At 46.7% G+C, this 114,529-nt stretch overlaps 5 protein-coding genes and 1 non-coding gene across 25 annotated transcripts; 1 reads left to right on the plus strand and 5 right to left on the minus strand.

Moving 5' to 3' along the window:
• Positions 1–3,013: 3,013 nt before the first annotated feature.
• On the minus strand, positions 3,014–35,152 carry GGNBP2 (gametogenetin binding protein 2). Of its 7 annotated transcripts, none has more exons than XM_061604814.1 (15): positions 34,667–34,808; positions 33,659–33,693; positions 31,470–31,625; positions 22,727–22,807; positions 20,841–21,094; positions 20,168–20,266; positions 16,365–16,478; positions 14,173–14,382; positions 9,014–9,188; positions 8,358–8,552; positions 7,308–7,452; positions 6,416–6,541; positions 5,777–5,922; positions 4,452–4,700; positions 3,014–3,287 (listed from the first exon to the last, which is right to left on the minus strand). In XM_061604814.1, the coding sequence occupies exons 2-15, from the start codon at positions 33,689–33,691 to the stop codon at positions 3,084–3,086; spliced, it is 2,187 nt and encodes a 728-aa protein (XP_061460798.1). In that variant the 5' UTR covers positions 33,692–33,693; positions 34,667–34,808; the 3' UTR covers positions 3,014–3,083. The 7 variants fall into 7 exon arrangements, with proteins under 7 accessions (XP_061460798.1, XP_061460797.1, XP_061460795.1 ...); XM_061604813.1 differs by lacking the exon at positions 34,667–34,808 and adding an exon at positions 34,190–34,573; XM_061604811.1 differs by lacking the exons at positions 33,659–33,693; positions 34,667–34,808 and adding an exon at positions 35,075–35,152.
• LOC133374520 (5S ribosomal RNA) lies at positions 10,514–10,632 on the minus strand. The gene has a single exon (XR_009759915.1). It is a non-coding gene; the product is annotated as a 5S ribosomal RNA (ribosomal RNA).
• Positions 35,153–38,706: 3,554 nt separating the features above from the next.
• On the minus strand, positions 38,707–49,410 carry PIGW (phosphatidylinositol glycan anchor biosynthesis class W). 8 transcript variants are annotated; one of them, XM_061604821.1, is made up of 3 exons: positions 49,123–49,410; positions 47,032–47,161; positions 38,707–41,982 (listed from the first exon to the last, which is right to left on the minus strand). In XM_061604821.1, the coding sequence occupies exon 3, from the start codon at positions 41,958–41,960 to the stop codon at positions 40,449–40,451; it is 1,512 nt and encodes a 503-aa protein (XP_061460805.1). In that variant the 5' UTR covers positions 41,961–41,982; positions 47,032–47,161; positions 49,123–49,410; the 3' UTR covers positions 38,707–40,448. The 8 variants fall into 8 exon arrangements, with proteins under 8 accessions (XP_061460805.1, XP_061460801.1, XP_061460802.1 ...); XM_061604817.1 differs by having other exon boundaries at positions 49,059–49,410; XM_061604818.1 differs by having other exon boundaries at positions 46,951–47,161; positions 49,059–49,410.
• On the plus strand, positions 47,468–82,970 carry MYO19 (myosin XIX). 7 transcript variants are annotated; one of them, XM_061604804.1, is made up of 25 exons: positions 47,468–47,585; positions 56,844–56,984; positions 57,344–57,488; positions 58,070–58,218; positions 58,481–58,594; positions 60,062–60,194; positions 60,729–60,798; positions 62,111–62,213; positions 63,152–63,248; positions 63,788–63,864; positions 65,103–65,193; positions 65,560–65,731; positions 66,697–66,770; positions 67,812–67,933; positions 68,071–68,184; positions 69,032–69,208; positions 69,586–69,738; positions 71,986–72,093; positions 72,900–72,970; positions 74,477–74,586; positions 76,673–76,845; positions 78,615–78,744; positions 79,588–79,673; positions 80,541–80,837; positions 81,751–82,970. In XM_061604804.1, the coding sequence occupies exons 2-25, from the start codon at positions 56,925–56,927 to the stop codon at positions 81,877–81,879; spliced, it is 2,955 nt and encodes a 984-aa protein (XP_061460788.1). In that variant the 5' UTR covers positions 47,468–47,585; positions 56,844–56,924; the 3' UTR covers positions 81,880–82,970. The 7 variants fall into 7 exon arrangements, with proteins under 7 accessions (XP_061460788.1, XP_061460791.1, XP_061460787.1 ...); XM_061604807.1 differs by lacking the exon at positions 47,468–47,585 and adding an exon at positions 48,094–48,116; XM_061604803.1 differs by lacking the exon at positions 47,468–47,585 and adding an exon at positions 48,642–48,798.
• ZNHIT3 (zinc finger HIT-type containing 3) lies at positions 82,566–93,831 on the minus strand. Its single transcript, XM_061604828.1, has 5 exons — positions 93,613–93,831; positions 87,179–87,210; positions 86,695–86,787; positions 84,518–84,598; positions 82,566–83,868 (listed from the first exon to the last, which is right to left on the minus strand). The coding sequence occupies exons 1-5, from the start codon at positions 93,708–93,710 to the stop codon at positions 83,678–83,680; spliced, it is 495 nt and encodes a 164-aa protein (XP_061460812.1). The 5' UTR covers positions 93,711–93,831; the 3' UTR covers positions 82,566–83,677.
• Positions 93,832–100,102: 6,271 nt separating this feature from the next.
• Positions 100,103–101,068, minus strand: LOC133374486 (lysophosphatidic acid receptor 1-like). Its single transcript, XM_061605510.1, has one exon. It carries the CDS (start codon positions 101,066–101,068, stop codon positions 100,103–100,105), a length of 966 nt encoding a protein of 321 aa, XP_061461494.1.
• Between the last annotated feature and the right edge of the window lie 13,461 nt (positions 101,069–114,529).

The following is a 114,529-nucleotide window of genomic DNA, read 5'->3' on the forward strand; positions in this document are numbered from 1 at the left end:
TATACTGAGCCAGATTGGAGATCCATCTACCTCAGGATTGTCTACACTGATCGGCAGCAGCTGTCCGCAGGGTTTCAGGCAGGGAGTCTCTGCCAGCCCTATTGAACCTGGGACCTTCTGCATGCAAGGCAGATGCTCTACCTCTGAGCTAGGGCCTGCCCCCCCCTTTTACCTACTTAATCCTCACACAAGCCTGTGAGGCAGGTTAGGCTGAGAGACAGTGACTAACAGGCCCATTAAGCCTACCGGCGGAATGGGTGACAATTTGAACCTCGACCGCCCCAGCCCTAGACCAAGACTCTACTCACTACACCACACTGCCTCTCTCATCGACCATTTTGGAAAGACTACGTTTTGACCTCTAAGGCCTTAAACCTGCCTTGTCCCTATTCTCACTAGTTCGTTGTTTTGTAATAAAAAAAGCTACACATTTCTTCCCCTCACCCCATGACACTCAAGGGTCAAACCTTCACCCTTCTGCACTTTCACAGTGCAATGCTATGCATGGCTCAATCCACCCTTATCGAGCGTGGGGGACCTTGGGCCCTCCAGACGTTCTTGAACTACAACTCCCAGCAGCAAGCATGGCCAATAGCCCAGGATGAGGCAAGCTGTAGTTTATCAGCACATCTGGAGGGCAACAGGTTCCCCACAGCAGACCATATTAAATGGCCTTATTACCTAGCGTAAATGCTTAGGATCAGAGGCTTAAACGACCCAGGGAGGGGGGGATTTAAACAGGTGAAGTCAGCTGTTCCCATGTCCTGTCTGTCAGGAAACCTCAGGTCCAGGGGTTGAATGGAGGCCTGACCCTTGGAACTCATCCCAGACCACGCCCCCTCCCTAGGCCACACCCCCTCTCCCCGAGCCTGCTTCACCTTCTTGCCCTACTTGAGTGTTCTTCGCCTTCCTTGGACTCTAATAATGCCTCTTGCTTGCCTGGACAGAGAATTTAGAAGGGTGTGTACTATACCAAAGGTAAAATTTACATTTATTGCTCCGCCCACTTTTGCCCACCACTGGCATGCCTCCCTGTGGCTGGAAAAAGGTTCCCCACACCTGCCATAGCGGCACCCATCAGGTCACATGACCTCTTGGGAGCCTTCTGATTCTATGAGAGGAAGAATTTGAAATCGGGGAACAGAAATAAAAACCCAGTGCAGTTGCTCGGTACTCCGAGCGCCTGTTAGGTGTTTTGCAGAACTCTTCTCTGAGCAAGAGTTCGCCCAGGGAGACCCAGCAGTGGCCGAGAAACTTCCCAAGACAGCGTGCTGGCTGGTGGCTCCATGTCAGTGGGGCAATGCGACCTTTCAAGGAGCTGTCCAAGGTGCTTCAACCACCGCAAGAGACTTTGCCCATCACTTAATGCCCTGCAGCGTTGGCTGTGCTGTGCTGTAGGGTCCATTCTTAGGCTGCAGTAGCTGCTTTTGGCATTAAGGGACTATGAGCTCAGTTCTTGTACTGCAAACCCCATTAGCATTCCTGAACTCGCTCATAACCATGCTGCCTTAAGCAGGGCCTCTGAAGTAGATCTTGGCTGGCATCCAATTCTAGTTTTGTCCTCCACCTTTAAATGGGCCTTAAAGACTTTTTTTAAAAAAAAATGCTGCTCTTAAATGGGTAGCTAGCAGCTGTGACTGGGGTTCTGGTAGGGTCATGTTAATTCACACTGTTTTTCAAATTGCATTTTGTACTCTTTTGAACGTAACGAAACATCTGTTTTGAACCAGGTTGTACCATGGTTCATCAGAGTACATTTTCTTAAAACTGCTTTGGGAAGCACTTTGTTTGAAAATGCAGCCTATAAGTCTTTCAGATAAAAGGATCTGTAGGAAACTCACACGGGGTTTGCACTTAATACCGATGGGACCTGCAGCAAATGGTTGCAGGTCTGCCCAGCAAGAATGCTCCCTATTAGCTTAACAGCCTTTGACTCTTGAACATGTTTGGATCATATTGGACTGGGACATGGTTTTCCTCTAAGCTTTTATTTTCAGCAGTATTTTTGGCTCCCTCCAGTATGCAATCTATCTTGTTTCTTCAGGGGCAGGGAGAGATTTTAGGGCCAATCCTGTTGGCACTCACCACCTGAGGTTACTGTTATGAGGCATGAGTCTTCCCTGGACATGGGGTGTAGTAGAGCTCCACCTACCAAAACTGCTATTTTGCATCTGGCCACTATTTTGTACACAACTCTGGTGAGCGGATTTGGGAGATTCTAGCAGAAGAGGAGTTAGCAATCTATCATCATTTAGAAATAAACTGCTCGAAAGCACTCTAGGATCATGTAAGCGTGAGATATAATCAAATACAAATAATAGACCTAATGCAAGGGTGGCTAACCCGCAGCCCTCCATATATTTGTTGGACCTTCAGCTCCCAACAGCCCCAGCCAGGAATGCCCGTGGAGAAGAATGATGGGAGTCAGAGTCCAGCAACATCTGGAGGATGACAGGTTGCCCACCCCCATTCTAAACAGGGGGAAAGTACACCGGCCTCTGGAGTTATTTCAGCACTCTTAATCACAAAGAGTAGAAACATGCACACCTTTTCTTTTTTTACTATGCATATTAATAAATATTCTTTATTTTTAAATTTTGCACATTGCGCTTTCAACATATTACATCCAGAACATTTTTTCTTTTTGCAAATGGATGTCTACTTTGTAAAATCTTTAGACTGAGCTCATTGTCATTTCTGTACAGAATTATAAGTACAACATTACTTTTTGCCACTAAGTTGCGTTTTTTTTGTTTGTTAAGTGTCACAGTTAAGAGAAACATTGAAAGAAAAGAGAGGGCTGAAATTATGAAGGTTCTAAGGCTTGCCTCAATCTAGTCAAAACTAAAGATCCAAGCCGAAAGGGGTGGGGGGAGACCAAAAATTAAAAGTCATCACCTCCACCAGCCTCCTGCACAGGGGAGGAAAAAGAAATGAAAAAGAACAGAAAGCCACATTGATTTTTTTAAAAAGTAAGATTTTGTTTTAGTTGCTAAAGAAAGTATTTTGTTTGTTGAAGACAGAAAAGGCGCAGTAGTCATCTCGAAAGATTTCATTGAAAGACAGAGCTAATTTTATTGGGTTTAGTTTGCTCCGGCTGTTGTAAGCCAGCCAGTACAAACCGGCCTCTTATGATCGTTCAAGCGGCAGTATTTGTTAAATTTCTCCTTCAGGTGCTGCCGGTACCGCTCTCTGTTGCTGTAGAAAGACTTGTTGTTTGCCATGAACGACTGGATCTCGTCTTGCGAGATGAAGGTTTCCTCGTCGGAAGTGCATTCAGATTCGTCCTGCAAAAAATATCAATCAATATTTATTAGATTTATATTCCACCCTTCCTCCCAGTAGGACCCTGGGGTGGGAGGGCAAGATGAACACTTCCAAAGGTATCCTCCAAGGTGGGCATATTTCCAACCTTCTGTCACTTTTTAAAAGTTTGCATCTCACCTTACTTTAGGCTTCTATCCAAATAAGTTCTACTCAGAGTAGGCCCATCAAAATTAATGCATCTAAGTTAGTAATGTCTGTTTTTAATGGGTCTACTCCAAGTAGCACTGGATACCACCTTTGCTATTCATTAAAATCACATACAGATCCGTTTCCTATCCCAGTAGGCCAAAGCAGAGTACAGAAGAAAAATTCCAACACTAAGTGTCATAGGATAGCAGTTGGAAAGGGCCTGTGAGACCAACAGTATTAAAATATATATGTCATCTAAATAAAACTGCAGGCAATGTCAGGGGTATAGACAACAGGTTGTGATCAATTCAGTCCTATTCTGGGTAGACCCATTGAAAAGAATGAGCCCAAGTTAGTCATATCTATTAGCTTCATTGGGTCTACCCCGAGTAGGACTAGCACTGAACACCACCCAATATCAATAATCTTTGTTCCTTTGAAGCCTCACCCTTACCTGACCAACACCTGACATCATGCACGATATCAGGTATAGGGCAGTTGGGTGTGGCTTCCCCAAAATGGCCTCATGAGCCAAATGGGTGGCAGGAGGGGAAGCCTGGTGGGCCAAGTTTGGCCCACGGGCCGGAGGCTCCCCACCCCGGCATAAAGAAAGGCAATCTTTTAGGCATCCTGTTCCTGAGTTGTTTAGGGCTTTGTGTGTCACCAACAAGCCTTTTAAGTGCATAACTAATCCTGACCTGCATCTGTGCTGGAATTATTTAAGGCATTTTGTTTTTCCAGATTTTTTTTAAAATACGCTTTTAGTGTTTTATCACGTGTCTGCTGCTCTGAGCTCCCTGTGGGAGGAAAGGCAAGATAGAAATGTGACAAATAACACCAACACCTTTGAAAATGACTCGATAGCTAACAGGAAACCAGCGGAGCACGTTTAGCACAGCTGTGATGTGTGCATGACCTGAGCTCCCCCGGGTAACCTTGCTGCTGCATTCCGTCTTATCATCCATCCAGGAGAGACGGCCCATCCAGTTACTTACAAGGAGTTCCACCAAGCTCTTGGCTCCTTTCCCAGAGTCTGGCGCAGCGGCCGCCTCTGGAGGTTCTGCATGCAACAATGCTGCTTTCCTCTGCTCCAACCAAGGCACGGGCGGCCTGCCCTTCTCTGCCCGACAGCAAGCCTCGGCGTGCGGGTCTTTGGTCTTGTCCCGGTGGAACTCAGTGTGCAGGGCGCTCCCTGAGCCATCGTGATTACTCGGCTCTACGACGCAGTTACTCAGCTTTTGGATCTGGAAGAAGGGAAAGCAGACGTCCCAGGTGAGGAAGAGTCACCCGTTTGCTCTCACATGCCCCTCAAACCGGAAGCAGGTGGGAGTGCCGCGGAGTTGCCCTCCTAACCAGTCGAGACCGGTGGCTCTGATCTCAGTGGGGCAGGGAATCCACCCTGGGTTTTAGTCTGAGCATTCGAGGAGCTGTCCAAGGTGCTGAACTGTCGAGCTGGGCAGTTCCACAGCACCAGCCCACTCCAGCCGTTGCTCCTTTTTCAAATCTGATGGCTGCAATTAATTTCATCACATCAGCAGTGAGAAGGGTGCATACGGATATTCCTGCAAAGGGCAGTTTTGCCAGGGAGTGTTGTTGTGCAACAGGGTGAGCTTTGCTCTCACCCACCCTCACTCTAAAAATGACACACGCAGAGCGTCCATATCAAACACAGATCCCACGTTCGACGCCTGGCCCCTCCAGTTTTTCCAATGATGGGCTTCACTTGCACCCAGCGCTAAGCCAAACAATGACTTTAGCATGAAAGAGAAAATGGTGTCAGCCTGCTCTGGGTCCTGCTGCTGCTATGCCACCCAAAGCCAAGCCATGGTTTGCCTTAGCGCTGCATACAAACCCAGGCTCATGGCTTGTCTCCTTTCCAATGAGCCACGAGCATTAAACAAAGAACGAACTATAGATAGAGCTCATGGTTTGTTGGGCGTGGGACGAGCCACGAGGGCACCACATTGGCTGTCCCGTGACCCACACTTCCCCCCACATACAGACCACTTGAAAATTGCTGAGGGTCTCAGAAGAACACTTAATACATTTCCTGCCTGCAGTAGCAATTATAATTCCATAGAATGCAAGCTACAGTACAGGAAAATACAGTGTAAGAAAGTAAAGCAGCAATGAAAAGGAAATTAAAAATCAATATAATATTTAATGCGATCTTCAACCAGAAATCCACAGACACACCACAGACCACCTGAATGAAGCTCATGGATCACTGGCATCCATGGACCACATTTTGGAACCTTGCCCTAGATGATGTCATTCTAAAACACCACAAATTCCCCCAGAAACTGACACACACACTTACGTGTTCAGCCTCACCCTTCCTGCTTTTCTTCTTCTTCTTCTTGTTTTTCCCTTTTGTATTGCTGTCTTCAGAGTTTGCCCAGCACTCGACACAGCTGTCCCCATCCTCCTCCTTGTCCTCGCAGCGATGGATGCAGGGATCATCGCCTGCAAGGCAGAAAGTGGTCCTCTTAGCAACAGGGAAAAGGAACCTGAGGCCAAATGCGGCCCTCCAGACCTCTCTCTATCTGGCCCTCGAGACTCTTCCTTGGGCACACACGGAGGGTGGCAACATGCGATTGGGCCTTTTCAGTGGTGGCTCCCCAACTGTGGAATGCTCTCCCCAAGAGAGGTCCGCCTGGCGTCATATTTATCAACCTTTAGGCACCAGGTAAATACTTTTTTATTAAGCATTTTGCTCCTAATCTGTGCTCAGCTTTTAGCTTGGCAGGATAGGTTGTGTCCTTTTTTATGTTATTGTCGGATGAGCACTTTTTGTGTGTTTGGTGGCTGTTTGTGGGGTGTGTTTAAATCTCCGATGTATTTTCAATGTTACATTGTTTAAAAAGCATATATAACGCAAGTCGCTTTGAGACGAAACTTTTTGCAGTAAGCAACAAACTGATATTATTCATCGTCGTAATTTTCACGCCAGGCCTACCGTTTTCATCGTGATTGCAAATCCCTTCAGTGCAAGCAACGTCTGAGCCCTCTCGCGATCCCGTTTCACTGCCTTCCATGCTGGAGGAGTAGCCACAGTCGCTGCCGTTACAATGTGCAGATAAGCCTGGAAAAGAGAGACAAGACAGTTGCTTAGCAAAGCAAAAGACAAAGGGGGCTGTGCTTTTGTAGCACACACAAAATAGAGGGGGGAATGTCCCAGGGCTGTCTGCAGCGCTCTGTACTATTGTAGCCCAGAGAGCTTCGGCTATGGGGTGGTATATAAATGCAATAAATAAATAATAACGCTCAACGCATTTCAAGCCACTGTTGTGGTTTGTTTTTTACTTCAGGCAGCTATAAGCATAGTCAAAAAATATGTACAAATCCATATTACTTCCTCCCCTTTTTAAAACTATCTCACAGGGTAGGGGAGTGGAGGTAGGCCTGTTTGAACCTGCAGTTCTAAGTACAGTTGCCTGGGGGTAAGTCCCATTCTACACAGCAGGACTTGCTCCCAAGTAGATGTGCACAGATTGCTCTGTAAAAAGAGGACTGTAGTACTTTAATGTACATATATTGGAGGTGACATACCACACACACAAACACTGTTTTTATATGAGCATTTATTATTGCAGAACAGAGATGGGGAACCTGTGGCCCTTCAGATGTTGCTGAGCGACAACTCCCATCAGCCCCAGCAAGCATGGCTGACAGCCAGGGATGATGGGAGTTGTCGTTCAGCAACATCTGGTGGGCCAAAGGTTCTCCACACCTGGTGTAAGACAGGGATTGGTTTCAGTGCGGAGAGTTCCCTAAGGAGCACGGGACAGTCCAAAATGAAGTTTGACTTGACTGGTCAACAGTTTTTAGAGGAATCCCACTCAACCTACCTTTCTTTATTTTGGGTGAACCCAGTAAAGTGCCACCAGTGGGACAAGTGCAGGAAGTGTTTTCATTGGTAACAATGACCTCGATGCAGCTGCCTTTCTCCTCTGCGCTGCCGCAGGCTTTGCAAGCGCCCTCCAGGAAGTTTTCCTTCAAAGGGAGACGGAAAAAGGAGAAGCATGATGGACAACCCAAGAGACACGCCAACAAGGCCTGAACTCTTCAGACGACAAGCGTGCATGACTGAATTAACAATGTCACCCCTTTTTAACATCACAGGGAGGTCTGGCGGTGAGGTTAAGAAAGACCTGCTGGAGCAAGCAGGTGCCCTCAACGTTTTGTTTGGACAACAGCTCCCATCAGCTTCAGCCACCACAGGTGTGTGTTGCTGGGGCTGATGGCCGCGTGGGCTACGGATGGGATACTCGTTGACCGTGCAAAGCACCCCAGGTTCCCATCCCAAATAAGCCGCCACCTCACGGAGCGGCCCCAGCTCTGCGGCAGAGGGTGCGCTTTTCACGAGACCAGCTTCCACGTCGTTTCCAAGGGCAGCCCCACGCAGAGCGCGTTCCAACAGTCTAATCTGGACGTTACCAGAGCATGGTGGCCAAGTTATTTCTGTCCAAGAGGGGCCGGGAAAAGGCACTGCTAGCCACTGAGGCCACCTGAGCCTCCAGTGGCAGCGCTGAATCCAGAAACACCCCCAACTGCGGAATTCCTCCTTCAAGGGAACAGCAACTCAACTGTCCCCCCCACCTCTGGGGTGTGAGAACTCAGGACACATAACGCCTCTGCCTTGTCAGGTTTCAGCCTCAATTCATTAATGCCAGATATGACCCATATTCATTATTACTTGTATCCAGACATTCCGAAGAGCTCACGGTGGTGCTGGGGGACCTTTGGCTCCCTAGATGTTGCTGGGCTGCAGCTGCCAGCATCCTTTTCAATGGGCCATGCCAACTTGGGGCTGATGGGAGCTGGAGTCCAGCCACACCTGTACAGAGTCCAAATGCCGACCGGAGCAGACCAGGAAGCCCAGGCTTGAAGATGCTCACCTTCTCCTGGCTCCTCTCCTTCTCTTCCGCCGCTTGCAAGGGAGCAGGGATCTCGCACGCGCACTTATTTTTCCTCCGGTTCTTGCGCTTCTGGCGCTTCTTCTCTTGCTTGAGCTCTCGCACCCGCTCCTCTTCGGAGAACTCCTCGCAGAGCTGCTCCAGCCGGCTGATGCCTTGCACTCTTTCCACGGCCATCTGCGCAGGAAAAGACAAAACGCTCAGCTGTGCGAGCCCGACAGGTCGCGGACTCGCTTCTTTGCTTTCTCCAAAGCAACTTTTAAATTCTCTCTCCCCTCGGCTATGGCATCTCCTCAGAGCTGGGGGCCAAACGTGGCCCTCCAGACCTCCCTCGACCCCCGCTTTGCTCAATGCGCATGCTCAAGTTTGGACCCCTAATGGCTCTTAAAACTTTAGTTGCAGGCAAGGAGGAAAACCACAGAAACACAGGAAGTTGCCTTCGTCTGAGTCAGACGATTGGTCCAACAGCTCAATATTGTCTACACTGACTGGCAGGGTTTCAAGCAAGAAGCCTCTCCTAGCCCTAACCCAGAGATGCCAGGAACTGGACCAATGAGCTTCTGCACACCCAGTAGATCATCTGACACTTGAGCTATGGCCCTTCCCCGAATCCTATTTTAATTAATTAAGTTTTTTACCTCAAAACTTTTTCGTAAAGCATCAACGCCCAGGTAGAAGAGCATCTGCCATGTCTGTTCCTCCGCCCGGAGCTTTTGCCAGATACGGTGCAGCCGTTCATAAAGGTGGATCCCCAAGCAGGTGAGGACCTCCTCTTGGGCGATGTCTATTGTCTTTGCGTGCCTCTCTCTCCGCCTGGAGGGGTGAGAAATGAAGAGCACTGCAGCAAGGCACTCAAAGGGACCGCTTTTGATGCACCGACCTCAAGCCAGTCTCCTGATTCAGAAGCAACTTCTTGAGCAGGTAAAGGACGGTGCATGTATTTGCTGGTGTTTAGTGAAAGGTTCCACACTGGCATTTGCGGGCGTGTTACGCTGCCCTTGCCATACAACGTTTTTCAGAAGCTGTCGCCGTCAGAAGCCAAACGGTTTTGTCTCATGGCTGACTAGCCATGATGACTATGGTCCACCTCCAGTTTCAGAGGGAACATGCTTCTATCAGTGGCAGGGAGTCACATCAGAGCTTGGAAAAGTTACTTTTTTGAACTACAACTCCCATCAGCCCACTCCAGTGGCCATGCTGGCTGGGGCTGATGGGAGTTGTAGTTCAAAAAAAAGTAACTTTCCCAAGCTCTGAGTCACACAAGTAGGGAGAGTGGCTGTTACATTCTGGTCCTGCTTGTGGGCTTCCCATAGGGGCATCTGGTTGGCTGCTACAAGAACAGGAGGATGGCCCAGATGAGCCCTTGGCCTGTTCCAGTAGGCAGGCACCGCTTATGTCCTTAAGACCAGGGAAGAGGGGGAGGGAGAATCCGTTTGGAAAAATGCTGCGTGGATTTTTTGTTTTCATGCTTCCAGCCTGTCAAACCTGTTTCTAAGGCACCATGTACACAGAAGGGGGCAAGTTCTTTGTTTCAAGCATCGCATTGAGGCCAGCCTCTCCCTTTGGCCTTGCGTTCTCGATACAAGCCTGGAGGCAGAAAATGACGCAATTCCCTTTGTGGGCCCAACGGGGCTCTGGCCCGTTTGCTTGCCTCTTGCCAAACAGCAACTCCCCCATGTCACATGGCAGGGCTGCTTTTGAAAATGATAGAGAGGGCTTTCAAAAAGCAGGTGGGGGGCAAGGTGGCAGATAGGATCTGCTAAGCCCTTAGAACAGGGGTGGGAAATGGATCCGTCCCCTTCCCCCATAGGTCAAGTCTGACCCACACCCGTCAATCATGACATCACAGTGCTAGGCAGGCCCCAACGATCAACAAATTGTTGGCAATTGCAAAGCACTGTGCATGGGGCAATGGTTGGTGGTACCTGAACCCCCCCCTTTCAGCCCAGCTGGCATCAGGTGCAGAACAGGTGGCCTGGCCTGAACAGTCTTGTGGACTAAATGGGGAGGAGTAGCTGATGTTATATTCGTTCAAGTCAATTACGACTTATGGCGACCTTATGAATCTTTTTTGGATATATTCATAGGGTTTTCATGGTAAGAGGCATTCAGAGGTGGGTTACCATTGCCTTCTTCTAAGCCTACGGCACCCGGTATTCCCAGGCGATCTCCCAGCCAAGTACTAACCAGGCCTGATCCTGCTTAGCTTCCAAGATCAGACGAGATCGGGCATGTTCAGGGAAGTATGGCCATAGGCAATGGGGAGGAGAGATGGGCCTAATTAGGCCACCAGCTAGAGGTTCCCCATCCCCTTCCTTGGAACCTACGCTCTTGTGCATGCAGGAAGAAGCCCTGCAGACACCAGGCACAGACCACAATTTGATGCATTTTATGTACATGGGAGTGATGCCTGGCGCACAGGACCTGCAGCCAAACATCGCAAACCTGCACATGTTTACGGGGAAACCAAGCCCCATCGACTTCAACAGTGTCTGCATGCAACTGTGCGCAGAATTTCGGCAGGCTTACAGTGCAATCCTGTGCTTGCATGCTGACTGATATGCTTAACTCAAGATGAGTATAATGATGGGCTCTGCATCCGTAGTGTAATCTGACAGTGGTTTGTTGTTAGTAGTAGTGGCAGCATTTATATCCTTTTCTTTAATTTAGTTTTTATTTCTTGTACCTTCAGTATTGTTTATTTTGTTCTGCCACCCTAGTCAGAGGCAGCATGCTTCTGAAAACCAGTTGCCGGAAGCCTCAGGAGGGGAGCGTGTTCTTGCACTCAGGTCCTGCTTGCAGGCTTCCCCCAGGCACCTGGTTGGCCACTGTGAGAACAGGATGCTGGCCTGATCCAGCAGGCTCTTCTAATGTTCCATTTTTTCTTTGTTTCCATTATCTTTCCTTTCATTGTCAAATTTGTAAATAAATACATTTCATTGTGACCAGAGGGGCTGAACTCCCTAGCTTAAGTGTGCCCAGGACTGCAGCCTTAAGCATTTTAAAAACAAACTTTTTTTTTTTTTAAGGAAAAATAGAGGAGTGTACTTAATCGATATATCCAGACGGATCTCAGTATCCGTTAAGAGAAACAAGAACCTGGAACAGTAATTTGCAGAACACTTTTGGCAATGACAACATTCATGCCACATGCAGGTTAAGAGAGCTCGCAGAGGGGAAAAACATAAATATCCTTAAAGAGCGCATTCATGGCACCACCACCTAAGCAAAGAACAATATTAACTCAGGTGGCTTCTTGCAAATTCATTTATTTATTTATTCAATTTATATCCCGCCCTTCCTCCCACAAGGAGCCCAGGGCGGCTCAGCCTAAGTTTCACACATCCTCAGTAGATGCATAAGTACTTTGGCTTGCTGTTCACAAATCCCAGGATCTCTCTCTCTCTCTCACACACACACACACACACACACACACAGAGCGCATGTGGGAGAGGAGGAAATTAAGTGAGAAATCCACATTGCGGCCGACGCAACTGCTGAAGCCAAGTTGTCTTTCGAGAAGCGCGCATGTGCAAGAGTTAGTAATTCGCCACAAGCTATTCCACCCAACGCCCCTAATCACCAAAATCAAAAGGTCTCTCCATATGTTCCTAGCCAGTGACAAGCAGCCATGGTGGGGGGCATCAATGGAGGTATCAATGCACTTGCACTGGGCAGAGCGGCTGGTGCCCATTGGGAGTGGTGGGGCGGAAGGCAGGGGAGCCCCACAGTAGGTGGTGCCAGAGCCAATGACAGGAAGAGCCAACTCATTCTAGTTTGGTCCCCCCCCATCCTCCTCCCTGCCAAGTTCTACAAGGGCAACACTGGGACTAAGGAGGAGGAGGGCAGTGCCAGCCAACACCACCCCTTGGACTGGTTGTAAGTTAAGGAGGCAGGCAGGCGGAAGCTGGTTAGTGGGGCAGGGCCCCATTTGCCCTAATACAGGGGCTCCCAAGCTGTGGTCCACCACGTTCACTCAGGTGGTCCAGGGTGTATGTAGATTTGTGGCTGAAGATGCGAGACGGCAGGCACACCCATTGCCTTAAATGTTCATACTGACTTTCAATTGTAGGTTTACTGCATCTTTCATTTCTTAAATTGTATTTTATCCGGTTACACTGAATTCCACGGAATACCCACTGCAATACAATAAAACTACAACGTGCAAGGAGTAAAAGGACCAAGAAAAACAGAATGAAAAAATCACGTGCAGAGGAACGTTCAAAAGGCAGAAAGGTGGGGCAAAACGTTTAGGAATCACTGCCCTAATGGACCAGCCTCCACTGGTGTTGGAGTTTCTAGAACAGTGGTTCCCAAACCTTCCCCCCCCCCCCAAGACCACTTAAAAATTGCTGAGGGCCTTGGCGGACCACTTAATGCTTTTCCCTGCCTGTGCTGTATGGTTTTTGATGGTATTCGTGTTGCTTCCTTTACTACTTGTATTTCATTGTGTTACCATTTGCATCCCACACAACTCAAACTGTACAATGTAGGAAATAAAAAAATCAGTAAAAATGAAAATCAGTATGACTACCGTAGGGCCCCACTCATACGGCAGGTTACGTTCCAGACCCCCGCTGTAAAGCGAAAACCGCTGTAAAAAGGAACCCACTGAATAGAATGGCATGCGATGCCTGAAAACTGCCGTAAAAGCGGAACAAGCGCTGTATGAGTGGGGCTTTAGTCTAATTGCGTTTGAGACTGCTGTAAAGCGAATCGCTGTAAAGCAGGGCCCTACTGTATTTAAGGGGGACACACCACAAACCACCCGAATGAAGCTCGCAGACAAATAGTGGTCCATAGATCAAGGCTTTGGAACCTCTGTTCTTGAACAATGGATAGGAAGAGCTTGACCAATGTATTTAGGGGAGTTGGATCTGGGGTGGTAGGGCCATCACATCCAGAGCCCTAGTGGTCTTGTACAACACATCAATATTTTTTAAAAAATTACAAGGAGCCACCTTCCAAATGCCTGCTCCGACTATTTCCAAGCAGCCGGCAATTCTATTTTAAACTATACAGAGGCGCGTCCAACCTTGTCGTTATCGACATTTCGATGCCAGGTCAAGGCACACTTTTTTGCACAGGCCTTTCAGTGTGGAAGATCAGAATATGCCTCTCATTTCGTGCTGACGTCTGACACGGAGCTGGAGGGCCAAAGGGAGGAGCTGGGGGGAACCCACTGTGGGACTGTAGGGGGAAAGGCAGGCTATAAATGGATATATAAACAGGAGTGGGGAGCCTTTGGCCCTCCAGATGCTTGCTAGGGGCTGATGGGAGGTGTAGTTCAGCAAACATCTGGAAGGCCAAAGGGTCCCCAAACTTGATATAAATACATGTAACAAATAAGTGAATTCTTCCAGTTTTGTTTACGAGCCAACACGCCACTTTAGGCCCAGATGGCTCCACATAGGTGCCTTGTACTGTCAGATCCATTTGTCCATCTGGCTCAGTGCGGCCTACACTGACTGGCAGCAGCTCTCCAGGGTTTCAAGCAGGAGTCTCTCCCATGCTGGGGATTGAATCCGGGACCTTCTGCATGCAAAGCAGATGCTCTAACCACTGAGCGACACCCTTTCCCCAAACGAAAGCACACATGACGTGGAAGCGCATGTGTGAGGAAATGATGCGCCTCATCCCAAAAGGGGACCAGCAACACGGCCGAGAGAGACAGGGAAGACCCCACCACCACACACGCAAACACGACATGTATATATCTTGCGGTGGAAATATACATCGAGTAATTCTTTCCAAAGAAGCAAAAGCGCTAGATAGCCCACTCTAGCAAATTACATACTCATACCCTCCTGCGAACTCGGGCTCGGCTCGGCCGAGGAGGTGCGCGATGAAGTCCGTCTCGCAGCACACGTGGATGTGGCGCTCATGTGGACAGCAGCGCAGCCCCTCGTACAGCGCGGCACAGTAGCCTTTCTCCTTGCTGCAGTCCAGCTCGCCGATCAGGATGGTGTAAGCCCGCAGAACTTTGTTCTTGCAATCGGTGCAAAACCTGTTCGGAAAAGGGGGAAGAGAGCAAGTTTGTTTGTTTTGAAAGGCACATGTGTAGTGAAGTTTAAAAATAAGGAAATGGCACCTAGGAAGCTGTCTTACATAGAGTCAGACGATCTAGTGAAACATTGTTAACCCTGACTGGGGATCGCCCAATATGTCGATTTCTGTTTTTCAGTTTTCTAATCTTCAGATCTGCTCTCCGCATCAGTAGCCTTGTTGTTGCTTCTTCAATGTCCCCATGAAAGTTCATCAACGTTTTAATGAGTTCTTCCCTAACACACATCTTTGCACAGCAATTCCCCCTAATATGATGCATTTTTGGTACACTATTTTCACAAATATATGCATTTTAGGCAAACTTTATTGTGGTTATATGCATTTGGGAGCATATTCAGGGCCGGCATCAAAGGGGGGCCAGGTCGGGCCCTGGCTGAGGACCCTGCAGCCCAGAGGGGCCCCTCGTTAGTGTAGTAGAGTAGCGCTCCCCTTCTACAATCTGCAACAGGGTCCCTGCCGCGAATCACAGGGAGGGAGCTTCCAGGCCGCCCCCCCATTCGCTCACTCCACCTCCCTCTCTCCTGTCTGTTGCACAGGGCAGGAACCAGGAAACTATGGTTCTAAAGAAACCAGAATTTGAAGCCACAGTTTTTAAAGCTGGCTACCACATTCGAAAATGTGATAACATTTTCTACCTATATTGATGCCTAGGGAGGCATCAATATTGAAGTACTTGGCTGAAGAATTCTCAATACCACCCGGGCAGGTGGACCAGCTCACCAATGACAAGGGTCGCGTGGAGGTCAGGAGGGACAACTTGGCCAACGACACTATGAGCCTCCGAGAAAAGAAGACATGCCTCTCCTAAGACCATATCTGCTGTGGTCATTGTGTGCATCATTTGAAAACAAAGAAAACATTGTTTTTATTGCAAAACATTTTTCCTTTGCTCTTGTTGCATTGCATATTTACTGTATATTTTTTACCAGTTATTTCTTACGCAATTTTTGTGTGTGTAATATGTTTTGTAATATTTTGTTCACCACTTTGGCCGCCTCTGGGCCAAAAAGTTGTGTATAAACAAACTATAATAACAACAACAAAAGCGGATGTCAAAATCTGTGTAAAAACAAAAAAGGTGTTATTTAAGTCTAGTTATATTATACATAGTTGATGCTTATCTGTGGTAACTTTCTTTCAGTAATAAAATAAGGAATAAAAAGTCCGGTTAAGGTAAGAGGGCTGGGAGAACCTCTTTGCCTAGATTTGCTGCCAATCAGAAGCAACTCAGGACCAGCTGAGGCAGCTGGATACAGGTCCATGGATACAACTCTCTGTGCATTATCTTAATGCACACAAACAGTCCAGTTTCTGTGCATGTCCAGAAGGGACCAGCTTCTGCACAACTCTCCCATCCTCTGATACTTTCCAGGGGGCGACTCATCCAGTTTCAGGATGGCAGATTGCGCTGGGTGCAAAAGTGTTCTCGGGGCGCATCCAGACCGTCGCTATTTTCGGATGGGGTTCAAGGCACATACTGGCAAATTCAGGTTGCCCTGTTCCAAGTGGAATTGGTGCTTTTGTGCAACAAACTCATCCCCCCCCCAAAAATGGCAGACTTGTGATAAGGAAAGGGATGTAAAAAGGCCCTGGAAAGTGCGGGACGACACTTGCTTGATGCAACGTAGTCTCATCTTCCCCGCAAATGGACCAGGATGAATGCTCAGCAAACAGGTTGCTGGGAAGCAACTTCTGCCTGCAATGGGTTTCTCTCAGAAGAGGCCCATAAGCTTCTTAGCTGCTGCTGACGCCAAAAATGGGTCACGTGAACGGAAAAGAGCTTCAGAAACTGGCACATACTTTACACAGACACACACACACGGTCTTCAAAAGAACCGTTCCGAGTTACTTTGCCAAACCGAGAGATTCATACGGCGCTAACAGTAAAGGGGAAAAAGGGCCCTTCTTATTCTGTTGGCTTACCTGTGTTTCCGGAGGTAAGCTTCTAATGTTTCTAAGAGGCAGCTAGAATCGATTAAAACTACTTCGTCCCTGCACTCCTGGGACATTAGCTCCCACACATCCATCCAGCAACCCCTGCAAGGCAGGAAGAAATAGTCACGCAGCTTAAAACAAAGGCAGCCCCACATTTCAAGCGCTCGCGATGCAGGAACACGTCGCAACACACCCAGTGGTTCCCGGCTCCATTTACCTGGCTGCTCCCTGGAAAGGTCCGTAGTAGAAAGTGATCCTACACTTGCTCTCCTTCCTGTCGTCTTTGCTACTTCTTGTATCTGCACCTAACTTCTCTGCACTCAGGGCGCTACCGTTCCCTTCACTGGAGCACACAGTGTTTAAAACAAGAATTTAACAGCTACGTAAGGGTGCACATCAATTCTCCTGACTCTTAGCCTGCCCCAGCTCTTTTGGGTGGATGAGGCGGAGAAGGCTTCCACTTAAAAACAGAACGAAAGGCCGAAGACAAGAGTGCGTTTGGGCAGGCGAACCACATGATCTGAAGCAGCCTTCCCAAACTTGGTATCCTGTAGACGCTTAGGGCTACAGTTCCTACCAGCCCCAGCTAAGGATGGAACAATCTGTCTGTTTCGGTCCTCTCCGTTTCTCATTTTTCCAATGTTTAATTCAGTTCTCCCCATTTCTGCAGCGATCTGTGGTGGTTGTTTTTTTTTTAAAAAAATCCTCATGAAAATTCACCACCATTTTAGTGTGAATTTCTCCAAACGAACACATTTTTGTAGGCAGTTTTGACTAAGGTACGGTAGGGCCCCGCTTTACAGTGTTCCATTTTCCGGCGTTCCGCTGATGCAGCGGCTTTCAGTTAGGGGAAATTCCCCGTTTTAAAGCCGATTTTGCGCTTTTGCGGCATTTACGCATTGTACTGTACTGGCTATATTGGTTATTGTATTTTATCATGTTTTATTGTACGCTGCCTAGAGTGGCCACTGGCTAGATAGGCGGCCTATAAATTAAAGTTTATTATTATTATTATTTACGCGATGCGACCCATTATAGTCAATCGGTTCCGCTTTACGGCGATTTCCGCTTTACGGCAAGGGCCTGGTCCCTAACCCGCCATATAAGCGGGGCCCTACTGTACACATTTTTGCAAGCCATTTCTCCTCATTTCATGCCTTTTTGCCTGTTATTTTCACGCATGTATTCAGTTTTGCACACACTTTCCCCTAATATATGCATTTTTGTGAACGTTTAGCTGGCAAACGGCATCCCAAAATTCTAATACATGCGAATTTCGAAGGATGGCTGTGTGTCGGTTCTCAAATTGTTTTGGAAATTTGATAAATTCTGTTTGAAATGCAGACTGAATCGAAGTGCTCACCCATCCCTAGCCCCGGCCAGCACAGGAAGCTGCAGCCCAAAATATTCGGGGAGGACCCAGGCTGATCTATCATGGAGGTATTTAAAAGCACACACGATTTTAATAAGGGGTGCTTTTGGAGTGGATGGAACAGATCCTTAAAGAACCAGTTTTTCCAAGTCTGGTGAAATATGGGGCCCATTAAAAATCTCTGGCTACAGCCCTCCCCCAACCTGGTGCCCTCCGACGTTTTAAACTAACTCCCATTGGCTGTGCCAGCTAGGGCTGATGGGAGTTGTAGTCCACAACATCTGGAGGACACCAGGATCGGGGAGGGGGGGAAAGCTGATCTGAACCATGTTAGCTGTGCCAACATCCAGTTGAACTCAATGGGAATGAAGGACCCAAACTAGACGTGACACTTGTCACGTGGTTTGGCGTGGCCAATTTTTGCCAAAACAAACCAGCTGACATAGATGTAGTGGTTAAGGTGTTGGACTACGACCTGGGAGACCAAGGTTCGAATCCCCACATAGCCATGAAGCTCACTGGGTGATCTTGGGCGAGTCACTGCCTCTCAGCCTTATGAAAACAACTTGAAGGCAGTACAAGTGATCAAATCCCCTGTTAATTTAGTATTTAGATTTCTCATTTTATGTGCTATACCTGTTATAAATAGCTCTGTGTTTTAACTCTATTAACCCCTTTGTTTGTATCTGCCATGACCTTTACCCCAGCAGGAACAATAATAAACTACAAATAGCCAACATGTGGTGGCACGAACTGGATTGGGACTGTGGTATGGGGCGGCGGGGGAAGCTTCAACCTTTCGCTGCAGTCCTGATTGGAATATCCTGCTATTCACAGGCGCCCCCAAATAAACATGGGCACCGCAGAGTCGTAGCAGACCCCAGGGTCATCCAATGAAGCTGGTTTCAGGCGGAAGTACAAAAGAAGCACAGAGTTTAACTAGGGAACTCACCTCCGCAAGACTGCGGTGACAACCACCAGCTTAGATGGCTTTAAAAGAGGGCTAGATGAATGTGTGGAGGACAAAGCTGAATGGCTGCTAGCAGGGTACTACTTTCAGTATCGGAGGTAGGATACGCTGGGGATCACCAATGGGAGAGTGCATAGGCTTCCCACAGGTGTCTGTCTGGGCGCTAATTCATGGCAGAAAAGGCTATCGATGGCTACTAGCCACAATGGCTACTTTCTACCTCCGCTGTCAGAGGCAGCAAGCCTTTGAATATCAGTTGCTGGAAGTCACAAGCGGGGAGAGGTGCTGTTGCACTCAAGTTCTGCTTGTAGGCTTTTCATAACAGGCATCTGGCTGGCCACTGTGAGAACCGGAAGCTGGACTAGATAGGCCACTGGCCTGATCCTGCAGGCTCTTCTTATATTCTTATGACCAGACAGGCCTTTGGTCTGATCTTTCTATATTCTTATTTGGGGCAAGCAATAAGCAAACACATCCCATCAGGCAGGCAGCTTTGGCTCGTCTTTCTAGGCTCACATTTTACAGGATGGGGACAGTTCTTGTTTAAATTATTAGCACTAACCTCATACGCCTTTTCACCCAAAGGAGCCCAGGGTGGTGGCTTTAAATTCATCCAATGTCAAAGGGGGGGAGGGAATCACACCAAATGTTTTTGGGGTGTATTTTCATCCCCAGTGAGGTTTCCAATGTATGGTGGGGCTGATACCCTGACCCCAGATCACATTTGCTTCTGTGGCGTCAGAAGGAGGCTGCTTGACGATACCCAACCCCCCAGAGCCAAAAAGCACTTATTTAGAGGTGGTAGAGTATTTCTTGCATTTGACTCCAGTGCCCTTTCCTCTATGAAAAAACGATGGAGAGTTTTTACTACTCCGATCTGCTAGGATTGGCTGGGGCGGTTAATGCACCCCAATGCATTTCTGGTATGTTTTTGTTTCGAGAAGGAAAACGATGAGTTTGAGAGTTTTTAGTGTTTTGTTTGCAGGCCTGGCCCTCCTTCTGCGAGGAAGGGTGGGATATAAATTTAACCAACCAATCAATCAAATTTGGGGACAGTGTATGGGTGACAATTTGTGACAAGCTCCTACAAAAACTACCCAATAGGTCTACTTATGTGCAAAGCCGCACAATGAAAACTGCACCGGGGGTAGATTTTTGCCACACAGAATTGGATGAAGTTACCTTCATATACTAGAACTGTATTGGAAAGCAGGCGCTTGAACCAGAACTGGGCTGGCCACATCAGAAGAACATCCTTTTAAGGCATGCTTTTTAAATCGTGTGTTAAGGAAATCTGCTTTCCTCAGATGCCCCTAATAAGCCTTCCGCGCTATTCCCTTTCTGCTCCACTTGGCAGCCGCCTACAAGTGAAAGCCACTTACTTGGCAAATGCCCCCTACATTCCCCTGAAGATTCTCAGCTGAAGTGCATGGCTTCTAAAAAACCTACCCCAAGGGCTTGGGCTTGTGCGTGTCCAAGGAGTGCAACTGACATCTTTTGTTCTTCTTACTTTTCGGAATCGCATCTATCATTTCGTTTAATTTGGACCTTTACAAAAAAAGGAAACAAGTTGTTCCAGAAGCGCACTGCAGACACGGTGAAATTTAAATCAAGCTTAACAATAACAGGATGCGGGGGGGGGGGGGGGGAGTTAAGATACACACTGAATACACTGAATTAATGATAGAACATGATTTGATGTAAATAATTTACAAAACCAGCATAAACTCACTAGTAAACTTCTATATACAACTTCAAATCAACACCCATACAGAATATGGCTAAATGCACTTCGACAGAGGTCTTCCACAGTGGCCTTGTAACTGGGCCATAAAAACACTCGGCTGTTGGGGGGTTTATTTCCTTCCTCCTGCACTTGATTAACAATAATTCCACCCAGGTGGGGAACCTGAGGCCTTGCAGATCTTTCTGGACACCAAACTCCCATCACCAGCCCCAGGCAACAGTGTCAGCTGTCAGGGATGACGGCAGCCGCGTTCCAACAATATCCAGAGGGCCACCAGTTCCTCACCTCTGCCCTCGGCCAACTCATAAACCAGCAACAGATGCTTTTTGCGCCGTGGCCGCGCCACATCCCCACAAAATGCTCCCTCCAACTTACCCGTGGATGTAAAAAAGCGTATAGAGCTTCTTGGCATCCCTCATACAGCTCGGGGTGACGGAGAGAACTCCCTTGGACCCGACCGTGAGGGGTTCAAGGGCAGGATTCCCCGACTCTACGAGCTGAGAGAAGAGGCGCTCCACGCTCCGACGACAGCCAACGCATGGGACGAGCTGAGACAGGGCACTCAAGACTTCGCGCGATGTCACCATCATGGCAATATTCAGATCTTGCTGCTTGAGCATGCTGTGCCGCTGAAGGGAGTGAAAGAAAGGGATGGAGAAAATGAGCTTCCCCATGAAAAAGGCATAATTAAATGTATTTTATTTTATTATTGCATTTATAACCCACCGTCCCTCCACTGAGTTCAAGGTGGCTCTCCGCATATTCCTATCAACCACCTCGTGAGGCAGGTGACCGAGAGTTGGCAACTGGCCCAAGGTCACCCAGCTGACCTTGAAGGCCAATTAGGGATTTGAGCCCTGGTTTTCCAGGCCCCTAGTCCAGCACTCTCACCAACACACCACAATTTAGAACTCAATATACAGAAGCTGTATCCCTCTCTTCAGAATGGATCAACTTGGCTCAGTAGCAAACAAAAGAGTATTCAAAGAGCCCTGGGTGTTTTATTGACTAACCACAATTTATAGCCTACCTTTATTCACTGAATTGTGTTGCATTTGCTGCATTTGAATTATCTGCATTGGTTTTTTTGTTTTGTTTCTCTCTAGGTGCTTTTTTGTTCATTAGTACATTGCCCAGAGGAAAAACTTCTCTGCCATTAGCAGAACAGTTTCAGAGAGCCTGGGATACGATCACAACAACCAAACATATTTTACAGTTCTGGGAAAGGCGATCAATTGAAACCCATTTTTGTCAAGAGACAATGTGCATTATCCAGGATGCTCTGGAGATAAACGTTTCAAGATAATGAGAGGTCTTGCTTATTATTCCCTGCTATAATTAACACAGAGGGGCTTGCGGGACGCATGATCGGTTCATATCTTTTTTTATTTATACTGTTGTGATTCAGTTGTTGTATTTATTGAACTTTTATTGTTCCAATTCAGTTATTGTACTTACTGTATTTTTACTGGGTATTTTCTCTCTGTATGAAGTGCTGTTTTTATTTAGTAATGTTTTAGTACTGTGGTGAGCCACTTTGAGCTCAACTTGGTTGCTGGAAAAGTGGCATACAAATATGAAGTCAAATAAAAAAATAATTAAGTGACGTTTGAAAATAAAACAAGAAATGATGGTAAAAAATGGAAAGCCCAAAGATTACCTCACCGCAGCAAATGGATGAAAATGAGCTTTAATGTCAAAATTAAGTTATTATTATTATTACTAAAGATAAAAAGAAACAGGATACAGACAGGACAAATTTCTGGAAATACAGTATCCATTTATAACGGTCAGAGAAACTTTTGCCTCTCAAATGCTCAGTGTGGTTTAGATATGTTTTAAAAGGAAGTAACGCTTCCGATTTCTTTTAACGAGCTGGAAAAGTATATGCTGTTAAAGACAACTCAGCGCTGGATAAGAAAAATGGGTTAAGTTATGAAAAACAGCTTTTTCAAATATCGACACAAGTTACTTTAATTCCCCCTCCCCCCAATCGCAATGTAACAGTTTGCCTTTATGACAGAAATGTCAACATTTTTTCATCTTCGTTTGGGCGTTCCGTTGGAAGAACGGTAATCATGACAGAAATGCATTGCACTTTTCTTTTCTTCTGCAGTCCAAGCAATGGAATGCATTGTGAAATTTGCCCAAGAAAGTAAAAATAAATAAATAAAAATACTTCTTAAAAAAGCTAGTCGTGTTGGAAGAGTGACCGGACTACCGGAACGTTCGGGTGCTTGACATGTACGGCAATCACATACCTGAATGAACTGCTTTAACGGTGCTCCGTTATTCTGATGCCCATCAAGGTTGAGAACGTTATCGGGAAATTCCATCACCATCTGCATGAAAACAAGACACAGGAGTGAGGCCTCCAAGCAGCACATCCACAGCCCAATGCCATCAAAATAATCCTGGCACAAAATAATCCTGGACACTGTGACAACCGAGCGTTGGACTAGATGAACCCTTGGCCTGAGTCAGAGGGTTGCACTAACATTATATTTCAGACTTCAGTGTCATTTTTACTGCAAGAATCTTCTGTGTCCCATTCTGAGCGCCTCTTGGGGCTGTAAGGTGGGGGAAATATTCTGAATAAATCAAAAATTAAGAACATTGTTTTGAAGGTATTTTAAAAAGGATTCTCTGTCTGTATATGTATACGAACAAAATACTAGCCACGATACACAATTCGCGAACAAGAGGAACAAATATGTACATAGGTCTTGCGACGAAGAAAAAAGCTATTCCAGTAATATGGTTGGAGGCAGCATGCTTCCAAATGCCAGTTGCTGGAAACTGCAGGAGGGGAGAGTGCTGTTGGGCTCAGGTCCTGCTTGCAGGCTTCCCATAGGGGCATCTGGCTGGCCGCTGTGAGAAGAGGATGCTGGACTTGATGCGCCTTCAACCTGATCCAGCAGGGCTGTTCTTACGTTATTGCATAAAACTCAATTTTCTACAGTTTATCCACTGCTGGTCTCTCTCTTTTTCTTTCCATAATTACAGCAGTCACAAGCAGTGTTGTCCAAAGTCTATCAAATCATTCTAACACAGAACTGGAGGGCAGGGACAGTGCCCGGGGCTTTCCATTTCACCATGACACACAGCTATGGTCCAAACGAAAATAAAATAAAAAAGGGTAGTTAAATGTTTATCCTCCACCAAAACCAAAGATGGTCCACACGTAGGGTTAAACAGAACGGTGCATCTAGTAAAAATGCTGAATTTCAAGCAGAAATTACTTTCAAAATTTGCTAAGAGACGCCCAACGATATACTGTATTTAAAAGCCAGCCAGCTTTTTTCTGGTTTCCGCTTTCTAAAGATTATTTCAATGCAGCTCCTCCCCCTCACCCCTAGGAACATCTCTTGTACAGCGTTTCAGCAGATGCTGCATCAGAGAGCATTTGCACTCCTAGGAAGCGTCCTTAGAGTCCGGCGACTGGTTTGTCAAGCTCTGTACTGTTTCCACCAGAGTACTTCCGTCTTGGGGGCCCGGCTGTCGCTGGACTACATCTTCCATCATCCCTGATCGCTGGCTAACCTGGCTGGGGGTGATGGATAGAGCTGTCGTCCGACAACAGTCAGGGACCCAAGGTCGAGGGGCCTTCACTGACTGGTAGCTGCTCTCCGGGGTTTCAGGCAGGCAATCTTATCAGCCCAATCTGGAGATGCCTGGGGTTGAGCCTGGGGGCTTCTGTATGCAGGGCAGATGTTCTACCCCTGAGCTACAGCCCTTCCCCTAAAAACAAAACAAGATTCCAGTCCTCATGGTTCAGAATGAAGGGCTGATTTTAATAGGAACATAGGAATCTGCCTTATACCAACTCTTGGTCCATCTGGCTCAGGATTTACACTGACCGGCAGCAGCTTTCTAGGGTTTCAGGCAGGTAGTCTGTCTTATAGCTACCCCGGAGATGTTGCCAGGGATCAAACCTGGGACCTTCTGCACGCAAGACTGCCCCTGCCACTGCCAGTGAACTGCTACAGCCCTCCTCTAATCAAAGCGTTAGTGCCCTTCTTAAGTAGTCCGCAGCATCCCAACGGCCACGTAAGAGTAAGTGATCCAACAGCTTAATTACAGCAACAAAATTACAGAGCCGCAGTCGCACACGTGTGACAGCTTAACGACTTGGTGGGGGAGAAGTCAATTCTCGCAAAGTGCCAATTTAGGCGCCCATTAATTAAAAACAAGCGACTCCAAGGTATAATGTTTTCTATTCCTGTAGCTGTAGCTTTGCCAAAAAAAGAGAAAAGTTTGGAGGAAGACCAGCCTTGCAGAATTACACTAATTGGTACAACGCTCTATGACATTTCCGATTTGATTCCTATACCCAAGCAGATCTGGCAGGTGTGGTTTATGCAGCACAGAACAGGGCATCCCACAAGAATCTCACCATTTGAGACCGTACAGTTGCAGGAGGAAAGTGTACACACTATCTGAAAGGGGGGGGAGCATCAAACTACCAGTGGAGCATGATCCACCCACCACAGGCTTGGGCTAAAAAGTCCCGTGGGCTTCCCTGCACACACAAAATGCAACCCTGACTCCCACCTGTGGAATGCTCTCCCCAGGGAGACACGCCTGGCACCATCCTAGTCAGTCTTGAGGTCCCAGGCTAAGACCTCTTTGTTCACTCAGGCCCTTGGTAATTTAAGTTGCTCAAAGGCTGCGCCCGCACCTCACGGTAAGTCATAAACTACGGTTTATGGCGCACAAGCAAAAGTGCGGCCGCTTCACTCCTTCCCATTCATATGGGGACCAAAACATACCATGATCCCAGACTTAGCAGTATCGTGGCTTGGTCTGCAATTAACAAGCCGCAATCTATAGCCCAGGTGGTTTGCTGGGAGCAAAGCCTAACACACAGCACTGCTTCGGGTGAATGACGTTAAGCCAGAGAACACGGTTTGTTGTTACCCCCTATCGCGAGCGGGGAGGAACCTGCACTTCATAGGAACTGCCTTACACTGAGTCAGATCCCTGGTCCACCAAGCTCAGTACTGTCTCTACCGACGGGCAGTGGCTCTCCGCGGTTTCAGGTGGGGGTCTCTCCTGGGCCTACCTGGAGATGCCAGGGATTGAACCCGGGACCTTCTGCATGCAAGGCAGATGCTCTACCACTAAGCTACGGCCCTCCCTGAAACAATACACAAACTGAACGTCATGCTTCAAAAGGTACACTTTTCCAAAGTTTGCAAAGCAGGTCTCCAACCAAGCAATATGTAAGTCGAGCGTGCACCAAGATGCATATATTAGTGAAAACATACAAAGAAAATTGTGTGAATATTAGGCCAAGGTGCACACAAAAGTGTGTTTACAAAGAGACATCCCCACTGAAACGCTTAAGAATTTTCATGGGGACTTTAAAAAAAATGAATTCGCAAACTGATGCGAAAAAGTGAAGAACTGAACCTGGGTTTGGAAAAATGCAAAACCCAAATGGGCAGATTCCCCCATCCATACCTGGGGCCATTTTTCTATCACAAACACCTTTTTGTGTTTCCCAGGCCTTAAAAAAAAAACCCACTTCTGCTGCTGTGTTTAAACAGCTCTCTAGATTTGCTGCTGTTAGAATAAGGCTTGTGTGCTTAATTGTATTTTCAGTTTATTTTTTAAAGCCGCTTTGCAAATCTTTTTGAAAGGTGGGGGAAGAAATCCCCCAAACCAGTTAACCAATGGAGAGGCACACCTGCCAGTTCAAGTTCCCTGCCAGCCAGTCCTCCCAGGCCTCGAAGCCAACCGCAGAAAATGGGTCTTCCTGCACAAGCGGGCAGAGTCGATCCTTCAGAAGGTCAGAGGTCACTGCGGTAAGAATCATGACTCATGCTCCCAGAAAGCAAAGGAGCGAACTTTGGTCGGATACAACATTCCTCTGCCGTAAGAGCGCAAACACAGGCGCCTTCCCTTTTACAAGGATCTTTTCTGCCCTTTCACCTCAGAGATGAAGAAACTTGGGCGCTCCAGATTTTGTTGCGGACTCCAAACTCCTATCAGCCCCCTAGCCGGCATGGAAAAGGATCAAGCATGATGGCAGCCGTGGTCCAACAATGTCTGGAAGACTACATATTGACATACACGTTTAACCCCTTCTCCAGTTTTACACAACTCAGCCTGCATACACATTATATATTTAAAACACATTACCCCTCACAGTTACAATTCTTAGCTCCCTTGAACTACAGCTCCCAGGATTCTTTGCAATGTGCTGCACGAACGCAGCCTCACACAAGAGGACAACTCTTCAGTAAAAGGTGGGCTGTGACGGCCAAACAGCAGCCCTGCGCTCTATGAAACACTTGCATTTGATGTGGTGGTGTACCCTGACACGGAAACTGAGCCATGCTGTGTGCCGTGGCCTCAGCCAAAGGGACACTGCAAAGGGAGGCGATGCACTTCAGTGGCACACCACCAGGTCTACATACTGCACAAAAGGGTCCCAAGTTCAAATTCTGACATCTCCAGGCCGCAGTTGATGGGAAAAGCCCGAGATCCTAGAGAGCTGCTGCCAGTTAAAGACCAGCGCAAGGCAACACAGTGCCTTCCAGATGCCGTTAAGACCACAACTCCCATCAATACGGCCTACAGTCAGGGATTATGGGAGCTGGAGTTCAACAAGATCTGGAGAGTACCATGCTGGTTACCCCCTGGCCATACTGTGCTAGATGGTTAAATCTTGATCTGGCGCAAGGTAGATTTCCATGTTTTTACTTTGTGCTGGCGTGGCTGAGCCCGCTTGTTAGATTCCCTCCATCTTCTCATGCCTCTCCAGCCCTGACCCCAGTTTCACTGGGAAAGAGCAGCACAAGGGCTTTTAAGACGTTTCACCCTATGCTGATCTCGGCAGGGTGAAAGACTCCCATGCCCCATTACGCTCTACCGTTCCGAATCACCTCCAACAGACTACTTTCAGTGGAGGCTGGTCTATCAGGGCAAACGGGGCACCGCCCCACCAACTTCGGCCCACCTTCAACCCAGCCCCGGCCTGCCTGCCTGCTAACTCTCATCCAGTCCAGAGGGTGACACTGCCTGTCAGCTTCCCCTTCCTTAAGTCTCGGTATTGCCCCTTGGAGAACTCAGCAGGGAGGAGGAGGAGGATGGGAGCAAAACTAGAATGAGTTGGCTCTGCTGGCCATTGACTCTGGCTCCGCCTACTGTTGGACTCTTTCCCTATGGTAATTCACCTGTATTACTTCATAATGTCCGAAATATTACTTTTTATACTCTTGTATATTTTAATGTATATGGCATGGCCTTTGCCTACTACAGTAAAATTATCACTACTACTATTAGTACTACTGTTGGGCTCCCTTCCGTCTGCTCTACCAATCCTGATGGGCACCAGCCGCCACTGACCATCTTTCCTTCTGGAGATGAAGTAAATCAGAAAATCACAAGAGGCAGGGTGGTTTCAAAGCCCTGCTGAGCTGCGCTCCACTACAGTTGCTCCATCTGAGAAGCGGGCACCTAGTGACCTGCCTTCACAGGGTGAGGGCAGTCACAATAACAAAATACTTTCAAGCTACCAGTGGTGGTGAACTGAAACGCTGGTAGCGGACAACAGCACGATCTGTCGCCGCTAAAAAGGGATACAGGAAGGTGCCTTGTTGCGAGGCAGACGGTTTGGTTTGTCCAGCTCATATTGTCTACACCAGGACTGGGGAGACCTGTGGCCTTCACAGATGCTGGGGGACTCCAACTTCCATCAGCCCCAGCCAGCATGGCCAGTAGTCAGGAATGATGGGAGCTGTAGGTCAAAACCTCTGGAGTGCGATACTCCTGGTCTACACTGACTAGCAGCAGCTCTCCAGCTCTCTCCTCCACAGCATTCTAGCATGTTAAAACCAAGCAACTGCTCACCTAGGACACCCAAGCAATGCCTCCAGGGGACTAGGCACAAAAGCTTTTGTAAACTGGAAGAGTAGGATCCCTCCACCACCGCCTGCCCTGTTGAGGCTGCCAGTTTAGCAGGAACCAGATAAAGTGGAGAGGCTCACCCAAATCCTACCACCAAAATCTAGCAAGTCTCAATAGGGCTCAATGTCCACAGCCAAATCCTAACTGTAGAGTCCCATCTCCAAACCCAAGAGCTGCAACTGGCAGCCAGGTTGCAGGATAAGTGGTGTTCGATTTCAGCACCTTTGAAAAAGCTCAACATTTCAAAGTATTTTTTATGCAATGAAATTCCCCCTTTTTTACTTAGAAGTGAAAAGCCCCACTGTGTCCAATGGGGCCTACACCCTACCTAGTAAGTGTCTTTAGGATTGCAGCTTTGTAAGAGTAAACACAGCTCTGTTATCCCTGGCCACAGCAATGGTCAACTACCACATCACAACAGATTAAGACATAATCTGAATATGGTGAAGTAGCAGGAAGTCCTCACCCTCTGTGCAGGCCCCTATAACACCAAACAGGCAGCTCTTGACAGCAACGTCCAGGTAGCAGGCACAGCTTCCAGACTGGATTACTGCAACACACTCTACATGGGGCTGCCCTTGAAGGCGACTGGGAAACTTCAACTGGTCCAAACTGCAGTAACCAGATTCCTGACTGGGGTTCCTTTTAAATCTCATATAACCTGTTTCAAAACAGCTTCTTTGGTTGCCAGTTTGTTACCGGGCCCAAATCGAGGTGCTCACGCTTGTGTTTAAAACCCTGACATAGGCTGCAATCCAGTACATACTTACCTGGGGGTCCCACTGAACCCAATGGATCTTACTTTTGAGTAGATAGGCATTGGATTGCAGCCTTCTGCTCCAAATATCTGAAAGACTGCCTCCTTCCCTTAGAGACCCTCTCAGGTGTTCAGACAGGCAGAGAGGCCCTCTTGATGGTGGCAGCCCCTAAATTGTGGAACTCCTTCCCCAAAGAGGCGCGTCTGACACCTTCACTGTATAGTTTTCATTGCATGCTCTGGCTGTTGACATTGAGATACAATATATATTTAGAATAGCTGTGAATGTAATTTGTTTCAAACTGGTTTTAATTACGTATTTTATATTGTTGCAGCTAGGGATATACCAGAATGCCACCCAATTTGCATATGGTACTGAACTTGCATTGCAGACCAGATTTTTACGCAGTGATTTTCTACGGCCATTTTCAAAAACAGATTTTTTAAAAAAAAATCCGCCTCCAAAATATTAAGTAGTTCAATTTTATCAATCCTTTAAAGTATCCATATTAATTAATTATCAATGATTCTGCAAGGGGAAAAAAGCTTTCGAACTGGCACCGGCCAACAGATCCCGCCCTGGGATCTCCTGGTGAAGGGTGGGTAATAAATTTAACAACAAGGCTTCTTGGGGCGGGGAAGGGAGGGAGCTAGATGCCAGGGGTGCTTCTTGTCACAGTGGCGTAGAAGGGGGGAATGTCACCTGGACAGGCATGATTATTTGCTCTCCTTAAACAGCTATTAAAAAGGTGCAATCCGTCCAGTCTTCATTTTCACCTGGACACCCCCACCTTGGGATATCACTGGAAGAACCCCGGAGAGAGGACCAAGTGGGGGAGAGAGTGGCTGCTGACCTTCCCGTAAGAGGCACCTGCGTGGCCACCATGGGAACAAGATGCGGGACTAGATGGCGCCTTTGGCCTGAGCCAGCAGCCAGGCTCTTCTTGCGTTCTTCCCGTAAGCTGGTCCCGGAGCATGGTGGAGCATCCCCTTACTCAAAAAAATGAAGGCTCCCCTCATCAAAGTGGCATCTACTGGGCACCAAGAATGGTGGGATGGTTTGAGGTGCATATGTTGAAAGCACTTGCCCACCTGCACACACACATGCAAAAAAAAAAATTAGAGAACTGTAGTTTATCCCTCACAGAGCTACAATTCCCAACACCCTAAACCAACTGCAGTTCCTAGGACCTTTGGGGGGTGGGGACAACACACTTTAAATGTATGGTGTGTATGCAGCCTTGGACTTTTCTGACCAAGCCCACCCTCCAAAAAGCCAACATTGGTTAATCCAAGCGTTAGGCACTACCCAGTGCTGTAGCTCTGCCTCCTGCCAGCCTGACCTGGGGGGCTCACCCCCAAGTGGAGGTCAGAGAAACCATTAAACACACACACAGGAAAGGCCCGCTATGAAGTACTAAGCCATAGGGAGAGGAAGGAACAGGGAAAAAATACAAACACTTGTACATGGGTTTATTTCTGGTTCAGGAGGACAGGAACAAAGGAGAAAAGATTTTAAGGACAAGAGAAATATCACGTCACAAGATACACCTTTGGAGTATCAAGGCAAAGGCTGAAGAACAGAACTTTCTCTATGGAGATGGGGAGCTCTGGATTTTGCCGTCAGGGATCTTGAAGCAACCCTGAAGCACACGTTAACAGAGAAAGACGCCAGATCACTGAGCTCCTTCCGTGAAACAAACAGTGCATGCAAGAGGCATCTTGCAGCATTTCAAGACAAATTCCAGCTGAACATGTTTAACACACATGCAGCAGAACCCACCACACACACACAAAAACCTCAAGGCCACACAACTGCACGACGTCGTTTTTTTTAAAGAGAAGCCCAGCCACTGCAACCCAACCCCAAAAGTTCATAAACTGATGTGGGAGAAAGATAGTCGACCGATAAGGCAACCAATTCCTCAAATAAGCAGGCACGGAAATCTCTCAGCATTCACGCCGCGGGCAAAACCACAAGAGGCCTATCGCTTCTTACAGACACCCAGGTTCCAAAATGGCTACGACTATCTTCTGGCTAGGCCTTCTATGTGTGGCTTTTCCCTTTTTTTTCCCCACCCCCTGCGTGTGCGTGTGTCAGAGACGTGGTTCAGGAGAAAAAGGCGCACGGTGCACATTTAATGCAACAGCGTGTAGCAAAGCGCACCAAGTGCCGTCCCTGGGAGGACTCCGAGGCGGGGCCCGAGGCCATTCGAGAGCCCAGGGAGGGTGGTGGAGCTCGCCCAGGAATTGCAAAACACCGTCTCAGTGTGTTGCAACCCCCTGCGTGCACTCAGAGCGGAGTGGAAACTTGAGCAGCAGCCACTCACCGTAAGCGTGTCGTCGATGTAGAGGGGGATCTGTCGCCTCTCAAAGGGGAATTCTTCCTCCCCGTCTCTGCAAACTGCCACCAGCCGCGCCATCTCTGCTGCTGCCGCCGCCGTCGCCACCACCGCTTCTGTCGCTCCTTCCTCCCAGCTCTTAGCCTGAAAACAGCCAAACCCCAGGCAAGGAAATGCAAGCTTCAGTTCCTCCCCAACACTTTCACCACAAGAGGAAAAGCGACTCGTGTTGCCACGGCGAATGATTCGACAAAAAGAGCTAACTGGGGACAACTGATGCCCGTATTCTGAATGCCTATTAGTGTCCCCATAAAACACAGATGGCTTTTTTTGGGGGGGGGGATAAGAAGATACTTAACCATTTCCTACCCCCATTTCAAAGGTGCAGGCTTTTGTTTCTCACCCTTCCAATCAGAGAACTGTCACCTCTGGGAACTTCTGAAAAGCTAGAAAAAGATCCCAGAGGGTGGGCGATTGGGTCGGAAGGGGCTGTTTTGGGGGGGCAGAGCCAGCTAAATATAGGCCAGAGAAAGAGAGCAGAAGGATTTTTAATCCCCATCTTCTGTTGTTGTGATTAAATTTGGTATGGTATTGTTTATTTATATACCACTTTTTGGCCAGTGTGGTGTAGTGGTTAAGGTATTGGACTACGACCTGGGAGCCCAGGGTTCGAATCCCCACACAGCCGTGAAGTTCACTGGGTGACCTTGGGCCAATCACTGCCTCTCAGCCTCATGAAAACCTTATTCATAGGGTCGCCACAAATCGGAATCGACTTAAAGGCAGGACAATACTTTTTTTTTTTGGCCCAAAGGCCTCCAGAGTGATGAACAGCATTAAGACACATTATACAATAAATATAGGCTTGCATCCAACTGAAATATTACCCAGGAGAAGATCAACTGAAATCGGTCGACCTAAGTTAGTCAGGTCCATTAATTTCAATGGGTTGACTCTTGAGTAGGGCATTCAGCCCACACGATAGAAATGCAATACATACATACAATAGATCAAAACAATACACACACACACACATATAGCATGCATGTATGTATGCATATATACACACACTTATAATGTTAACTTTATCCACTTTTTTTGTAATCTGTACACCGCTCAGAAACTTTGGAGATGAAGCAGTATGGAAACAGCTGAAATAAATCTTTAGCAAGAGCATTGCAAAGTTTATTTTATGATGGGCGAGGGAGTCCCTTTCTTCCACAAAGGTCTCAGCATAATGAAAACAAAGCAGGCACCCATTATTTCAGAACATCCGGGCACTGTGAATGCACTATGGGACAGCCCAAGCCCAGAAAAGCTCTCATTTTCCCACTGAAAACAGGAAACAGAGAGCTTGCTGTCCTTATTTAATACTTTCCACGTTTGCAGCAACAGTCATAAAGTTAAAACAGGGCTTAACCCATGGCTGTTAAAAGGTGCAACGAGGCTGCCAGAGCAGTGGCCACACTAGGCCAATGCAAACAACTCACTGTGTTCAGGGGGGTGTCCCCTAAAAACCTATTTCCTGTAATGCTATCGGAGTCCTCGAAACCCTAGCAAGGGAGTCGGGAACAGAGGCCTCTTCCATCTCCCCATTCCATTAAGCCAAAGAACATGGAATGAAGCTGCTCAAATAATTTGTGGATTTACATCACAAAAGCGCATCATGTAGAGACATGCTACCCCGGAATGCACATGCTCCTTAGCTCTGCAAGGAGCTACCTCACCTCCAAAATTGAACCTGTGAAGAGCTGCAGTCTTCCTGACCAGGATCACCACAACCTGAAGCACACACCTGCCCCCATCTCTAAGAAATGCACATATTTAACCGCTCTCCCCCAATGCAAGGCAGAGGTCCTTCTTGCAAGTGGTCTGTCTCGAGAACAGTCAAGACTCTGTCACAAACTATTTTTTTAAATCTACACACAAGATGTTGCAGAGCTACACCTAAAAATGTGATATGTAAATGCCACACTTTTGTGCAATGTACATATACATTGATCAGGCCACGAGGACTGACTGAAGCTCTCACTCCCTTTGGTTACACGATGCCCTCCTCTGGCTTCCATTCAAATACACACTTGGGACAGGGAGTTTTAACCAAACCCAGCTTCCTAGTGAGCAGGCTGGTATGACACAGAGCTTTGGAACCGTGAGTTTGCCACATTCGCACTTACTATTTTCCAGCATACAGGGAAACCTCCAGGCATCTCTGTGACACCAACCAAAGCAAGCAAGAAAGTTGGTAAAAATCTTTGAAAACTCAAGAGAGGATTTTTTGGGGTGGGGGAGGATTAAGTGTTCATTTTGCAATCTCTACAAGCTTCACGCATATACAGATGAATGCACATCAATCCCCCTCCCGCCAACATGCCAAAAAGACAGTTTTTTAAAAAAATGTCTCCCCCCCTCCCCCTTTAAAGGAATCCTCTCTGACTTCATGTTCAGGAGTTCCATCCTCACCCTGGGAAACCAGCCTACGACAAAGAGACTTTCCTTAACAAGAAAGGGGACTCATTTATTTATAAAAAGTATTTATAAACCAGCCCCTCACAAAACACTAGGCCAGTTCAGAGCAATATAAAAACATTTAAAAGCAAACCTGAACAATCATTAAATTGACTGGCTACTCTTGTCCCCCCTTTTCCTTCCCTAATTCCCTAACCACCCCCCCAAAAAACCCCACACGAATATAGGCTTTCACTCACTTCTTCTGATTTTTCCCCCCCCACAACACTTTTACATTTTTCCAGTTGCATGCAGCTCGGGGCAGGGACCTGTTCTCCTGCAGTTTGCAAATCACCATACACCCTGATTGTGTTACAGAGACACGTGTTACAATCGGTAATATTAGTCAAAACCTGCTCCCCCCACTCCACCCTTGGTTCCAAATCTCAAGCCCCTAAAAGAAATTCTGGACAGCCTTATGTTTCGTTTTTTAGAGGAGGGGAACATACAAAGGAGAGGTAAATTTACAGGGAGGATCGACTCTAAATTGGGGAGGGACTGCCAAAGATACGGGGGGGGGATTCAAATAAACGAACAAGCGCCCCCCGCCTCACATTTCCTTGGCAAGCTCCACCTATATGTAAATTGACCATGCCACCCTCCCCCAGCCCACTTCTCCTATTGGTCGAGGCTCTGCCGCTGCCGCCGACCAGACAGACTGACACACGCGCGCACACCTCAAAGGGATATGAGACGGGCGGTTTTTTGGCCTCTCTCTCTTCCCTTCCCCGCCCTTCTCTTTCAGGAGGGCAGCGCCAAGCAACCTCAGGCCTCCTCGTCCGGCTTTCGCTCCTCCTCCTCTCGCGAGAGACGCGGAAAGCCAACCCTCTTCTCCTTCCCCACCCACCACCCCCAACCAACCGCTCGGACGGCCACGCCTCCATCGCCTCCTAAACCCCGCCCCCTCCCGCAGTTCAACTGTTTGGGCCGCGCACCTCCCTTCTTTATCGCTCGGCAGTTTCGACCGCCGAGCCCAAGCCCAAGCCCCACCCACCATCGCTCTCCCCTTTTATTATTTATGTAAATAAATGCTTCACGCTCCACCCCTCCGCCCCTAATTCTTCCTCCGCCTCGCGCTCCCTTACACGTTGCTGAGGCAAGGGGGGGGAAAGAGGGCTTCTCTCACACGTAGGAAAAAAAGGAGAGGAGGAAGGTCCGGCTTGCGGCTTTTCGCGCATGCGTGAGGGGAAGGAAGGCGTTAGCTCTATCTCATGAAGCCCATCCTTCCTCCTCACGCGTAAAGCCCCTCCCTTGACTCCTCCTCCTGTCTGGGAAAAAAGTGTCACAAATAGACGCCGATGAGAACGCGCGGGGTGGGCGACGACCACGTGATCGACAAACGGCTCGCTGTGCGTCGCTAAATAGTTCGCGCGCGCGAAGGGGGTGGGAACGCCTTATTTTCTCTCCCTCAGGCTGCCAAAAGTAGTAATAATTATAATAATAATAATCAGGCCCTAGTCCTCCCCCCTTCACGTTTGTACACAGAAGTCAGTCGATAAGGGCGCCCTCTACAAAACACGTTAAAAGCTTCCTGTTTTGTTTTGAGTTTCCCTCATGATTATTGTTATTCATCATAACGATGATAACGTGAGGTGTGAGGATGAGAGTGAAAGGCGTGGGTTCAAATCTCCAGTCAGTCATGAAGTTGTGTTCACCTAAAGTACCTCAACAGGGCTGTTGGGAGGTTGAAATGCCCACCCAGCCGTTAAGCTCTTTGCGGGGCTGTCACTCTCGGACTGGCCTACCTCGCAGGGTTGTTGTGAGAGAATAAAATGGTTCAACTCTACTCGGTCCCAGCTGTATCTAAGTGACCTTGGGCCAGCCACGCTCGGCTTTGCCTACCTCCACATTTTAACTTGTGGAGATAAAATGTCACAGAATCCCCACTCAAGCCATGAAGGTCAGGGAATGACTTTAGGCCAGTCATTTTCAGCCTGGCCTACTTCGCGGGGATGGGAAGAGAAAATGGTTTGAATCTCCATTCAGCCATGAAGCTTAGTGGGAAACTTTGAAGCCAGTCACTCTCAGCCTGGCCTACTTTGCAGAGTTGTAAAGATAAAAATGATTGGCATCCACTCGGTCACGAAGCTTGCTGGGTGACCCTGGGCCTGTCGCTCTCTTTCCCTCTCAGACTATCCCTATTTTACAGGGATGTTGTGAGGATAAAACAGTTTAAATCCCTATTCAGCCCTAAGGATAAGAGGGCGGGAGCAGTACATTGTATTCTGCCTTGATCTTATAGAAAAGAGAACCTGTGGCCTCCCGTCATCCCTGACCATTTGTCATGCCATTCCTCACCAGTGGCACCACCAAGAGAGATACCCCAACAGGCCTCAAAGCACAGGATGGCAGAATAAGAATCCTGTGATGGCATCTTTTAAATTGGATAAGGTAACTATTTTTAAAAAGCAAAAACTAGCCTAATAAGCTTTTGCATATGGAAAGCGCAGAACGCTAAGTAGTTGATCCGGCTCTCCTCCAGGAAAGAGGGTGCTTAGGAACAGTCGTGTCAACCAAGCCAGGTCATTTCACAGAGCACATAAACAGGAGCATTAGCCATGCTAACTAGACACATGTCAAGCACTCTCTGGAAACCTGTAGAAGGCCCATAGTTACTCAGGTTCAGTCTACGGCATCTTCAGTTAGGGCTGGGAATGCCTCCTGTCTGAAATCCCGGAGAGATGCTGCCAGTCAGTGTAGACAGTACTGAGCTAGATAGACCAAGGCTCTGAGTCAGTATAAGGCAGCTTCCTATGGATTCAAGAAGTCTCTTGCAGTGCCCCGTCCTAGTGGGTACTTCATCTCTGCAGAGGAGAATGCCTGCTGAGAGTCTAAAGTTAAAACTTAAGAGGGAATGATGCCTCTGTGACAAGAAGGGTAAAAAAACCCAATCCCAGACCACCGTCTTTGCATTCGGTTCAGACAATGAAGGCAAGAGTGCCCTGCTACATTAAGTTGGCTCAACAATATGCTGTGAGGGCCCTGTGGTTGACACAGCCACCATGAAGTCAGAAGATGCCCCAGTTGAGGTAGAGGTCCATAATTATCTAAATCTCTATCATCTCCCCCCGCCCTTACTTGCCATTTTTCCAAACTGAAATGCTCCAAACATTGTAATCTTTCCTCAGTAATTCCAGCCCATTGATGGTTGGCTGCCCTTTTCTTCCAGCTCTACAATCTATTTTTTGACGTGCAATGATCCTCGCTTTTAGCCTGGCCAGTTTTCATGCTGTCCTCTGCTTTATTCTGTACATCATCACTTTGTGCTAGTGTTGGGACGATCCTGACACACCCACAGCAAGAAAATTGAACAAATTCTACATGTACACAGAATGTGAGGATCCTGCATGAATGCGCATCTCATTGCATATACTTGGGAGTTGGATCATAACTTGATGGTGCATCATAGGCCAGATGAACACGCAAATATCGGGGTACATTTGTCTCAGTGTACACAACTTTTCACACACAAGTGACTTCTGCTGCTTAGGAATTTTGTAACCACAAAAGCAATTATCAGTATGTCCCAAAAGGAAGCCTCTTTATTTGGGCAAGTATTTTATGGATGGGTAAAAAATGTGAATGTACTGCCTTCATTATGGCGACCCTATGAATGGGGTTTTCATGAGACTGAGAGGCAGTGACTGGCTCAAGGTCACCCAGTGAACTTCATGGCTATGTGGGGATTCGAACCCTGGTCTCCCAGGTCATAGTCCAACACCTTAACCACTACACCACACTGGTGGATGGGTAAGGGCTTCTTTAGTGGCTTAGATTGCAATCCTATAACACTTGTCTGGGAGTAACTATCCATGGGACTGCACTGACCCCCTCTCCTCTCTCTCTCTCACACACATGCATGATCCAAACCAAGCTGGGGAACTATCAGGCATTAGCAGCCGTAGAAAGTCCCAGCTTCAATCCCCAGCACCTCCAGGTAGGGTTGGGAATGTCCCGTCTCAAACCCTAGATAGCTGCTGCCAGTCAGTGTAGACAGTACTGAACTAGATGGGCCAATGGCAGCTTCCTAGGCCTCTAAGGGGAGGACCATAGCTCAGTGGCAGAGTGCCTGCCTTGCATGCAGGTCTCAAGCTGAATCCCAGCATTACATCTCCAGACAGGGCTGGGAATGTCTCTGCCTTGTCTGAAATCTTGGAGAGCCATTGCCAGTCGGTGTAGGCAAATACTGAGTAGGTCTGACTTTGTATAAGGCAGCTTCCTTTGTTAAATTAGTTCTTAATTCAGAACTATGAGGACTGGAATCTTGCTTTATTTTGAAGAGGAGAGATGTAGCTGAGTGGTAGAGCATCTGCTGTGCGTGCAGAAAGCCTCAGGTTGAATCCCTGACATCTCCAGGTAAGCCTGGAAGAGACCCCTGCCCGAAACCCTGGGGAGCTGCTACCAGTCGGTGTAGACAATATTGAGCTAGAAGGACCACCGGTCTGACTCTTGATAAGGCAGCTTCCTATGCACTATGATTTTGATACAAAAATGTTAAATGTTAGTTCAAAAATATGGTTAGGGAAGAACTACGTACCTCACAAACAACATACGGTGTACTAGCAACTCTAAGGCAGCTATTTCCTCTGGCCAGGGACGATTATGTGCTTAGAGACAATGTAACAACCGCAGTTAATTGTCAGACTCATTCATTCAGTGTGGAATGACTTACTTTATTGCGAGCTTGGAAAATGGCAGGCTATCCCATAATGACTTTTGCTGGCCATGATTCTGCTGTGAATTGGTCATTGTTAAGCCTGTGACATCAGAAATGAGAGCCAATTAGGCTTCATTTGCTGCGGTATTTGCTGGCTGAATTCCTCCCCACACCCTTAGCCAATGGCAAACTAATCCCGTTTATGATGGCAGACAGGCAGTTTCCAGAATCCCATGCAGAATCAACATGGCAGTCTTCAACTCTCTTATATCAGGCTGGGAAAGGTGGCTTTCCATGCCGGCCTGTGATGGATGATGGGCAATATTTACAATTCTCTATTAGAGGTGGGCGAATCTGTTAATGTCAGTCTCTCTCCATTTCCCAAATTTAAGTTCACATTTCCACATCACTTTCAATTTTTCAAAAAACCTTCATGGAAATTCATCAGCACTTTAGTGCAAATTTCCCATAATATATTTTTTTGGTAGGCAATTTTGCCTAATACATTCATTTTCGCAAAGCAACATTCCCTAATATAATTCATTATCATATGTCATTTTCACTAATAAACTAGGAGCTTTAAACGAGGAGCTTCCACAGCACAGGGGATGAATACTTATGCAAGCAACATGCTTCAGTTTTTTATGTTTCTTACAAACATTTCCCAACATAAAATCAATGTCACTTTACAATAATTGATTTTGAGTTTCAGTGTTTCAAAGTAAAATATACAGAACGAAATTACAATGTACCATTCAGTAATATGAGAGCATTGATCAGGGGTCTGATTACTTTTGCGAGGCACTGTATACATAGCTTTGATGCAATTCACTTACAAATTATAACCACTTTCTGCTGACTAGATCCACTGTTCACCTCCGAGTATTTTTTTTCCATTCATACACATAACACACACGCCACTTTCAGTTACTGTATATGCATTTGTCTAGATTGCAAGAAATGGATCCAACTCTCCTCATGCCAAAGTCTTTTTTTTAATGGTTGGATTTCTCCATGCATTTTGACATAAACATATTTTAAATTAAATGCGGTAAAAGCAGCACTGAGCCTGGAAGGACGTATGCCCCTTCAGACATCCTTTTATTGTGCATTCATGATTTGTGCTCATGATGGCGTCAGGATGGTTACACATGGTCCCACTTTCAATACAGTTTGTGCCTGCAAACATTTCAGACATGCTGCTTCATTTCCAACTGGTGCTAAAACTGGAACCTTCTGAAATTCTGTAACTTTATACCACATGTTCTGGGGATTGTTGTGACAAGAGACAAGTAGACTTATTGTCTGGTCCGTTAGGGCGACTGGAGCACTGCCCCACCAACCTTAGTGTGTCTTCAGCCAGTTACCGCCAGAGTGCCTGCCTCCTTACTTAACAACCAGCCCAGGGGACGGCACTGCCTATCACCTTCCTCCTCCTCAGTCTCAGTGTTGCTCTTTTAGAACTCAGCAGGGAAAAAGATGAGCTATGATCGACTTACTCTGCCTGTCATTGGCTCTGGCGCCACCTACTGTTTGGGCTCCCTGCCTTCCCTCCTACCAGTTGCAGTGGGCACCAGCCACCGAGTTGGATCTTTGGTCCTGGTGCTGCATACACATATAAAGGCATTACACTTTATCACATCAAACTTCAGTTTAAAATGACCACGGTCTGTGCCAGGCCCCTTAAATAACTCAGTATAATAGTTTCCAATCTGACCAGCAGGCATGCAAGAGTGTCATGAAAACCAGTGCCCTGCAGGCAAAAAAAATAATGATACAACTTTATTTTTTTTTAACAAAGATTACCACCACTTTAAGGTTATATTTCTTGCTTGCAATATATGCATAACCAAACAGTTTGAAAACATATATAGGTGCAGGACAAACATAGCCCCGAGTGTGTTGCTGTGAATCGTGTCCACCACCATATTCACAAGGCCAGTCAAGACATTTGCTAGTAAGAAATATAACAGCTGGTTTTTGTTCACAGCACTGATCAGGCACCCACTCCGAAGCACTGTTTTCCCATCCTTGGTCTCCAGCTCACGTTTTTTATTCGTCACCGACTCTGTAAAATTCCAGCTGCAAGGAATGCTAGCTCCATCCACCAGAAGCTTTGAAAAAAACAGAAGAAGATCACCCACCAAAAAACAACTCAGGAGAAATAGACAGTGAGCAACAACCCACACACAAAAAGAGAGATTCGCCATCCGTCGGGATACAGTGTCTATGTAGGTTTGAGTTATATAAAGACAGATAAAGAGAAGGAAAACTGCAAATAAGAAATTGCAGATCACGCCAAACCACTCTCTCACTGAGCTCCTCCTCTTCAACAAATATAAGCCCACTTGTACGCTAGCCATGTAAATGGCTAAGTAGCCAATGACAGAAAAGATGCCCTCTCTGTTGGCATTGAAAAACCCAGCCCGTGAATCTTGGCCATCGCTCCCATGCAAGATGAACTTCTTCAGAGGTGTAACGTCAAGGAAAAATTCATAAACCACAGCAAGGGTCACTGCAATGATCCACGCTTTGTGCACAGGGAATACTGTCAAGAGCAGTGATGCGGCCATCCGTACAATGGCTAAAGTGAAGAAAAAGTTCCAGTGAACACCATATTCTGAGACATGTTCGTAGTACTCAACAGCCTTGACACTCATCACCCGGCCAAAGCCAAGAAGCAGTAAAGGCCACACGGCAAAAAGTTGTCTGGCGAGATAAGAGACTTTGTGCTGCACCATGCCAGGCTTCAGCCTAACCTCTGGACAAACCACAGCGTTTCCAAAAACAAACGCCCCCACACCAAAATCCATCACCCCTGTTCCGTAGGTCTCCGTCTTGGCATACCGTCGGGGATACTGGGGAAAATCCACAGCCAGAATACTGATGGACGTCAGGATGTTGATGAACACTCGGAACACCGTTATCGAAGGAATGTACTCAGGTTCCAAGCTTGTCCCCAGGAAATCGCTTTGGATTTGCTTAATCGGCACTCTCACGTAATTGGTTCTCCGACTGTATATGATAGAAACCAAGCCAACACAGAACGCTGTAATGGAGAGTATCACCAAAGGGAGGACAGAAGCCAAAACCGTGCAGGAAAACACCGGCGGGACGACTAAGACCATGAAGTCTAGAAGAAAATGAACACTCGCTGACTGTAATGGTCTCCCATGGAAGAGAAAATACAGGATCAACAGAAGTCCCCTAGAAAGTAGACATAACGGCGCTAGGGGTAAACCAACAGAGATCTCCAACAAGGTAGTTCCATTCAAGTTACTTATAAAGTCTTCTTTTACCAGCATTTGTGACATTTTTTCTGCCTCTGAGATGACACTAAGAAAAGGGGGGGAAAGCAAGGTTAGCGGCAAGGAAACAACAGAAATTAAGGATGGGCAACTGAGTCTACTCTACCTCAAGGCAAATTCTCACCTTTCCAAGACAGGAAAGGGAAGGAGCTGTAGCTCAGTGGTTAGGGCAGCCTTTCCCAATCAGTGTGCCTCCAGATGTTGTTGGACCACAACTCCCATCAGCCTCAGCCAGCATTGCCAATGGTCAGGAAAGATGGGAGTTGTGGTCCAACAACATCTGGAGGCACACTGGTTGGGAAAGGCTGGTTTAGAGCATCTGCTTCAAATGCAGATGCTCCCAGGTTCAGTCTCTGGCATCTCCAGTTAGGGTTGTGAGAAACCTCTGTCTGAACCCCTGGAGAACCACTGCTAATCAGTGTAGACTGTAGATAAAACTGAGTTGGATGTGACTTGGCTATTGTCCTGTTACATTAGGTTGGGCTGAAATCGTGAGGAGCCACTGCCAGTCAACCTTTGACCCTATAGATGTTGCTGAACTACAACTCCCATCAGCCCCAGCCAGCATGTCCAAAGGCCAGGGGTGATGGGAGTTGTAGTTCAGCAACATCTGGAGAGCCAAAGGTTCCCCACACTGGATGTAGATGATACTGTGCTTGACAGACTCAATATAAGGCGTCTTCCTAATTGTCTGGCTCCCACCACCACCCCCAGGAGGAAGGAGAGGCAAGAGAAATGGCAGCAAGCTGCAACAGGGGAGCAATAACCTTTTACCTGCTTGTCGCCCTCCTCCACAGTCAACATAATTTCAGTTTTCTGGCACTTTCATAGAGCGGGGAGGGCGGCTTATGGGCTTCCCTTGGTGAATTCTGACTTTTAGACTGTGTTTATGTATATGTTTATGGATATTGTTTATGTATTTTGCTTTGTAAATTAATTGGGTAAGTTTTTTTATTGTACCTTGTGTATTCTATTGTAAACGGCTTTGAGATCTTTTAGATAGTAAGCGGTCTATAAATGGAAATAATAATATAAGGCATCTTCCTATGTTCCTAATTGTAACTTGGGGAAGGGCCGTAGCTCAGTGGCAGAGCATCTGCTTTGCATTCAGAAGGTCCAAGGTTCAATCCCCGGCATCTCAGGCAGGGCTAGGAATTTCCCCTGTATGAAATCCTGAAGAGCCGCTGCCGGTCAGTGTAGACCAAAGGTAGACAACACAGTACCATTTAGATGCTTTGGACTACAATTCCCATCAGGCTCAGCCAACGTGGCCAATGGCTGGGATGATGGCAGTAGTAGTCCACAACATCTGGAGGTGGACTGATGGTCTGACTCAATATAAGACGGGTTCCTTCATTCCTATGAAGGCTCATGAGCCGGTTATACAGCCTCCAGCCTCCACTCAACTGCCACATTGAATGCACAGCTCTATCTACAGGGCACCCTATTCATAGATGGAACAAAGGAAGGAGATGCTGTTGCTTAGCAACCAACATCCTTCGAGAAAAGGGCTAGCTGGCCCAGGGCACGGTCCCTAGGAATATAGGAATCTACTGAGGAAGCCATAGGTCCATCTAGCTCAGTACTGTCTTTGCTGACCGGCAGCGGCAGCTCTCCAAAGTTTCAGATGGGACACTCGCAGCCCTACCTGGAGAGGCCAAGGACTGAACCCTGGGACCTTCTGCATGCAAAGCAGAAGCTCTGCCATTGAGGGTGGAGGTGGAGAAAGACAGTAGCAATGGCATGGCCCATGGGCTCAAAAGCACAGGAACAGGCAGGAAGGTGCAGTGGTCACAGGCGACACATCCTTTTGGATGGGCTCCTTTCGGGAGGAAGGGTGGGATATACATTTGATAAATGAGAAAAGAGGCAGTGGTGGAAGGGACCACAGCTCAATGGCAGAGCTCCTCCTTTGCATGCGGAAGGTCCCAGGTCCAAACCCCGACATCTCTGGTTAAAAAAAAACAGGCAGCAGGCGATGAAAAAGGGCTTGGCTTGAGAATAAGAAAGCAGCCACCAGGCTACACTGGCCTAGATTAAAGGTAGGGAACCCTTTTCAGCCCAAGGGCCATTTTCCTTAGCAGGGAACCTCCCAGGGGCCACCTGTCAGGGCTGGGCAAGGCTCGCAACAAAGAGGGGGTGAGGCGGCAGAGCTGACGTCATCTTTTTAAGAGTAGGCTGGGGAGGCAGCGTGACTTAGGGAAGGTCCTCCATAACTGCATTATAAGAACAGTTAACTTTAAGAACTTGTCTGAGCTGGCTTTTCCCTCCCCCCCTTCCTTTATCCTCTTCTGACATGTCTTTTTTTACATTGTCAGCCTCAGGGCAGGAATCGTCTTGGTATCGTAAGTGGCTCCAAGAGTCTTTTCGGCTAATTGGCGGGATATAAATAAAAATGTTTCTATGATGACATCATTTTCTCTGCTCATGACAGGGACAAAGAGTTCACAGGCAACGAGCAGCTCACAATATATTTTAACTGCTCTTTCTACCAGCAGTCACAAAACACACAAGAAATTAAAAGAGTTTACCTAGGGGCCACCGGCAGAGCATACCATAGGATTCCGACATGTACCAACCTTTATTCGGCCATCCCAAGACAAACTTCTGAAAAGAAGGGTTTGTTTCTTTTTTCTAAAGTCAGATCAAGCATACTTAGCATACTTCCTCTAGTAAAATTACTGCAGTGAAATTATTAATATTAATTTGCTCAGCATCCTCAATGTACATAACAGCTTTACTGATGAACATAACACAAAGCGCCCCTCCAAACATCTTTTTAGAAATTTGCATTCATTATTATTTGTGCCAACAATGGCATTGGGGTGGTTATACACAATCCCACTTTCACTACTGTTTGTGTCTACAGAACAAACAAATGCCTTCATTTCCAACCGGTGCATGTCCCAGAGCTTCCTGCTGAAATCCTGTAACTTTTCATACCACAATTCACCTGCTGCCTTCATTTTCCCCCTAGAAACTTTTTCACAATCTGCATCTTTGCACTAGGCAAGTGTCAGCTTGTCAGGGAGAGGCTTTCTCTGCATAAGGAACTAAAAAGACAAGAGTCTAACCGCGCCCTTGCCTCTTAGCCTCACAAGATCTTTTGAAACGGCAGATTTATCTTTCAGCATCGCAAGTCTGCAAGAAGGCGATGTGTTAGTTTCAGTTACAACTCAGGATCATCCTTGGTAAAAGACACATGCCAGTAGCCAAAGAAACTCTTTGACTGGCCCTTTTGAGTCTCTTCCCCTCAGCCTGCAAGTTAAACAGAGACTTGTTTGGAGACTTGCAGGTGGACATAGATGAGCTAGGATGGACCAACGGGCTGACACAGTATAAGGCAGATTTCTATATCCCTGCATAAGAAGAGCCCTGCAGCTGGGTCAGGCCAGTGGCCCATCTGGTCCAGCCACCTGTTTTGACAGCAGCCCACCAGATGCCCAAGTGGGAAGCCCACAAGCAGGACCTGAGCCACAACAGCACTCTCCCTGCTTGTGATTTACTTATTATTTATTCATTTATTAGATTTATATCCCGCCCTTCCTCCCAGTAGGAGCTCATTGTGATTGGCAGCTCATTGTGACAAATCTGCAGATTCCCTGCAACTGGTATCCGGAAGCATACTGCCTCCTACAGTGGAGGCCAAACAATAGCCGTCACGATTATCGATAAGATTTATTTATTTACTTTGTGGGTGTGGGTATAATTGATTTTATCCATATACGAAGAACCTAACTTGACACATCAGAGACAAACATTCTTTCCAATGTTACAAACGAATAAGTAGGAACACCAAACCAATCCTGTCGTACCAAATAATGGTTTATGAGATTGGGGGAGGGGAGACCTGCAGCTCTCCAATGTCGCTGGACTACAGTTCCCGACATCATAAGAACACAGGAAGCTGCCTTATAATGAGTCAGACCATTGGTCCACCTAGCTCAGTATTGTCAACACTGACTGGCAGTGGCTCTCCAGCATTTCAGACAGGGAGTCTTTCCCAGCCCTATTTGGAGATGCCAGGGATTGAACTAGAGGCCTTCTGCACGCCAAGCAGGTGCTCTTCCACTGAGCTACGGCTCTTCCTTATGCCGAATTCCTGACCACTGGCCACACTGGTTAGGGCTGATGGAGATTTGGAGTCCACAAGAGCCCCATCGCTGGTTTACGAGTACAAGCCACAGCAAACCCTGGACTCGCACACTCCCCACCTGCCCTCTCCTGATGTGGCCGCAAGGAGGAGTTCAGAAGCTTCCACTTCCACTGCAGATTGACCGCAATTTAGCATTCTGTCTGAACCCTAAACTGTGGTTAATCTTAACTATGGCTGATAGAATGCCATGAAGCTTGCTTCAAGGGAAGTGGACATAGAACTGCAGCCTAAGTACATGAAAGTCCATCCTCAAATGCTCCTGTCCTCTCCTATACTTGAAATTTTGATTCTTAGCATCTTGGGGCAGAGACCTTTCTCCCTCACTCATTCACTGTTAGCATCTTGGGACAGAGACCTCTGTTTCTCTCTCTCTTCCTCCCTCCTGCTGTTAGCATCTTGGGACAGAGACCTCTGTTTCTCTCTCTCTCTCTCTCTCTCTCTCTCTCTCTCTCGCTCTGTTAGCACCTTGGGGCAGAGACCTCTCTCGCCCACTCCGTTCACTGTTTAAAACATCAGATACATTGATGGCTGCTCTGTTAGGTTTTGCTCATTTCCATCTTTCCTGTCCACCCCATCTCTTTTTGTATCACATCTGTCAGACTGCACGCTGTTCTTTTAAAACTATAAACTGCCTTGAGCTCATTGGAAGAAAAGGCAGTATTTATCACTGCAGTTAGCAAATAATTGCATTCGTACAAATGATAATGCAGGCATTCATCCAAACCCTATAGTTCCAGGAGAAAATATAGACTCTGCAAAGGTTTAAGCCACTTGTCAAAAGCTCTACAAATACACTTACAGAAACTGGAAAACATACAGCAGAAATGTTGAAAGAATTACCTGCATTAGTCAATATATGGAGGTTAACTTTTAACAAAGAAAAAAAAGAAAATTTGTTTGGCTAAATCAAAAAATTCTCACCATAAAGGTGCAGCCTGCAGAGGTTGGGTCAGAGCAGATCTTTGCTCTTTCTTTGAGGAAAAAATGCATTCAAAACACAGGTATACAATTCCTTCTTCACTCTCGTTTTACTTCCTTCTGCCATAGTCCGCTGGAAAAAAAAAAGGTAAATAAGGGATCGGTTTCCAGATGACATTTTCATCAGAGCAAGTAGCCTGCTAAACCAGATTGCCTGATTCATCAGACCATGCAACCATTGCCGTGTTTGTTATAAAGATTACTATTATTACTAATAGCACCTAAAAGATAGTAAAAAGAAAGGGGGGGAGAATTGCATCCTGGTCCTATTCCTGTGATAACAGGAACATGGCAGGCAAATATTCAACAAGCGAAGCACCCCCAGCATCGTGAAGCTGTTAAAAGCCACACAGGAGCCTTACAGGGCAGAAGGAGAAGAAAAAAGAGAATTGGGAGTCCAACAACTTCTGGGGGGCTCTCCAACTCTGCCGTGCAGAAGGGCCTTAGCTCAGAGGTGGCATGCAGAAGGTCCCAGATTGAATCCCCAGCATCTCCAGGTAGGGCTGGAAAAGACTCCTGCCTGCAACCCTGGAGAGTCAGTGCAGATGGGCTTGACAATCAGACTGAATGCAACTTCCTGTGTCCTTATTGAAACCAGGTCTTAATTCATGTGGACTGGAACCTTGCTTTATTTTTTAGGAGAAGAGCTGTAGCTCAGTGGTAGAGCCTCTGCTTTCCATTTAGAAAATCCCAGGTTCAATCCTTGGCATTTTTTTTAAAAAAATGTTTTAAATACAGTATGTTTTATAGATATTTTGAAGTGTTTTGTTGTTTGTTTGCTGCCCTGGGCTCCTGGAAGGAAGGATGGGATGTAAATTTAATCAACAACAACAATAATCTCCAGGGTTGGGAATGTTCTCTGCCTGAAACCCTAGAGAGCAGCTACCAGTCAGTGCAGACAGTACTGAGCTAGATGGACCAATGGTCAAACTCGGTATAAAGCCGTTTCCTGTGTTTCTCCTTGTTGGGGGTGCAGTGGAAATCTGTCCCCTTTATTCAACTAGCTCATCTGTGTCATCTCTATGAAGGTAATTATTGGCAACCATGTTTATTCACCAGAGAGTGCAGAACAATTCATAATGGAGATGCCACGTACTTTATTACTTTATTTATGATGCCTTGATAATGTTACTGTACACCATGCTTCTTTTTAATGAGCTGCCTCTTTATAAATACTAGCATAAATAAAAACAAATTTAAAAAGTGCATGCACTGCCAATCTCCGCCTCAAATCTGCAGCAACCAAAGGCGTTCCACCGCCTGGGTTCGGTCTACACCCCCCCACCCCATTTCAACCGAAGATTGTTCTGTTGAAGGTTTCTCCTCCAATAAGAAAACTCCCTAGCGAGCAAAACAAACAAACAAAAAACACTAGCGGATTAGGGAGACAGAAGTAACCAAGCCTTCTTTTTACTGTGCTAGCTTTCTACTTGCAGGGGCTTTAAAAAAAACTAAAATAGAGGAACTTTTTATTCCTCCCCCCCTCGCAGTTACTCGAAGTGGGGCAGCTCATTGCCCCCAGCTGCTCCCAGCGAAGAGCAACCCGGGAATTTCCCAGTCTTCACGTGGGTCCGATCCTGCAAGCGGGCGTCTCCTTCCCGGCGTCCGCGATCCGATGCCCGCTTTCTGGGGCGTAAGAGCCCCATTGACTGTAGCGGAAGTTCCTTCCGAGTAAGCATGCGTTAAAGTTTCATGGAACCCGATATACAGGTACTTCTGAGTAGACACGGATCGGATCGGGGGCTGCCGAACCGCACATAGTTTCTCGGGAGTATGCCTCACTGAATTCCGCGGGGCCTCCTCCCGTGTAAAGCATGCGTGGCTGGGATTCGGCGGCAAGGCAGCGATCTCAGGCGCCTCTTCTTGCAGGCAAGCCCCCTACGAACCCAGCGAGACTGATTTCTGAGGAAAACAGGCGTAAGGATTCTCGGGACGTGAATGAAAGAAAGCGCGTAGCCCCTCTGACTTACTTCCGGGAACACACGCACAGGGTGGGGAGGGGGTCGCCAGATTGCAAATCCCACGTGTGCCTACCCGCGGGTGAGCCCTACCGACTCCTAGGGACCTCCCCGCGAGGAAGCCTGCGTGGGACTGGGCTGTACAGGCTGCCATCGTGGGCGCGCTTGAGAGTCATTCCCTTCCGAGGCCAGCAGGACCGAGCTTCGTTCAGTCCGGATCTTGCAAGCCCTCCCAGTTCAAACTCGGCAGCCTCCGCCTCCAGCTCCGCCTTTCCACGGGACTGGCTGAATGTCCTTAGCCTCTTCTTCCCGGCTCATTCTGGAGGACGTTTGCTTGCTTTCCGTTTTATCTTCGCCGGTTCCTTCGGTCCTGGCCTTTTCCCCATTTTCCTTGCATTCATATATATGAGACGGGTGAGTCTAATGAGCCTGAAATGCTTATCTCTGATTTCTTTTCTGTTTTGCTAATACTTACAGGTATGTCTTTCTCCTCCCCACCCTCGACTCGATCCCAAAGTTTAAAAATGGAAATAGCCTGCCTTTAAGTCGATCCCGACTTATGGCGACCCTATTAATAGGGTTTTCATGGTAAGCGGTATTCAGAGGGGGTTTCCCCTTGCCTCCCTCTGAGGCCAGTCCTCCCCAGCTGGCTAGGGCCTGCTCAGTTTGCCACAGCTGCACAGCTCCTTGTCCACAACTGCCAGATGGGGCACAGAAGCTGCCAGTCAGTGTCGACAGTGCTGAGCTAGATGGACCAACAGTCTGGCCCAGTATCACATAATGTCCTGGGTTCCTATGAAAGGACCTCTTAGGGACAAAACACCTGATTTTTTTCCAATCCTCCAGTCTCCTTCTCTCAAATTTATATATTGCTGCTTTTTCATTATGCTGCTCTTTTTATTTTAACTGTTTTTTGGTCTGCTTTGACCTGGCTGTGGTAAGCCACCCACAGGCACTTGCTTTAAGGGTGGAGTAGACCCTTCTATAATAATTAAAATGCTATTAATTTTAAGTATCCCTGGTTTGAATCCTCTTCCACGCCAGCTGGTGCCCTCCTATTCAACTTTGCATGGGTACCTTTTCAGATTTCTTTTAATCAGCTTTTAAAGCTGGGGTGGGGGAACCTGTGGCCCTCCAGATGTTGCTGAACAACAACTCCCATCAGCCCCACCAAGAATGGCCAATGGCCGGGGATGATGGGAGTTGTCGTTCAGCAACATCTGGAGGGCCACGGGTTCCCCACACCTGTTTTAAAGGACAATTCCACAATCATCAATTTTAGCTGCTACACAGTGGGGAGGAGAGCCTGGCTGGGAGTCCAGAGCCTGTGAGTTCAAATCTCCTGGGCATCCTGTCTCTTGGGCATCAAGGGCCAGCTAAAGATCACCCCCACAGCGAGTACCTCAGGGGTGATGTGCCCTGCCACCTGTGCAGCCGTGGGCAAGTTGCAGAGTCCCAAGGAGCCCAGTTGCCCCCCAGCTGGCAGTTGCGGACAAGGAAGGGGCTGGCTTGTGCAACTGTGGCAAACTGAGCAGGCCCTAGCTAGCTGGGGAGGACTGGCCTCAGAGGCAGGCAAGGGGAAACCCCCTCTGAATACCGCTTACCATGAAAACCCTATTCATAGGGTTGCCATAAGTTGGGATCGACTTGAAGGCAGGCTATTTCCATTTTCATCAATACTAGTCTGTAATTTAGACATGTTTGTCTGGGAGTAAGCCCACTGAATATAGTGGGGCTTGCTTCTGAGTAAATATGCATAGGATTGCACTACTAGAATATTAAGAAGTTCTGGATTTGGAGGATTTTTGTTTGTTTTCATGGTTTGGTGTCCTTGAATCTATAAAGATCAGGCATAAATTTCAGCCAGGGTGGGAAGCATTTGGCCCTCCAGATATTGCTGAACAGCAAGCATGGCCAATGGCCAGGGGTGATGGGAGTTGTAGTTTAGCAAAACACCTGAAGGACTAAAGGTTCCTCACACCTGCTTTAGTCCCTCATGGTTAGAGTGTTGAACTAGGATTAGGGACAGCCAGGTTCAAATCCCCGCTCAGCCATGGAATCGTAGTTAAAATGTACCTTAAAGGTCATCTAGTCCAACCCTGGCTCAATGCTGGATCTGTAGTGCTGGATGGAGCCACAGCATCCCTGACAGATAGCTATCCAGCCTCTGCTTAAAGCTCACTCAGTGACCTTGGACCAATTGCTTATCTCTCAGTGTTATCTACTTCACAGGGTTGTTGTGAAAGATTATTATGAAACAAAACATCCATTTTGTACCATCCTACTGTGGAGGCTTGGGGTCGGTGGGTCAGTGTCAGTGGATCTGAAGAAAGGATCAAACCCGCTGTTCAGCTTTGGTGGGTCAGATTGTTTGTTATCTGAACTGTTACCTACAGGCTTAACTGCAAGTTTCAAAACATGCCCTACTTTTGGGTAGATACTTCTTGCAGGTGAAGCTGGGGCAGAGGGGAGGGGAAGTGTAGGGAAGTTTGGCCAATAACTGGGTGAACTTTTAAGGGCCTTTGGACTTGGCTTTGTTGACACACACATGAAGGGTGCACTGCGTAAGGCAGATCCAAATACTGCAGTTTCTGTCATTCTAGCAATGTGTCGCATCCCATGCATTTATATTTTTTAAGTAAAATGTCCTTGCCAGATCAGATCAAAGTTTAGGACTTCTGCTGCAGTGGGGCCAGTCAGGTGTCTCTGGAAACCCACAAGTAGAGCATGAAGGCAGCAGCCCCAGCATTCACAGGTATACTGCCCTTCAACCTGGAGGCTCACATTGTGCTATCTTAGCTAACAGCCACAGATCAGGGGTGTGGAAGCTGTGACCCTCCAGATGTTGGAGGGCTGCAACTCCCATCATCCCTGACCATTGGCCATGCTTGCTGGGGCTGAGGGGAACTGGAGTCTTGCAACATCTGGAGGGCATCAGGTTGGGGAAAGCTGATAAACACAGGCAAATAATTTCCTACCTGTGGTCCTCCAGATATTATTGGACTCTAACTGCCATCAGCCCAAGAGAGCATGCCCAATGGCCAAGGATGATGGGAGCTGTAGTCCAGCAACATCTGAAGGCCACAGGTTCCTCATCTCTGCCCAAACTGGATAAATACGCCCATTCATAGCTAGCCATTTTGTTTGGGCTTTGACTGATCTCTTCTTCTCCTCTACCTTTACCAGCCACGCTACCTTTCCTTTATTGCTTCTGGTCTTTTCATTTTGTAAACCTGATGGCACCCCCCCTCACTTTATTGATGTGAGCTGCTTCCAAGGACAGTCATTGTCTGAAAAGAAGATTTAAAAAAAAAAGATAAATCTTGAGGAAAATATTGAGTACAGAATGCAGAAAAGCAGTATCCAGTTTTTAAAAAGAAATGAAATTTACACACCTGTAAACCAGGGATCGAGAGCCAGTGTGCTGTAGTGGTTATGGTGTTGGACTGCGAACTGGGAGACCAGGGTTCGAATCCCCACACAGCCACAAAGCTCACTGGGCGACCTTGGGCCAGTCACTGCCTCTCAGCCTCGGAGGAAGGCAATGGTAAGCCACCTCTGAATACCAGTTACCATTAAAATCCTATTCATAGGGTTGCCATAAGTTGGAATTGACTTGAAGGCAGTACATTTCCATTTTCCAAACCAGGGATCACATTTTAGGAAGCTGTCTTGTACTGAGTCACACAATGGTCCATAGCACAGTATTGTTTACATCGACTGGGAATTTCAGACAGGGGTCTTTCCCAGCCCTACATGGTGGTACCGAGGATTGAACCTGGGACTTCTGCATGGGAAGCATGTCTCTACCACTTAGCAAGACTATCCCACACATGCAAGTGCCATTGTTTGGGCTCCAGATTTTCGTTTTAAGTAAAAGCCAAGTTTCTAGCCCTTAGGAGTGTGAAGACATGCTTAAATACTTATAACGAGAATAATGGGATGGTGACAAGGAGCTGTGCTGCTTTGAATTGCTTTATGTTCCTGGTCAGCAATTATGTGATGGGGAAAGGGACAGTTGTAAGAAGGGGGAGGCAGGGGCCAGCCTCCCACCTGCCCAAGGGCCAGTTGGGTAGTCCCATTGCAACAGCTGTTCTTTGCTCTGATGTTCGTCCTGTCGGCTGACATCTTTGGACTGAATTTGACCCCAAGGTCTGCCAGTGGCTGAACCCTGATTGAAAATCTTACAATATTCTAAGCTTATTCTGAGCAATTCTTCAATGTTCACTGGTTTCTTGGTTGTCACACAGAAGTGGGAAATCATTCCTCGTCCTGCCATTGCAGAGCAATCGCATCCTCTGCCTGCCCCAAATGTTAAAAATGCAATACCTCTAAGTAAACCGGAACTATCACTAGAAGCTTAAATGACGAAACTGAGGTTATCGTACTTTGGACACATAATGAGAAGACATGATTCATTAGAAAAGACAATAATGCTGGGAAAAACAGAAGGGAGTAGAAAAAGAGGAAGACCAAACAAGAGATGGGTTGATTCCATAAAGGAAGCCACAGACCTGAACTTACAAGATCTGAATAGGGTGGTTCATGACAGATGCTCTTGGAGGTCACTGATTCATAGGGTCGCCATAAGTCGTAATTGACTTGAAGGCACATAACAACAAAAAACCACGTGCTAGGGACAACCAATCAGGAATGGGTGGACAACCAGTCAAGAATGGCTAACTCCCATCATGCCCTGTTTGTGAGCATCTCAGCTGTCCACTGTTGGAGACAGACTACTAGATCATGGGTTCTCAACAAGGGGGGAATTCCCCCCTGGGGGGGAATTTTAGGGTTCCGGGGGGGAATTGGGACCACTATTCAACAAAGTGTGATGCCCTGTAGATTATGTACAATCTATAAAATTGTAGTTTGTTTTTAATTTAATCTGCGACATTCAATAAAGTTTATTGAATGTCACATATTAAAATTGATTCTTGAACATGCAGCATTATTTTCATTTGCAAAATTAAATTATTATTTAAAGACCAGAAAGTGCTCCAAGAAATTCTGTTATAATATAAACTAAGAAATTTTTCTCTCACGAGAAACACCACCGTCATTCGCAAAACGTCAACATTCTATGAGAGACTATTTTGGGAAGGGGGGAATTATATTCTGAACAATGGTGAAAGGGGGGAATGGAGCAAAAGAGGTTGAGAACCACTGTACTAGATAGATTTTTGGTCTTAGCCAATGATTATTATGGTCTTAAATCTGAATGAAATATTACACATTGTTCCTCTACTTGCAATCAGAACAGTAAGGATTAGGAACCCACTGATTTTGGCAACCAGTTAAAGGTGTGTGTTTGTGCGAGGGGAAATAAATCCATGCTAACAATCTTTTATAAACATGTCAGGTTAGTTAAAGGGTAACTGTAATCCGCAAAGAAGCCAACAATGGATCTTCAGAGTTAAGCAAAGAATTGCTTTATTGTTGCTGAGGGTTTTTTTTAAATTACTGACTTCAGACATTCTACATTCCATGCCTACTGAGCATGCTCAGTCATCATTAGGCTGTTTTGAGGTCTACTCTCCTTATGTCCCCCCCTTTAGGGAGGGGTAGTTCTGCAAACCTTGATGCTTCCCCCCCCAAACCTGCTGATACTTCCCTCTGGTGTGTGGATGGGGAGCAGTACTTACTCCATAAGGAACGACACTTACCACCTGAACATCAGAACTGGACGGAATGATAGTGATCCACCAATGTTGGTTTGGCTTACTAGCCAGCCAGCAGTTGTGATTGCCACCCCTCTCCAGCATCCTTTGGAATGCCCAGAGGGCTTGTGGGAGGGCAAAGGTCTTTCCTCATTTGTATAGGGGGAGGGCAGGTATAGAGAAGTAAGATGAGTGTGGGTCTCTCCCACTGCACAGAAGGGGCTCCTGAAGTGGAAACAAGCCCTCTGGAATAGGGATCTGTGCGGTGGCTTGTGTCCTAGTTGCCAGAAGGCTGTTGCTTCTGGTGAGCTGGCGAGAGGACTTTGGATGGCTAATCAACTATCCTGTGAGTGTTGATTGATCCTTACGTAGCAAAAACAGCACCACTTACACAAAAGTAGAAGGTATAAGCCAGCTTGGGAGGGCAATAAGTTACTTAAAATTCTGTTGATTTCAGTGGGTCCAGTCTGAGTGTGGCTAATGTTGGATATCGCCTAATGTTTGCAGGAGTTCAGAAAAACAAAAACTAAAGCAGGTGTGGGGAGCCTTTGGCCCTCTAGCTATTGCTGACCGACAACCCCATCGTCCCATGCTTGCTGGGGCTGATGGGAGTTGTAGTTTCGCAACATCTGAAGATTCCACGTATCTGCTCTAAAGAGAGGGATGGTTGGCCGCCAAACGCTGAGTGTCTGCTAGGGAAGGAAAACAGAAAACATGGGGAGGGGGAAAGTGGGGACGGCATAACCAAGAAAAGGCAATGGCTGGCTGGAAGCCTGGAGCATTTTACGACGCAACATTTTGTTGTAAATTCCACTTCTAGTAGTAATAGGTGAATAATATGTGGCTACAACTTATGTTTTTGCAGAGTATAATTATTTTTGATGGGAGGAAAAATATATCTAATAACAAGAATGACCATAGGGGAAAGTTTAAAAGCAACAAAGCCCTAGCTTGAATCTTCTGGCTGCCAGTTGCAACTGGATGAAACTGGCAATCTGCAAGCGTGTTTGGGTGGCTGGTTGTTGTTTTTCCTTGCATGTAACTTTCCACTGGCCACGCCCGTGCAGAAATGTTCTGTTGTTATTTTCCCCACAGGCCTTCTTCCTCCTCCCCTCTCTCCCCACCCCCCCAAAAAAAATCTGTTTATAACAGCCTGAAAAAATCACACTGGTGGACAGAGAAAATCCTTACAAGATCTGAACACAGTGGTTCACGACAGATTCATAGGGTCACCCTAAGTCGTAATCGACTTGGAAGGCACATAACAACAACAAAACAACCCTTAATCCAAAACGGTGCCGGAATATTGTACGTGTTGCCAACAAATATTTCTCTTAACTCTGTTTTCAATTGGGGATGCGTCTTCGGGCGAGATTTTATTTTTCTTCCCTGAAGTTTAGCAAAGAGATGGGGAACCCCAAGCCCGGGGATCAAATGCGCCCCTCCAGGCCTCACTATCCGGCCCTTGGGACACTGCCTGGGCCACAGCTCTCATCGCTAAACCCAGACGCCACTGCTGGTTAGAGCACTGGAATATAGGAAGCTGCCTTTTGTTGAGTCAACTCTTGGACCGTCCAGCTCAATATTTTTCTGGGGATGGGGAACCTTAGACTCAGGGGCCAGATGTGGCCCTCTTCGGCCGCTCCTGAGGCCGCAACCGCTGCCCAGCCCTGCTTTGCCCCCTCCTTGCTTGCCTGTATGGAGGACAGAGAGGGGTGTGCGAGTGTGTATAAAAACTAGCCTATGCAGTGGTAAAATTCCCATTTGTTCCTCTGCCCGCTTTTGCCCCTGTCCCCGCCCATCACTGGCATACACCCCCAGGAAGGATGCCCAGAAGGAATGTCCCCAGGCTAAAAAACATTCCCCATCCTTGTGGTGCCAGATCAGTAAATCTCTGGGGGGAGGGACAGGCAGGGGGCCACATGCCAGTGGTAGGCGTGGCTAGAGGCAGAAGAGGGCAGAGCTTCTGGCCACACTCGCACGCTTTTCTCTGTCGTGGGGTGCCGGGAGAGCGCCAAAGGCCAGAGGGAGAGGCTTGTATTTGGCCCCTCAAGTCGAGGGTCCCTGCCCCTGCAGATAACGTCACGCAGGTTGCGAAAGCTACTGGAAATTTAATACATGTCTTCATTCTGTTCAGAACTCCCAGTTTATCCTCCCCGAGATTTTCTGCAACGAGAGGCTGCCACCATTGACATTCCATCCAGCTGGTCAACCTTGAATGCATTTGCCCGCACTGGCTTCGAAGTCCCTGAAAATGAGGAGGGAAATACCTGAGCAGGTAATGTCAGGAAGAACTCAAGGGGCAATATGGAATGTCCTCTGGTAATGCCAGCGAGCTTGCTGTGTGTTAGAAACCCGGGAAGTGGCCTTATACTGAGTCATTTAGCTCAGTACTGTCTACACTGACTGGCAGTTGGCCTTCAAGGTTTTCAAATGGGGGCTGTCTTGTCAGCTGTGCCTGGAGGTGCCGAGGGTGAACCTGGGACCATCCAACTGGCAGGGGCTCCCCTGGGTTTCAGACAAGAATCTTTCCTAGCCATACCTGCTGGGAACTTATTCCGCAGCAGCTTCCTAAATGGTAAAAGCAGCATCCTAGTATTTTGGTCACTTAGTGGTATCTCATCTCTCTACCTCCAGGCAAATGGAATGAAGAGCCATCTGGCCATCGGCCACGATGGCGAGAATTGCTTTGGGGAGGATGTTAAATCCTTCTTGAGTGACGAACAGCACCTCCATCGCCTTGACGATCTTACCAAAGTGAATCCTGTAACCACCACAACTGGTAGGGTCTTCGAAAGAACTCGCTGTGCGTTTACATGTCACCAAAAGGGTGGGGTGACGAACCTGCGGCCCTCAATCTGTTTTCATGTGGCCCTTGGTATCGTCTGGCCTTCCAGACACTGTGGACTTACTCTTCCTCTCCAGCTCCTCCTGACCTGGTTTCTGTTCCTTGGTCACATCCTTTATTAGTATCCTATATACGAGTGAACTCAGCCTTCCTAATGTGATTCTTACCCTTATTAATGATCGTTAAAATAATTTATATATTGCTTTTCATTTCAAGAACCCACCTAAACCCTCTACCTCTCGGCTCTTGGGATTGGGGCTGTGCTAAAAAGGCCCTGGTCCACCACCTGCCTGTCCTACCAGGGGTTGTGAACCTGGGGCCCTCCAGATCGTGCTGGACTACAAGTCCCATCAGCCCCAACCGTTGCCCAAGGTGACTGAGCCTGCTAGGAGTTGTAGTCCGTCATTAGGAGGGCCACAGGCTCCCCACTCCTGCCCTGTATTAAATAAGGGCATTTGAAGTGGGAAGGGGTTTGTTTCTTGCCAAACGTTGACTCAGCGTCCTACTTTCCTCAGTCCTGAAGTGCCTCCAAGCGAGATATGCTGTGGACATATTTTATACCAACGCTGGAAGCAGCCTGGTGGCCGTCAACCCCTTTCAACCGATCCCATCTCTCTACTCGCTGGAGCTGATGAGAGAATACCACACTGCCCCCCGCCTTCAGGTGAGCCAGGGAGAGAGAGAGACAGCAAGTCATCCCCTCCTGATCGTGCAAATGTCCAATTAGACCTTTTCAGAGAGGTGCATGAAAAAATATCTTGATTAGTTGTTGGGCTTAGAAGAAAAGAAATGAAAAGCAGCCTCAAAGGCTGCACTTGTGGAAAGGAAGGTATAATGAGGTGGGAGGGCCAGATCTCTATCTCTGTCTCCCCCCTCCCTGACCCATGTTTCTTTTCCAAAAACACTCTTGTGCTCTCCCTCTTTAGGAACTAAAACCTCACGTTTTCGTGGTGGCAGAGGAAGCGTATAGAAACCTCCAAAGCCAGATCCCACCAGTAAACCAGTCCATCATTGTCAGCGGTGAAAGCGGTGCTGGAAAGGTAAGGGAAGGACTTCCTTAAAACACCTTTCTGGGTTTGGCTGCCTGTGTGCTCCTGCCTGGATGAAGGCCGCAGCACTGGATGGTGACTCGCATTTTGTGAACGGCATACAGATCTTTTTTTGTTTTGCATCACCTCAAAGCACAATGCTTTCTTTCAGATCTCTTCAAAGTTCTTTGCATGTGGAAAGGTAGCAAATTTGAGATAACGGTGTAATGTAGCCTTTTCCCTGGTGTATTAGTTTGCTACATGTAGGGAGCTTTGTACATGCCTGTTTTTGAGCGTTCACCTTTGGCTCTGATAATAGGCTGCAGTTTTCTGTTGAGTCCGGACTCAGGAAACCGTGGCTTGTTCTAATCAGGGGTGAGGAACCTTTTTCAAACCAAGGACTACATTCCCTGCTGGGCACATTTCTGGGGGGCCACATGCCAGTGGTGGGTGGGGCCAGAGGCAAATCTTGGAAGGAGTAGTGAATGTAAATGCTGTCTTTGTACAGCAAGCTAGTTTCTACACAGACTCGCACACCCCTCTCTGTTGGTTTATTCCATTCCTTTGATAGATTGTTTCCTGTGAAATCACTTTGAGATATTTCATAATTAAAAACAATATAAATGATGTGTATCTCTATCCTCCATCCAGGCAAGGAAGAGTTGAAGGACACACTCAGGCCAGGCAAAAATGCTCAAGGAGGGCCAGTAGGGGGTGTGGCCTGAGGAGAAGGGGTGTGGCCTAGGGGAGATTCCAGAGGGCCAGCCGGAGAGGCTGTGAGGGATGATTTTAACCCCTGGGCCTAAGGTTCCCTACCCTTCCTCTAACCAAGGGTAATTAACAAAGCAGAGTCAAATTGTGCTTCCTACAATGGTTTGTGAACCAGGGAAACCATGGTTTATTCAAAACCAAAAGTGGAAGCTTTCAGTCTCCCCGCTCTTTCTCTGTGGTGATGTTCCATCTCTGGAATGCCCTCCTCTCACAGGTATGGCCGGTGCTGCCATTGATGACCTTTCAGCACCAGGCTAAGAACTTACTTACCTGCTCAGGCGTTTTAAGGTGTTGTAAGGTGATTATTGTTTGGCTTGCTTTTTAGCCGCTTTATTTGTTTGGTGTATTTTAGCATGTGTTGGGTTTGATTATGATTTGGTTGGCGGTTACTTTTTTCTGTACCCTGTCCTGGGGTCTGTATGATGAGCAGGTTCTAATTATCTTTAACAACATGATAAATGGGAAGGAGAGGGAAAGGTGGAGTGTACAATCCCAAGACTTGCCATGGTGCATTGGCTGTGGCCTGTTGGCACCTGTTCACACGTCCAGCTGCAAGTCCTGTGCACATGTGAAAGGTCCACAAAGCAAACTTTGCATTGGTGATCTTGTTGAAGCAGGTCTCTCTCTTTTCCGCCCCGTGAACACCTTTCTGATTCAGTACATCTGGCAAAAGCAGCCAACAGCTCATAGTTGTGTCTCTCTTTTCAGACGTGGACATCTCGTTGCCTGATGAAATTTTACGCCACAGTCGCCACATCATCTACCGTCCCAAAAGGCAGTGTGACAGTGGAAAGGATAGAGAAGAGAGTACTGGACTCCAATCCAGTGATGGAAGCTTTTGGTAAAAATTGCTTTTAAATAAACGTAGTCCAGCTCATGTAGTAGCTCGGATCAAACTACATCGAAGCCGTGGATTGAGTCAGCCATGGTTTGGGTTCTGTGGACAAGTGGCAAACCATAGCTTTAGAGCTGCCTGCATTTGGAGTCAAATTTGAAAGGTGCCAAATAGAAGCTGGCTTGTCAAGGAACAATCAAGTGTGCACTTCAAGGCTCCTCGTTGTTCATTTGAAGCCATGCCTTTACCTGTCCCACACCTGATGTCATATATGATATCAGTTGTGGGGCAGGTGGGTGTGGTTTGAGAAAACAGCTTTGCAGGCCAAATCAGGACTCTTGCCGGGCCTAATCTGGTCCCCAGGCGGACGTTCCCCAGGTTTGTGTTATAGTATTCTCTCCATTCTCTCCAGATGGATGATAAACGGTGAGTTTGCCTATCTACTGCATTACCTTCCTAAGGGGGAGAATTGCATTGATTTGTGGTGGTTGTTTTTCTTCCTTGATAATTCATTTCTGTCTTGTCTTATTTCCCATACAGGAAATGCCTGTACTCTGCGGAACAGCAACAGCAGCCGTTTTGGAAAATACATCCAGCTTCAGTTAAACAGGTATTCATTTAAATCTCCCCCACACATCCACAACTATATTATGCTGAAGCTGACAACATCCATTTGTCAGCACTGGATTTAGAGGGCACCTAAGTCTATGCAAAGATATTGTTGCTGTGCGAACATGTGCGGAACTTGGTGTGTATCCTTGGGCTATCCTCCATTTCCCAAGTTCAGTTGTGAGTGCCGGTTGTTATGTCGCCAAAACAGTACCATCATTGGGGGTAGGGGAGTTCCAAAGTAAAGGAAAAACCTAACAGGGAAGATTTCCCCCTCCCAATGCAGCTGAAACAAAACTGCACGAGTGCACACAGCACTATTCAGCAACATTTGGAGGGCTGCAGGTTCCCCACCCCTGCCCTAGTCTAACCCACCCTTTCCCACCAGTGAGTTGGACTCCAATTCACAATAGTCATGGAAGCTGCAAGGTGGAGTCCAGCAATCTCTGGAGGGCACCCAGTTGGGGAAGGCTGCCATCTTACGAACTTTTAATTGGCGGTATTGACAGACGACTGTCTCAAAGAATTGTCCCCCTCAGCGCCCCAAGGGGGGTTCTTTGCTTCGAGAACAGTCCCAACGTCTTTGGGTGTCTGCTTCCCAGGCAAATCCTCCCTCCTTCAGGATTAATATCCCGGTAGTACTGCCACCATTCCTCTTCCTGGTTTCTTCCTCTGAGAGAGGGGATCTCAGAGACCTATGTGAGTTCCAAGGGTATTAACCCACATTAATCAACAGTAATCAGTAGCTACACGAGATAATTGGCATAACAAAGGTGAGAGGTTCAATACAGACAAAAGAAAATAACCAAGAGCTTGAGCAGCCTGGTCCACAAACGGCTTTTTCCTTTCTGTAAAGCTTCAGGCGAGTCAAGTAGATGGAAACAGGGAACAACAACTGAAGGAATATCCTTCATGTTTTATGGAGTTTACCGGTCAACAGGGAGGGGGGGAGGCAAATAGCCATATTCCGTCCCTGCCATGATGCACTCCTTTGAAGCCTTTGAAGATAAGGGGGCTAGACAGCCTCACCCAGGGGTCCTGATCTACAACACCCCCTCTTCCTGACTTTTGATCTCAGGAAGCCGATAAGGGATAACAGCTAAGGTTCAGTTGCATCTTCTTGCAAGGTTGCAAATTGTCTGTCTGACACTGAGCCGCGGATCTCCCCCAGTAGGGTGTCCCAGGGAACCACAGGCTCCCAGAATTCTCTCTGGTTGACCCATTTCAACTTGACCAAAGTTAGCTATTCTAGACAGTCTGGATATCAATATTTATGAATATAATGAAAAATCCTTTCTTTACATTTCCTCCAGATCTCAGCATCTAACTAGTGCCTCTATTCAGACATTCCTGCTGGAGAAAACAAGAGTTGCCTATCAAGCCCCGCATGAAAGGAACTTCCATATTTTCTATCAGGTTAGGGACAGCTGTGTGTTTTCATTCTGATTATTACGAAAGCATGACTTTTCCTCATGTAGGGATTGCATAGTAAATATCCAGCAAAGAGGAATTTTGGTGGCATTCAATGGAGGTGTGTGCTGTTACAGTAACGTTATTTTTAGAAGAAAAAATAAGTTAACAGCAAGGTCCGCACAACAGCTTTTCAGTGAAACGTAACAGACAATTGACAAATAGTGGTGTTACTGGGCTGTATGTTTCTTACATGCCTATCCTGCCTTTCTTCTGTCACGGAACCTAAGGTAGCATACATATGGTTTCCAAGTGATCTCCCATCCAGGCATTGACCAGATCCAGACTTGCTTAGTTTCAGCAAGGTGGTATCCTCATGTGCCTTCAAGCAATACTCAGATTTTTGCTGTTTTAAAAAAACAAACTTCACATCAGCTCAGTTCAGACATAACTAAAGAAGCTTTAACTGTGATTTTGTACTGGGTCTCAACTGACAAACCATACTTTGTGATTGGTCATTGGAATTGGAAATCATGGTTTAAAGTAGACCGTTAGCCATGGTTTGTGCTACTTATGGCTTGGGGGGATATGCAAATTAGCAAATATTGATATATTGCTCTAAATCCATGGGGTTGTATCCAGCTAACTTTTATCCAGAGTAGACCCATTGAAATTAATGGCCACGACTGACTCAGGGCCATTAATTTCAATAGGTTTGCTCCGAGTACAGATTAGTTGAATACAACCAAAGGTTTGTTTGTATGCTTTAGAAGCCATGGTTTGAGCTCTTAACCATGGTTGCCACAAACCATAGTTTCAGCAAAATATAGTGTGCCATTGCTTTTCCATTTAATCTAAAAGGGTGTGTGTGTAGTGTTTGTAGGTTGGGATAGTGTTTTTTGCTTTAAGGAGAATAGGCTAAATTGTTTTCTCTTGCTTTCCAGATTGCAAAAGGTGCCAGTCAAGAAGAGCAGCTGGAATGGGATCTCCCCAAAGGGGCGAACTTCCTCTGGCTGCCAAATCCTGAAAAGACTCTAGAAGGTGTTGCTTTGGAACCAGATGTTGAAAAGGGGCCCTGAGCTGCTTTAGGGAAGGGGTGGCGGAGTTTAAGAATAAGTTTATATAAAAGTCAGCTCTCTTCCTCTGGAGGTATTTAAAGAATTAGCACTATTTCCATACTGCAAGGATGGGGAACCTCAGGTGTAGGGGCTACATGCAGCCCTTGAGTCCTCTCTGTCTGGTCCTTGGGACTCTGTCCAGGCCACACACCCTCCCCAGCCACACCCTCCTGGCGTGTTTTTGCCTGGCTGGAATCTGAGCTCTGATCATGCCTCTCGCTTGTGTGGACAGAGGAGAGAGAGAGGTGGGTGAGTGTGTGCAGAAACTAGTCTACCTCACAAAGGTAAAGTTTGCATTTTGCCTCTGGCCCCACCCAGCGCTGGTATGTGGCTTGGTTAGGCCTTGGAAACCGTGGTTAGGCATTGTGTCTGAACCACCTTTTCTTCCCAATAGGGGTGGCTATTCTGAGAGCGGTAGAAAATCTCCTAGGCTTAACTCAAGCGTCTCTTTCTTTCCCCCAGAGGACTCCTTTGAGGTGACACGAGAGGCAATGTCTCATCTGGGCATCGATTGCTCCACTCAGCATAACGTTTTCAAGGTTGGTTGAAACGTGGATCGATAACACTTGGGTTCTCTTTAATACAAGATTCAAAACTGGAGGACCATGAACATGCGTGGTTGTGATGGATGCCTTTTTGTCAGTGGCACAAAGAGGATAGAACTCTCATCTAGGAGTGGTTTGCTTTGCTCTTCTGTAGCTTATCTTATGTGGCCTGTTTTCATGTGGGTGGAGGGGGGAGCGGAGTAGGGACAGAGCTATGGAAGGAGGAAGCTGCCTGCAAGTGATCAGGTAAGATCTCTAACAAGAGTGACCTGTACCCTCCAGAAGGAAAGTGGGGGAGGAGAAGTGGATGACAGAGGGAGAAAAGGGGTGACCTTGTCCACTGATCTGGCCCTGCCTCCCACCAGCCTGTGACCCCCAACAGGTTGTACCTTAGGGAATGTGACCCTAAGCAAAAAAGGAAAGGTTCCCCTCCCATGCTGTGTACTGATAGCAGGCTCCTTTTACAAATGTGGATCCTTTTGTAGCCAAACAGCACCACCCTGCCTAAGTAGAAAGCATTGACAGGCTCAGGAGAAGCCCAGAGTTCTAAGACGGCAAAGAAAGCTAAGACGGCAAAGAACCAAACCTGAACCATGACGACTATGTAGATCATTTGCCACGTTTTTATACACCACTTTTCCACCCCACCCATGATCTTTGAAGCAATAATCGTCTTTGAACTGTGTGGGAACTCCCAGAGAAGGTCCTCCATTGCAGATTGTAGAAAGAATAATTGGGAACATTCCTATTAGTTTTTATGCTTCTGATCTATTTCTGCTGTTTGATTATTGTGTTTGTGTTTTTATTCATTGTTTTAAATGTATATATTATGGATTACAAATGTTGCGGGATGCCTTGCAAATCCACTGGATCACAAGCTGGCTTATTTTATTTATTTATTAAATTTATATCGTGCCCTTCCTCCCAGTAGGCTGCTAGGGCAGGTAGAAATGTTTTAATAACGTCCACCTGCAGGTGTTGGACAGGTGTGCTGCCCTGATGTTAGAAACTTTGTTTCTTTGAACGCACACTGCTCATAGTCTGGGTAAATTTAAAAATAAAAAAACTTCCTAAATGTCTCCAGTCCGCTTAAAGCCTTGGGAAGGAAATATTGGTGACTTCCTGTCTGGTTCCTCCAGGGATGTTTAGAATGCTGGCTCCTAGCCAATCTGAAGCATCCCTGTGTTCCTGAAGCGTTCCCCCATCCTGAAGTATCTTGTCTCTGTCTGCAGATATTAGCAGGGCTTCTCCACTTGGGAAACATCCAGTTTTCTGAGCCTGAGGATGAGTCGCAGCCTTGTGAGCTTGAAGGCTGCAGCAGAGGTGAGCGACCAAAATCCCTCCTCTCCCCTCCCCAACCAATTTGGTTTTATTATTTATTATATGTTTAGACCATCCTTCAACCAAAGTTCCCAGGGCAGTATTACAAGAATTGCACACTTCCTTGTTCCTAAACTTCCAGACTGTATTTTAGTGAGAACTAGTGAGCGTGCAGTTAGTGAGAGAGAAAATCTTGGTTTGGCGTAGTGTTGTGTGCAAACCCAAACTCGTGGGTTGTCTTAAAACCATGAGCGGTAAGCCAAGAACAAACCATGGCTACAGCTTGTGGTTTAACGGGGGCAATGTTAGGCAGGCACCTAAACTGACTAAAGAGACAGCAGTTTAAAAAACAAAAACTTTCCAAACCAGGTTTTGCAATGACAGCTTCCAGATTGTTAAAGGTGCCTGTAGAAGAGCTGTCGGAAACACTCAGGATCCGGACGATAAGAGCCGGGAAACAACAGCAGGTATTCAAGAAGGTCTGTCCCAAGACAGAATGCGGGACTAGGAGAGACTGTCTTGCCAAAGTTGTCTACGCCAGGTGAGTGCTTTGACCCTCTTCTTGGGAGCTGTGTCTGTCTCCTTCTCTTTCAGAACCCTCATTCTGTCCTTGTAACATCCCTGTCTGGTAGCTTAGCCTGGAGGGGAGGGCATGCTTTTCATGGCCAGTCAGGATTTGAATCCATGGCTTCCATGTTCTAAGCCCAACACTTTATCCACAATGTTATGCTGGTGTCCAGATGGTTTTAACTGTGAGACAATAAACATGGTTTTATTTGCTTGATACAGGGGTGGGGAACCCCAGGCCCGGGGGGGGGGGAGGACCATATCTCTTCCCCAGCCCTCTCTGTCTGACCCTCAGGACTCTCTCTGGGCCACACCACCTCCCAGCTCTGTTTCACACCCTCCTTGAATAATTTGCCTGGCTGGAATGTGCACAAAGGCATATTTTGTATTTGCGCCAGCCTCCTTTTCGTCTCTGGCGCTGCCTACCACGGGCATGTGGTTCCTATGTGGGAGAGCAGTCCTGAGGCTAGAAAACATTCCCCACCCCTCAGCTAGAGTGAGCCACAGTTTCCTGTGTTTGGACTCGACAGGAAACTGCTGTGTGTTCTTGAAACCCAATGTCCCATCAGCCCTAGCCGACATGGCCAGCAATCAGGAATGATGGGAGTTGTTGTCTAGCAAACAGATGCAAGGCCACAGGTTCCCCCTCCAGGTTTCAGTGCTGGCTTGAGTCTCGTTTTGGGACTCCCCAAGTTAATCTGCACAAGTTCTGTCCACTCTTGCAGAGAGAGAGAGAGAGAGAGAGGGTCGGTCGGTCGGTCAGTCATTATTTCACTTGTCCCAAGTCGCAATCTCAATACTGAAAATACATTTTGTGGGAAAGGAGGTTAGCCCTGTACATGTCAAACCCCCTTCGGCTCCTGCGTGTCTGCCTCCCTTTTGTAGCAGTGTCACATCTCTCCAGCTGATTGGGTTGGCACCATTCTGTTTTTCTTACAGGGTGTTTGACTGGCTGGTGGCCGTCATCAACGGAAGCATCTATGCAGATCCTTCTGTGTGGAGCAACTTCATAGGTAGCGTTTCCTTCTGGGGTGTGGGTATTGACAGGGCTAATTGCACATATGTTTTAATTTAATTCATATCCTTCCCTTCCTCTCAAAGAAGCCCTGGGCAGCAAACGGCGGGGGAAATGTGCCCTTCTTTTGCAAATATAGATAGATGGCATCTGCACTCAGAAAGTCCAAATTTTCTGCTTTTAAAAAACAGAATTCTGCAACCAAATCATGCAAACTCTTTTGCATGTATTTTCTTTCTTACTATCTTTCTAGGTTGGTCACATGAATTTCACATGGAGACCACTACAACTCTGCTTGCAGAGGAGGAGTGATAATCTGGGGTCAGCAACCTTTTTTGGCTCAATGGGCACATTTTGAGAAAGTGTCATGGGTCCCAGTAACAAAATGGCCACTGGGGGGGGGGGGCGGCATGGCACAACACAAAATGGCTGCCACATCTCAAAGCACAGAACGAGAGACAGGACCACAAAATGATGCCCTCCCCCTCATCAATGGGGGGGGGGAAGGCACCTATACCAGCCATGGCCATGCTCTTTGCACTTCTGTATCCAGAAAGGATGGGAAGGTGGGTGTCCAATCCTGGCATCCAGTGAGATGTGGGCATATTTAAGGGGGGTGTTCAATGTAGGCGAGGCCGTAGGGGAAAGTCTGTAGCGTAGTGGTAGAGCATCTGCATGCAGAAGGTCTCGGGGTCAATCCCTGGCATCCCCAGGTAGGGCTGGGAGAGACTTCTGCCTGAAACCCTGGAGAGCTGCTGCCAGTCTGTGTAGACAATACTGAGCTAGATGGACCAATGGTCCGGCTCAGTATAAGGCAGCTTTCTCTGTTCCAGTGCAAACGGACTGAGCAGGCAGAGCACACCATCTCTCGTCCCTCGTGGAGCTTTGAGGGGATATCTACTGACACCTTTCACGGGCGCCTTAGGAGGTGGGGCTGCACTGACAATCCTAGAGCTACAGGATGGAAGCGTTGGGGTGACTGACGCATCCAAGGCTGTCGGATCAACTGTCTTGCCCCTCTCCTTCCTGCCACTTTCAGGTCTGTTGGATGTTTACGGCTTTGAATCTTTTCCGGACAACCACCTGGAGCAGCTGTGCATCAACTATGCCAATGAGAAACTACAACAGCATTTTGTGGGCCATTTCCTTAAAGCACAGCAGGTGACGCCCTTCCTATGATCCTCCCCTTAGGCCGTGCTGCAACAATCAGATCCAGCTTTTTTGGGGGGGGCTCTGTGGAACATGCTGTGAGCGGACCCTCTTCCCCCTCCCTCACCATCCTGTTTCTGTTTTCCCAGGAAGAATATGCCACAGAAGGTCTGGAATGGTCTTTCATAAACTACGAAGATAATCTGTGCTGCCTGGATGTGATCGAAGGCAGTCCTGTCAGCATCTTCTCTTTGCTGAATGAGGTGGGTCCACAGCTTCCAGTTTCCACAGTTAGTTTGGCCTAATTTTGAAACCACTGGTCATTCTTGGCTTTATGCTCAGAGCCCTGATATCCATGGATAAGCATGTCTGGTATGTGATTGGCCAGGAGACCATGTGGTGTAGTGGTTAGAGTGCTGGACTAAGAATAGGGAGACCTGGGCCACTTCCGCACCATACATTTAAAGCCATATTAAACCACTTCAACAGTCGTGGCTCCCCCCAAAGAACTGAGTAAACTGTAGTTATTTTAAGAAGAGCTGTTAGACACACACACCCATTCCCCTCATAGAGCTATAGTTCCCTGAGAAGAGGGATTGATTGCTAAGCTGCTCTGGGAATTGTACTTCTGCAAAGAGGGGTCTCTTCTAACAACTCTCAGCACCCTTAACAAGCAACAGTTTTTAGGATTCTTTGGGGGAAGCCATGACTGTTTAAGTGGTATCATAGCACTCTCTTCTGTTCAGTCATACCCCATCTTTCCTCCAAGGAGCTCAAAGTGGCATCTACAGCTCTCCCCCCTCCATATTATCTTCACCACAACCATGTGAGGTAGGCTAGGCTGAGCATTGGCACTGGCCTGAGGTCACCCAGCGAGCTTCATGGCTGAGTGGGGATTTGAATCCTGGCCCCATAGCTCCTAGTCTGACACTCAGACTAGCGCTCAAGAGAGACGATGCTCTAGGCTTGTTTTAGCCGTCACGGCAAATGGTTATCCGTAAGCTCTGGCCAGTTAGCTTCCCCCCTCCCTCCTCCTGTTGGTCCTGAGCCTGCTACCCTCAGCTTCCCACTCTCCCCGTTCTCACTCTTTTTCTTTCTTTCCTGCCTCAGGAATGCCGCCTCAACAGGCCCTCCAACGCCGGCCAGCTTCAGTCCCGGATTGAGATTGCTTTGTCCGATCACCGCTGCATTGGCAGGGACCGCTTTAGTAAGAAGCCGAACTTCACTGTTTCCCATTACGCCGGAGACGTCCGCTATCAGGTGGAGGGCATGGTGGAAAAGAACAAGGTGCGCACAAAGCACTCTTTGTTTCTCACATCTCCTCCCGGCTCTCGCCTCCACTATGCTACCTTAAGTCAGGGGACGGTCGAAGGGAGGTCCGGGGTGGGGAGTGTCAGGGCCAGGGGCCAAATGCAGCCATTCAGGCCACGCCCCTCACTGGCCCTGCTTTGCAGCCCTCTTGAGTGCTTTTGCCTGGCTTGAATGGCCTCCTTGAACTCTGACCATGCCTTTTGCTTCCCTGGGTGGAGGATAGAGAGAGGGGGGTCTGTGTGTAGAAAGTAGGCTGTCACTCCACCCACTTTCCCCTCTGGCTCCACTATATGTTTGCCGCTAACCACAATTAATATTTACGATTGCATGTTTCTTGCCCCCCCCCAAAAAAGGACCCCGTTCCCCCAGAATTGGTCCTTCTGCTCCAGCTCTCCCAAGATTCCTTGCTTCAGAAATTATTTCCTGTGGAAAGCACGAGCCAAAAAACGAATGACGTCAAACCTCAGACGAAACCAGTGGTGGTTACAGTGGTCTCCAAATTTAAGGTTTGTCCCATTTTTATAGCTTTTTAAAACAGATTTAAAGCTAAGTACCAGGTGATGGCTGTTTTCCTTCCATGCTTCCCTGTACAACAGTGAGGACTAGAAGCTTGCATTTGTTAAACAGAATAAACCCTTAGATTCTCAGAACAAAAGGCCTTCTGGCAGCCTATACACAGAATGACTGTTCGTAATGTTAGATGAGTGGTTTCCAAAATGTCTAGCTGCAGGGAAGCAGTTTCCCATATGGGCTTGTTTCCCAAGGAACCTCTACCATGGAGATGTGAATTGCGGAGGATTCTGGGAAGTTTGCTAGACTGCATGCTCAGTCCACGCAGGATCAGGCTCACTGTTGCATGAAGGGGATATGTGAGTAGAATGCCCTTGACGCTCCCCATTTCAGGGAATCTGGAAGCTGCCTTACACTGAGAGAGACCCACTGATCCGTTTAGCTCTGTATTGTCTGCACTGACTGGCAGCGGCTCTCCAAAGTTTCAGACAAGGAGTCTCACCTGGAGATGCCACAGACTGAACTTGGGGCCTTCTGCATGCAAGGCAGGCGCTCTGCCACTGACCTGTGGCTGCCATGGCTGCAAGATGAGGGAGACGTGTCAGGAAAGGCCCTTCCCTTGGCCTGCATGGGACCAGCCATCATTTGGCAAGCAAGTCGCTCTTGGAACTTCCTCAGGCTGCAACCATTCCACCTGATTAGAGCAAGTCTGCGGGGCTCCTTCCATCAGCCTCACTGAGACCAGCTTCTTGTGGCTCCTCCCTTAACAGAACGGCCTCCATCGGGGACGACATCACCCGGCCATTATGTGGCAGCATGAAAGAGTCAGGACCAGATCTTTGCTTATTTTTCCTTTTGTATTGCGTCACAAGACATGATCCGCTTTGAGTGCATTGGCTGACAGGCAGTGTATGAATGCAGTAAAGAAAATTAAAATAAGTTTATCCAGCCTTACTGATCACCTCTGAGAAACCCAAATATCCTTCCCAGTGAGCGCTGCGGCTCTGCCGAACAGCATTTAAAACAATGAGGCCTGGCAGCTTTGGCCTTTTCAGAAACGGGAAGAATTGATGTGGAACAAAAGCCTGGTTGGCTCCTGACAGTCAGAAGAACATGTGGGGAGCGGCAACAAAATGTTGCAGTCTGGAGTATTTCCCTGTTTGAGGTTCTAGCTGCTCCATTCCATTCCCTCCTCCCCTTTTCCATTTCATTCCCCTCCCCCGACAGTCAGCATTCTGTGGCCACTGAGCATGCTCAGGGAACACACTGGGCTGCTTCAGGGGTTCCTCCCGTTAGGGCCCCTCCGCAAGATTTTCTGTACTTCCAGAAACCTCAGAATTTTCCCCAACCATGCTGATACTTCCCTCTTATAAACTGTTTCAGTTTCTTGGTTTTCCAGTCTTAAATTCAGTTTTCTACATTTTCCCATCCGTTTGCAATTTTTTAAAAAAAGAAAATCCTCATCAGCCTTTTAGTGTGAAGTTCTCCAGATATACACATTTTGTAGGCAATGTTGTCCAATATACAAATTTTTGCAAGGCGATTTCCCCTGATCTTTTGTATGTTATTTTCACTCATATCTGCATTGCAGGCGCACTTTACCTGCTATGTGAATTTTTGTGCACATGACTTAGTTGGAGAACTGCCTTGCAAAACTGAGAGAAGTGGACATTTCGAAGGATGGCTGTGTTTCGGTTTGTGTATTGTTTTGGAAAGTGTGACTAACTGTCTAAATACAAACTGAATCAAATTTCTCCCCTACTCTTGCCTGTCGTTTGGACCAGACGTTCCCAAACGGTGGCCCATGGGCTTCATTCAGGTGGTCCACAGTATGTCTCAGGATTTGTGGTTGGAGATGGAAGACGGCGCATCCATTGCACTGAATGTTCATATTGATTTTTAATTGTATTTTTATTTTTCCTCCTTTTATTTCTTGTATATATTTCATCATACTACAGTGTGAATCCTATGGAATACAATAAAATATATAAGAAATAAAACAAGCAATAAGAATACAACAAAAAAATCATACAGCATCTAGCACGGCGTGTTACAATTGCGACCGCAAGCAGAAAAATCCGTAAGTGGCCTGCCAAGACCCTCAAAGTTTTCAAGTGGTCTGTGGGGGGGAAACATTTTAGAACGACTGGCTTTGACTACATAGATATCACCACCCGCAGCCTGAAAACTGGAAATGAAGGGAAATTATTAATCCAACGCCCTTTCCTCTATTGGCCTCGTAGGGTTCACTGGAGAAGCTGATGGGGATCCTGCACAGCACCACTCCCCACTACGTCAGGTGCATCAAGCCCAACGCGGATTGCGCGGCAGCTCTTTTCCGAAAGGATGAGGTAACGCTTATTCCAAGCATTTTGAAACCAAGTGTCCACAGCCAGTCTTGAATAAGCTTGGTGCACAGGGGGTGGTGTCTGTGAGACATCGCTGTGGCTTGTGAAACTCAGTGGCTGCTGCAAACACCGTTGGCTATGTGAATTGGGTCTGTAAGAAGGGGAAATTAAAGGATCTTCCAAATAGTCTTGCACGTAATTTGACAGTCGGAGGCTTATCTAAAGATCGTGGAGTCTAAATACAGTTTTGGAGGCAGGTTGGCTTACCTAGGGAGGGGATGTTGTGAGGTTGGTACCCACAGTCGAGGAGGCCCTGTCACAGAGGAGGATCTCAGACTTCAGGCAGAGTGTAACAGGGTGAATGGGCATACCTATGGAAGCAAGTGGTCACAAGTTGCTAGTCCTCACAAAACGGGCTAGCCGCCTTACCCGTTTGTCATTTCAGTCATGTCCTTATAACAGCTGGGAAGGGAGGGGGGAAAGAACTCACTTTCCTCTATTTTGCAATGGTTTAGTTGCCTGGCAACAAGGCAAATGGATATTTATTATTACTGATATTTGGCAATTTATCAAATGCTTTCAAGTGCTCAAACCACTTCCCAAGCATTTATATTGTTGTAATCCTTACAAAAACCCTGCAAGGTAGGTCACCCTTGTTATCCTCCCCCACATCTATGGCTCCACGGCTAACACTGCCTAATGACTCATAGCAGATTTGAACTAGGGACTCATAGATCTGGCATTTTTTAGTCACTATGTAATAGGCACCAGCTCTTGACCGTGTCTTTTAAAACTGTTCTTTTTGGCAGGTTCTCGATCAGCTGGAGGCATGCGGCATTGTGGAAGCCGTCAACATCAGTGCCGCAGGATTTCCGATTAGGTAAGGCTGCCCAGAGTTGCATTTCTCCCTTCGTTTTTATACACACCTTTCTAGGTTGAGACCTATCCCAATCTGCGTCTGTGTTAGAATTGCTTAATATGTTTTTTTAATCATGTTTTTGACCCTTTTTTAAAGTTGTTTTTTTTTTAAATGGTTTTGGCGCTGTTTTGTTTTGCTGTATTTTAGGATCTGTTTTTATGATGTTTTAAAGTGTTTTTAGCGCTTTGTTTGCTGCCCTGGGCTCCTGCTGGGAGGAAGGGCGGGATACAAATTAAATAATAAATAAATAAATTTCCCAGACACTGCGATTTTCTCGTTTGTCTGGACTTCCTCCCCTTCCAACGGGATGGGGCATAGAGTATGATTGTGCCAATTCAGGCTGTTGCTGGGCAACAACCACACTGCCGCATTCCCCCACCATGCCAAAAAAACTCCCAGTGTTAGCATCTGAAGGTTTGTATCCTACACCTTTTTTCCTGTTGTGCTAGATTTCTACGTGCAGGGAGGGGGAGAGCTATTTCTTATTGGGAAGTATGTAAACACCCACACACATTTGATTCCCCCTTTCAGCAGTCAGTCAGCATTCAATGGCCACTGAGTATGCTCAGTCCTCCTCGGGCAGTTTTCATCTCTCCTCCCCCACCCGCCTTTTTTTTCGTGATTGTTCTTCTGCATGCCTTCAGATTCCTGTAGCTTTCCAATACCTCCCTGTGTGGGTGGTGTAGCTCTGTTCATGTAAGCATTGCCACTCACTGTCTGAATGTCAGAAATAGAAGGAATGATTTCCCTCCTGAGTTACTACAGGCCAGGCATTCTGACTGCTTAATTTGGAGTGGGTGGGTGCCTTTGGTTGTTTTGCTAAATGGTTTGAAGCCAGCCTCCATTGCCAACCATGACCATAGATTGGGGCTGGCCAACTTTTGGGGGGCACATTTGGAATTTGGGGGAAATGTTGTGGGCCCAGTCACAAGATGGCTGCTGTGGAGGGTGTGGCCTAACACAAAATGGTTGCCCCGGGGGGGGCGTAACACATAGCAGCTGCCGCAGCTGAAGGGGCAGAAAAACAGACAGGACCGCCAGATGGGACAAGCATGCCCCCTGCATCAGCTGCCCCATCAGTGTGGGGAAAGGCACCGCTGCCCTCATCCACAGAGAGGTCTTTGCACCTCTCCTCTGCTCGGAACAGATGGGATGTTTAAGGGGGCGTGTTCAGTGTAGGAGGGGTTGAGCCAGTGCAGACAGGAACTGAGCAGGAAGAGCAGTCAGTCTCTTGTTGATTTTTGAGGGGGTATTTACTGAGGCCTCTCACGAGTGCCATCTGAGGCACTGGCGGGTGCACTGGCGCGACCTCTGCTGTAGATAATCCAGCAAACCATCTGTAGATCCCCACGTACATCTTGTCTGCCTGGGCACTGGGGCTTGTGAACGTGTCGATGGTGTATTGGGCTCTGCTTGTTGAATCAACAATGCTTTGGACTGATTTTTCTTTCCCCCTTGACTGGGCAGGATCTCCTTCGGAAGCTTTGCGGAACGTTACAAAGTGCTTCGGAGATCACAAAGGCTGGACCCAAACACCACGCCTCGGGAGAACAGCTTTTCCCACGTTATGGGAAACGGTGCGTTTCTTTCACAGGGTCTCTTTCCTAAGTAACTTGGAATAAGCCTGAAATCCCCTGCTTTGTGAGTTGGAAAGCCATCTAAGCTTCTCTGTCAATCCCCCCCACCCTGAAATGTCTGTCTTCTCGCTTGGCCTGTCTGATAATATTTATGGGAGCCAGTTACACAAGAGCACCAGGCTGGCTGGTATTGAGGTATTTATGTGCAGCTCCTGTGAGTTGGAGTGAGGGTGGCAGATCGCCTCTCGTGGATGCCGATGCAACCATGTTCTCCCTCTGCTGGCAGAAGCAGTGTGCCTCTGCATGTTAGCTGCTGGGAATCGCAAGTGGGGAGAGGGTCTTGCGCTTGGGTCCTGCTTGTGGGCTTCCCATTGGGGCATCTGGTAGGGCACTGTGAGAACAGGATGCTGGACTAGATGGGGCCCCTTTTATTATTATTATTATTATTATTATTATTATTTATTGCATTTATATACCGTCCCATAGCTGAAGCTCTCTGGGCGGTTTACAACAATTAAAAACAAATACAGGAGGGCCCTGCTTCTCGGCGTTCTGTTAATACGGTGCCAGCGGGGCGATCAGCTGGAGGGGGGGCTGGAGCTCCCCGCACTCCAGCTGATTACGCCGGAGGAGGAGATCAGCTGTAGCGTGCAACAGCTGATCTTCTCTTCTGGCGCGATCAGACTCCCGCTCGATCTGATTGTTGCCCAAGGAGGGGAAGATCTAATCTCCTCCTCTGGTGAGATCAGAGGGTTAGGTTCCAGACCCCTGCGCTACAGCTGATCCACTTTTCGGCAGTTTTCACTTTCCGGCGGGGGTCTGGAACCTAACCTGCCATATGAGTGGGGCCCTACTGTATACAAATTTAAAAACACATTTTTAAAAATCAATTTAAAACGCATGCTAAAATGCCTAAAATGTCTTGACCTGGCGCCGAAAAGATAAGTGTTGGTGTCTGGTGCACCTCGTCAGACAGATCATTCCATTATTTGGGGGCCACCACCCTTTGCCCTGATCCAGCAGCCAGGCTCTTCTGATGTTCCCATACAAACCAAAGTCATACAGATGATAGAATTGGGGGGGGGGGTTGGTGCCGAAAGGGTGTCATAGGAAGCTGCCTTACACTGAGTCAGACCATCTGGTCCATCTAGCTCAGTATTACCTACACTGACTGGCAGTGGCTTTCTAGGGTTTCAGGCCGGGCTCTCGCCCACTGCCGCCTGGAGATGCCAGGGGTTGAACCAGGGACCTTCTGCATGCAAAGCAGATGCTCTGCTATGGCCGTGCCCCAAGGATGGGTGTCATTGCAGCTTTGTTTTTATGGGGGGAACACTTTTCTTTTTATTTTATCTTCCTCTTGCATGTGTGTGTCCAATATCTGTCCAACTGCAATTTTTGGTCTTTCTAGCCCTCCGTGGAGTCTTCTGCTGCTGTTGCAAAAACCTGCTTTTCTCTCTACGGGGGTCTCTCTCCTTTCAAGGAATGAACCTCATCTCTTTCTTTCTGTTTGCTTTAGTAGATCCAAGCCAGCCGGCAGAGGTAAGTGCAGGGTTAGGTCTCTCATGGCATTGGATCAAGCTACATGTGGAGCAACAGCAGCAACCCATTTATGTGCGAGAGGCCTGCCCTGTTTTATTTTGTTTCGACTTATTTAACAAGAGTTATATACCACTTAAATAATCAAAACTTCTCAGTGGTTTACATGAAATATTCATTAAAATTACCAATAAGTTACCCTATTTTTCCCAAAATAATATCAGCAGCTTTAAAAATCTATGTTATAAAATAAAATACACATGTCAAAGTGACATATCTGGGTAGGCTGACTTAAACAAAAGTTTTTAGCAGGCGCTGTAAACAGTCCAGTGAAGAGCCTGACTAATATCAATAGGCAGGGAGTTCCAAAGTTTAGGTGCTGCCTACGACGTTAAACCCACCCAGGGCTTTACATGTGACTAGGGCAGGCCCACATTTGAGGGCACAGGTTTGCCTGCATCCCATGTAGCTTGACACCTTATAGCTGCAAATCTGGACAGCTCAGCTGACCTTTAAAATTGGCACATTTACCCCCTTTCTTTTCTCACAGGCTGGACAGCGGCTTCTATGGAGGGTGAAAGCGATGCTTTACGCTCCACGGTCTGGGGCATCCTTCAGCTAGTGCGCCCACCTGGTGCTCCTCCCCTCAAAGCTGCAAAGAGCAATCCCTCTGCTACACCGGTGTATTGTGGCAAAACCAAAGTATTTATGACCAACTCCATGGTAAGCGGGGCACTTCTGGTGGGTTTCTTTGGCACTGAGAGTCGTCCTCTCCCTCATTATAAACAGGACGTAGCCTTCAGTTTCCTGCAAATCTTGGTTTTCATTTTTGTTTCAAGAAATCAACTGCCTATCCCCAATTGCTGTTTTCTTCTTTTTAAAAGATCTATGTTACTAGCCATTATGGCTGCAAAGAAAGACCGGAAAGCACGTGGGCCATCTGCGGTGACAACTAAGAATCCAGTTTTCCCAGTTTTAGGGAGGGGGGCTTCATTTTGTCTCTCTCCATCCCGATAGAAGCAAAACCATGCAGTGTGGATTCAGATTTGTTTGATCTGCTTTACCTGAGCTTTTGCTGACCTGGTGCCTTCAGACGTTTTGGACAACTCCCAGCAGCCCCAACCAGCACAACTGTACTGGCTGGGGGCTGGTGAGAATTGTTGCCCAAAAACCTCTGGAGATCACCAGGTTGGGAAGGCTGGTTTAACTGAGCAGGCATGGAGAGCTCAGCACCAGCCTCTTCCAAATACTCGTGTGGACCTTAAAAAAAAGAAAGAATTGCACATCAGTGGCTAACACACACCCCCCCCGTGATCTAAATGATCCTTCGGCTGTTGACTATGCATGGGGTAGGGGCCGGAGACACAACCTATATTAGATTCTATTTTTAGATCATAATTCCTCCAAGGAGATATGGTTGCTGAGTATTTTTTTCTACCTCCTCCTATCCTCACAACAAACCCTGTGAGGTACTTTAGGTAGAGAAACTTTGTATTTTTAATTGTTGTGAGTTGCCTTGAACACTGCCTTGAAAAAGGCTGGATATTTTGAACAAATAAATAAAATAAATTAGTGACTGGGTGGTCAACGTCGCTGAGTGGGGATTTGAACCCTGGTGGCCACTTTGCTACTGACCCTCAAAGAGACTTGAAACATTTTAGTTATGCTCTTTGTTTTATTGAAATTGAGGCAATTTGGGCTTACTACTTTTAACTCTTACTGTTTTGACCTCTGTTTTAGTATTTGTGGGTAGTTTTTGTTAGTTTTTATTGATCTGTGAGCTCCTTTTTGTAACAGCTTGCCCAGAAAGGTTGGATATGAATGCATTAAGTAAATACGTTTTTAAAATGAAAGAGATCTTAATCCAATGCATTTAGCTAAAGTTGGCTAGCCTGCAGCCTGGATCTCCCAAGACACCCTTAAAATGTACAAAATGTTTAGTTTTTTTTAATTTATTGACTGTTCCCATAAGTCCCCTGCTGTCATGTCAACATGTTTTTATGCCAACCTGGTCCCCAACATTCATCTTTTTTTGAAAAAAAATCCAGAATGGAATAATGAATGACAATTATTTCAAATAGTGCTGAATAAGTGTTGGGAAAGTCTTTCACAAGGCAGCCTTGAGAGCTGCAGTTCTTCTCGTGCGCTTTTATAGTTTGATCACACACCCTTTGACAGGCAGCCCCCAAAGGGTCAATGTGGTCTTCTGCCTGAATAAAGGTTAGCTGCCTCTGCTGTAACCATACCACCACACTGCCTCTTCAGACTGGTAGATTTGCTGTGTTTAAAACAGGGAACCTGCCCAGGATGAACTGTTGAAATGCTCTCCTCTCTCCCATACTGACACCGAACTCTGAAACTCCTCTCGCCTCAGATGTTAAAACAATTTTTAAAAAATCCTTGGTTCAAGGGAAGGGTCCAAAGTCCAGCTGTGGCTGCAGCCTGGCTGAATGTGGCTCCAGATGGCAGACTTGTTGTTTCGTCTTTTGCAGTTGGAACTGCTTGAAGCGCAGAGAGCCGGGGTCTTATCCGAGAAAGCGTTCTGCATCCAGTGCTGTTGGCGGAGGTTTAAGAGGCGGAAGGTGGCGAAACAGAGAGAGTCTGCCACAATCATCCAGTCCGGTGAGGGAAAGAGGGACTGGGCCGGGCAACCCTTTTTCAGCCCGGCGGCCACATTCCCTCCTGGGCAACCACCTGGGATTATACACCAGTGGTGGGCAGGGCCAGAGGTGAAAGTGCAGAGAGCCGCAAGTGTGTGTTTGGCTTTTGTACTAGTGGAGGCACCGCCCTAGAGACTTCAGCCAGCCCCCCATATGCCTGCCTTCTTACTGACCCTTGAGCCAGGGGGTGGCGCTATCTGTCAGCTGCTGCTTCCTTCCTGGCCTCAGTGTTGCCCTCACAGAACTCAGCAGGGAGGAGGATGGGGACAAAACTGGAAGAGTTGACTCTGCCTGCCATTGGCACTGGCACCACCTGTTGTTGGGCTGTCTGCCTTCTGCCCCACCAGCCCCAACGGGCACCAGTCCCACTGCTCTGTACAGTAGGCTAGCTTCTGTGCATAGACCTGTCTCTGCTCTCCATCCAGGCAAGCCAGGGGCATGATCAGAGGTCAAGGCCACATTCCTGCAGGCCAGGCAGAGAGGCTCAGAGGGTCACATTCAGCCCCCAGGCCTGGGTCCCCACCTCCTCGGCTAGATAGGGTGACAAATAGCCTGAAGAGGTAGAAGGCAGCTTTCTATCTCCACATCAGGGGAGGGAACCGTCTCTCCGCAGCAGAGCACCTGCCTTTCCATTGAGAAGGCCCAGCATCTTGTTGAAAGGGTCAGGGGACGGGGCCTTCTCTCTGCCTAAGACCCTGGAGAGCAGCTGCCAGTCAGAGGAGGCAATACTGGGCCCAATGGATCTACCCCTGGTATAAGGCAGCTCCGGCAAATTCCCCTCTCACCCTGACCCTCTTCTCCTCAGCTGTTCGCTCATGGTTAGCCAGGAAACATTTCCAGAGGATACGCAAAGCAGCCACGGTTATAAAACGGACCTGGAGGAGATGGAAGGTAAGAGAGCAAAGTTTGGCCCGGTAGGAAATCTTCCCAGTGGCTTTTGGAAAGCTGGAAATTAAGCCTCTGTCCATGCTTTAATTCCACAAAAGAAAAAACAAATGTAATACTGGCAGAGATTTCTGGTTCCTGAGAATCTCTGCTTGCTTTTTTGCAAAAAATTAAGTTTCTAGTCCAGGGTTTGGGAAACTTTTTGGTCCGGTGCATCAGAGCTGTATCTCTCCACCCACCCCACAGGCCAACTTTGACATGTGGGTGGGGCCACCCTCCAGTCAGTCATTTGATATTAGGCGACTAACGCCTGTCACCCCGCAAGCCCTTGTCATTTGAGAACTGGCCATTGCTGCAAAGCCCCTTGTGCAAGCGCTGCCCAAGCACCCAGCACCCAGGACACTTGGGAAGCGCCTGCATTTTTCCCCATGGGAAAATTATGAGGTACTGAGAAATGTGCCCCACATCAGAGCTTACAGAGAAAGCCCTGCCCAGAAACCCACCCTGGAGGTAATCTGGCACCAAATCTTCCCTGGCTCGTTACTCGGTGCCTCCAACAAGTTCCAATGATCACATGCACAAGTGGGGAAGGACGGCAGCTCAGTGCCAGAACATCTGCTTTGCTTGCAGAAGGTCCCAGACTCAGTCCCCAGCATCTCCAGGCAGGGCTGGGAGAGAACCCTGCCTGACACAAGCTGCTGTTAGTCAGTGTAGACAATATTGAGCTAGAAGGAGCAAGGGTCGCACTCGGTATAAGGCAGGTTCCTGCCTTCCTATCATGTAATCTTGTTTCAGAATGAGGCAGCCTGCCACTGTTCTTCCTGTCCTGTATTCGCTTGTGCAGACACATTAAAATACTTTTTATCTCCGTAGGCCAAGATGAATGTCCTGGCAGCAGAGGAACTGGATGACCTAGATAGAAACGCTCACCCCTCTGTCTCGGGGGCGCTCGTTTCCTCGAGCGAATCGGATAAATCATGTACACTAAATGCCGCAATCCAATTCTGGCCTCTTGGGCTTGTCCTTCCAAGCACCCGGGCAACAGTGGGGGGGTTCCAGAGAGAGCTCGCCCTCCTGGCGTGCCTCCAAGTCCTCCGGCAGAATGACTGTTACAAGGCAAAGGCCAAGCTGTCTGCACAAGGGATCACCTCCATCAGAGCACTCCCACAGGTAAGGGCTATGCTGCCAAAAAACCCTGCTTGGTTACGTTCTCCAATGCTGCAAAGTGCTTTCAAGGCACATCCACCCCACCTGTTGTAAAGCCCTCTTATGCTACTTTAACAGCATGGGAGCTGCTGTTGGTTAGGAGGCCCTGATTTCCCTTGCAGAGCCAGAATTCCCAGGGTTCCCTGGGAAGAGGGAAGGACTGTCAGATCACTCTGGCTATTGTCAGAGTCCAACATCTGGAGGGCCACAGGTCCCTCATCACTGTTCTTAAAGACAATGGGCCTGAAGGCTTATAAATGTTTCTTGACATTATTTACTTCCTGATGAAACCGCTAAAACGAGAAATTGAAGGGGGTGTGAATATTCTGCATTTAGATACTTGTTCTCATTTTAGGAAGGGAATTCTTTTACATCAGGGATGGAGATGTAGCTGAACTTCAACTCCCATTGTCCCTAGCCATTGGCCATGTTTGCTGGGGCTGATGGGATTTGTAGTTCAGCAATATCTGGAGGGCTAAAGGCTCCCCCTGCCTCCTTTACATCAAAGCCTAAGCCACTGAAAAAGACGGTTGAAACGCATTTGGCCAAATGATCATTCAGGAGCACTCATTTCTGTATGTTTTCATGAGCGTTTGGCCTTTACAAAAGCGATAGGAGTGGTGTTTCAGTAGTATTGCTCTAACATTTCAGAAGTGGCATGAGTTTACTTCTTGTCATATATGTCACATAGGGTGGTATTCAATGCTAGTCCTACTCAGAGTAGGCCTACTCAAGTTAATAAGCATTACTTGCTTAAGCTCATTAATTTCAGTGGGTCTCCTCTGAAGCAAATGCAGCTCATCGTTCTTAACTGTAACCTTTTTTCTTTATAAATAAACCAAGCCCTTAAGAAGAGCGTGTTTTTCCCTCCACCTAGGGCTCCATCAAGTTCCATTGCAGGAAATCTCCGCTGCTTTACGCCGACACCCGGCCGCACACCCACGCCTGCACCATGACCGGCTTCAACCAAATTCTCCTTGACAACTATGAGCTTCTTTCAGTTTGAAAATGGACTTTGGGGCACTTTTATTGACATATAAGTATTTATTGCACTTTTAAACTTCCTCACCCCACCAGAACCTTCATCAGGCTGCTCTTCCTTCCACTGCATCTCCCCTAGCACGGTTCAGATCGTCCTTTGGTGTGTAGAATCTCCTGGTGGAGGGTCACAGGAGCCAGTCCCTATCACTACTACCACCCACACACGCCTGTGTGCACATCGCATCTATAAGTCTGTCGGCCCTACACACGCATGCTGTCCATCTGTTCAAAACGCAGAAGGAAGTTAGCATGTGCACCCACCCGCACTCTTCTCTGGAGAGTCATGGGGTGGCAGAGCAGTTTAAAGTGGCCCACAGCTACTCCCCTTCACCCAGCGGTGTGTTCAACAACTCGTCTGGGAGCCAGAGGTGACCTGGGTGAGAGATCACTTGGTTTCCACGCTAGCCATAGTGGAGCTGAAGCCCTTTTGGGATGCATCCCTCTGGGAGCCTGGTTGATCAAAGGCATTTTTAAACTAGTCTGCTAAGATGTTAGGAGCCTACATTTCCTCCGCTGCAGCCAGCGTGGCAGTGTAGGCTACTAGCTTCTGAGTGAGCTAGCAAAAAAATAATAAAATTGCAGGCTTCAGTATATATGTATGTGTATGGAAACCAAAGATAACCTTTTTTAATATTGTGAAAACTTTTAAACTATTTTTTAAAAACTTTATTTCAATACAGGGTTGTTCTCCCAGACAGGTAGTGACAAACACACTGTTGCTTTTTTGGCATTTTAGAAACCCAGATGTACACCAGTAATTCTTCTGAGGCAGCCTTTGGCAACCTGGTGCCCTCCAGCTATCTTGGACTACAGCTCCCACTGACCCCTGTTAGGACACTGCTGTGCTGGCTGGGGGCAGATGAGACGCTGTAGGCCAAGACAAATGGAGGGCATCAGGTTGGCTACTCCAGGGCAAGATGAAGCCACTGGGCTCTGGCTGTTCAGCATTTCAAACAGCTCAGAGACAATTCAGAGAACAGGTCAAGTCCTTGCTGCACCCAGTTTTCTGCATATCAAGACTATTTTAATAAAGACTGTAATTATTAAATGCCTTGCTGTTTTGGTTTTTCCACCCTGATTGAGGTCGTGGGGAAAAGCTGAAGCCTTTTTCCCTCTGTGGCCTTTGGGGAGGGGGGCACTTCCTCCTAAGCACCCTGATAGGGAACCGTATCCGGAGGGAAAGGGTTACTAAGGACCTGCAAAGGGAAATGGTTTCTCCTGTGCACACACCCTACAACCACCCCCATCGGTATGGCCCCTGTCCAAACGGCCCCCTGCACCCAGGGTCTGCTTTTCACAGAAATGTAATGTGCATGAAAGAGCAGGTGACAGGTCCCCGCTACCGCATCCAGCCTGGCTCTTGACTGCGCCTATGTTCTGGCGCCACTGATCCCACGTGGTGGAAGTGGAATCAAGTCTCCGTTAAGCCAGTTCATGTCTCAAGAGGCTACTGCCTCCTGTTCCAAACCTGGGCTCTTTTTTTTTTTTTTTTTACAGCCAACACAGTGTGAAGATAGTTAAAAGCTCACAGAGGTGCAGCTTTCAGGACACCGCCAACGCAGTGTGTGTAAGCCCTTACTTCCCCCAAAATCCAGGCCTCACCTCTATAGGGGAAGTGGCCTGTCCACCCTAAAAAAGCAGGCTAGGAATTCTAGCCTATGGAGATCTAGGAGTTAGAAACAAGAAGTGCCCCATCTTCCCTGCCTGCAAACAACAAGCCCTCCTCTTCCGGAGCATCCTCTACCTGCTCCTAACAAAACATGTCACTCCGGACGTTCGTTCTCCTTCTCAGGGGGCTCCACAATCCCCAGGCAACAGTCTGCAAACTCCGCAAACAGCGGCTCCTGCATGTACTTCTTCAGAATTGCACTCTTGTCTTTGGCCTGGTCGACGGTGAGAAGCAGCTGGCGGAGGTGGGGATTGAGGAGGATGCCTTTGAGTTCTTCCGACTGCCCTGTTTTGAAAAAGAGGGAGGGGAGATAAGCCTCAGGTTGAGGTGCACAGACACCTCAAGGGGGAAGATTCCTGGCGACTGCCTACCCTGTGGGGAAGAACCGCTCCTCAGCAGTAGAGCGTCCAGAAGGTCTCGGTCCAAATCCCGGCCACAACCAGCAAGGGTCAAGAGTCAGGGATGATGGAAGACGGGAGTCCAGCAGACAAAGCCTTAGGGTGAGGCTGTGGAACCTGTAGCCCTCCAGATATTGATAGACTCCAAACCCCATCATCTCCAACCGCCAATGGTCAGGGATAATTGGAGCCCAGCAACATCTGGAGGGCCACAGGTTCCCCATCTTTGCTATACAGAATCTCTAAGCATGAATTCAGACAACAGACTCTTAACAGGAGAGATGACCAAAAATAATCACCCCAGAGTCATCTCCCATGTAAGAACTAGTCTGAATGCTTGCTTGGAGTTCCTTAATAACAGGGATAATGAACCTGGGCCCCTCCAGGCGGTGGCTGGGACTCCAACTCCAGGCAACAAGGGCCAAGGGTAAGGAATGATGGGAGTTGTAGTTCCAGAAGTATTTGGAGGGCTGCAGGTTCCCCCATCCCTATTTGATAGGAAAAAACCCCACAAAATGCTCAACCAGAAAACTTACTTAAGAGGTGGAGTTTCTGCAGAGGCACCTTATCATCTCCATCGTCTTCTGACAAAATATCGTCCACCGACCAAGAACTTCCTAAGGAAAAGCAGGAACATAGTAGCGCCAAGAAGGATGCCAGAACTGGTGCCCACTTGTTCTGTGGGGCCTTAAGTCTGCACCTGCCAGTCAGCGACGAAATCCAGCAAGGAGCTACACCAGCCCTTCCCCAACCGGGTGCCCTCCAGATGTTGCTAGACTCCAATTCCCATCAGCCCCAGGCAGCCTGGCTAATGGGCAGGGATGATGGAAACTGGTGTCCAACAACATCTAGAGGGCACCAGGTTGAGGTAGGCTGAGCTACAGAATATGATGGGCAGAACATCAGACAGCTGCCCATAGTGGATTCTAGATCCATTTTTTCACTGACCACTTTCCACTCACGCCGGCCTCTCTACATTAAAAAAACCCCTCAATAAGTATGACAACAAAGCACACATGGAATCAGTGCCATTTTTGCATGGCCATGCTCCCATGTCAAGCTGGTGCCAATGCTGCGGGTGTGGCATGACTGCTCAAAGTTGGCTTCATGTCTTACAGCTGAAAACCAGCCACAAAACTGAGAACGTATCACTGGAAGGCAAAACGACCTCAGTGGGTTGTATCTATCTAAATTCTTAGTCCGAGTAGACCCACTGAAACTCAGACTTAAAATAAAAAAAGCCCTGTTGGATCAGGCCAAAGGCCCAACTAGTCCAGCGTCCTGTCCTCACAGTGGCCAACCAGATACCCAAATGGGAAGCCCGCAACAGCACGCTCCTCTCCTGCGATCCCCAGCAACTGGTTATCAGATACATTAATGCTTCTGACAGTCGAGGGAGAACATTGCCATTGTGGCTGGTAGCCATTGATTGCCTTAGGCTGCAATCCAACACACATCTCCTCAAAAGTAAGCTCCACTGGGTTCAAGGAGACTTACTCCCAGGTAAGCATGTATCAGATTGCAGCCTTAGCCTCCCATGAATTTGTCTAATATTTTTTTAAGCTGCCCAAGTTGGTGGCCATCAAGTTGGAGAAGCTATGTTGCTCTTAGTATGACCAACACAGGGCCCAACCTCACATCCTTGAAATAAAACCTATTCCAGGCCCAACATTTCAAGCACCTGAAGCTTTTTCCTATTCCGCTCCCATGTCTATCTCTACGACAGCCAGTGTGGCATAGTGGTTAGATAGAGTGTCGGATTACAACCTGGGAGACCAGGGTTCAAATCCCCACATAGCCATGAAGCTCACTGGGTGACCTTGAGGCAGTCACTGCCTCTCAGCTTCAGAGGAAGGCAATAGTAAACTACCTCTGAATACTGCTCACCATGAAAACCCTATTCATACGGTCGCCATATGTCGGGATCGACTTGAAGGCAGTCCATTTCCATATGTCTGTCTCTACCATCTTGACGATGGACTTGCTGTTGGGAGTGGAGGAATGGAGGAGCGTAACTGCAGGCCTCTGCCCACCCATGATGTACAGTGCATCAAGGGTCACCAGAACACAGTGCAAGAACTGTGGGCTCCATACGCTCACAGAGTTCTAAAAATCGCAATTATATTTTTTTAAAAATGCTCCTAGTCCTCATGTTTGCAGAGATAAGTGTTTCCTGCCTGCCCGCCCTGCAAAATGTCTCCCAACAGTAGTAAAGGGATGAGTTTCTCTGCCTCAAAATGAACATATGGCCCTTCTCAAAGCATTTCATACAGGGGTGGAGAACCTATAGCCCTCCAGATGTTGTTGGACTACAACTGCCATCATTCTCGCCTATTGGCCATGATGGCTGGGGCTGGTGGGAGTGGGGAGTCCAACTTTGGGGGGCTGCAAATCCCTCACCCTCGCTTTCGCGCCTTGGACAGCTCCTTGAAAGTATGAACTAAAACATGGAACAGATTCCACGGCCCTACTGACCTGCAGCCACCAGCTGCCACTGCCTCCAGCTCTCTCAGGACTCTCTGCAGGCCACCCACCCCAACAACTCCACTTTGCACACACACAGACCTGGCAGGTTGCCCTGGAGAGAATGCGGCCTAAAGGCAGCTGGAAAAACAAGAAGCTGTTCTAGATGGACCTTTGGCCCAATCCCCTGGCCAAAAAACAAACAAACAAGCATTCAACTTAGCAAGCAAGTTGGAAAAGGAGTCCATACCTTCAGCGTTGAACGATGCCGCCGTCCGGACACCCTGGGAAGCATTGTGATTTGCAGGCTGCAAGCCTGGCTCTGCTTCGGATGCACATTGTTCTGTTCAAATTCCAGACACGTCTCATTAATCCAAGCCAAGTGACGGTTACACATAAAACTGCAGTTAGTTTGAACCTTTTTCTGTGGCAGCACCTCCAAATTCCTCTCCTAACTTTTTTTTTGGGGGGGGGGGGAGTATATCTGCAGACTTCAGACGTGCAAACCTGCCATCTCCTCTCTCCTGTGCACAGATGAACACTAGAAATAGGAGGAATTCGAAAAACTCCCAGCAGACCTTGGTCCTCTGGCTGACAGTTGTGACCATAAAGTATTCCATCTGCCCCAAAATATGGTACACCCCAAAAGCATATCTGCACCATAAAAACACCCTCGCAGAAGAAATTACTCAAGCAAGCCAAATCATTATCATTATTTGAATAAATAAGCCTACCTTTGTGCTTCTTGTAGCAGGTCACCGAACAACTGCAACAGCAAAAAGAATTTCATCTTTTTTTTTTTTTTTTAACATGGGGACATTTATTTCTACCCCCAAGGCGGAAATAAATTGATGTATTTACTTATTAAATAAATAATTTCTGACTTTTCTCCAAGAGTTCAAGGCTGAGATCAAGGCTGTGTTACATGATATGCTTCTCCCCTCCCACTATTTTGTCCTCACAACAATCCTGGAAGGTAGGTCAGACCGAAACCATGTGACCTGCCCAGGGTGAGCCAGTCAGCCTCAGGGCTGAGCAGGGATTTGAAGCCACCCAGCCACATACCCTCAGCCTTCGCCTTGAAACCCCGGTGACTCCACCATTACACCAACAGGGGCTCTTTAGAATAGACCAGGGTTCCCAAACTGTGGTCTGTGGACCACCGTTGGTCCACAAGCTTCATTCAGGTGACCTATAAGCATTAAATATTCATAGTGATTTCTAACGGCATTTTCTTGCTTCTTTCATATCTTACATTGTATTTTATTGTACTGCAATTTTAATTCTATGGAATGCAAATAATACAATAAAAACCACGCAGGGCCTCGCACGGAGCATTACAATGGCGACAACAAGCAGAAAAATCATTGAAGTGGTCAGCAGAGACCCTCAGCAATTTTCAAGGAGTCTATGGGGGGAAAGGGCTGGGAACCCCTGAGTAAGACCATTGCATAATATATGTTTTATTGTTTGTTTATTGATAATAAACTGTATATAGCCATTGGCTGTTACAGAAGCACTGAAAATGTATATACATTAAAACACGCTACAAAAACAATTCAAAATTAAAATCAAGAACACAATTTAAGTCATTATTTATATTGATCATTTTTAACATAACTAGCTCTGAGTTTCTTTGCTGCCAGCGCAAAATTAGCTATTGAGAATATTACGTGTGGTCGGGGTGATGATAGTAGAAAAACCACTATCTGGGGCCTACTTAAATCTTTATTCTCACGAAGCATAGGTAATAAAAATTTAGCTCTCGGTGGATAGAATAAAGGACAATCCAGCATATAGTGAATCAGGTCTTCCGGGACCTTGCAACCAGCTACACACAGACGTTCGGCGAAAGGAATGCCGAGATATCTACCTTGCAAATTCGCAGAGGGCATAACCTGGAATCTCAATTCTGTATAAGCTTTGCGTAGGGGGGCCCTCGTCAGTATATCCAGGTAAGAGGGCCACACATGATCGGGTTCTGGAAAAGGGCAATGCAGAGATCACTGCTTTATCGTGTTCTGCGTCATAATCAAAAATCTGGTTGCGCAATGCCTTAGAGTTAATATTTCTAAGCAAATTAGTTGTTAGATGGTAAGTTGGTCCCAGGGAAGAGAAGTTACCCGCCCAACCATCATTTTCCAGCTGATCCTCCCAGCATAGTTTAGCTAGAGAACATGAGTTGGCTACTGACAATTTCCTCCAGTAGCGTAAGAACGCTAAATCAATCCTGGCCGCTAGAGAGGGGAGGTTGAGTTCAGCTCTCACATGAGCTGCCGGGGTTCCTTTAGGTAACCCCAGGATTTGCTTGAAAAAGGAATTTTGAATTGGCTCAAGGGCTGAACGTAAGAAAGGGCCCCAGATTTCAGAACCATACATAATTGATGGTAAAATTTTTGCTTCATAGAGTTTGGACAATGGTCTCACCAATTGTCCACCTTTAGAATAAAAAAAAAAATTTCAATTGCCCAAATGCCCTGAGAGCTTGTAGTTTGATGTATGTTAGATGATGAATCCAAGTCAAACTATTATTAATATGAATTCCCAGGTATTTAAAGGTATTTACCTGTTCTATGTTATGGCCATTTAAATGCCAAGTGTGTTTGGATCTACTGTATTTCCCACATACCATTATTTTGGATTTGGTATAATTAATTTGTAGGAGTTGTGAGTTACTATAATCTTGAAGACGGAGGAGCATGCGTCTAAGGCCTATTCTGGTCAAGGAGAGCAGAACTAAGTCGTCTGCATAAAGAAGGAGTGGAATTTTTCTATCCTTAATCGCAGGTGGGAAGAAAGCGGGAGAGGCCATAGCTGGTACGATGTTATTAATGAAAAAATTAAATAGGAATGGGGCCAAGATGCAGCCTTGTTTGACTCCTTTTCTCACTGCGATTTTATGTGATAGGAAACCATTCAGGCCAAGACGGACTCTTATAAAGGTGTCATGATGTAATATTTGGAGCAGCCATAAAAGTCTTATATCGATACCGGCACTATCCAGTTTCTTCCAAAGTAAGGGGCGATCTATCGTTTGGTCAATCGTGCTGGACCCTTCCCTGAAACCAGCTTGTACATCAGCTATGATAGCATGTTCCCTTTCCCAATCTTGAAGTTTAATTAAAAGATAACGACCATATAGCTTTGCTGCCACATCGAGGAGACTAATTGGTCTATAATTGGAAGGTATGGCTGGATCGCCTTTTTTAAATATCGGGATCACTATACTTGTTTTCCAACCATGAGGGATACAGCCCGTTTCGTTGATTTTAGTAAATAATGCTGCTAAAATAGGGCGCCACCATAAGGAAAACGCTTGATATAGGTCCGGTGGGATCGTATCTTGGCCAGGGGCTTTACCCGATCTCAATCACCTAATTAAGTTGTCAGTTTCAACTCCCGAAACAGGAGGCCAAGGTGGGCAGTCACTAGGAAAAGTTGGCAGGCAGTGATGCAGCGGGGAAAAATCACCAAAGGAGGTTTGAAAGTGAGTGATCCACGTTTCCGGTAATATCGGGGGAATTGAAACCAACGGTCTACCTGATAAGTTACCATGGATCAAACTCCAGAACTCCCCATGTTTCCCTTGGATAGCTGCTAGACCAAGGCGTTGCCAAATCGAGGTAATAAATGATAGGTTTTTTTGTTTCAGGAGATTATTATATTTCCTTTTTAGTTTTAAAAGTTTAGCTATGGCTGTTTCAGAAAAGTGGAGTCTGGTAAAACGCGTTTGGTAGCAAATTTGCTTCTTTTTGGCCAGGCAAAACTTGTCAAACCACGGCTTGAAGCCTGGTTGGGAACTGGTAGATAATGGAACAGATGTAGTGATTATCGGCTGAAGCCGGGTAATAATCTGGTCAAATATCTCCCAAATATCATTTGTTGGGAGAGAAGCTTTTTGGCGCATCTCAATCATCGTAGGAGACGTTAGAATGAGTTTAACCTCTTCAAATAATGAAGGTGACCATCGTATGCGTCTTAAACCCTGGTGCTCATCTGGGTCTGTCAGCGGCATAGATTGACTCGACTGCGTTGGCGAACTGAACAATTTCAAAATCAGCCGTAAATGATCACTATCAGGCCTATCTCCTATGGAGAAATCTTTAACAAAATCTATCATTTGTGGGGAAACCAGTATGTAATCCACCACGCTAGCCCCTCTTTTGGTAATACAGGTATAGTACCCTTTTGACGAGTCGAATCTTGAGCCATTAAGGCACAAGAGATTCGCACTAATCATGCTCCTAAATAGGGCATGCCCATTTTTATTAATCAGTTTATCTCGAGAAATGCGAGATAATGGTAACATGTCCAAGGTAAGTAGGTCCACAGAATCAAAAGGTCGTAAGGGACCATCACCCATCCTAGCATTAATATGTTTCATGCTTTTATTTTAGGGATTTGGACCGCCCTTCCTCAAAAAGAGAGCAGTAGGACACAAGACACACGTGTGGAGGAGGATAATATCCTTGGGAGGGAGCAGGCAGCTTTCCGGAAAGGTAGGTCTGGGATAGAACACTGTGTGATTTTAAATCACTTAGCTGAAAAATACAAGAACCGCTGGGGTAACGGCCTGTTTGTTGCCTTTGTCGACTTGAAATCGGCTTTTGATTCCATCCCTAGGGAGATACTATGGACGAAACTCGCAAAATCTACAATTGACAAAAGACTCCTCTTCTTAATTAGCCGTCTGCACCATCACACATCCTTTCGTGTTAGATGCAGTCGTGAAGTACATCTCACAAACCCCATTACTACAACAAAAGGTGTAAGACAAGGCTGCATACTAGCCCCACTTCTATTTAATTTTTTCATGAATGATCTGTCCCTCTATTGTCAATCCCCGGACTTCCACCCCCCTAAGTTAGCGAACCTGCATTGTCCTCTGTTATTGTATGCAGATGACGCTGTTCTCCTTTCTGTTTCTAAAGTAGGTCTCAAACGCCTAACAAAAGCTTTTATGAGCTTCTGTCATGATAACAAACTATCTATAAACTTTCCCAAAACTAAGATCTTAGCTTTTGCCAAGCACTCTCCTCCTCACGTATGGACAATCAATACCCATAAAATAGAACAGGTTTCTCATTTCAAATACCTTGGTATACTATTTCATTCCTCTCTGTCCTGGACTCCCCATATCCGAGGGGCTATTTCTACTGCTCGCAACTCAGCCAGTGGTATTCGAAGGTTCTTCTTCACTAAAGGAGGACAATACATTCCAGCAGCCCTAAAGGTTTTTAGATCCAAAACTATTTCTCAACTTCTCTACGGGGTACCTTTATGGATTGGCGCCTTCAACTCTTCTGTGGAGGCAGTTCTCTCCTTGTTTCTCAGACAAATTTTTGGCATTCCCAGGTGTGTTCCTGCGGCGGTCCTTAGGTTAGAATCTGGCCTAGTCTCACTTGAGTCTCAAGCGTGGTTGGCCGCCCTAAATTTCTGGTTTAAAATGTCTTATGAAAAATCTTCTGGTTATCTCCCTTTACTCTGGGAAGACTTTTTTACCTCGAAATGGGCCCTAACGTTTACAAATTACCTTGCAAGTATTGGCCTCTCAATTGAACATCTGATGTCCCTCGCTCCAGAGACAGTTAAACATTCTATCCGGACTCGTATTAGTGATATGGACTTCCAACGCTCCATAACTGCAGCCACCTCGACCTGTTCTCCTATTCATTTTGGTCTGAGCTTTGCGCCTATGCTCAGTGCCCCTTATCTGGAAACTCTTACGATCCCCAAATACCGTCTAGCCTTTACAAAGGCTAGATTTAACTGTCTTATCTCTGCCTTACTTGAAGGGAGATTTAAACGTATCCCACATGCAAATCGATTATGCCTTTGTGGCGTCAGCGCCATAGAAACTCTCTCTCATGTCATCTTTGAGTGCGCCCTATATGACGATATTCGCTCCAAATTCATAACCCCCATCATAAATAAATACCCCTACAAACCGCTTAACTGTCTACTCTTACATCTTTTGTCAGCGGCTAATAAGGATACTACCTTGCTAGTTGCTAAATACATTTTTGCGGCTCAATCAATTCGGAAGGCATCTATCCCTTCAGAAGCTTCCGCCACCCTACTGTAACTGTTTTCCTTGTTGTTCTACTGTTTTAACATGACTGCAACTTTGTAACCTTTTGTTATAAATGTATGTAGTTTTATTCATAAATGTCTTTTGGTCTATGACTGTATCAATAAAAGATTGGATTGGTGTGGGTTAACAAGCCCTCCCTCTTCCAGGGCACTCTCTAGATTAGTACGGGGGGGGGCTGAATAGGGGGCTTCTCCTAACAACTCTCAATGCCTTAACAAACTACAGTTCCCAGGATTTGGGGGGGGGGAGCCATGCCTGTTTAAAGTGATAGGTCACCACTTTGAATGTACAGAGCAGATGGGAGCCCAGCATTCCAACTGCCACTGGGGTAACCACCCCACGTACACACAATCCCTTTCCTCCCTGTGGCTATGATCCTGTACACACTTGTTCAGGAGGGAGCCCCATTCAACAAAGCAGAGCTTACTCCTGACTTGAGCAAGTACCTCCAAGCAGATGTTGCTTCTTCTGCTCTTGTACCCAATCTCTGAGCATGAAAAGAGCTCTTTTTGGCCCTGAATAACCAGTAGCATAGTGGCAAGTTCAGTAGTGTGGGGTCCCTTCCTGGTAGTCACACCTATGCTCCCTCCCATCCTTCCCCCCCCCTTGCACGCTTGAGAATGAGATCTTTGTTCATGCCTTCTCCCATAACAACAGTCATCCCTAGGCGCCAATCAGCATGAAAGGGGAGTGTTAGCTACTGAGAGGAGTCTTTTCAGTGGCTGACTCACCTCCTTTCTCCCGATTGGCTCCAAATAGCAGGACAGGACACGGAAACGTGTTTAAAGGCTCTTCTCAGTGGCGAACACACTCCCCTTTCAAACTGATTGGCTCATAGGATGCTGGAGACACAGGGATTCTGCTGGGACCCGGCTCCCAAAAAAGTCAAAGGTCTAAGACACACACACCCCGGAGACCCCAGACCTCTATACTCCGCCCGATGCATAACCGGGGCCTAACCCACACACCTCCCAAAATGTAGGTGCTTAATGGGAGCGCCGTGCTGTTTTCTCGGGAGGGAGCCACGCCGCCGCCCCACCACCTCCAGTGCACCCGGGGCTGGCCGCTACTTACTATCGCTCCAGGCAGGCCGGGCAGCGGTACTTGGCAGCGCCCCGCCCGCCTTCGCCGCACACGATGCAACCGCAGGAAGACCCGCTCGGCCTTTGCATGGCGGCCCCGTCCGGGCTGCGAAAAGCTCCACGCGGGATCCTCCAGGGCGGTCTAGGCGGAGCGCTTGAAGCAAGGCCAGCCCAGCAGATCCATCGATCTGTCCCGCCTCCTCCTTCATCCACTCAAGCTGGCTTCGCGCTCGATTGCAATGGCTGCAAAGTCCCGTGTGCAGCTTTGGTTTCCGGTGAAGGCCCCGTGCAAGAGGAAGAGTTGTGTGTTGGGTGTGTTTTGCATTGTTTTTACTCCACTTTTTGAGATCTTGCTGCCTTTAAGTTTGTGTTCGGCTTTAGCAGTGTTTCTAATCCCACTAAGCTTTTTGTTCATAAACCGCCCTGAGATGAAATCATTGTTGTTATTGTATACCAGAGCTGCTAATAGCACGAAAACGGTGAGAGGAGTATTAGAAATACTGTGATACATTTGAAGGGAGCAAGATCTCAAAAGTCAGATTAATAACAATGTAAAACATTGACAACAACAATGCAAATTATACCCGGTATGGTAGTGGCAAATTCAGAAGTGCAGGGCCCCTTCATAACAATCACAGTCACACACCCTCCATCACTAACTTGCTTGCTCCTCTCCATACTCTTCACTCCTTCCCGAGCACAACTTCTCCCAAAACAACAAAAGGCCCTAGGAGCCAATTAGCATGAAAGGGAGTGTGTTAGCCACAGAGAAGAGTCTCCTTTCCCTCTGATTGACTCCAATCAGCAGGAAAGGGGACTGTGTTAGCCATTAAGAAGACTCTTCTCAGTGGCTAACATACTCCCCTTTCACGTTGATTGACTCATAGGATACTGGAGACACAGGGACCCTGCTGGGACCTGGCTCCCCAAAAAGTAAGGGGTCTACAACACACACACACAGACCCTGGACAACTACACCCCTGATTATACCAATCCAAGCCATCAGAATAAAAACCAAACAAACAAGCAGAGGGCAAGATGTCAAAAGGCAGATTGGAAAATAAATGAACAAAGAACTAAAATCGCAGTAGCAATACAATCTTATGCATGCCTACTCAAAAGTAATCCACACTGAGTTTAATGGGATTCTGAGATAAGTGTGCATTGAGGTTAATGGGACATTACTTCTGAGTAAAAGATTGCACTGTATAAAAGGTCTGAGAAAGAGTGTTGCTCTACAAGTGTGGGGCTGTGTGTATACACACAGTAAAATGTAAATTTAATTTTTAGGCCGCCTATCTGGCCGAAGCCACTCTAGGCGACGTACACATCAAATTTCAATAAAATACAATAAATACAATAAAATACAATATAATCAGCAGTAACAAAAATAACAACATATGCAGTACACAACAACAGGCATTCAGTATGTAATTAGCCCATCCCGGCGGTCCCAAAGGCCTGTCCAAACAGCCACGTTTTTAAGGCTCGGCAGAAGGTATCCAGGGAAGGGGCATGCCGAAGATCAAACGGTCCCTTTACTCTGCGCCTACGGCACTCCAAGGCATTTTTTGAAGTAACAGTTATGTGTCCAAATGGACACCCAGTCCTAGCCATAAAATATAATCAATGAACCAAGAACACAAATTCAGATTGGAAGTCACTGAAACACTGACTAGACAGGTACGAAAGTTTCGTGAAATTGAATAGAAACAGTAGAACATAGGGGCACATTGCACAATAATTCTTAGGATTATTAAAAACCACCAAGTCTTTCTGAAAAACTTCTTAACAAAATCTCTCTCCCTGGACACTGTGATGTCTGGTTCTCTGTATCTTTGCTCTTTTTTTCAAAAGAATTCTGCAGCAGAGCGTGGATCATAAGCAGCAGTTTTCAATTTTAATTTGCTTTTTAATTCATGTATTTACCGGTGGATGGGCAAGCGTGTAAGAATTTTGCCAGGCAAGTGACTTGTGTAAATGCATTTGTAAGGCTGTAGTCACTCCCTGTAGTTGTTTTAGTTTGAACTACTTTCGCCTTGGTCCAAATGTCAGCGCTTTTAATGGCAGAGTGGTTTCCACGCGCAAGCCGTTTGAATGAAAAATAAAAGGACACCCAGTAACAATTCCTTTTTTAAAAAATGCCCTGGTGCACTCCCTGCACTGGGTTGGGAAGCAATGTACTCACAACTAGGCACAAATACTGGATTTCGATGCGTTTTCCCCCAAACCAGCTGCAGTCTGAACGTGTACACACTGTTACGTAGCCAAACCATCACTCAGGGAAACCCCAAGGTTTTGCAGAAGTACCAAAACCCTTTTTGTGGGGAGCACAAAGCCCCCTTCCTCACTCCCCCCTGAAAAGCCCTGCCCAATGGCATCTCAGCATGCTCAGCAGGCCTGGCATCCTGACTAACTGGGAGGGGAAAGGAAACTGGGTAGGAAGATGAAGGGAATGGAGTATCCTGAACAGGAGCACTCTACACCACAACATTTTGCTGCAGGTTCCTCTTGTCAGTAGTTGGTACCTATACTTGCTAAATGGATCCTTCATAGTTGGAGGTAGTATACCTCTAAATATCAGATGTTTGGGGTTGAGTAGCAGATTGTGCACAGACTGTCTCTCAGACTAATTCCCAGGCATCTCTAGTAGCAGGTGATGTGGAAAGAGCTCTGCTTGAGATCTTGTATTCAGTTTGTGTATTGATATTAAAGTGTTGTAAGGAAAGGCAGGAAAGTATGTGGTGGTAGTGTTTTTGCATTCAGAAAAACCACAGGGTGTCAATGAACAGAATGATAAAGAGAAGAAAATGTGTCCAAAACAGATTTGAATTGTTCATTGGTTTGCCTTCAGGCTAGATGATGGAGTCATAAAAATGTTAATATTTGCGATCTGTAAACATTGGCAACATAGCTGTTACCTCCTGAGCATTGATGCACCCGTGAATTAAATTAAATATGGCAAGCTTGGCCGTGCTCAGGTAAAGGTTAACGACACTAAAAGGGAGGGTTACATTTTATTAATGTTGTGCCAAAGCAAACAATGTGAAACCTTCCCAGCTGGCTCAAACGTTACAAGAGGGAAACGCTGCTGTGTGTGTGTTTTTAAACCTCTACGCCTGCTCTACTTGAACCCAACGGGGCCTACTTTTGAGACTGCTGGTCCTGAGGCTGCTACAAATGTTAGTTGAGACCTGTCTGCTGGATTTTATATGTGCTTAAGCCCTAAGACTCAGCCTTCACTGCCCTCCAAAATGTTTTGGACAACAACTCCCATCAGCCTCAGCATCATACAGTCCTGCTGGCTGGGGCCAATGGGAGTCGTAGTCCAAACCATGTAGAGGGCGTCAGGTTGGCAAGAGCAGCCCTATGTCATCTGATAAGAAAGCACACTATCAAAAGCCACCATGCAACCACATACAGTTTTGATGCCACATATATTTTTTATTATCTCTTAACATGTTCTTTAAATCCCTAACAAGATTTTTAGTTACACTAAGTCAGTGTTCCCCAAACTCCTGTGACTTGAAGTGCCCTTTTTCTAAGTTAAATTGGAAGCATACTTCACTCTTGATCCAATACGGTCTACTTGCATCCAAAAAAGAGTTACCTTTAAGAATATAAGGGAAACCCTGAGGGAAGTTGATTTAGGCTGAGATCCTACACCCACTTACACTGAATTCAGCAGGACTTACTTCTGAACAGACCTGAATCACAGTGTGCTGTTTATGGAATCATATAATAGAAGAGTTAGAAGGGGCCTAGAAGGCCATCAAGTCCAACCCCCTGCGCAGGAATCCAATTTAAAGCATCCCCGACAGGTGCCTGTCCAGCTGCCTCTTGAATGCCTCCAGGGTTGGAGAGCCCACCACCTCTTATCCAGCATCCTATTCTCACAGAGGACAACCAGATGTCTCTAGGATCCCATATGCAAGTTAAAATCACAACAATCTACAGTTCCTCCCCAGAAATTGGTATTTAGAGGCATGTTGCCTGCAATTATGAAGGCATAACCATCATTACTATATTAGCTAATGAGAACCTTATTTATTTTTGTATTTAAGTGATTTATTGATCGCTTTATTTTTTAATCAAAGTAATATACAAAATGTCTTTCAGACAACAATAAACCTTCATGAATTTGTCTAATCTTCTTTCAAAGCCCTAAACTTTGTACCTTCTTGTGACAGTGAGTTCCATAAATTAACAGAGTGTGGAAGAGTGTGGGCTACCCACTGTCAGAGCCTTTGATTTTCTGTGCAGGCCAATGTTCTGAGCGTGCCTCCTGAGGGCCAGGGTTCTGAGTATGGCTCCTAACTGGGAAAAATCTGGGCACTGAGATCAGAGACACACAGGAGTGTAGTCATCCTGTGTCCTGGGCGGGTCTTAGATCTCTTACTTTTTTGGGAACAGGGTCCCAGCAGTGTCCCTATGTGTCTAGCTTGCTATGAGCCAATCGGCATGAAAGGGGGAAATGTGTTAGCCACATGCTTCCTTGTCCTTTCTTGCTGATTGGAGTCAATCAGAGTGAAAAAAGATGAGTCAGCACTGAAGACTCTTCTCAGGAGCTAACACACTTCCCTTTCATGCAGATTGGCTCCTAGGGACATCTGTTGTTGTGGGAGAAGGCACATGTGGGAAGGACTGAGGAGTGTGGAGATGAAGATGGAGAGCAAGCAAGCAAGAGAAAGTGAACAAGGAAGGAGGGAAGAACTTGGGTTGAAGTGTGTGTGTGTGTGTGTTGGTGTTTCAGTTCAATTATGTTGTAAGTATGTATGTGTGTGTGTTTGTGTCATGCATGGTAAGGTGAAACGCAAATTAGTATGCCTCTGTGTGTGTGCATCTGTGAGTGTGTGTGCGAGTGCATATGCATGTGTGTGTGGTGCTGCCAACGCCAGAGTTTAGGACCAGGAATTTCCATGGTTAAGTTTCACTCATGAGGTCTGCCCAGATGCAGTTTCCCTGAATCTTAGGCTGTGAGCACACTATTGCCTACAGCAAAGCATTTCCATTGGCCACACCTGGAGGAGCAACAGGTTGATCTGACAATCAGTTGCAAAATCTGTTTGAAGCTGAATTTTAAAAACAACACTTGCGCTGATCCAACCAAGTTTTACAGTAAAAAAGGGAGGGTTTGACTAGTGTCAAGTATGCCCCCATTTTCAGAAGAAAGGTTGAGACACACTGGAACCGGCAGAACAGTAAGTGTGTCTCTACCCTTAGTATGGCAACCACAAAGGGAAACTCAGTAAAGGAAGTTCCTCACTTTACAGCATATTAGTACATTTGCCAATGTACGTGCACAGATCTAGCTGAAAGGCAACCTGTAGAGATCTGTCTTGATCGTTGCAATGCATCAGTAAGGGAAAGTACTCCAAACAAGAGGCTGAAAGTTCATCTTATTGCATAATCTTAAGAAGGGGTGTGGTGGCTATGCGGAGGCATGGCTGAAGGGGGCATGGCACAATTATCATGAAGGGATCCTACACTGCTGAATTTGCCACTACACTTCAGGAGATACAACAAGTAGACTTCTTTGAGGGCAGTCATCTCACTGCATGATTAAATAACCTCATCATATCCCACACAAAGGTGTGGCAGAATGATCTGCCCCCGGGAAAGGGTGATTGCAAAGGAGGCAAGGCCAATACAGGTAATCATACAGACATGCTGTGGGCACCCTCCTAGCAGGATGCTTTGGGCTCATGCTAGCCATTAATTCTGAATTTATTTACTATGGTATAGAGCACTACTGTAGCTGGGCACACAGTTTGTGACTTACTTCATCCATCAACATATATGTGAAAATATATTCACATTTCTAATTTATTTACAGCCTTTTGTACTTTAAAAAATTCTTACTGCAAAATAAATCTCATCGCTACCTGCATAAGATAAGCCAATCCTGCATGGGAAAAATATTAATTTCACCAACCATCTTTCTGAATTCCATCTGTATAGTCAATTTAAGAAGTTGAGATCACTTTATCTTAAAAATAAACAAGTCTCTATGCTTTATGAAGTTAGTAATGTTGCTGTTCATTCTGATCAAAAGGGTGTATGTGAACCTTTTGGGACATTTGAACCACTAACTGAGTTTCTACTGTCTAACAACTCACCCTGAAGTTAGTTCACAAGAAACCCTTATAACCTCATATAGCATAATCCTATTCATGAATGCTACCAAGTTTTCAATTGCAGACAGGAGAGAGATAATGAATTTTTTAAAAACCTCCTCCTTGTACTTGAGAGCTGTCCAGCCCATCTGGTACTGAAGTTGACCAGCTTTGACGTTTCAAAACATTAATTCAGATCCTTGCAACTACCAACTATCCATAGCGCCCCATAAAGAGGTTTAGGATGCAATCCTAAATGCACTGAACTTCTGAGCAGAGATGTTTAGGATTGCACCATCAGCTATTGCCCCATGTGGACACTGAAAGAAGTCTGGATGGAAATCTACAAGAGTGGATCCAGCTCAGTCACACTTTCCCAATGGCTTGCACTTCAATGCGGTTGTTGGAAGGGCACTTCAAAAACTTGAGTCTGTGCCCCAGCTTCTTCATTTTCAGGGTGTAGATGATGGGGTTCCCCAATGAATTCATGGTGATCATCATCGCTGTAAGGTTTCGGAAGACGTAGACACCTGGAGAGAGATCGCTGGGGCACTGATGAGTGGCTAAATCGAAGAGAACGCCCACGAAGAAGGGGGTATAGGAAAGCAAAGCCAGAAGCCAGATGAAGACACTAGTCTTGGTTACTTGGATCTCAGCCAGCCGGTAGGTGTTGTTGGCTTGCCCCAGTACCCCCATTGCCATCTTGTGCTTTCTCAAAAAGCCAATGATGTTGAAGTAGGTGAAGAAAGGAAGAACCAAGGCCACTGCAGAGTGAGGGACAGTGATGAAAATAAGGTAGTCGATACACAGAGGGCTGTAAAGAAGAGAGACATTGGCCTTATCCAAGCAATTCCACCCCATCAGGGGCATGAAACCCAAAAAGAAGGCCAGCCCCCAAATACCCGATGCCACACCCAAGACCTGATTCCTGTTGAGCCGCCATCTTGTCCTTAGGCTTTCCACCACGACCAAGTAACGCTCAATCCCAATGACGACTAAGTTGTAGATGGTGGCCAGGATCGACATTGTGTAGAAGGTGTATGCTCCAAGGAGGACCTTGGACCCAAGGATGGTGCTTTGAGGGTTGGTGATGAACAACAGGGCAATCCAAAAGCCCGAAGAGCTGGAGAGGAGGTCGGAGATGGCCAAGTTGCAGAAAAGAATGCAGATGGGCTTGTGCAGGGCTTTGGAATACACAATGGCAACGATGACGGCAGAGTTGAAGACCGCAGAAATTAGGGTGATGGTCAGCTGAGGAGCTCCCAAAGCAAGCACCAGGTGCCTGCTCCAATCCTGAGTGGTGCGGTTGAGACAGTTCTGGTATCTAAACATGGTGAGTGTCAGGGATGAACCCTTGGTAGCAGTCAAGGGGACCCGGGAGCCAGGAATTGTGCCCAGAGTCAGAGCTGAGTGTCGAAGCTGTACATAAAGCCCTGTACAGCTGTTCCTACCTAAAGAGGACTAATGATGGCCTAGATGGTTGACAGGGCCAGTCCAGAGACTCAGAATACTTATATAGCCCTAGAAGGTACCACAAGACATGGTTTTCCTCACTACATCAGACAGCAACACTCTGAGCCAATTGCTCCTGGTCCTAGCTCCAGTGGCTCCTGACATCAGCAGACCAAGACATGCTCAGGTTTGAAATCCAACTGTAGCTCTTTTTCTTCCATACCCTACAGTTCTGAGTTGGATAACAAGTAGGGTGGCCTCCTACTTCACAGCTCCAACATGGGGGAAGGTTTAACACAACACACCCGCTTCCAGAATATCACTCAAGCTGCGGGTTAAACGTTAACTCTTGTGCGTCTAAACATTTTGGTCATTGGCTCCAAGAGACAGCTCCTGACTTTGAGGTTGCTAGGATAGTAATAGGCAGCAAAGGTATCTAATAAGCTCTCGCTAATCTCTCTGTGGCGTTCTTTGTCAGGAATCTCATCCTGGATGCTTACACTGGAATTACATTAATTAATTGTCAAACATTAAGCCTCTTGAAGCAAGAACACTCTCTTCCAACAATATATAGATATATACAGAGACAGAGAATAGAATTAGAGAATTGAAAGGGACCTCAAAGATCATCTAGTCCAACCCACAGCAGATGCAAGAAATCTGCTGCTCCAGTATCCTTGATAGGTGGCCATCCAACCTTTACGTAAAAACCGGTAACAAAGGAGAGTCTCTCACCTTCTGTGCCAGTCTGTGTTCCACTGTCAAACAGCTCATCTTCATTGGAGTTATTATTTATTATTTATTTAGTATATTTGTATGCCGCTTTTCACCACCAGGTGTCCACAAAGTGGTTTCCATAGCAAGAATAAAACAATATAATAAAAACAATTCGGAACGTAGTAATAAAAAAAATCAACAGTATCAATAAATAACAGCACAACGTATCACAAAACAGGCTCAAATCTCAAATCAACCTAGTCTGCAAAAGCTAGAGAAAACACACACACACACACATATATATATATATATATAAAACACAATATACAGTAGAGCCCGATCATGGTGCGACCATCCATGTATCCAAGATGAGAAAGTTACACCACTGGGGCACCACTACAGAGAAGATAGTTGGAGGCGTTCAGGCATTCCAATGAGCTCACAACAGCAGCCATCTTGCTTCATAGTGGCCACCCCAAGAAACCTACTTATAAGCTTAAGTCCTTACTGACACCAAATGGGCAGTGCCCAAGGCTGCTGCCTTGGACTTCTACAGCTAAAGATCTTGCTGTGCCACACCTCTGAGAGCTGCAGCTGGCAGGCAAGGAAACAACAGGCAGGTGCTCACAGGGTGCAGCAGATGGTTCCCAGAATCCCTCTTTGTAATGTTTAGCTGAAATCCCCTACTCTGTCATTTGGACCCGTTGGTTCAGATCCTGCCATCTTGAACAACAGAGAATGAATGTGCTCCATCATCTATACAACAGCCCTTCAAATATATGAAGACAGCTATCCTATTGCCTCTTAACCATCTCTTCTCCAGGCTAAACATACCCAATTCCTTCGTCCTTTCCCCATAAGACTTGGTCCCCAGGCTGCTCACAGTCTTTGTCACCCTCCTCCGGATATGTCTGAATCTGACAATATGCTTCTTAAAATGTGATGACCAGAACTAGTGGAGACTGGTGGCTCCGATATCAGTGATGTAGTGAATCAGCTCTGTTATTTAGTCCAATCTTTCAAGGAGCTGTCCAAGATGCTTTCAGCACTTTGGACAGCTCCTTGAAAGTTTGGATTAAAGCCTGGTGTGGATTCACTGCCCCACTGATATTGGGGCCACCAGTCTTCACTGCCCAAAACTGGATACAGTAGCTGTATTCAGGGTGTATGTGTGTATGTGTTAGGGGTAATGTGAGATGAGCACTTAATGTGAACATAGGTACATAGGAAGCTGCCTTATACTGAGTCAGACCACTGGTCCATCTACCTCAGTATTGTCTACACTGACTGGCAGTGCCTCTCCAGGATTTCAGGCAGCAGTCTCTCCCAGCTCTGCCTGAAGATTCTGGGGACTGAACCTGGGATCTTCTGCATGCAAAACCGATGCTCTGCCACTGAGCTATGGGCCTTCTCCATGTGCATAACCGCCCTTCATGCACATTTAACAGGCTTCATTGGGAAAGTGCACAGAATCTGTCCATGAAGAGGGGATTGTGCACATTTCCTGGCCAATATAAATTTCTGCAGCTCTTTAGAGTGTTCAAATGGACAGGAGTATTTTGGCACTGTAAGGACCAAGAAATTTATTGTGGCTGGTACTGTCACGGCTAAAGACTAAAGTAATGACAACAGAAACTAAATGTATGACAACATACTAAAGTAATGACAACAAAAGATTTATGTAACTTTAAAGTTGACAATGAGGACAATGAACTTGTCAAAGATGATCAATACCTTGGCACAGTCATTAACCAAAATGGAGACAATAGTCAAGAAATCAGAAGAAGGCGACTGGGGAGGGCAGCTGTGAGAGAACCAGAAAAAGTCCTCAAATGCAAAGATGTATCACTGAACGCTTAAGTCAGGATCATTCAGACCATGCTAGTCCCGATCTCTATGTATGGATGTGAAAGTTGGACAGTGAAAAAAGCGGATAAGAGAAAAATCAGCTCATTTGAAATGTGGTGTTGGAGAAGAGCTTTGCAGATACCATGGACTGCAACAAAGACAAATAATTGGGTGTTAGAACAGATTAAACCAGAACTGTCACTAGAACCTTTGCAAAGGGAGGGCCACTCTCAAGTGACTCTCCAGAACTGCTGACAGCCATCATATTTATAGGCTATAGATGCGTCACATACATAACATTAGAAATGCATAGCTAATCAGAAATACATCATTGTTTGATTTCTCAGCATCTGTCTATTCTGGTCCACTTCTCTGTTCTCCCTCCAAACTTCCTCTATCCTTGACCTTTGGTCCGGTAAGCTGGAAACAACATTTTTAATTGCGAATGAAGCTGATAAGCGGAAAACTCCCATACTTTTCATAAGGGAGGCAAGCATATGTTTCATTTAGCATTGTTTGACTTTATTTCAGTATAACATTTTAATTTTAACTCATTGCAACATGATGAAACTGAGGTTATCATACTTTGGACACATCATGAGAAGACCTGATTCACTAGAGAAGACAATAATGCTGGGGAAAACAGAAGGGAGTAGACAAAGAGGAAGGCCAAACAAGAGACGGATTGATTCCGTAAAGAAAGCCACAGACCTGAACTTGCCAGATCTGAACAGGGTGGTTCATGACAGATGCTCTTGGAGGTCGCTGATTCATAGGGTCGCCATGAGTAGTAATCGACTTGGAGGCACATAACAACAACAACTGTCATGGCTTACAGCCCACACAAACCCTTTGTCATAATGAATGCTTTAATCCAGGAATAAGAAAACTATGGCCTTCCTGATGTTGCTGGACTCCAACTCCCATCAGCCCCAGCTAACATGGCTGATGATCAGGGATGATGAGAGTTGTAGTCCAGCAATAGCTGGAGAGTCACAGGTTCCCCATCCCTGCATATTTATTATGTACATGTTGGTACATGGGTATGGGCGAAATTCTCAATTTTGGTTTCTCTCAGTTTCTCATATTTCCACTCTTCAGTTCAGTCCTTCATATTTCCATGTCAGTCTGCGATTTTTGTTTAACATGCTCATGAAAATTCATCAAGATTTTAATGCAAATTTCTCCTAATGTACAAATTTTTGATATGCAATTTAATATAATGCATTTTTGTATACTGACTTCATGAACATAGATGCATTTATCTGCATGCTTTATCCCAGTAAATGCATTTCTGTACACATTCCTTGGCTGGAAACCGGCACTGCAAAATTTCAGAGAAATGCAAATTTCGACAGATGAGTTTTGGTTCACGTATTGTTTTGAAAAGTGCAGATTATGTAGGTTTTTTATCCAGTGAGGGATATTGTGCAATGTTGTTTTAGGCTTAACTGTGGCAGTCAACCTGGAATTATTATACATTGAAGGGCAGGACAGAAATTGATTAAGTAAACTGTCAAACACGCATGCTCCCTCTCCCCAGCTGATTCCAATCATGAAGTAACAGGTCTGCTATTATATAGGTCCTTGGTCATGCTAAAGTATGACAGATGTATTTAGGCAAATTTCAAGCCTGCCTTTCCATCTAACACAGGCGGCCTTTTCCAGCCACATTTCACTGTGGGCCATCATCGGGTGTGTGTGTGTGTGAGTATACCAGTAGTGGGTGTGGCAAAAGTGGGTGTGGCCAAACAGATCCCCCTCTTTGTCCTCCATCCAGGCAAACAAAAGGCATTATGAGTTCAAGGACACAGTCCAGCCAGGCAAAAACATTCAAGGAGGGTGTGAGGCAGGGCCAGTGAGGGGCATGGCCTGGGGAGAGTCCCAAGGGCCAGGTAGAAAGGCCTGGAGGGCCACATTCCCCCTCCGACCTACCACCTTGGGTTACTAACAAGCAAATTTGAACCCTCACTAGACCACCAAGTTAACACTATCAACTCCAAATTAACACTGTCATCACCTCACCGTCGCCTGATCCCATATATTTATTTATTTATTTATTAGATTTATATCCCACCCTTCCTCCCAGTAGGAGCCCAGGTTGGCTGAACCTTAGTAGGTTGAACCTTAGTCAGCATGTGGATAGAATTCTGCCTTCGTGCATTTCCTTGTAGCTTAGCAAGCAAAGAAAGTAACTTTTCAAAAAAAAATTCAGGACTAGAGGCTTACTTTTAAAAACTCAAACAGGAATATCTCTGAAGGCGCTTGGCCCTCACAGTTCCTTTTCCCCATGGTTACAGCCTTGGCCGAGTTGTAAAAATAAGTATGTGTGTCGCCCCACCCCTTAATTAAAGATAAGTTAATGCTTCATCCACTCTCTAAAAACCAAGTATTCTATTTTAAACTGGTTTGTGGATCCAGCTGTTAACTGCTGGTGTGCTGCCTATTAAAATAAAACAATTGAGACTGCAACAAAATGTTGCAGCGCTGTGTTACTGTTCAGGGTTCCAGCAAGCTATACTCTCCTCCAGGAAATTCCATTCCCCCTTCCCAGTAGTCAGCATTCTGTGATAGTGAGCATACTCACTAAGTTATTTGAGGAGTGGGAAGATTACCCCTTAAGATTTCTTTCCCTTAGAAGTCTTTCCCAAAACATTTTTTTTGTGTGAGTATGCATGTATTTCTGAAAATGTTGGTATTTCCCCTATGTCTTCCAATATCTCCCTCTTGCGCATGGCTGGTGCTGTTTTGACGACATAATGATCAACACACACCTCTGTACGTCAGATAGATGGCATGACATTCTGTCGTCTTCCCAAGCTCTTTCCTGCAAAGCAGATCTTCAGGGCTCTCGAGAAATCCAAAATCTCCAAACCTGAGCTTCACTTCTGTTGCATCAAAATCCTCCTGTAGTAAGAAGATCACTCGTTGAGGAAATGTTCACAGAATGCACTAGGGCAATAGAGGGCACTGTTTCAAAAGGAAACATTGAACTCTCTTCCACTTGAAAATACATATATTCTTGTTTTGTGATGCATAAGTGGCCCCTCTAACGTCTGCTCTCAGAAGTAAGCCCCATGGTGTTCAGCGAGACCTATTCCCAGGGAAGTGGCACAGGATTGCAGCTTCAATCCTACATTATAGCCTTGCAATTATGAATTATCCTTCTTTATCTTCATTTATCATTTGTAACTATTATCTTCTATGTTTCCCTTTCCACTGGGGGGGGGGAGGGAAACGTTGGTCTCAAGTTCACATGATGTAAATCCGAGGTAGGAAAACTGTGGTCCTCCTGCTGTGGCTGGGCCCCAACTCCCACCGACTCTGACTGCTGGCCACATTGGTTGGGGCTGTTGAGAGGTGAGGGTCCAACAACATCTGGAGACCCACATGTTCCTCACCCCAGAAAATTGGAGCAAAACCTTTTTTTTTAATTGACTTGATTTATGTACACTCCCAAATTCAGCATCCCACAACGGTATTTCTGTTCGCTGAAAAATCGCGGAACTGCCCACCTTGGGGTCGTTTAGCCCAAAGTCTAACACAAATCAGATTCCTTTCAAGGGTGTGACTTGTGTTAACCTGTTTTGTCCAACACCACAGGGACGGGGGGGGGAGAGCGCTTTTAGGCCTACACTCATTTAAAGCAATTTGCAAATGCCAGTTCTCTAATTCTTATCTCTCTATACTTCCCTCACAACATCTGCAACCCTTGCTGGCATGCCATGCAGTGATGAACTGGATATCGTTTCCCCTCAACCTTGCTTTTAATTTGCAGTTTTATTGCCAGGGATGTCACTGGATGGTTCCCCATATTTATCTCTGTTTCTCTCTGGATTGGCCGGCTTATAGCCCACCCAGACTGTAAAAGGTTTGTTTGCAGATGGGAAGATGTGAGCCTGGCGATAAGGATTCTGGTTGCTTCCTTGTTCAGGGTACATCATGCAGAGATTAAAACTGTGACTTTGCCACGTGGACACGACGGTCGTGGACACGTGTGCCTGAACTTTCGTTGAGGGACACCGAATGTGGGTTAAGGGTGCTCCTCTAATTCAAGCTAAGAGTGATGATATAGGCGAACATCCCAAATTGGATTCTTGTGAGCAGACTCATGGCAGGCAAAACATTATGAGGATCCCCCTGGGATTCCTCATAAGTAGGGATGTGGAAATCTGTCAATTTCAGTTTTCCATTTTCCCCATTTTAAGTAACTTTTGTGGAGTTACTAAGAATTACATGTTTGCTATTGTTTCCGTGGGAAATACCTTTTGGGTATGTAAGCCTGTGCTTCTGTGCTAAGGGTGTGTACGTGTGTTGGTCTGGCCTCACCCACTTCTAGAATGCAGCCCCCAACAGCTCTCCACCGAGATAATGCAGCCCTTGGCCTGGTTTAGATTATCTGGATGCAGAATTTTATATTTTACACAAAATCCAGATGTGTTTCTCATTGCATTCCCGAGCCTGGTTCAGACTTAGTGCCAAGCCACAGTTTAGTGTTACTAGAATGAGTTGCAACAAGCCTTGAGCTCATGCACTCCCCTCTCCTTTGCGTGAGCTAAGAAGTATTTGAAAGGTACCACTTTTATTTAGGAGTAATCGAATTTCCTGCTGGAGTCCAAACTTGGGAAACTGTGGTTTATGATAACAAGTTGGTAAACAGACCAGGATCTGAAAGTCTGTTGGGAAAATTCCCTTGGGGTCAGAGATGTAGCAATAGGTTTCATGGGGGTGGAAACTTCAGCTCAGCTGTTGAGCACCTGATTTGCATGCAGAAGGTCCCAAGTTCAGTCCCCAGCATCTCCAGGTAAAATTATTGAGGATCCAACAGGAAGTGATAGGAAACACCCTTCTCTGCCTGAAATCTTGAAGAGTTGCTGCCAGTCAGAGTAGACACTACAGGGCTAGATGAACAAAAGGCCTGACCTAGAATAAGGCAGATTCCTGTGTTTCTCAGACAATAGTGGTGGCCCTCCGGGGCAAGGCAAAAGCTTCACAGCACGTTCTTTTGGAGACACAATTTGACTTTTCCCAGAGTGACAAACCTCACTGGATGCCAGAACTGAGTTATTTTCTTGAGCCTCTGATTACTTGTTCACTGTCAACAGTCAATTATGGTTAAGGTGCTGTTGCTGACATTTACATTTTAAGTTCTGGACTGTCTCGACCTATGTAGGGCTTAAACTGATGTTCCTCATACCCGCCCATACGGCAAATGTAAGCCTAGATTGGTCTAGGCTCTTTGTTTGAAGGGAGTTGCCCATTTGCAGTTTCCAGCCTGGATTCAGTCTTTCTTACCCTCCCCTCCACCCAGGTAATTGGTGCCATCAGATCTGACAACAATGATGATCCATTTGGCAGGCACAGGAGCACTACAGAGAGAGAGAGGTGGCGCCCTGAGATCTGCTCAATGATACATTTATATATGGGGAGGAACACTTGTTTGGAAGTGCCAATCCCCAGTGGGAAGAAGACTATGTGCCCGTACATGTACCCTGGGCAGGGCCAGCTCAAGACATTTTGCTAGCTGAAGCAGCGGAGGATGGCAAAATGGGAAAGGGCCATGGCTCAGTGGGAGCACATCTACCATTCAGTGGTAGAGCACATCTACCAGGCAGGGATCTCTCCTAGCTATATCTGGAGATGCCAGGGATTGACCCTGGGACCTTCTGCATGCAAGCCGTGCCTGTACCTCTGAGCTAGGGTCAGCCCACACACACAAGTGCCCATCAGTGTGGGCTCCAGATTTTCACTTAATGTAGAAACCAAGTTTCGAGCGCTCATGACTTGTGAAGATACGCATGGAAGTGTGTGGAACATAGGAAGCGGCCTTATACTGAGTCAGACCATTGGTCCATCTTGCTCAGTACAGCCAACACTGACCAGCAGCCACTATCCAGGGTTTCAGACAGGGCTTTCTCCCATCCCTGCATGGGGATGCTACAGACTGAACCTGGAACTTTCTGCATGTAAAAGAGATGCTCTGCCACTGAGCTGTGGCTCTTCATGCTACATCACATCAACCGTAAATGCTGAGTTTGGGTGAAGCAAAGCTGAATGTTTTATCCTTTGGGTGCAGTTCCAAGGACAAAGATGATTCAACATTATTTTTCAGCATGCATCATCATACCTTTGGTGTCAGGGTCCTGCCTCACCAAGACAACAGGGAGCTCTTTTCCAAAGGAGAGGGCCGGGACACCACAAGGAACCCCCGTACAACTGAGCCATCTGGAAGGACCCACAATAGCCCCAAGGCAAGCGGAAGTGCACCCCCTCTCATGGATGTCTCAAATAGGCCCCCTGCTAATGCTTCAGACAACATCCTGGGCCCTGATTCTCTGCCTTTGTCACCTGGGTCCCAAGAGCAAAGGGGGCAGTGAACTTGGCGGGAAGTTCAGAGTCGCCACAGGTGTGCTTGTTTGGCTGCAAGAAGGCTCTGTTGCCAAGGGCCTGTTAAGGGTTTTCATATATAAATATATTTCAGCGGAGTTCAGAAATAACTGGTCTGGTTGAAAGAATAAAGAAACGTAAGGTCTGAAGGCCAGCACCCTGCTGAAGCCAAGCAGGGTCAGTTGTGGTCAGTGCCTGGATGGGAGACTGCCTGGGAACCATATGTAAGCCGCCTTGGGTTTCTATCACGAAAAGAAAGATGGGGTAGAAATGTACTAAATAAATAAATTACTACAAATTATTGCTGTAAACTGCCCAGACAGCTTTGGCTATGGGGTGGTATATAAATGTAATAATAAATAAATAAATACAAAGAAGTAACATCATACATGCTGAAGCAGCCATGCAGCCTGCACTCAGGGAACCATTCTTATTTAAATGAGAACAAAGACAGAAAGAGAAGGGAGGAAGGGGAGGAGCAAAGCCTGAAAAAACAACCAATACCTTAGAGGAGAAATCAGGAGAGGGAAGAATAGATTGCTTTTCTGTCTATCGCCCTGCACTGGTTCGGGTCACTCATAACATGCATTGGTGCTTTATTCCCAACAGGGTCTATTCAGGAGGAAAGGGACAATCCAACTGCAAACTATGACCCAGCAAATAACCAGGAAGAGGAGAAGCTAGAAGTGAGGATATCAGTCTATCAATTCCCTTGGAACCCTTGCTGGTTAACATCTCCCTATTGAGCTTCTTAACATCCAGTTTGCACATTGGGATGCTGGTCATAGACACCTGACCCTGAAAAAATTACAAAGTACACACACACACACACAAATAAATATGTACAAAAGCACTGTAAAGAATTGCAGATTTAACAAAGAATGCGCTTTTGTGGATTAGAATCCACTTCACTAGTTGCATGAACTAGACTCACGCAGTCTAGGATTCAACTCAAATTAAGATTTTATTTTGCCACTGAAGGACTTCCATTAGCCTAGCAAAGCTAGGATGATTGTGATTTTGTAATTAACAGCAGGGCCAAAGGCCATGTGACATTCCTCTGCCAATGGAGTGCAACAGCACTCTGCCCACCGGTGATTCCCAGCAACTGATATTCAGAGGTATACTGCCTCCAACAGTGGAGGTAGAACATAACCATGAACTTGTTTCATAAAGTTAACATAAGAACATAAGAAGAGCCTGCTGGATCAGGCCAGTGGCCCATCTAGTCCAGCATCCTGTTCTCACAGTGGCCAACCAGGTGCCTGGGGGAAGCCCGCAAGCAGGACCCGAGTGCAAGGACAGTCTCCCCTCCTGAGGCTTCTGGCAACTGGTTTTCAGAAGCATGCTGCCTGACTAGGGTGGCAGAGCACAGCCATCATGGCTAGTAGCCATTGATAGTCCTGTCCTCCATGAATTTGTCTAATCTTCTTTTAAAGCCATCCAAGCTGGTGGCCATTACTGCATCTTGTGGGAGCAAATTCCATAGTTTAACTATGCGCTGAGTAAAGAAGTACTTCCTTTTGTCTGTCCTAAATCTTCCAATATTCAGCTTCTTTGAATGTCCACAAGTTCTAGTATTATGAGAGAGGGAGAACTTTTCTCTATCCACTTTCTCAATGCCATGCATAATTTTATACACTTCTATCATGTCTCCTCTGACCTGCCTTTTCTCTAAACTAGAAAGCCCCAAATGCTGCAACCTTTCCTCGTAAGGGAGTCGCTCCATCCCCTTGATCATTCTGGTTGCCCTCTTCTGAACTTTTTCCAACTCTATAATATCCTTTTTGAGATGAGGCGACCAGAACTGTACACAGTAAGGACCCACAATCATTGGCTTCCCTTCTGCTGCTGTTAGCCGCCTCTGGAGGAGGGAGCCGGCTGTAAATCATCGACCCTGGGAAGAAGAAATACCCCCCCTCCTCTCTGAATTGTGTTTAAGGCAGGCTGCTGAAGGCTCCCAGGAGTGCACCGAGACCTGCACCAGCAGCTGGAACTGCTGTGGCCTCTTAACTTTGTTTTTGCTCTGTACTTAGGGTTAAATGCGTTGGATTCTTTGGTTGCTAAACTGTTGGCTTTGTCTTATTTGAATTTATTGATGTGTTCTGCAAACTGCTTCCTCCTCCACCCTCTCCTCATCTTTGTAGTTTGATAAGAGGATGTTTGTGGTAAGCTGCTGTGGGCACAGCGCACTGTGGAAAGGTGGCATACAAATAAGAACATCAGGAGAGCTTGGCTGATGGATCAGGCCAAAAGAGGCCCCCCTTAGTCCAGCACCCTCTTCTCACAGCCACCAGCCAGATGTCCTAATGGGAAGCTCAATCAACCCATTTCATTCTATTCTATTTTAAAACATTTGTACTCCATCTTGTCAAGACCAATATAACTCCCTCCTGGCTGAGACCAGACAGTCCCACTCCCTGTTGAACATCTGGTGCTCATTTGATGGAGACCTTTTTATTTCAGCAGGCAGATGAAAGCACATTTCTCTTATGGTTAATTTAAACTGATTTCATCTCTATTGTATCTTTTTTTCTTTTCTTTTTTCGTTTGTAACCTTACTTTTACACCACTTACAGACTGTGGTCTTAAGCGGTATATAAATTGTTGGGGAAAGATTAAGAAAAATAACAACACGCTCTCAGATAACACCCATGTAAATTAACACACAGAGACACAAGTCTAAGAACCAGCAAAGCAGGCAGCCAACTGATGAATGAAAACATCATGTTATATGACTCACCCAAAGCTGGAGAAAATAAGATGCTTTTAAGGTGGTGCTGAAGTAACTTATGTACAGTAGGTGCCAAATGACTGTTTCTGGACAGGAAGGATATTCCACTATGTCACTAAAAGGCTCCAAATGGAAGGGGGGCGATATGCCACGTCAGGCCTAGGAATGGGCAAGCCGCACTAATCTACTCTTCCAAAACAAAACATCTGGAGGGGGGGAAAGAAGGAAGAAAGATGATAGAGGCAATGGTGCCATTAGGGTAGGACTCTGGGCAGATGCAAAGGGCCCCACTCAACAAAATGAGCAGGAGGGCCCCCCAAACACAGCACGTCAGGCTTGCCACATTTTAAAGGGAAGTGAATGCAGCCCACCATACCTCACTATCTGGCCTTCAAGACTCTCCCCAGATGACACCCCTCACTCTTCTGAGGCCTCCCTTGAACTGTGATGATGCATCTTGCTTGTCTGGATGGAGACGGAATGTGTTACAAAGGCACCTGTCAATCCCATAACCCCATTGACTTTTGTCTCTGGCCCTGCCCATCACTGGCACAAGGCCATTAGAGAATGTGGCCCTTCTGTTGAAAAAGGCTCCTCATCCCTGGCCTACAAGACTGGACACAGCAGACACAATTAGAATGGTGGACTCGTAATACAGGGTCTTTTCTGTGGTGGCCCTGTACTAACGGAAGTAGTTTGATTTTGAGCAGGCCCTAAAAGACCTCTTTCTTAATTGCAGTCTGCTTTTGGGTTAAAACGATGGGCTGGATTTTAAAGCGACCTTGCTTTTTAAAAGGGAAATATTGTTTTAAACTGCTTTACTAATTTTGGATTAGTTTGGGTTTTTTTAGGTGCTGGGTTTTTAATTTTTTTTAAAAAAAAGATACTGGTTCCATTAAAAAAAACAGGGCTGGTAAACCATTAGGACTGGGGTTGAAATGCAACCCTCCAGAGCTCTCTGGCTGTTGGGACTCTCTCCAGGACAAGTAGGTTAGGCTGATAGACAGTGACAGGCCCACAGTCACACAGTGAGCTTCATGGCCGAGTAGGAATTGATTAGTTGCAAGGTTGAAAGAAGAGGGGGCCACGGACCCATTATCACAATCCCGTTGGCCACAAAACGTATGTGCAGACAGTCACTCCACCTATGCCTTCCTTTCTCAGCCCCCCAAGGGTCAAGCAAGAGTTTTAATAAACGCTGGGGATTTATGAAGAAAACTGACGTATCACAGGAGCAGCTGTCCAGGAGCTGAAGCCAAGAGGGTTTTTATAATGTGTTGCTTTTTTCCATCCTTCATGCATTTCCAACTGCGGGGTGTCCATTTAGGAGCTATGCGGAGAGAGGGTCTGGGTAAGGTCAGAGAGTGATGGATGTTCCCTTAATTTGGGATCCGGGCAATAACAGGAGAGAGATTTTTAGTGCTGTATCTCAAATTTACTCAGATAGGAATTTTCTGGGATGTTCCACGTCTCTCAGCCTCAGTAGCCCACCTATAAAAAAAGAGGACAGCAACTTCCCTGAGTGGCAGGAAGATCATGGCAGTCTTCTTGGGGCCTAGCAAACCACCCATCTTTGTAATAATGTTTCTTGTTTACAGCTAGGTACATATATATATTATATAGGGTGAGCAGGCATCACAATAACAAGCAAACTG

Source organism: Rhineura floridana, chromosome 21, assembly GCF_030035675.1.
Source record: "Rhineura floridana isolate rRhiFlo1 chromosome 21, rRhiFlo1.hap2, whole genome shotgun sequence".
In the NCBI taxonomy this organism is placed as follows: domain Eukaryota; kingdom Metazoa; phylum Chordata; class Lepidosauria; order Squamata; family Rhineuridae; genus Rhineura; species Rhineura floridana.

What these genes read in the sequence shown, in the direction of transcription:
- LOC133374486 (XM_061605510.1), bottom strand. Translation starts at nt 101,068, where the DNA reads ATGTTTAGATACCAGAACTGTCTCAACCGCACCACTCAGGATTGGAGC.
- GGNBP2 (XM_061604812.1), bottom strand. Translation starts at nt 34,240, where the DNA reads ATGCAACTGGAAAAATGTAAAAGTGTTGTGGGGGGGGAAAAATCAGAA. An exon ending in CTTTACGAAAAAGTTTTGAG is followed by an intron (nt 8,553 to 9,013) that starts GTAAAAAACTTA and finishes TTTCCTGCGCAG; the next exon opens with ATGGCCGTGGAAAGAGTGCA. An exon ending in AGAGCTTGGTGGAACTCCTT is followed by an intron (nt 3,288 to 4,451) that starts GTAAGTAACTGG and finishes TATTTTTTGCAG; the next exon opens with GACGAATCTGAATGCACTTC.
- PIGW (XM_061604824.1), bottom strand. Translation starts at nt 41,960, where the DNA reads ATGTCACAAATGCTGGTAAAAGAAGACTTTATAAGTAACTTGAATGGA.
- MYO19 (XM_061604804.1), top strand. Translation starts at nt 56,925, where the DNA reads ATGCATTTGCCCGCACTGGCTTCGAAGTCCCTGAAAATGAGGAGGGAA. An exon ending in GTGAAAGCGGTGCTGGAAAG is followed by an intron (nt 58,595 to 60,061) that starts GTAAGGGAAGGA and finishes CTCTCTTTTCAG; the next exon opens with ACGTGGACATCTCGTTGCCT. An exon ending in ACTTCCATATTTTCTATCAG is followed by an intron (nt 62,214 to 63,151) that starts GTTAGGGACAGC and finishes CTTGCTTTCCAG; the next exon opens with ATTGCAAAAGGTGCCAGTCA.
- ZNHIT3 (XM_061604828.1), bottom strand. Translation starts at nt 93,710, where the DNA reads ATGCAAAGGCCGAGCGGGTCTTCCTGCGGTTGCATCGTGTGCGGCGAA. An exon ending in CTGCTACAAGAAGCACAAAG is followed by an intron (nt 86,788 to 87,178) that starts GTAGGCTTATTT and finishes GAATTTGAACAG; the next exon opens with AACAATGTGCATCCGAAGCA. An exon ending in GCAGAAACTCCACCTCTTAA is followed by an intron (nt 83,869 to 84,517) that starts GTAAGTTTTCTG and finishes TTTTCAAAACAG; the next exon opens with GGCAGTCGGAAGAACTCAAA.